Source organism: Pelophylax lessonae (assembly GCF_965119305.1).
Source record: "Pelophylax lessonae genome assembly, chromosome: 4".
Taxonomy (NCBI): Eukaryota; Metazoa; Chordata; class Amphibia; order Anura; family Ranidae; genus Pelophylax; species Pelophylax lessonae.
The window spans coordinates 593972705-594107460 of record NC_138771.1 but is presented as its reverse complement, the minus strand read 5'-3'; the positions used below and the strand labels follow the sequence as shown (position 1 = coordinate 594107460).

Here is a 134756-nt window from a genome sequence, read left to right as displayed (position 1 = left end):
TTTGGGTACAGCAGGTGGTTACTGCTTGTGGGTACTGCTGGCTAGTACTGCTGGTGGTTACTGCTGGCTGGTGCTGCTTGTGGGAAATGCTGGCTCGAGACACATTAAATCAACGGAGCGAGTGTGAGGAGCAATGTCACATGGAAACATGCAAAGCCGATGCTCCCTGTATCTCTTGGTCTCCTCACAGGCGGAGTGCATTTGATAACACTCCACCTCTGACTGTCAGGACTGAGCCGGAACTATACAGGAAGCATCGGCTCTGTTCTGACAGCTCAGCTAACACAGACAGCCGGGATCTCGTGCGGCACTTACGGGTATCAGGGAGCCACAGGCCACATGTGGGAGACCAGGGCCATCTTACCACATGGGCACGCTGGGCAGTTTCCCAGGGGGTCCCACCTGCCCAGCGACCCAGCCAAGCATAAGCAGACATCCCCAGTCTCCCGTGATGTGGGGGAGTCTCCTGCATGCGGCCTTCGACTCCCTGACACCAGCAAGTGTCACTCGATATCCCGGCTGTCTGTGTCAGCTGAGCTGTCACAACGAAGCTGATGCTTCCTGTAAAGTTCTGGCTCCCTCCTGACAGTCGCAGGTGGAGTGATAGCAAATGCACTCCGCCTGTGAGGAGACCGAGAGATACAGGGAGCATTGGCTCTGCATGCTTCCTCCAGCACGGTGCTGCTCCTCACTGGCTCCGTTGATGTCATGTGTCTCGAGCCAGCATTTCCCACCAGCAGTACCCACCAGCAGTACCCCCAGCAACATGGCTGGGGCTGCCCATGCTGTAAGACAGCCCTGGTTAAACCTGAGCTATAAACTTAGCATGGGTCACTTGAATAGAATGAAAGAATTTTAAATAACGTAATGATGGATTTTAGATCTGTAGATGGTGGGAAAAAAATAAAACAGATAATTGAGTTTGCCTGTTAAAAACAGATATGCAGTTCTAATGTTGTAATATAAAAATCTGCTGTTAACAGCAGCAAGATCACATGAGCAGGAAATGAGATTTTAGTCGGTTTTCTGTACACATTGCCCCAGTGTTGCTCATATGCTGGAAAGCTACATTAGATTTTTTGCAAGGTATGGAAAATTATAGCTTTCTGCAGAATGAAAAGAACTCCTGTCAGGCCTTTATAGTTTATTTCTCTCAGGGGAGGGGGTTCCAATCACTTGTGTAGGAATGGTAATTGATCTATTATCAGTACAATCACACTTACAGCATGGCTATCACTGTGTTGTATCTTGGAAAACACAGCATAGAGGTAAACATAATTAAAGCCCACAATATTTACCTCTGCTTCAACTTGACACCCGCTAGGTCCCTCGACAGCATCTTCTCCCCATGGTTTCTTTTGGGTGCCAGTCTTTAACCATCCCAATTGGCTGTGTGGGATAACGTCACTTCCATGCATGCACAGTTTAGTGATCCTGGAAAGCAGATGCCCATGCGCAGCTCAGTGTACATTTTTAAGGACAGGTGGCAGGAGCAGTTGCAGCGCTTTTGGTGCACGGTGACTGTCAGCCAGAGGCGTACATACAGGGGTCGCAATTGTGACCTGGCCCTATGCTCTTGGGGGCCCGTGAAGCCCTGAAGAAGAAGGTAATCCTTCGAAACGCATCATGCAGCAGGGGCCCCCTTTTTATCTGGAGATAGCTGGTTTCAGGACTGTATAGCTATGGGCTAGTGGCCTGTAAAAGCATATTTCCATCTTTATGCTTGTGAGTAGTTTTAATTTTTATACAAATATTTTTTGGGGGGATAGTGCTCTAGGCCGGTATGGCCTCTTTTCTTTTTTTTTTTCTCTAGGGCCCATGAGGCTCCCGTACATCTGGATAGGAGGGGCAGTGGGGGTGGCATACAGAAGAACCGACCCTCTCCATTTTCCTCCTGCAGCCTTTCAGCGGCTACAGGAGGAAAATGGCGGTCATTGGTTCATCTAAATGTTGCCCCTCCTATTCTCCTCCTGCTGTGATCAGGCTCCTGTGTGCTCCCCCCTCATTCCCTGCATCGCTAATGGGTTCCCCCCCTCCCTTCTGCTGGCTGCTGCGGGGGATGTGTCAGGATGGAGGACGGGGCAGGGCCGGCGCTACCTATAGGCAATGTAGGCGCCGGTGTAGAGCTCACATCAGTGATGAGCCCTCCCCCTCGGAAGCGGTGACAGCTTGGCTGGCTCTTTTCCTCTGCTTGGTCTGTCTGAAAAATCAGAAAGCTGTGACAATGTGACACAGGGGAGAGGTGATCCACCCTGCCACTGGAGCCACTGCTCTACAGAGTGGCTATTGTGGGTTGTGACTGGATGGGCTTTGACACTGCGGGCTGTGACAGGGCGGGTTATACCTGGGCAAGCTGTCTGTGACACAGGTTGTACCCCTCCTTTGTCCCTCCCCATGGCTGTGTTGGGGAGGGACACACAGAGGGCAGCATGTATGTCTGCTCCCTCCTCCCATCTCTCTCCCGGCAGTGGCAGTACATAGGGGAGAGAACAAATCACAGTGTCCCTCCCTCCTGGATGATGTACTGCAAAGAATTAGGGATAATGTAGTCCAGAGGGGCGGGATTGCCTTGAAAATGAACGGAACTACAGACTGTAATGGCCTCAAGGAGGAGGTGAGTTTCTGCTGTAAAAGTTTGCAAATAAGAAGTATTTATCCTTCGCTGAAGGGAACTGATGAGGCGGCACTGATAGGCTGAACTAATTGGCACTGATAGTCGGCATTGATGGGCACTGATAGTCAGCACTGATGGGGACTGATGAGGTGGCACTGATAGGCACTGATAGTTTGCACTGATGGGCACTGATGAACCAGCACTAATAGGCTACACTGATGTGCACTGATGAGGCTGCATTGATGAGCACTGATAGGCTGCACTGATGGGCACCAATGAGGCTGCACTGATGAGACTGAACTGATAGGTTGCACTGATGGGCACTGATGAAACAGCACTTATAGGCTGCACTGATCGGCACCGATGAGGCTGCACTGATCGGCACCAATGAGGCGGTACTGATAGGCTGCACTGATGAGCACTGATGAGGTAGCACTGATAGGCTGCACTGATGGGCACTGATAGGCTGCACTTATTAGTATATAGAAACCTGTGCTATGTGTATATTTGCTTATTAAATGAAAAACCTGTTGCTGCTGTTCCTCGCACAGTGGAAATTATAAAAAAAACATAAGCCACAGTGCAACCACAGTGTCACTGAATATAAAGTTACAACATCAGATGTGTAAAACACCGTACCAATGGTTATTGCTGATCTATTGGTTTAACAAAGTGCTTATGTGCAACAACTAGTTACACTTTCAAAATATGACATTCTAAATAATTTCTATTGTGCAAAAAAACATCTACACTTCTATGTGCAAAATGAGTCCAATAATGTGAGCAAGCAAGTGGCCAGTGAAAGTCCGTAGAAATAATGTGAACTTTTATGTGCAAAATTTGTTCAATAATGTAAACAAGCAAGTGGCCACTAAAAGTCCACAGAAATAGTAAAATAAAGTGCTTTCTTGCCAAACTGTAAAGGTGCTGTAATATTCTATGATTCTCATGCAGTGATCAGTGCTCAACACCCCAAAAGGGCTTTCACTTACCAGATAATGTGGTCCCCTTAGCAGTACTGCATGTGGGTCTAACAAACTTGGTCTGGTAAGTGGGCCAATTCCTGTGGGTCCTTACGAGATTAAAGCTCATATATGGAAGAGAGCGGATCCAAAATAGTTTAATACGTTCCTTTTATTTTTAATGCGCATATAAAAAGTGGTTAGAGGTAAACTCGCAATACATATCATCAATGCAAAGAGTCAGATGTGTAATCCAGCTAGTCCATGCACAAGCGTGAAGTCCACATTTCCGTGTGCATTCCGCAGCCAGCCGGATGTAACGTCATTGAGGAACCGGAATCTGCATCTACGCGTTTCATCCCTCCCACAGGGCGTTCTCTCTTTGAGGTTTCACCTAGGGTGTCAAAAATCCTCGCACCAGCCCCAAGCGGGGAATAGGGATGGTAAATTTGTAATTTCCTGGCCTCTTCCTTGTCTTTAAGTGATTGTAACTCGTTTTTGTTTTTTTAAAATAACAAATATGTTATACTTACCTCCTCTGTGCAGTTAGTTTTGCACAGAGCAGCCCTGATCCTCCCTCATTCCTGCTCCTGGCCCCTCCCTCCTGTTGAGCAAGCTGCTTGCTATGGGGGCACCCGAACCGAGCTGCAGCTCCGTGTGTTCATTCAGACACGGAGTTGCCGTTTGGCCCCACCCCCCCTCTCTCCTAAATGGCTAACTGACTTTGATTGACAGCCGTGGGAGCCAATGGCACCACGGCTGTGTCTCAGCCAATTAGGAGGAAGAGTCCTGGACGGCCGAGGAACTCTTGGACATCGCTGGAGAGAAATGGGGCACAGATAAGTATTAGGGGGTGCTGGGGAGGCTGCTACACACAGAATGATAAAATTGTAAGAAAGGTTGAAATCGGCGCTACCTTCAAAGTGCTAATGTGCCAAATAAATAAATAAATAGTGTATAAAATAAAGTGCTGGTGTGTATTATTAATAATACACACCAGCACTTTATTTTATACACTATTTATTTATTTATTTGGCACATTAGCACTTTGAAGGTAGCGCCGATTTCAACCTTTCTTACAATTTTAATCCTTTTAACCCTTTCAGGGTTGGTTGTTGGCAGCTTACACCTTAGGTCTTTTTTTGTATTTATTATAAATTCCATAGCGCTGGTCACCTCCTGCATAAAACATGCTACACACAGAAGGTCTTTTATCTTAAAGCATAGAATGCATTAAAATTAAAATACCTTCTGACTTTACAACTCCTTTAATGAATAAGTGATCGGTACCGATCACTGACTCTGTTCATTCATAACTGAGGCATAGCAAAACTGTGTTTACTATGCTTCAGTTTATGAATGAACAGAAAGCTCTGTACTTAAATATCCCTGGCCATCTATTCTATGCAGCTGAGGTGGCAGAGAAGGAGATTTAGGGCTGTGTCCTTATTCTCCTTTCTCCTGTGAAACTTCAGGGGTCTGTTTAGACCCGTGATCTTTCACTAAAGCCCGCCCCCAATGGGGCTCCCATAAAATTGTATAAAATAATAAAATAGAAATTGTAAAAATAAATAAAAAATAAAATGGCAAAATAAATAAATAAATAAAAAACGACTGACACCGGTAGCAGAACTATGAGGGTCTTAGGTCAGGGGGGGGCCTTTATGGTTTTTTGCACCAGGGCCCCAAAGGTTTTAATTATATCTCTGCTGTCAGCAATAGCTGTGGTGCATTGGATCCCCATCCCCTCTCCTTATCTATGCTCCTGAATAATATGTTATACCTAACCAAGTGGCTATATAAATACGGGGAATAACTACTATGCACAGTCTATGCCTGTATTTATGACTTAGGCTTGCTAAGCTTGGTCTTGCTTTATAGGTCATTTATTTTCAATGACTCACAGCACTGTGTAGACCAGTCATGTCCAAAGTCTGGCCTGTGGGCCAGTTGCGGCCCGTGTTTCAGTTTAATACGGCCCTAGTGAATCTCTGAGCGCCGCTGGGATCTCTGGCTATTTTAGGTCGTTGCCCACCCTGCCGCGCCGCCGCTACCTTTCTCAATGTCTCTCTCAATCAATCGTTGATCATTGTTCCTACACCTCAAGCCACAGCCACTCACAGTTAGAATCACGCCCCTAGGGACACACACCACCCCTCCCTCTCAAATAAAGTTAACCCCTTCACTGCCAGTGTAATTTTACAGTAACAGTGCATATGTATAGCACTGATTACTGTAGTAATGTCACTGGTAACCCCAAAAGTGTCAAAAATGTCAGTCAAGGGTCCGATCTGTCCGCCGCAATTTCGCATTACCGCAAAAAAATCGCAGATCCCCGCCATTACGCGTTAAAAAAAAAACAACAGAAGTGACAAAAATCTTTCCCTTTGTTAGTAAACGCGATAACTTTTGCGCAAACCAATCAAAATACGCTTTTTGCCATTTTTTTTACCAAACATATGTAGCATAAAACAAATTGGCTGAAAATGTTAAAAAATTTTGATTTTTACATGTTTTTGGGGGGGAATTTCATATAAAAAATTTGAAAAATATTGTTATTTTTGCAAAATTGGCGCTCTTTTTTTGTTTATAGCACATGATCAAAGAATCGCACAGGTGATCAAATACCACCAAAAGAAAGCTCTGTTTGTGGGAAAAAAAGGACGTCAAATTCGTTTAGATACAGCGTCGCACGACCACGCAATTGTCCGTTAAAGTCAGGCAGTGCCGAATCGCAAAATACCCCCTGGTCAGGAAGGGGGTAAAATCTTCCGGGGCTTAAGTGGTTAATGGTTGCTCGTAGGATTTTTTGATTATATATTTGTCATGTGATTTGGCAGTTCCAAATTGCATGACAAGTCGCACCCTATTGTCTGCAATGGAACTGTTCGAATACGTGCGACTCTGACTTTGCGGTGCCGCACAGATTTGAAAAAACATTCCTGCACTATTTTTGCGATTGTGTGACTTGCATAGACATAGACATCTAAGCATGAAGTCGCACAGATGTCAGGCAAGTTACACCTGAATTCGCACTGATCTGCATGGTTGAAATTTCCTTTGCAAAGTCGTATTCAATGTGAGCCACGGCTAACCCTTCGAGTAAGACATAAACTTTGTTTCGTTTTCTGAAAAATGGAAATGAGCCATAAGAAAGAGGAAGTGTTTCCTAATGATGTTTTATAAGACATTCATACTAAATATATTTTATACTGTTACCAGTTTCTGGAACTGACAATAACATGAGAATGCAAGAAACTTTCTGATTTAACCACTTCAGCTCCGGAAGGTTTTACCCCCTTAATGACCAGGCCATTTTTTGCGATTCGGCACTGCGTTGATTTAACTGACATTTGCATGGTTGTGCGACGCTGTACCCAAATACAATTGATGTCCTTTTTTCCCACAAATAGAGCTTGCTTTTGGTGGTATTTGATCACCTCTGCGGTTTTTAGATTTTGCGCTATAAACAAAAAAAGACCGACAATTTTGAAAAAAAACACAGTATTTTTTACTTTTTGTTATAAAACGTTTCCAATCAAAAAAATTTAAAAATCAAATTTTTTGTCAGTTTAGGCCAATTTGTATTCTTCTACATATTTTTGGTAAAAAAAAAAAATCAAAAAAAGCATATTTTAATTGGTTTGCGCAAAAGTTATAGCGTTTACAAACTACGGGATAGATTTTTGGACTTTATATTTTATTTTATTTTTTATCAGTAATAGCGCTGATCAGCAATTTTATAAATGTTATTTATACTGCGACAGAAGATTGCAGGGAGGGAGGGCGGGTGAAAGGAGAACTTAAATATAAATTAATGTGTATATGTGAAATTCCACTTTTGGAATCATTTTTGTAAATTTATATGCAAATAAAAATAAAGTAAGAAAAAAAAAAAAATAAAGGAGAACTTCCGCTCGGGGCACCAAGGCGCTTCAAGCAGAAGTGGGAGCGGGTACCTGTCAAAAAATTGACATGCCGTCCTTTTTTATGGATAGTGTAGACCAACTAACAATGGGGTACTTTGACGTAGTGGTGGGCTTGAGCACGATATGGCCATATGGTGGGACCAAATCCCCATTTTTATTTATGGACTGTCCATATTTGATAGTCATTTCTTTTGCATGTGTGCGCTATTCTTTTTTAATATACATGTCGCTTGGTTCATAGCTGCACCGGCTTTAGATATACATGTTCAGGGTTTGCTCCCCCAATTTTTTGCTTGTTTATTATATATTCAGAAGATCCATGTTGCACCATCTGCGATGGTAGAAATAACAGGATTTTGGTTGCAATGACTCTTCGTTTTTTTCATTTCTTGGGAACTGCCATGCGCTCCGTCTGCTTACTTCTCCACTTCCCCTCCTTCTTATCCAATCGAGGCGGAGTTGGGGGTGGGTTGTGGCTGCAGCGCATCGCCTTACGCATGTTCAGTGCAGGACGTGACGTCATTCATGGTGTCGGCGTCTCGACACGTGTTATACATCTGCGTCATATATGGGAGGCTGCCTACGGCGGTCCCAGTCTGTTTGTCGGTTCCCTGGTTTTTTGAACAGCAGCGTGACGTTGGGAACCATTCCTGCATAGATCTTCCAAAAAGTGACTGCCAAACGTTTTGGGCCACGTTTGGTAGTCACTTTTCAGCATGGATACACCAGACATCATTAGGTAATTAGCTTATGACGATTCTATCGCGCCATATTCTTTATTGGTAGTCACTTGTTTGGACTACAGTAAACCTCCCTCCATCGCGGGGGTTACGTTCCAGATCCACCAGTGATAACTGAAAATCTGGGAAATAGGAATACCCTATTTAAAAGCAGACATGTACTGTACAGTAGATGGACGGACTTCTGATGGTCTTAAATCCCCGTGTAATTTCTTCCGGCTATTGGTCTGACGAAGGAGCACATCTGCGCATTCTCTGAATCGCGTTACCGCCCCCCCCCTTACGTCACCACGATCGGTGCGGTTCACGAGCGAGGCATGCGTTCCACCACAGCCTCGCACTGATACACCGCTCCTGATTGAGCTCCCCTCATTGGCGTCATCTCCCTGCTGCTGGACAGTCGGAAGACAAACGAGCCACGGGACCAGGAAGAGAGCCCCCCGAACCGCGAGGAAACATGTTGTCTGCAGTGTAAGTCTGCTTATCGTGTGTGAATAAAGCGTTATCTACCGGGACTGCGAAAGCTGAATCGAGATAGAACGGGGGTTTACTGTATATTTTTTTAATTTTCCAATTTTGGTGGTTTGTTTCACCGGGCATATTACTACTCGGCACTTTCTGTTTTCCTTTCTTTCACTGTTGCTACACTGATCCGGCTTCACGTAACATTTGTGTCCAATGCACATACTTTGGGTGCTTCTCACTCTATTATCCCACACTCACACATACATTTTACTGGTAAAAAAACACAGGAAAACCATTTATAGTCATATATTGGTTTTATATAATGCTATTCTATATTATTTCCTTAAAATCCTATCTGGATGGCTGGTTGAGGTATTTGCGATCCCTATATGGAGATTTAAGTCATATACGCAGTTCTTACAGACCTACTTGATATATGCAGGCACTGCTCCCTCAGTTCCCGGTTTAGACACACCCTCAGGCGACTTGCAACTTTACACACCCTGGGGTAACAGTTGGAACCCATTTGTAAGTTACATTTTTGAAAGGGTTTGGATCTAAAAATTAAAAGACTAGTCCAAATGTTAAATAAAAGGTTGTTAATATATATATTCTTTCTAGATACATGGATTGCACCTGCTCCTGATGAAGTGATTGTGCATGAAACGTGTTGAGCTAAATAGGAGGCAATTTAATTTCAATTGTTGTCAATCTTACCATGTATTCAATTGCATACTGTTCCAACCATTTTTGTTTTATATGTGTACTTATGTATATACCCATTACGAATATATGTACTTCATTATCTATTGATTAGTGCCCTGGTTTTACTGTACCATTCATGTACATCTCAAACCAATTGATCCAATTCTCCAACTAAGATGTAACGGTGTCACCATCAGTTTATCTGATGCTCCAATAAAAATATGGTTTTATATATTTACGTGTTTCTTTTTACATTACATGTGTTTACAGCTACTACACCTTTGGTTGGTCACACACCTCATATAAAGTCACAAACTTTCTCCTACTTTTTGCTTTGTCGCATATAGGGATGGAGGAACATGTTTCTATGAGCCTCATTTAAAGTCCCAAATCCCCCCTTTTTTTTTTCATGTTGAAAATCAACAGACTTACTGGCAGGATCACAATGTAAAAATAAAAAATAAAAGCCTAAAAATAAAACAAATGCAGCCATCTCATCCAATGATTGGTAAGCTGCAATATAATAAATGTTTACTTTTGGGTTTAATACCGCTTTAACGTTATTTCACTTTGGATCAAATGTTAGAATGTTATATTCGCCCTGCGAAAGACAACAAATAGAAGCTGACATTTCACAGATACTGGTGAAAACAAGACAGGCATTATTTGTGACTTTTCATGAATCTGCTCCTTGGTAGAGGAATGCCCCCTACACTAGTGTCCAGTGGAGGAATACCGCTTACATTGGTGGGCAGTGGAGGAGGGTCTCTGCATTGGGGATCAGTGGAAAAGTGACTTCTTGCATTGTAGTTCTCCCTTCCCTTGCATTGCGGGCCAGTGTAAAACTGACCCCCTACACTGGATTTAAGTGGAAATTCTGCCCCCTAGGGGTCTAGGTGAGCTACTGCTCATGGAACTCCTAGCAACCTACAGAGGATCCCTAGGGTTCTACGAAATACTGAAAAAATTAAATACTGCCCTAGCCTGAATGAGCATTATATCGTCAATATATACAGGGGGCATGGGGCAGACAATCCATTTTTTTTAAAAACTGCCTAGAATTTAGCATTAAAAGGTAACTGTATTTGTCTGCTGGTACATTTTATACTGTATTTTTTTTTTCTCTATGTAAATAAAATTACAGAACATTTACAAATAAACCTTGAACATGGGGTATACCTAAGACACTGAATTCACAAAGCATTTCAGATAGTCTAAGGTGAGAGCAGGACAGAAGTTCTTTGCCTGCAGGGCCCCGTTCACACCTATCAGTTGCAATGCATTACATAAATGCGTGTTAATTATTTCAAAATATTCACATTTAATATTTCATGCTCATTCAACTTAAATAAAATATTTTTCATTATATTTTTTCAGACCACCAATAAATACAATTCATTTGACTATACATTATCTTTCAAATAATTTGCATGCATATTAAATTGTCATTTTTCTTTGTTGTTCTTTGTTGTATCTTGAAATATAATCACACATGACAGAAAAAGGGGTCAATTCGCTAAGAGTTAATTAACGGAAAATAAAATGCATTAAAATAACGCATACGATAAATCAGTTGTGAAAGTTCAATTCACTAAAAATTTTGTGTTAAATAACCAATGCGGTATTTTTTCGATTGTTCGGTAACTACTACATTTTCTCATGCGGTAATTTATCCCACGTGTCAGTGGTTAAGGGTTGTTTAAGGTAATTTCCTTATAATATTTTACTTTTTAACATGTTTGTTATTTTTCTTTTGCCAAAAACAATTTTTTAATCTAACGTTTTTATAGTAATCTGTATTTGAAGGCAGAACTACCTTCTCAAATCTCTCCAAGCTCCTTTACTAAATCCATCATGCCATAAATTTAAAAAAATTTTTTTTTTTTGTAAATGTGTGGCCTACTAGAGTTTATGAAACTTAATAGCGCTCTTTTTTATGTTTTTGGCACAATTCTGTACTGCAACCTATGTTTATATTGTGGAAACTAAAGAAAACTGGACTATATTTTTTTAAATAATTTTTTGAAACATTTTTATTAATTTTTCATGTTCCTATCCAAGTTTAACTTGTTGTAATGGTGCATATAACCAAAAGTATTACAGTGGCCACTTCAAGCGGTCACTTCTGGCTAGAGTAATTGTCGTGGTTAACAACATACTCCATTGTTGCCCTTTTGTAAAGGTTTACCTTTTAAAAAAAATGTTTTTTCTTTTCTTGATGGTAAATTTTATCCCATGTTAGCATTTAATTTGCACTGCACATCATGCCTTTTTAAACAAAAAAAAAAATTAAAAATTCTTCTGTACTCGTGATGTATGCCACATTTTTGTGTGTCCACTGCTGGTGGAATAGGTTCATTTTTCTGTCGGTCCTCTGTTGGTGGAATTAGTCCCCTCTCTGTGGTTAGTATTGCACCCCTTTCTGTGGGTGGAATAGTACCCCTTCCTGTGGGTGCAATTAGACACCTTGCTGCTGATCTTCTGTGGGTTGAATTAGGCTCTCGTGAGTGGAATGACCCTTTCTGAGGGTTTGAGTAGGCCCCTATTTCTGATACTGCACTGGTTACCGCCACCAAAAGGTGTTGGGAATTGGACTGTTTCGTTTGTGAATTGGACTAAGGGCTCTTTCACACGGGTGGTCCGATCAGATCCGCCTGTCAGTTTTTTAGGCGGATCTGATCGGATCCTCCATGCAGCTCTATGGGGCAGCGGGTGTCAGCGGAGGTCACCTCCGCTGACACCCGCTGCCATCCGCATCCGATCCTGTGCTGAAATCTGGACGGATGGAAACCCTATTTTTCCATCCGTTCAGTAATCGGAGCGGAGCGGATCTGATGAGAGTGGACAAGCGGTCCGCTCTCCTCTGATCCCCCATAGAGGGCAGCGGGTGCTGAGACACCTCCCTCTCCGCTCTGCAAGCGGAGACGGAGCTGTCATCCGCCCGGCTCAGTGGGGATCGCGGATCGATCCCCGCTGAGCAACACGGATCCGCCTGTGGAGGCGGACCGTGTGAAAGAAGCCTTAAAAGATTACCGCAAGGAAGGTACTGTAGTGGTTGTCACTAGTACATACATAGACACACAAGTAATAATAACTTGACGGAGGTTCTAACCTTCCCTGATTTTACAATAAAACCACTGCTTTTATCCCAAGCAGTTGAAAGTTTCGATTTTTTTATGTGCTAACTGGAGAATGAGTTGGGGAACATTTGTATTGCTCTGTATATCAACCTGCCCACAAGCACCTATCACCTTTTTATTCATTTTAAATTGATCTGAGCCATTGCCATTGTTTCTTTATTAGATTTCATACTGATGCACACTGGGGGTCTTCAGATGCATTGAGATATGTTGGGTTTCTGGCATGCTAGAAGGAGGTACCTTCAGGTAACCTGTTCTCTGGGTTATGCATTGTTCATGTGCATCCTAAGATTGGCTCAACTTGATTCTTCAACACGACAAGGCGCCAAATCGCAGTGCGTTGGCTGTCAGAGAGTTTTTGGCTGAAAAACATATCACAGTGCTTCCCCATCCACTCTACAGCCCCCGACATGGATCCTTGTGACTTTTTCCTTTTCCCAAAGATGAAGAAGGTTTTGAAATAACACCATTTTGGTAGTGTAGCTAATGTCCAAACAGCCAGTAAGCGGGCTCTACATGCCATCCTACTTGTAGACATCCTGCTATGAAGAATGGAAAAATAGGTGGGAGTGTTGTGTACATTTACAAGGTGCATACCTTGAAGGAGACAATTTTCAATTATAAAATTTTTCAATAAAATAATTTTTTAAATATCACTCTCATTAATTTCTGGACACACCTTGTATGTCTGAAATATATAGTTATCCACTCCAAAGATGTCACAGTCTATGCCGTCCTTTGAAAAATGGTATCAACAGTTTTCTGGTATCTCTCAGGTGGTATCGATGTATTATCTTGCAAGGGGGCAAATCATTGCCAGAACATGCTATGCTTTAATCCTAAGGACACTTCAATAGGATTTGCAGGTGAAATTAACCAAAGGGGTGTTTAACCAAGAAAGTGCTGAAAGCACCTACATGTGCACGGCTATCTCTGTACCTGCTGCTTGTTCGCAGTATATTTGCTGTGAGCTGGTTAAAGTACCTTCAGTTGACATTCATTACTCATCATCAGTTACTATCAGGGCCGGCCCTACCATGGGTCCCGGTGTGACCATGGGACACAGGCGGCACTTAGAGAGGGGCGGCCCCCGGCCGCCTCTTCTCTTCGGCTATTGCTAAAAAAAAAAAAAAAAAAAAAAAGGTCCGCGGCCAGCCTGACATGCACACTGCGCATGCGCCGCCGCTCGGAAAAGCCCGTAAACGTTCGGCTATTTCCGGGAATAGCCGAACATGTACAGACTTTACCAAGCGGTGGCGCATGCGCAGTGTGCATGTCAGGTTGGCCGCGGACCTTGTGCCGACGTTGGTTTCCCCAAGATTTCCAGTTTCCCCAGGTACTCGGCTCTGATCGGAACTCCGCCTCTCGCCTCCCCAGCACACATGGATTCTGCCCCTCCAGCTTCCTCCAGCCTTCTGCACTCCATCTCCGCCTCCCCAGCCATTTTTAAATCCTGAGGCGCCCTTTAGGAACAGGTAAGTGAGACTGCTCCACACACAGCCACACTACCTGCCATAATGCTGGGCTGCAGGCATACTACAGAAGATGCAGTGCTGCGGGCATGGTACATGCCCACAGCACTGCATCTCCTGTAGTATGCCCGCAGACCTGCATTCTCCTCTGCCATGCCCGCAGCACTGCATTCTCTTGCACCATGCCCACAGCCCTGCATTCTCTTGCACCATGCCCGCACCCTGCATTCTCCTGTACCATGCCCACAGCCCCACATTCTCCTGCACCATGCCCACAGCCCCGCATTCTCCTGCACCATGCCCACAGCCCCACATTCTCCTGCACCATGCCCACAGCCCCGCATTCTCCTGCACCATGTCCGCAGCACTGCATTCTCCTGTACCATTTTGTAGGGAAAAAAGGACATCAATTTTATTTGGGTACAATATTGCACGATAGCGCAATTGTCAGTTAAAGTAATGCAGTGCCTTTTTGCAAAAAATGGCCTGGTCATGAAGGGGGGTAAATCCTCCAGGTGTCAAGTGGTTAAAAATGAATGATCACTCAGAATATGTTTTATAGAATAGTTTATTCCATGTAGAGGCTTATTGACTGAGAACACTGTTAGTGAGTATAAAGAGATGTTTTTTTCATAGTTTATTGGAAAAGTTTGTGATGTGAAATTCTTTACAATTACAAATAACAAAATATAATTGTGATCAGTGTGGCCAAGATGGTGACTGTTACAGGTGCTTGTCGCTCTCCTCTGTTGTCCTTTGATTCTGTAACTGAAAGGAGACAGAAAGTGAAATGTCAGTCATTAAACACATGCCATGTACCTTAAGGGCTAATCCCCGGCTGTGCGTTAACATTCAGAAAACGTCACCTTTTTCCACACAGTACCGCCACATAAGGCACAGTTGTATTGTATATGCAGTTCAGTCTCTCACTATTAAAGTACTTGTTAACACAACATTTCATATTCCTGATATGTGTATGTTGTATCGTGTACCTGTGTTAAAATGTATCTTGTTCTCTTTGCATTGCTTCATTTGTGTGAAATACCTGGTGATCTAGCCAAACCCCTGCTTTACTGACCTCTAACAAACTGACCATGCTAGGCATGAGAGCACACCGATCCCGGTGTGGTCAGTTTTCTGGCTGTGCTGGGAGCTTAGCCTGCCTGTCCTCCAAAGGTCAAGACTTGTGCTGACTTGACCCCCCCCCCGCAAATGCACAACTCTTTACTGGGAAGATCAGTATAATGCTGTTTCTCTGCCTCTTGCTGACATGCCCCCTGCAGCCTCCATCCTGATCACCCCCCAGGTCCCCCCTCCAGTTAACCCTTTCACTCTCTGTCACAATGTCACTATATACAGTATACAGATAATTTACTGATCACTCTATTAGTGTCACTGATGACTCCAGTTAGCGCCAGCGGAAGTCCCAGATAGGTTTAAGGTACCCGCCATATATCCCCTAATAAAGGTTTAACCCCTTGATCACCCCCAGTTAACCCCTTTACTGCCCTGTCACAGTGTCACTATATCCAGTATACAGACAGGTCACTGATCACTGTATTAGTGTCACGGGTGACGCTAGTTAGCTAGTTAGCGTCAGTGTCAGTCTTAGTATAGCATCAGGGTCCCGCAACATATTTTCTAATAAAGTTTTAACCCCCTGATTGCCCCGAGCTAACCCTTTCACTCCCTATCACAGTGTCACTAGTAAAGTGTACAGATCTTTTTCTCTGATCGCGGTGTTAGTGTTACGGGTGACACCAGTTAGTTAGTGTCAGCATCAGCGTCAATTAGGCTCAATCCTCAGATTTTAACCCTTTGATTGCCAGTAACACCAACACACACACACACTATATACCTCCATTACTAGTATAGTGTCTGAGCGGATCAATATCTTTGATCTGATCAGAACTATACTAGCGTCGCCAATAGTTTAGTGTTGCCAAAAGCTCAGCCCTGACACCTGCCAGCAACTGCATTTAGCCACGCTACCCAGCCCACAAGAAGTGCAGTATCAATAGATCACTGTCACTTCCAATACACAGCACACAAAACCGCAGTGTTAGCAGAGTAAGGCCTGATCTCTGCTAGCACTAGCAGGTATTTTTTTTCCGTAGCGGTTCAAACAGTCCTCAACAACCAGGTGCTTTCAAACAGTTTCTCCCCGCAAGCGTGCCAGATATTGGGTCAATATGTATAAGCTCTGTGACAGGGCAACAGGCTATACATGTAGTTTTATGGTTTACGAGGCAAAAGATAGCAGCGTGGAGCCCCCCCAACTGCCCAGACTACATAGGGAGCATCGGCAAGATTGTTTGGGACTTGGTGTCACCTTTATTCGGAAAGGGGTACCATTCATACGTGGACAACTTCTATACAAGTGTGCCAATTTTAAGACACCCTTTTCAATTAGGAATTGGCGCATGTGGCACCATGCGATCTAATCCAGGGGGCTTCCCCTAATGGCTTGTAAATGTCCAACTTAGTCAGGAGGAGAGAGCCTGCTTGAGCTGCAATGAATTGTTTGCAGTGAAGTAGAGGGACAAACTGAATGTTTTCCTTCTGTCTTCCATTCACGCAGACATGGCAGTCCAAATTACAATGGCAACTGGTGTTGAGAAGCCCCTCTGTGTCCATGACTACAACTGTAAAATGGGAGGGGTGGACTTCAACGACCAAATGATGGGCAAGCACTTAGTTGCCCATAAGGCCAGACGCTGGTACCAGAAAGTGTCTGTATACTTATTCCAATTGGCTCTTTTCGATGCTTATATACTATACAAAGGGTCTGGAAGAAGTGGATCCTTCCTAAAATTCCAGGAAGAGATCTTTACAGCCCTTCTGTATCCAGAAGGTTCTGTGGCCCAATTACCCAATCAAGATGCAGTGAGCCGGCTTCATGAGAGGCATTTTCCAGATGTCCTCCCTGGTACCCCTACCCAAAGAAAACCCCAAAAAAGATGCCGTGTCTGTAGCAAGCTCGGATATAGGTGTGACACTCGCTATTTTTGTCCCTCCTGTCCTGACGAACCTGGTCTCTGTATCGGTGACTGTTTCCGTTGCTACCACACACTAGTAGAGTATTAGTATAGGGTACAGCATGGCACAGTCTATGGCACACTTTCACACAGGGTCTTGAAAGATGTTAGTTGGCTATCAAATTTTGAGAGACCCCCAACCTGGAACATTTATAGTTACAATAAAAGTATAAAAAAAAACATAAAAAATAAAAAAAAGCCAAAAATAGTTGTCATTTTTTTTGTTCCTACTGTTTTACTGTATTTTATGCTATACTGTACTGTTTTATTGTTACTGTGTTTTATTGTTAACAATTGTTTGCTTTGCAGGTATGTCATTCTATTGTTTTACTGTACTGTTACTGTGTTTTATTGTTAACCATTGTTTGCTTTGCAGGTACGCCATTCATCTGCAGCACTGATTTGCTTATTTTGACAGCAACATGGTTTGCTCTCACAATACGTAAAATCGGTGACTCCAGCGCTGTAGGAGGTGATTTCACCACTACAGTTAAAAAAAAGGAGCATATATGGCGAAGCATAGGGGCAGGGGTGGACATAGGGTCGGATTTTACTCTTTTTTTGGCACAGATAGCAATAAAAAAAAAAGTTGTTTTATTGAGTTAATGTTTTATTGATACTGTATTTTATCATTAACCGCTGCAGCACTGATTTGTTTATTTTGACAGCAACAGGGTTTGCTCTCACGATACATAAATCCGGGGAATCCACCGGCCCCACTGATTGGTTCCCCTGCTGACCAATTGCATGCGACCCCACTGGCTATTGCACAAAACAACATACAGGTATCACCCCCAAAGTCGCCAAAAGTAGTGCAGGAATAACTTTTAGAAATAGGTGCTGCAAAGATGGCGTCGCACACATTTGGACAGTGCCAGTGCCAGCAATAGGTTGCGATTTGACATGTCAAATCGTATGTCAAATTGCTCCGATGTGAACAGGAACTGAAACTTTGAACACTTTTTGTTTTGATGCACTTGGAATGTATTTAATGAGTTTAAACTAAAGGTTCAGTTGGGCTTTAACGGCACAGTCCATTTTCCATTTCACTTTTTTCCACTTCTTCACATTTCCACTTTCCGTTTCCCAACCCCTAATTATACCTGCGCCTACTGCAATCCCTAATTATACCTGCACCTACTGCAACCCCTAATTATACCTGCACCTACTATAACCCCTAATTATACCTTCACCTACTATAACCCCTAATTATACCTGCAGCTACTGCAACCCCTAATTATACCTGCATCTACTGCAGCCCCTAATTATACCTGAACTTACTGCAACCCCTTATTATACCTGCACCTACTATAACCCCTAATTATACCTTCACCTGCTATAACCCCTAATCATACCTGCACCTACTATAACCCCTAATTATAGCTACAGTATCTCATAAACGTGAGTACACCCCTCACATATTTGTAAATATTTTATTATATCTTTTCATGTGACAACAATGAAGAAATTACATTTTGCTGCAATGTAAAGTAGTGAGTGCACAGTAGTGGGGGGGGGGCAGCTGTTTTTCCCACACCCTGGCCGCCAGTGTGGAAGAACCCTTTGTGTAAAAATTCTAAATGGCTGTTAATATTTATAAGTGAAAATACTATTGTTGATCCAGAGATTATCTGATTGCCTTTGGGGATCAGAAAGGATTTTTTTTGTTGATGCAAATTGAATTATGCTTTATGATGGATTTTCACCTTTCTTTGGATCAACTAAGGATTTAGGGTTTTGGAATAGAAGATGTTTTTATATGTATCTTTTCATTTTTGATTAATATCGATGGCTGTATTCCTTTTGTTAACATAACTATGTAACTATAAATTTCATCTACATCCTACTCAGGACCTGCCCTAGGAATTCCTTGTAAGATAATCTAAAAACAGACACCCCTTAGAGTCTCCCAGTGAAAGGTTTAATTTGACACTGACAGGAGATCAGACAGTAGACCAACAAATGGAAATGAAATGGAAAGTGGACTGTGCCATTAAAGCCCAACTGAACCTTTAGTTTAAACACATTAAATACATTCCAGGTGCATCAAAACAAAAAGTGTTCAAAGTTTCAGTCCCCGTTCACATCGGAGCAATTTGACATACGATTTGACATGTGAAATCGCAACCTATTGCTGGCACTGTCCCAATCAGTGCGATGCCGTCTTTGCAGCACCTATTTCTAAAAGTTATTCCTGCACTACCTTTGGCGACTTTGACAGCGATTTCAATAGACATCTGTGCATGAACCTGCACAGATATCTTTTTAAATCGCCCCCGAACTCGCACTGCAATGCGGTTTTTAAATACTGCGAGTTCAGTTGAACTTGCACGATTACAAACCCACATTCAATGTGAATGAGGGCTAACAGTTAGTTTTTTTTATAAAGCAGCCATGGCTTGAGTAGATAAACCTGTCCCCTGTCAGCAGCTGAAGAGTGGGTTCCTTACTCTCTGTGCAGAAGCAGTGCTCTCATTGCAGAGGTTCAACACACCCCCTAATGAGTCAAGCCTATAGCTCTTCAATCAACAAAACGTATACTCCCGCTGATTGGAGAGCTCTGGTTTGTGACTCAGTAGAGGGCGTGTCAGACCCCTGCAGAGAGTCCACTGTTTCTACAAAGAGAGGCAAGGGTGCTGCTCTGCGGCATGCTGGCAGGGGACAGGCTTTCAGGCTGTGGCTGTTTTTAACCACTTGCCAACCAGCTCCTGCACATATACTGTGGCAGGTCGGCTCTATTGCAGGAAACGACATACCTGTACGTTGTTTTGTGTTATACCCAGTGGGGTTGCGTGCAATTGGCCAGCGGGGAACCAATCAGCGGGTCCGGCGGATGCCCGAGATCGCTCCCCATCGAGACAGAAAGGTGGTCTGCCTATGTAAACAAGGCAGACCACCATTCTGTCAAAGATGAACACACGGATTCTGTTCCTGATCCTGTTCCTGCTATTCAGGAACACAGGTCTCTATGTTCATCTAGTGAGTCCATCCCCCACACAGTTATAAAGCATTCCCTAGGGAAACACTTAACCCTTTGATCGCCCCTGGTGGTAACTAGGGATGATCGAACGGTTCGGGTCGACCATCGGTTCGACCCGAACATTGGGTGTTCGAAATTCGGCCGAATTCCGAACTTTTTGCTGAAAAAGTTCGGAATTCGGCAACCAGAACCGACCAAAATGCAATGGGACAGGAAATGGGCTTTAAAAGCCCGTGATTGGACCAGAACCATTAGTAAAAGCCAATTGAGGGGGCAGGAGAATGCTAGGAATGTGATTGGAGTGACTAGGGGGTCCAGAGGCCAATCATTAGTGAATATGCCCCCCAGTATATAAGATAGCCCATTTTCCTAGCATTGTAATACAGGGATGTGGAAGAGAGTGGAAGCAGTTCTGTTACTTCTGCTTCAAAAGAGACATTTAATAATTATTAGTGTGAGGAAAGGGATATCTAGTGTAGTTAGGGTGCTATTTTCTACTTTAGTTAGATTCAAAAATCTAGTTTCTGTAGGGAAAGTGTTAAGTGCCAGGGTGACCGTAGTGTAGTGTAGGGTGAACTGACTGACTGCTATGGCAGGGTGACCAAACCCTTCCATGTCAGGGTGACCGCTATAGAGAAAAGATTGTTTCTCTTAGGTCACTTATAGAACAGGGATATGGGTTCTCGCCTGTCACCCTGCTTTTTGCTGCAGGCGTTTATAGGGCTTTTTTGAGGACATGTTTGGAGTCAGGCATGACATCTGAACTTCTGTATAGGGGTATATATACACACACACTTATATGTATTTTACACATACGCATATATAGGTGTTATAGGAGCGGAGCCCTATGCCTGTTAATTATTTCATTAGCGCAAGCATAGTGTTCTGCTACTTTCACACCTATGTATGTGTAGGTGTATATATACATACATGTGTGTGTATATATATACCCCTATACAGAAGTTCAGATGTCATGCCTGCTTCAAAAGACCCCAAAAAATGCCCAAAAAAAGCCTGCAATAACACACCTGGGCGTTTTTTTTTTTGGCACAGGCGTTTTTTTGGGCATTTTTTGGGGGGTCTTTGGAGGCAGGCAAAACATCTGAACTTCTGTAAAGGGGTATATATACACACACACTTATATGTATTATACACATACACATATATAGGTGTTATAGGAGCGGAGCCCTATGCCTGTTAATTATTTCATTAGTGAAAGCATAGTGTTCTGCTACTTTCACACCTATATATGTGCAGGTGTATATATACATACATGTGTGTGTATATATACCCCTATACAGAAGTTCAGATGTCATGCCTGCCTCCAAAGACCCCCAAAAAATGCCCAAAAAAAAAGCCTGCAATAACACACCTGGGCGTTTTTTTTGGCGCAGGCGTTTTTTTGGGCATTTTTTTGGGGTCTTTGGAGGCAGGCAAAACATTTGAACTTCTGTATAGGGGTATATATACACACACACTTATATGTATTTTACACATACACATATATAGGTGTTATAGGAGCGGAGCCATATACCTGTTAATTATTTCATTAGCGCAAGTATAGTGTTCTGCTACTTTCACACCTATATATGTGTATGTGTATATATACATATAAGTGTGTGTGTATATATACCCCTACACAGAAGTACAGATGTTATGCCTGCCTCCAATAACCCCCAAAACCGGCAAGGTGTGAAAATAGCGGAGCCATATCCCTGTTCTATATTAATTCTAAACAACCTTTTTTTCTGGTTCTGGACATGCTACAGAGCTCAAAACTTCACAGGTACACTTTTTAGACCCCCCCAGACACTAAATCCAAAGAAATCTCATTTTTTTTTTCAATAATTTTTTCAATAATTGGCTCTCTATCAAAAATAACAATTTTTAAGAACTTTTTTTGTGTGATTAATAGTCCCTGGGGCATGACCCAGAACCCTAGGCACTTTTTAGGGGCATTTATTGGGTTTTAGGGCTTCAAAATTGTGTTTTTTGATTCCATTGATTTCAATGGGGTTCTGAAATCCGGGCCGAACTTTCTGGAAGTTCGGGTGTTCTGGTCGAACCGAACTTTTGAAAAGTTCGATCATCCCTAGTGGTAACCCCTTCCCTGCCAGTGTCATTAGTACAGTAACAGTGCATATTTTTAGCACTGATTAATGTAGTAATGTCACTGTCAAAAGTGTCAGTTAGGTGTCCGATCTGTCCTCCGCAATGTCACAGTCCCGCTAAAAATTGCTGATCACTGCCATTACTAGTATAAAAAAATAAATAAATAAAAATGCCATAAAGCTGTCCCCTAGTTTGTAGACGCGATAACTATTGCGCAAACCAATCAATATACACTTATTGGGATTTTTACCGAAAATAAGTAGCATAATACATATTGGCCTATATCGATTAAAAATTTTGATTTTTTTTTTATATTGGCTGTGTTTTATAGCAAAAAGTAAAAAATATATATTTATTTTTTCTCAGAATGGTTGCTCTTTTTTTTATGTTGAATATATTTTATTCAGTTTCAAACAGTATAAACAATAAAGAGTGGAGACATAGGAGCAACAGTCAATGTCCAAAAAATAAAGAAGTATACATGGAGATGATAATAATAAAATATCAAATATCACAAAATTATGATAAGATACGGGTCTCTAAGGTATGGAAAAATAAGCATATAAACCATATTTATAATGAACCAGTAGTCCGCTAGAGATAAGGTGATTAAGAGCACAACAAATATAATGGAAATGCGCAGTGGTACTACAGTCAATAAAACCATAACATCATAGTAGAGAATGTTACAGAATGAGAAAAGAGGAAAAAAAAAAAAAGGGAAAAGAAAGGAAGGGGAGGCAGACTACATTTGAGAGGGCCCCCGGACTATATGCCACAAAACATCAAAATCGGCGGAAAACCGGAAGTACAGCCATATGGTCCACATAATGGAGTGGGGTTCATTTTTATCAGTATCCCAGGCTATCATATGTTCTATATCTTCGATCCTGTCCATTTCACACGCCCAATTTGCTAGGGAACAACCCGTTGGCACCAATATCTAGCGATAACAGATCGGGCAGCCGTCAGAAAATGACAGATTAGGCTTTTCTTGATTTGTTTATTATAGGAGCCTGGCATGGCAACATAGATAGTATGGTTATGCCAGGTTCATTTGGGAATATGTCCCCAACAAGTTTGTCATATAGGCTGAGAATTTTATCCCAAAAAGGGATAATGCACGGGCATGTACCCCAGATGTGTGACATGTTGCCAGGTGCCTGAAAACATCTCCAGCATGTTTCTGGTATGGCATGATCGTTTTTCTGTAGGATAGTAGGGCAGCGATACCACCGAGACACAATTTGGTAATTTCGCTCTTGGGCATGAGAGGAGATAATTTAAAGGAGAGCGCCAGTGTTTTGCCCCATTCCATAACATCAGGAGATATATTCAATCCCCTTTCCCATTTTGAGAGGAATGGTGGTGGTCGCTCTTTTTTTTGCTTATAGCGCAAAAAATAAAAAACGCAGAGGTGATTAAATGCCACCAAAAGAAAGCTCTATTTATGGGGAAAAAAAAGGACATCAATTTTTTTGGGTACAGCGTCGCACTGTAAGGCCCCTTTCACACGGGCGATCCGATTCGGACCTGATCGGATGCTCCATGCATCCCTATGGGGCAGCGGGTGTCATCGGAGGCATGTCCGTTGACACCCGCTGCTATCCGATCCGATCCTGTCCGTGAAATCTGGACTCATGGAAACCCTATTTTCCATCTGTCTGGAGGAGCAGAAGGGATTGGTCCGTTCTCATCCGATCTCCCTATAGAGGAGAGTGGGAACTGACAGCTCCATCTCTGCACACAGAACGGAGGCGGATCGATCCCCCGCTGAGCAGAACGGACTCCCTCGGGCGGTGCGCAGTGTGAAAGGGGCCTAAGACTGTAAGACTTTGCACATCTTTTGTTTTGATGCATCAGGAATGTCTTTAGCTTATTTAGGCGGTAAGTTACATTGGGCTTTAGGTTGATGAAATGACAAACATGGCTCTGTGGACATAAATACCTTTTACTGAGATTTTCTGTGTCTTTGTGGCCAAGCCGTGTTTGTTTTCTGCTTTGCACTGATAATTGCCATCATGGGTTTTGTCTGCACTCCAGATGTTAATGACACTTTTATCGGAGCTGTACTGCACATTGGTTGTTGGGGTCTCCCAGCTGTAGGTAGGTGGGGGCACTCCTTCTGCTTTACATGTCAGAGTCACATTGGCCCCTTCTGCTACAGATGTAGATGGTTGCACTTTAATCTGAGTTATGTTGGGCTTTACTGGAAGACAGTAAACAATATATAATATAATGTTAGGACTGGACTAAACATTAACCACAAAGTTTAAAATGCAACTCCAACAGATAACACACAATAGACACTTGTATATAGAATTTCTTTTACCGGTCAAAAATAAGTGTAAATTAAAGGAACTGCCACTGCCACACCTGTACCATGCCAGCAGTACTGCATCTCTTGTACCATGCCCGCAGCCCTGCATTCTCCTGTAACATGCCCGCAGCCCTGCATTCTCCTGTACCATGCCCGCAGCCCTGCATTCTCCTGTAACATGCCCGCAGCCCTGCATTCTCCTGTAACATGCCCACAGCCCTGCATTCTCCTGTAACATGCCCGCAGCCCTGCATTCTCCTGTAACATGCCCGCAGCCCTGCATTCTCCTGTAACATGCCCGCAGCCCTGCATTCTCCTGTAACATGCCCACAGCCCTGCATTCTCCTGTACCATGTCCGCAGCCCCCGCACCATGCCCACAGCCCCTGTTATGGGTCTCGTGGTGGTCCTTGTCAATTCATGTGAGCTGAAAAGAAAGCACATACTGTACATCTTTAGGCCTCATTAACATGAACACTGAGCAGCTCCTGAGTGCTGAGGAATAAAATCCCCAGTGCTTTCTGGTGCCTGGGAAGTTGCACGTGTCGCATACAGCGGCATATATGAGTGAATGGCCATGCTTAGGTAAGTGCTGATGGTTCTACCTAGGCATTGCCATATGGTGCTTCTCCCCAAACTTACCACTTTCAAAGAACACAGCTGAGAAAAGTATAACTTCTCTGTAGTCATATTAGTAAAAGGAAAGTTCTCATAGGTTGCCAAGGTTTACTAAGGCTCAGTTACCTATTTACAAGCTGCAAAGTTCTTTTACTTTAAAGTGTTACTAAACCCAGGACTATACATTCACTATATCTGGTCTCCCACAGTACACAGAGCATGGGAATGCAGTTATTTTAATAATTTTAATTGGATAAATACCTTTTCTCATCAGCAGTATATAGCAGTCTTGTGACTTGTATTAGTTCCTAGTAAAGCTTGTAGGAGGAGCTTTCATTCTCCCCTGACCCTCTGTCTGGACATGTCTGGACAGTGCTGATTGGCCCTGTGCTGATCACATGCACTCTTCCCAAGAAAAAAAACCCTCTCTAGCACTACACACCAAACTGAGCATGTGCAGCCCATCCCCTGGCTCTGTAAAAAACAAGGTAATTTTTTGGAGACTCTTAAAGAAGGGGAGGATCAGAGAGACAGGATCAAGCAGCCTTTATACACAATGCAAAGGATTAACCCCTTAGGTTCCACAGTGAGTAAAACTGGCATGCTTTACTGCATATAAAGACTGATTCTACTGTTGTGGGTTTAGTAACACTTTTAAGGCCCCTTTCAAACGTATGCAACCTAAAAGTCGCATGATTTTACAGCTTTTCTGCAGCGATTTTGTTGCTGCGATTTTACATCGATTTTTGCAGCGATTTTGAATGGACTTGAAGCAATGCCTATGTCTTTGGACCTCCAAATGCACTAAAATCACCCCAAAGTAGTGCAGGGACTACTTTGAAGTCGTACAGATAATAATGGTACTCATTGGAAATCATGGAGAACGACTTGTCATGCGATTGTGCAGTCCCAAAATCGCCAAAGGGGCCAAAATCTAGAGTCATTTAATGTTTTTTAACAATTCTAAAAAAAATTCCATTCACCTGCTAGAGACAGTTGTCCATCTCGTGTGTCACTGCCGTACGCATTCTGAGCCGTACAGGTGTACGATCCGACGTGCTTCTTTGTAACCCCCCATATTTTGACAGTTTGATTGTCCTGAGAAATTTGCACATTAGGTATTGGGGTGATCCAACTCAAGGAAGAAGGGGGGGATCCGCTACTTTCACACGTCAATGTTACATTGGCACCTTCAAACACCTGTGTGGACGGCTCAATGTCAAAACGTGATATCTTAGGCTTCGCTGGGGAAAAAACATTTTAGATAAACACATACTTAGTTATTTATTCATTTAAAGTAGAGCATCATATTAAAAAAAAAATAAAACTGTAGGGCAAGACAGTAAAAGTAATATGTATGCAAATATTATAATCTGTTTTACTTCGGTATACCTTTGAGCACAGTAATAAGTATTCAAATATTACTTGTTGCCATTGTGTCTACAGCTGGCTGTAGTTGTTAGTGATACCTTGCAGGGCAGGGTCAAGGGGTGGGCGAGAAGGGTCAGTTGCTCTGGGCGCAATGGTTTATTGCAGGGATGGGGGGGGGGCACCTTGACCCTAACCCTAAGGGAAGGGGGGGGGGCGCAGTTTGGCATTCTTGCCCTGGGCACTGGATGACCTTTACCCGGCACTGATACCTTGTGTAGACACACCATCCAATGCAGGGCTTTTTTTCCTCATAGAATAGGTGCAGGTACTCCCCTCTTCCAAGTCACCCTTTGTCTCTGCCCTCTACCCACCTCTGAGCACCGTCCCTTGGTTCTACCCCCTACCCACCTATGAGCACTGTCCCTTGATTCCACCCCCTACCCACCTCTGAGCACTGTCCCTTGATTCTACCCCCTACCCAACTCTGAGCACTGTCCCTTGGTTCCACCCCCTAACCACCTCTGAGCACTGTCCCTTGGTTCCACCTCCTACCCACCTCTGAGCACTGTCCCTTGGTTCCACCCCCTACCCACCTCTAAACACTGTCCCTTGGTTCCACCCCCTACCCACCTCCCAGTACTGCCCTTTTTTAGAGAAAACAGAACCAAGTATAATTTGCAGGATTGAATGGAATTTGCTAAGGATAATAAAAGAAGCAAAACAGATCCCCTACAGCCATTAACAATGGCCCCCAAGCACCAATAGATTCTTCCAGCAACAATAGACCCCCCCCAGCAACAATAAAACCCTGCAACAAATACACCCTAACAACAACAGATCTACCCCAGGAACACTAGGCCCTCACCAGCCACAATAGATCTCCCAACAGCCAGCAACAATAGACCCCTTCCTCAACAATAAATCCCCCCCAGCATTATAAGACCCCCCAGCAACAATAGACCCCTCCCTCAACAATTGATCCCCCCCCCCCAAGCAATAGATCCTTCAGCCGCCAGCATCAATGAACCCTCCAGCACACCCCAGCATTACAAACATTGAGTTCTGGAGGTGCAGGAACTGTGTTCTCCTGCGATCCCATGGAAAAAAAACCCTGGTCCTATGTATCTATACCTCCCCAATGGCAATAATCAAAATCTCCTATTTTATCTCCATTCACTAAGAGAAGTGGGATGAAGTACTAGCTATGTCAGCCTTTCCCAATCTTTTCAACACAGAGGAACCCTTGAAATAACTTTCTGGGCTTAGGGAACCCCTACTAAAAATGACTATATCTACAACTCATGATACATTAGTGTGATGGTCAGTGGGAAGAATGATCCTTACACTTGTGGTCATTAGGAAGAATTACCACCTTACAGATAGCTAAAAAGATGATTGGTGTCAGTGGGAACTTATCTGAGAGGCAGAAATTGCTCATTGTTCAAGAAATCCCTAGCAACCTCTAGAGCTGTGGTGTCCAACTCAATGTTATTGCGGGCTGCATCAACATTATGGTTACCCTCAAAGGGCCAGTTGTATCTGTAAGACTAGATATCCAGAGCACCCCACCCCTTACATCAAATGTAAAGAGTCCCCTACCTTCCCTTACATCACAGTGAACCCCCCTTACCTTGTGCTGCTGCCAAGACAAGCTGGGAGGAGAGCTGGGGAGCAGAAACTGCAGGGTTTGGAGGAAAACCAGAGAAGGTCTGGAATAAGCTGACTTAGTCTGCTGACTGCTGGGACTGGGGAGGCAGAGACGAGGGGGTGCAGAGAGGTGCAGGATCTGTAGGAGGAGTTCTGCCCTCCTCTCTGCTGAGACAAGGTGGGGGCGGAGACCAGGGGGCTGCCGCAGCTGCAGGAGAAGCATGAGAGCCACATGAAATGGCCTGGTAGGCCAGATTTAGCCCACGGGCCTTGTGTTTCACACATGTGCTCTAGAGGAACACAGTTACATAGTTAGCAACTGCTAGGGTGAAAAAAGACACAAGTCCATCTAGTTGAACCAATAGAGAAAAACAAATAGAAAACCTCCATATACACAATGCTATACCCACAGCAGATCCAGAGGAAAGAAAAAAACCTAAAGCATGATCCAATTCTCTCCAGTGGGGAAAAAAATACCTTCCTGGTCCCAAAGGAGGCAATCAGATATTCCCTAGATCAACTAACCCTGGTGTTATTACCTATACATTTTAGTATCCAGCTATATTTTGTGCATTTAATAATGCACCCAGCTCTTATTTATTACAGGTATTTATACAGCACTGACAATTTGTAGGCAGGGGAGGGTCTATTTTCTCCACTGCAGGTGGCTCTCGTCTGCATCGGCATTGCAGTTGGAGAGAGATTCAAGAGAAGCATGATTCCTCTATGGTTTCCTGGGTCACTGGGGAAGTTATCCAATTGGATGCTGCCATCCCATGTGACTGGGGCAGCCATCTCGGGTCAGGCAGAGCCTATTTAAGACCCTGGCTCCCAGGCCTGGCTTGCATTTTACAAGTGGGTAGATTAGGGACAGGTTCTCCCCCTGTTAGGGACAGAAATAGCAGCAGGGAAAGGTTGGAAAGCATAGGGATTGCAACTTCTCTGGACATCTTCCCACTTGAGCAAGTAAAGCCAGGCTGCATTTTGCCCCTCCTAACAGACACTGTCAGGTCGGCTGAAACCTACACTGTACACAATGCTGAAACCCATGAGTGTTCCTGGTTGGGATGTCTTCCCACCAGGTTTATTGTGAACAGTCTTTCCATTACTTTAATACAAGTTCTCTATATTGCACTTGGACAGTGTGTGTTATTGCTGCTGCACCACATCAACAAATTTACACATGTATAATGAGCATTCACATCAGCCCCTGTCCTCAAGAAGCTTATGATTTAGGGTCCCTAATTCACAGTCATACATACACATACTAGGGCAATTTTAGACAGGGGACAAAAAAACCTACCAGCATATCAGTGGAGTGTGGGAGGAAACCCATGCCGGCAAAGGGAGAACATGCAAACAGGCAGGTAGTGTCATGGTTGGGATTTTAAATGACAACTCTAGAGCTGGCAGATAGAAGTGCTAACCACTTAGTCACTGTACTGCTCTTTTTTAAAAACAATCTCCTGAGCTGTCAAGGACTAGTTCTTGAGGGAGTCTATTCCACATTTTCACAGCTCTTACTGTGAAGAAGCCTTTCTGTATATGAAGGTTTAAGTGGAACTAAAATGTTGTTATGATACACTGTGAGCAGGCAGGAATTTTATTTCAGAAGAGACATGCAGTGCTCTGTGCCCCCCCCCCCCAACAGAGCACTGCATGTCTTTGTCTCCCCACTGAGTACTGGTGCCCCCCTGTCCCCCACAGGGGGGCACCAGTACTCAGTGGGGAGACAAAGAGAGCACTGGTGCTCAGTGGAGGAACGGGGGGGGGGGGGGGGGTCCTGGTGCTTAGTCGGGGGACAAGGAGGTACTAGTGCTCAGAAGGGGGAGAAGGGGGGGCTCCTGATACTTAGTGGGGTAAGATGGGGGACGGTCCTGGTGCTTAGTGGGGGCAGATTGGCGTTCACTGCTAGTCAGGGGGAGAAGGGGGAAATGGTGTTCAATACCTGGCTGTTGATACCATCTGAAATCGTGTAGAAGAAATATCCCTGTCTCACTTTTCTTGTCTGCTAATCTTTCTCCAGACAGATGCAGTGACAGAGAGCTCAGACTATCACTGCTGCCAGGGACAAGCCAGGCCCGGGCTCCTCTGGATTGATGCTGGGATGCGAGTGCAGTGACAGCTCAGACTATCACTACTGCCACTTGTAAACAAAGAGCCAAAAGAATATAAAAACTTCCTCTACTCACTTATCTGCCGGGCTCTGACTAATGACTCTTTTAATGAAGAGCCCAGCAGAGGAGGCTACTGGTGGAAGTCTTCATTTGCTGCTGCTATTGGTTTACTTAGCTGAGCTGTCACTGCATCTCTCTAGATGTGCCGGCAACAGGAGTAGTGATACTGTTGTCACTAGTCCTGTCAGTGGTGGGGTGGCACCCCTCTCAATGCCGCGCCCCAGGCACATGCTCCCCCTACCCCCCCAGTTTTGGCTCTGTCGATGTCAGTGCTGTCACATTGCTGACCTCTCCTAGTGGACTTCCTTTGCTTCTATGTTGATGCTTTGGCTTCAGTGCTGAGTCACAGACCCAGAACTAGTATAGAGATAAGGAATCCTGTCAGTTTCCTGGCTCTCAGAGAGCATGCTGGGTCTGGATCTGTGACTTAAAGCGGTTGTAAACCCTAAAAAAAACCTGCAAGACAAAGGCATAATGAGCTAGTATGCATCGCATACTAGCCCATTATGTGTAACTTATCTTAGAATGAAGCCCCGACACGGACCCCCGGACATCGCTGCGGGCGCTGCCATGATCCCTCGCCGTCTCTTCCGGGTTCGGCGGCTCGGGAGTGATTTTCCGGCAAGCTCCCGGCAAACATAATTAAAGGTCCCCCCGGACCTTCAGAGCGCATGCGCCGCTCGCGCGAGCGGCTGCATGCACTGCAAATATCTCCTAAACCGTGCCGGTTTAGGAGATATTATTTGTACCTACAGGTAAGCCTTATTATAGGCTTACCTGTAGGTAAAAGTGTCAAAAAGCGGGATACTACCGCTTTAAAGTGAAATGAATCACAAAACTTTTTTTTTTTTTTTTTTTACATTTTGGATAGTGTAAGTTTTTATTTTTTATTGCCGTCTGTGTACCATTAGGGAGATTTCCCTTCACTCCATGTCCCGTAACTACTACTGGAGGTGAGGAAATCCCTCCAGAACTAATGTCCCCATTGGAAGATTTCCCCTGTAGTGCTAGTAATAACTCATAATTTAGGATTTTCCTTCATTTTCACTCTCAGTGACAATGGTCACCACTCACCAGGACAAATAAAAAGGGTAAATCTTTAATTTGCAAATTTTTGATCTGCCTGTAGCAGAGCATGATTTGTATTTCTACAGTGGTTTGGCAGTCTGGCAAGGACTAAGATCTGTAATCGGTGTCGATTAAAAGGAGGCAAGCCAAGGCAGGGACTGAGTCTGAGATCTGTAATTTGTGTCGATTAAAGGAGGTGTGTGAGACTTCCCCATGCAGCAGCAAAGTTTTGCATTATTTTAAGAAAGTTTACCTGCGAAATTGAGTTTTTTGGTCTCATTGTTTGTCCCATGCTTGTTTTCTACTATACACTGGTAATTTCCTAGATGACTCATTTGTAGACTCTTGATGGTAACAGTTCGGTTATCAGCCGAGATCTGAAAGTCAGAGGAAGGTGTTTTCCAGCTGTAAGTTGGATCAGGAACGCCGTCAGCCTCACAAGTTATCTCCACTTTATCTCCTTCTCCATGTAAAGGTGGACTCACTTTTATGCTTAATACTTTGGGTTTATCTGAAATAAATTTATTGAATAACGTAAGTGTAGAAATAACTGTAGAAAGACAATAAAGCAGATGTTTGATTGTCAGTACAATGAATATCCCCATTACAGCTAAAACTAAGAGAGAAATATTGCTTTAACCACTTAAGCCCCGGAAGATTTTACCCCCTTCCTGACCAGGGTTTTTTTTGCGATTTTTTTACTGCATGACTTTAACGGACAATTGCCCGGTCGTGCGACGCTGTACCTAAACGAATTTCACGTCCTTTTTTTCCCACAAACAGAGCTTTCATTTGGTGGTATTTGATCACCTGTGCGATTTTTTGATCATGCGCTATAAACAAAAAAAAGAGCGTAAATTTTGCAAAAATAACAATATTTTTCACTTTTTTTATATGAAATTCCCCCCAAAAAAATGTAAAAATCAAAATTTTTTAACATTTTCGGCCAATTTGTTTTATGCTACATATGTTTGGTAAAAAAAAAAAAAAAAATCGCAAAAAGCATATTTTGATTGGTTTGCGCAAAAGTTATCGCGTTTACTAACAAAGGGAAAGATTTTTGTCATTTTTTGTGTTTTTTTTTTAACGAGTAATGGCGGCGATCTGCGATTTTTTTTGCGATACTGCGACATTGGGGCGGACAGATCGGACCCTTGACTGACATTTTTGACACTTTTGGGGTTACCAGTGACATTACTGCAGTAATCAGTGCTATACATATGCACTGTTACTGTAAAAATGACACTGGCAGGGAAGGGGTTAACTGTATTGGAGAGGGAGGGGTTAATTGTGTCCTAGGGGCGTGTTTCTAACTGTAGTGGGACAGGTCTCCTATTGTAAAAACAGAGATCAACAGTTCTACATAGTAGAACCGTCTGATCTCCATTTTTACACAGGGGAGAATGACAGGTGGCTTGTTTACATAAGCCGCCCGCCTTTCTCCCGCTCTACCGACGATCGTAGTGTGACCGGCGGACATCGGGTCCGCCGGTCACACGCCTGGACTCCTCTGTGAACGAGCCTCAGTGGGCGCGCGCTCGCCCGCTATTGGCTAAAAACCCAGTGACAGGCTAGCGACGTAGACCTACGTCACTCTGCCTGGTCGGGGCTGACTGCCGCAGTAAATATACTGTGTGCAGTCGGCAAGCGGTTAAAAGGTTAATCGCCTTTACTGACTTTTGCCAAAAGCATCCCTACGCACTCCAGTACCCTAAGCACTTTATATGCACTGCTCAGTTTTGTAAAAGAAAGCTTACTTTTTAAGCTGCTTATTCCATTGCTGTCCCCTCTATGTCCTGCAGATGGCAGTACATACCAAGTGTTGGATGCATGGTCCCAGAGACGTGCATTTGGCTTCATTCTCTATGCACATGCAGTTTGCCATCTCTATTGCAGCTCAGCTTTTTATGAGAGTGAAAAGAGAGCGGTACCTCCTGCCATCTGCATAGTTGCCAACATTTAAAAAAAAATTCCCAAAATTGAATCCAAACTCCAAGAAAAAATGCCAGACAAATCTAAGATAGTAATTAAAATGCTAATATAAATTGTAATAAAATCTGGTAAATGATGCAATTTTCCCGTTTTATTTCCTCTCTGTGGACGACAAGTTCGGTATGAGATACTTCTGTACCTATTTTGAAAATGTACATTACATCAAAGTGTAAATCTCATAACCAGTCTTTGTAAGACATCATCCACCCAAGCATTGAAAATAGATGGCTGGGTTGTGTTTTTACCAATTCCTAACTGCCTATCAATGTTAAAACAGGCAGCAAATAGGGGTAAACACAAAGCAGCTTTAGCATTGCCTTTTGTGACAGTGAGCTAAAAATAATGCTGCCTGCAGATTTTACCAGATATTGACACTTTGCAACCATTACCATTCACTTCTATTGAAATGTACCACAAACACATCCTAAACACGCCCATTGCGTTTACAGTGCATTCAAGGCACATTTGCAAATCATCAAAAGTGATAATTTTTTATATTCGCATTGTAAAAAAAAAAAAAAAAAAGTTTATAAACAAAGTTTCAGTGTGGTCATATGGTATATAAACAGACAGCGATTTATAAACAAACCTATAATGTGGTCATGTGGTATATAAACAGAAACAGGTTTATAAACAAAGCTCCAGTGTGGTCATATAGTATATAAACAGACAGAGGTTTATAAACAAAGCTCCAGTGTGGTCATTAGTATATAAACAGACAGAGGTTTATAAACAAAGCTCCAGTGTGGTCATATAGTATATAAACAGACAGAGGTTTATAAACAAAGCTCCAGTGTGGTCATTAGTATATAAACAGACAGAGGTTTATAAACAAAGCTCCAGTGTGGTCATATAGTATATAAACAGACAGAGGTTTATAAACAAAGCTCCAGTGTGGTCATATAGTATATAAACAGACAGAGGTTTATAAACAAAGCTCCAGTGTGGTCATATAGTATATAAACAGACAGAGGTTTATAAACAAAGCTCCAGTGTGGTCATTAGTATATAAACAGACAGAGGTTTATAAACAAAGCTCCAGTGTGGTCATTAGTATATAAACAGACAGAGGTTTATAAACAAAGCTCCAGTGTGGTCATATAGTATATAAACAGACAGAGGTTTATAAACAAAGCTCCAGTGTGGTAATTTGGTATATAAACTGAAACAGGTTTATTAATAAAGCTTCAGTGTGGTCACATGATGTCAAATATAGTGTAGTGAGGGTGAGTGGGAGCCATGCTGTTTTTCCCTAATGCTGCATGATATATGTCATATCATGTATGATGCCATGTGACCACACTGGAGCCTCTTTATAAGATCCTGACCTTCCCATTCTTAAAGTATAACTGAGGATGAATCTTTTTATTTGTTTGTTTAAGTTCTGGATGGAGTGACACCTTTCAGGTTCTTATTGCTGTCTGTGTCCCCATTAGGGAGATTCATCCTATCCAATTATCCTGTTTACCAATATCACTGAGACTAAAATAACACAAAAAGTGGGATTTTCTTTTATCATCAAAACAGGAATAGAGGGGAAATCTTCTAATGGGGACACTAGTTCCAGTGACCCTGAGGACAAGCAGGGATTCCTTTATTTTGGGGGGATCTAATCCCACTTCCTGTTTTGGCTATTTAACAGGAAGTGAAGGGAAATCACCACAAAGGGATAACAATGGAAAAAAACTGACAGTAGTTATACCCTTCCATTATTCTAGCCAAAGAAAATATTAGTTCTACTTGAAGTTGTCCAGTGCTGTATATCATACACTCCTTATTAGATACTTACACTCTACAGACACGTTTATCGCCTTTGATACCCTGTCAAAGTTCCTAGCAGTGCAGATGTACAGCCCCGTCATATTTCTCACTGCTATGAATTTCTCCCCGTTTTTATAGGGAATGTTGTTTTTCTCACAGGTTACGGTGGGTAGAGGGTATCCTTTGGCCTGGCAGTAGAAGCTGTTCTCCTGTCCCTCAATCCACACCAACTTGTCAGGGCAGTCTGTGAACTCAGGCTCAGCTGGAAGACAATGACAAGAGAGGAGAACGGTCATTGATAATGCGGAATACACAGAGCAATATTTAAAGTGGAACTGCACTGCATCTGAGCACCACAAACCAAAAATACTATTTAATTAATTTGTAGTATTCAAAGCAATCCCCCCATCCATCCATGTCTCAATGCTTTATTTTGCTGAGAAATCATTTTGAACCCCCCCCCCCCCCCCTAGTCCTGGTCGAGGCCATCTTGAGCAAGGGAAGATGATTCATGTTTAATTTACTTCCTGGAATCCATCTGCTCTTAGCTCAGGCATAGGCTGAGCTGAGAACCTTCCCTCCTCTCCTGAAGACTCCTGGGATGCATGACAGCATTTGCCTAGGCATGGAAACCAGGAAGTAACTGAAGAAATGTAAAAAAAAACGTTAAATAAACATGATATATTTTCCTATCTATTTACTAATGCTAGCAACATAGGGATTGAAAATATTCCAATAGCGCCACCTGTTTTCACAACTCTTTACAAAATTAAATGATATACTGTATATTCCAGCTTATCAGTCCTTAGATGTGGTATCTATATTCGTTTTCTTTTAGAGTAAGTACATTTTCTGCAAGTACAGAAGAATAACTGTTGACCCTTCCAAAAATCCACTGAGCTCGTAACTTCCTGTGCACTGAATTGACACCTTAAAGCGGAGTTCTGCCTTCCCCTCCAAACATTAAAGGTCAGCAGCTACACATACTGTAGCTGCTGACTTTTAATATTAGGACACTTACCTGTCCTAAAGTCCAGCGAAGTCCTGCGATGTTGGCACCGCAGCCGATGTTTCCATCGGCTGTCGGGTGCTGCCGCCGCCATTGCCGGTAAGGGAACCCGGCAGTGAAGCCTTGAACATGCGCTTTGCATTCCTACTGGCTCGGCGGCGGAGGAGGGGGCCGAACTTCCGAGGGACGGCGCAGCAGGGCCGTATCCCGGAAGTGGTAAAGTGTACCTGTCAAAAACGGGTACCCGTTCCCCCCCTCCCCCCTGAAAGGTGCCAAATGTGGCACCGGAGGGGGGAGGAAACAAAAGAGTGGAAGTTCCACTTTTGGGTGGAACTGCGCTTTAACCACTTAAAGCAGTGTTCCACCCAAAAGTTGAACTTTCGCTTATATGCTTCCTCCCCCCCTCTGGTGCCACATTTGGCACCTTTCAGGGGAGAGGGGGGAATGGGTACCTAGGTTACCTCCGCCGCCGGGCCAATTGGAAAGCACAGTGTGCTTCGCGCATGCGCAGTAGGGAACCAGCTGTGAAGCCAAAAGGCTTCACTACCGGGTTCCCTTACCGTGAATGGTGGAGGAAGCACCCGAGAGCCGATACGACAATCAGCTGCGGGTGCCAACATCACGGAAACCCTGAACAGGTAAGTTCTAATATTTAAAAAGTCAGAAGCTACAGTATTTCTAGCTGCTGACTTTAAATTTTTTTTCCTGGGGGGTGGTACTCCAAGTCTTTAATCAGTTCTGGTCCGGAAGGATTTGCCCCCTTAATGACTAGGCCATTAAGAGCATCATGGGCTTGGTGCTGAGGATTTTAAAGGGCCTTAAGGGCCGTGCCTTGGCATGCACCCAGAGGAGGAAGGGTGCAGCCATGCATGCCTAATTCCACATGGGATGCTGTCTCTGAAGCCCATAAACACATCCATGCATCGGCAACTGTCCCTCCTTCTCCGGCCTCCGTGCTGTGTGGGGAGGTTCTGAGGGTGCTGCCTGGGGAAGCGAGCATAGAAGCCAGACTTCTGTGTTTACAAGTGACAGAAGAGCGGTAACAGTGAATATGGCCAACCCGGGGCCTATATAAAAGGTAGGGGCCTGGAGCTGCAGCTCCAATAGCCCCTATGTTAATCTGACCCTGGAGGCAACGAGTGACACTCCCCTTCACCTGAAGCACCAAAGATCCAAGCGATTGAATTGATAATCCTTTTGCATGAATTGACTTGGACTAAAATATAATTATTTATAAAGCACTTTTATCACTTTAACACTTTAAATTTGTGAGCACAATAGTTATTGATCTAATATATGCACCAGGTTTGCGGTGTTATTGATCCTTTGTGGATGCACAAGTAAGCACTGGTTCAAAAAAGTTTTTTAATTTTTTTTGCACGGAAGTTTGATAGCACTTGCACTTTATTATTTAAGATATATTGCACTATTGATGCCCTTATACTTTGTGAAAAATATTTCAAGTTATTTTTATAAGTATTTACACACAGCACTTTGAAGATTACCAGCGCCTTTTTACCATATACCCATTACCTGTTTATTGTTAGTTAACAATTAAAAGGGCAGCAGGTTTTAACATCTTTCAATTAGGGCTGGGCTCCTTCACAACCTTTTTAATCATGGCGCCAATTGGTGCCGCCGGTCCCGTGGATCGGCATCCTGCTGCCTAGTGGTAGGTACGGCGATTTGCGCAGCTGTGCCAGCCTGCTGCAGTATATATGCGGTCGGCAAGTGGTTAAGGACCAGGCCTATTTCTGACACTTGTTATTTACAAGTTAGTATTTTTTTGCTAGAAATTTACTTAGAACCCCCAAACATTATATATATATATATATTTTTTTTAGCAGAGACCCTAGAGAATAAAATGGAGATCGCTGCAATACTTTATGTCACACCATATTTGTGCAGCGGTCTTACAAACGCAATTTTTTGGAAAAAATACACTTTTTTGATTTAAAAAATAAGAAAACAGTAAAGTTAGCCCAATTGTTTTCTATAATGTGAAAGATGATCTTAATCCGAGTAAATAGATACCCAACATGTCATGCTTCAAAATTGCGCACGCTCGTGGAATGGCGACAAACATTGGTACTTAAAAATCTCCATAGGCACCGCTTTAAAAATTTCTACAGGTTACCAGTTTAGAGTTGCAGGTCTTACAGGTTACCAGTTTAGAGTTGCAGGTCTTACAGGTTACCAGTTTAGAGTTGCAGGTCTTACAGGTTACCAGTTTAGAGTTGCAGGTCTTACAGGTTACCAGTTACAGAGGTCTAGGGCTAGAATTATTGCTCTCGCTCTACCAATCACAGGACAGGTCCTCTTTAATGTGAGATCTGGTGTCAAAAAGACCTCAGAGCTCACATCTACACTTAAAAGCAAAAAAAAAATTGTCATTTTTTTTTCAGCATGAAAAAAAAAAAAAATGGGCTCTTTAAGGCTGTTGGGAGGAAGCGACGTATGACATCACTCCGGTCCTCCAAGACTATAGAGTCGAGTGGGACCATCTTGCACTCACTTGACTTCCTGCACAGCACCTGAGAGGACCGGAACGTTTCCCCCCTACCAACGGCTCCGGTAAGTGGTAAAACGACCGGGAATCGCGAGGGGGTGGTGGGATACACCTCTCCCGCCGCCCATAAAAGTGATCCCACAGCGGATCTGCCACTGGGACCACTTTTATGTGAAAGAGGACCGCCCACCCTGTAAAAAAATACAGGGGTTATGGCAGCTATCTGCTGCCATAACACCGGTATTTAACTTCAAAGTACCGACGTAAAACTGCGGCGGGCAGTCTGGGAGTGGTTAAACAACGTTATTGATGAAAATTCTGTAATTTTTTGTATATGCACTTGTGACATAACTGCTGATATATAAGTGATGATGCCTATTTTGGGCACTTGGCAAACGGGCATGAGTCGGGCTAAGTCCATTTTCGTTAGTGAATTAAAAAGGTTTGTTTCCTGAAAGTCTGCGTCCAAATTCCATTTCTGGTTTCAATAACTATTTTCTGCAACACTGTAGTTGTAAAAATAAATGGATGGATTTCTGCGCTAAAAGTATTAAGAAATGTGATTCAATTGTGTCTAGTTTTAGAAGGGGGACCTATAGAAAATCCAAAGAATTGTGTATGGAGATATGTGTTGGGCTCAACCCAATAAAAAATGGTGAAATAATGTCAGCAAGAGATGCTCAAAGAAATTATATGAAGCATAATGTATAAATAAACAGTTGTTATAAATTGTGAGTCCTTGATAAATTAATAAAAAGTCCAAATAATCGTGCCAATCCAAAATAAGTGAAATATGGATATGAAGAACTACAAGTCCCAGCACACATGTGTCACTATGTTTGCTAGGAGAGAAACACTCTAGGGCAGTGATGGCGAACCTCGGCACCCCAGATGTTTTGGAACTACATTTCCCATGATGTTCAAATACACTGCAGAGTGCATGAGCATCATGGGAAATGTAGTTCCAAAACATCTGGGGTGCCAAGGTTCGCCATCGCTGCTCTAGGGTATGTTCCAAAGGCTGCTTACCAGATAAAAATGGTCATCCAATTTAATGGATAAACCCATGGTTCGCTTAATTGATGATAATGAGATCCACCAGGTGTGATTCAATACAATATGCGGTAGAGGGTATTCAATGGCAGAAGCTCAGAGACCATATGTAAAAAAGGAATGCAAGGACATAGTGTGATACCGTACACACAATTGCAAAAATAAAACAAAAGATAAAAAGATATTGCACTCACATAAAAAATAACAATGTTGAACGTGTAAAACAAAAAAGCAAAGAGAGGAACCACAAATCCCAGCAGGCAAAATACCACTCCGTATGTAGATATAGAAGATGTGAAGCACCCGTGATCAGGTCACCACAAAGTATCCAAAATGGCTGCTTACCAAATCAATCTGGTCACCCAATTTAATGGATAAACCTCAAAATCAATAGAAGAATCCACCAGGTATGGTTCACTTATAGTATAATGCACATGTGCAGGGATACTCATGATGGAACCTCGGGTGCCATGAAATAAAAATGGACACAAACATAGCATAATACCGTACACACAATCGCAAATTAAAACAAAAAATGTTGCACTCACATGAAAATATCAATATTGAGCATATATTCCATGCAGGAAAAAAAAACAGGAAAAAAGGACCACAAATCTCAGCAGGCAAGATACCACTCCATAGGTAAGTGTAAAAGAGATAAAGCACTCGTGATCTGATCACCAAAGGGTATCCAAAGAGGCTGCTTACCAGATCAATATGGTCACCTCATAGAGACATTTACACCGGTGGCCTACTGGAGTTAATTTTGAAGGGCTTTGGCAGTGCTCATCCTGTTCCTCCTTGCACAAAGGAGCAGATACCGGTCCTGCTGATGGGTTAAGGACCTTCTATGGCCCTGTCCAGCTCTCCTAGAGTAAAGCTGGATACACACTATCTAACTTTTGTGGTTAGATTTCCTTCAGATTTACCTTTTCTATGTAGTGCAAGGGCCTGCCAGATTGCATACAAATCGAAAGTGTTTAGGTCTGACCTCATATTATACGGTTTTGGTAAGTCTAAAGGAAAAAGTCTTCTGAAAATCGTATAGTGTGTATGGCCCATAAGATTCTCTAACAAACCTCTGAGGGCTTCACAGCTGTATTTATATTGAGATTAAATGACACACATGTAGATTCTATTTACTAATTAGGTGTCTTCTGAAGGAAATTGGCTCCATTAGATTTTAGCTAGGGGTTTCAGAGTAAAGGGGGCTGAATACAAATGCACACCACACTTTTCAGATATTTATTTGTAAAAAAAATTTAAAAGCATTTATCATTTTTCTTCCATTTCTCAATTATGTATTTGTGTTGATCTATCACATAAAAACCCCAAAAAATACATTTACGTTTTTGGTTGTAACATGACAAAATGTGAAAAATGTCAAGGGGTGTTTCTGTCCAGGCTATTTTTCAGTGCTCTGATTGCTTAAGGCCTCTTTCACACTATCCGTCCGTCGGACGGATTCCGTTTTTCTCAGCGGGGGATCGAGCCGCCGATCCCCCGCTGAGCAGGAGGATGACAGCTGTTCTCCGCGCTGTGTGCGGAGACACAGCTGTCATTTCCCCATGCATCTCTATGGGGGAAATCGGATAGGAACGGACCGATCCCATCCGATCCGCTGGACGGATGGAAAATAGGGTTTCCATCCATCCAGATTTGACAGATCGGATCGGGTGTCAGCGGACATGTCTCCGCTGACATCCGATGCCCCATAGAGATGCATGGGGGGACCTTTCAGATCCGCCAAAAAAACGGAAAGGCGGATCTGAACGGTCCGCCTGTGTGAAAGGGGCCTAACTGACAATTACTTGGACAAAAAACCCTGTATCCACATTAATTTGTATAATTCTTTGACATAGACAGAACTTTCTTTAGGCAATATTTAATAACCACTGATATATTTTTTTTTTTTTTGGGGGGGTGGAATGTTATATAGCAGAATGTGAAAAATATTGTTTTTTTTTTTAAAATTGTCGCTCTTTTTTTGATTATAGTGCAAAAAATAAAAATCGCACAGGTGATCAAATACCACCAAAAGCAAGCTCTATTTGTGGGGAAAAAAGGACGTCAATTTTATTTGGGTACAGCGTCGCACGTCAGTGCAATAATTGTCCATTAAAATCACGCAGTGCCGAATCGCAAAATAGGGCCTGGTCATTAAGCAGGAAAATCTTCTGGTCCAGAAGTGGTTAATGTATCCCAATCAGATTTGCCTTTTTTTCCTCAATTTTTGTATGATTATTTCCCCTTTATCTCTGGAGGTGACGGTATTATCAGATGTTATATTGAAGCTTGATTTCCTACAGTAAACTGGACTCCCGTGCTTATGGTTTTAACTCTATTGATATGTTCTGTAATATTGGATAATTGAGCACATCTTGGGGTGTTTTGTATCCACCCCCCATATCTTTATTTTTTTGTTTATCTTTGGTTTGAATGTAATCCTTTGTTTTTCTCTTTTGAAAATTCAATAAAAAAAACTATTGAAAGAGAATCCAATCTAAGGTTCCTTTCACACGGCCGCTCCGTGTGTCCGCAAATCATCCAATCCGTTTGCGGATGATTTGCGGACATAATGTAAGTGAATGGCACTGCGGGTGTCAGCGGAATACCATCCGCTGACACCCGATTTTCCTCCTGTCAGTTCTGCTCCGTTTGGAACAGAACCCCATTTTTCCTTCCGTGTAAAAAACGGAAAGGAAGGAAAATCGGATGTCAGTGGTGTCATCCGCTGACATCCGCAGTGCCATATACTTACATTATGTCCGCATATCATCCGCAAACGGATGGGATGATAAGTGGGCACACGGAGCGGATGACAGAAATGTCATCCGCTCCGTGGAAAAAAAAAAAAAAAAGTCCCGCAGCGGACCTTTCACACGGAGCGGCTGTGTGAAAGGAGCCTAATGAAGATTGTTCCTACCCGGGCCCCGAGTAAGGAAAACACTGGCTTTTGGCTGCTGAGACCCCTGAATGTTGCACAATCAGCACCAAAGGGCTGCATGAGGGCTGTAGGTTGGACAACTGGGATGTAAAATATATAAAGCTGCAACTGTATGGAAATGAAGCTCATACTTACTTTGAATGTTCATCTTTTTAGGCAGGCTTTGGATTTTAAACTCAGCCTCACAGGTGAACTCCATCTCATGTATCTCTCGGGTGACCTCCACAGTACAGGTGACATTTGGGTAGTTTCCTCTTCTAGAGGTGCAATCTGTAATTGTTGTGTTACCCTTGATGACAAGTTTAACATCTGGGTAGTCATTGTGGGGTAAAGTGCATGTAATGGCCGTGTCCTCATCTTCAATGATTTTCTCTTCGAAATGCAAAACAGGAATTGGCAGACTACCTGAAAGGAGAATTATAAGAATGTATCATTCAATCAACACAGTTGTTCTTCACTGTAAGAGCGGTAAGGATGTGGAATTCTCTTCCACAAGCAGTCCTATCAGCAGGGAGCATTGATAGTTTCAAAAAACTATTAGATGGGCACCTTATGGCACTTTTCCACTGCAAGTACCGGCTCGGCTCTACTCGGCCCTGCTTGGCCCGGTTTGCTTTTCCACTGCTGGTACCACATGGTACCGTGTTGGAACGGTTCCGTACGGTACGGTATAGGTTTGCTTTTCCACTAAAGTAGTACTAAAGTTAAGTGGGTGGGATAACAACGGGGTGGGTGGGATTCTCTGACCAATCAGTGGCTAGAAGTGACTGCATGCAAAGGATTGTGGGATATGGTACCAGTTATGGTACCTGTTGGAACCACAATCGAGTGGGTACTGTTTTTTCAGAGCCGTACCGTACCGTACCGTTCGGTTCCATGCAGTGGAAAAGCACCGCCGTACCATACCGTACCGAACCGTTCCTACACTGTACCATGCGGTACCAGCAGTGGAAAAGCACAAAAGCGTGCCGAACCGTTCGGTTCCATGCAGTGGAAAAGCGCCATTAGAGACCACAACATACAGGGGTATACAATGTATGGTTAAAAGCAAACACACACACACATCATAGGTTGAACTGGATGGACTGATGTCTTTTTTCAACCTCACTGACTATGTAACTATGTAACTATGTAACACAGTAAAGATTAATGGTTCAAGACTTATACAGTTTTCTGGGGTACAAATAATGTATTCTGACCAGACCTCTGGCATGGTGCTTTAAAAGTTTATGTAGAACCAATCACTAAAATTCTTATAGAAACTCAAAGCAGTATTAACCACTTGAAGACCGCAATACAAATATTTACATTGCGGCTTTTAAGATGTATATCGGGATGATGCCTGTAGCTGCAGCAGGCATCATCCCAATATACAACTTGAAAGCCGCAATGTAAATATATGTATTTCGGTCTTCAAATGGTTAATACAAGTGGTTAACAATCTCAGTATTGTTTTTTTACAGGAGGCATTCAAGTTTTATGTAAAAGCCATCCAAGTGGCTAATTAGATGCTGGATTGCTTTTACAGGTGATGGGAGAGGCCACCCCCCCCATTCTACCGCCCACTGCTGCCTCTCCGCCCCACCGAAGAAACCACAACTGAAGCCGGCAGTTCCACCAGCTTACCATAGAGCCATTGGAGGACCAGAACCGCTCAGATGAGCTCTCTGGTATAGAAAATCGGAAGGGGCGAGTACTATCATCACTTCTGGTTTCCCTGGATGTAAACAGCATCATTTTTTAATCTTAAAATCATTTAACCACACTAATCTTGGTGTGATCAACTGCTTTTAAGGGCAGAGGAGACATCTGGGGTCTAATAGACCCCAGATCTCTCCATAAAGTGTACCTTTCACTGCCTATTGCTGTCACATATGATGTTTACATTCCTTGTGACAGCAATAAAAGTGATCTAAAAAATGTAAAGAAATAGTGTAAAAAAAAAAAAGGTTTAAAGCGCCCCCCTCCCCTCGTGTTCACGCGCAAAGGCGAACACACGCATTGGTCCTGCTCATATATCTTTGGCGATCGTACCTCACATGTGTTGTATTGCCCTGGACATCAGAGCAAGAGAAAACATTTAGGCACTAGACCTCTGCAATCTGTAACTCTCCACTGGTAACCTGTAAAGGCTTTTAAAGCGTTGTCTGTGTAGATTTTTAAATACCATAGTTTGGCGCCATTCCGCAAGCGTGCACAATTTTAAAGCATAACATGTTAGGTCTCTATTTATTTGGGGTAACATCATCTTTTATATTTTATGAAAAAATTGGGTGTTATATTTGAGTCTGTCTGCAATTAAAATTCATAAAAGTGTAGTTTTTTTTGCGTTAGAAGTTTAGTGAAATTTGCATTTGAAAATCTGATGCGCAAATATCTCGTGACATAAATTGCAAAGTCCACCATTTTATTTTCTCAGGCCTCTGCTAAAAAAAAAATAAAAAAACATAAAAAAAAAAAAATATATATATATATATATATAAATATATAATGTTTTGGGGTTCTAAGTAATTTTCTAGCTAAAAGTGACTAAACTAAAAGTGTCAGAAAAGGTCTAGTCTTCTGATCTCCACAGTTAATGTCCCTGTAAATAGCTTGTTTGGGCCAAGCTGTCCCAAACAAACTGTTTACTGCACTAACAGTTGCGCTTACTGGGCAAGCTGTATTAACTGTATGTAGCCAGAGCTACAAGTATATAGTGCTCATGTGCATCTGCAACGGGGGGGGGGGGTCAAGTGCCCCCCCTCCCCCCTGGAATTTCAACTTCCCCTTTAAAATGGTTGTTAAGCCACTTTATACCACCCTACCTGGTCTGTTTAATAATCCTGTGTCCCCATGCTCGTGTCTGTGTATGTGTTTTAAAAAAAACAGTTTTCAGAGCACCGATCGACGCTCACGTAACTCGCCAGGTCTCTCCTCTCTCCATCTGACAGCTGCTTGCAGCGAGCGGGGCCGATGATTCCCCACTGACATCAGACAGGAGGGGAGGAGGAGAGGCCGAGAGGAAGAAAGAGGCGGCGGGTCACGTGAGTGGCGATGAGCGTTCTGAAAACTGGTAAAGAAGGGATTATTTTTATAAAACACAGACACAGGGGCACACAGGATTATTAGGCAGACTGTAGACAGGATACTGTATGAAACTTTAAATTAAACTACAGCAGCAGGAGAGGAGGGGGTGGGTACTGACACAGAAGCAGACAGGCAGGGAGGGAGAGGGGAGAGAGGACAGGAGGGCTGCGGATGACGGAGGCTTGTAAACTGACCACAGTGTCAGGGCTCAGCAGCCATGGTATACCGTGGTCAGTTTACAGAGGGGAGGACATAACCAGGCAGGATCAGTCAGGTATTTTAGGTGATAGAAGGGGCCAAATTACACAGCACAAGCACTGTGCTGTATAACATGCTTTAACCACTTCCATACCACAGTACGTCACATGACGTCCTGAGCTTTAAGTGGGGATATCTGAATGATGCCTGTAGCTGCAGGCATCAGTGAGATATCATTTTTTTAGCCAGTGATTACCTGCACAGTAAGAACAATCATAGAGGCGGTTCAGCCGCTTCATCATTCTTACAGGCGGCGGGAGGGGACATCCCCCCCACCCACAGCCCTTCAATGCTTCTACTGGCTCGCCCATGCGATCGGCGAGCCAGAGAAGGAATCCCCTGGCGGCAGAAGTACACCATAGAGAATACCGAGGACCAGATGGTCCCACGGCAGTCTCTATGACTCTCGGAGGGCCGGGCCTGACGTTATGACGTCACACCTGGCCTGGCAGTTGTCAATACTGTCGTGATCTCGGCTGAACAGCCGAGATAGTTTATTTTTTTTTTAATTTCAGTCTTTCCAGCCTGTAGGAGAGATCTGAGGTCTTATTGACCCCAGATCTCTCCATAAAGAGGACCTGTCATGCACTATTCCTATTACAAGGGATGTTTATATTCCTTGTAATAGAAATAAAAGTGATCAAAAAAATAAATAAAAATAAAGGGAGAGTATAAAAATAAAAAAATAAAAATAAAATAAACAGTAAAAAAAAAAGATTTTAAAGTGCCCCCATCCCCGTGTGCTCGCACGCAGAAGCGGACGCATACATACGTCGTGGCCACATATATAACAGGTGTTCAATCCATACATGTGAGGTTTTGCCGCGAAAGTTAGAGTGAGAGCAACAATTGTAGCCCAGGACCTCCTCTGTAACTCTAAACTGGTAACCTGTAAAAATGTTTAAAGTATTTCCTATAGAGATTTTTAAGTACCAAAGTGTGGCGCCATTCCAGTGTGCGCAATTTTAAAGCGTGACGTGTTGGGTATCTCTTTACTCGGCGTAACATCATTGTTCACATTATACAAACAAAATTGGGCTAGATTTAGTGTTTTGTTTTTTTAATTCATAAAACTGTTTTTTTAAAAAAAACGCGTTTGTAAATTGCTGCGCAAATACTATGTGACATTAAAAGTTGCAATGACCGCCATTTTATTCCCTAGGGTCTCTGCTAAAAAATATATAGAATGTTTTGGGGTTCTGAGTAATTTGCTAGCAAAAAAAATGATGATTTTTACATGTAGAAGCGAAGTGGCAGAATTGGCCTGGTATGGAAGTGGTTAAGGTCACAGGATCAATACATATATTTTTTTTAGGTTAACAAATGCTTTAAAAATAAATTCTGCCATTTCCCCTTTAAATAGAATAGAAATAGAAATACTGGCGAGTTGCGGCTCACGCAGTGACTGATGTCGGCAGCCGCACGGACCACTGTCCTTGACCCCAGACCCCGGCGTTGTCATCCCAGGAGAGGGGGAGCCCAGGGCAAGAAAATTGAGGAGATTTGTGGCACCGTGCCTGGCATGTGACGTCACAGCACGTACTGACGTCACGAGCATGCATGCACCGTCTGCACAGACCCAAAACAGAGAGGGTCAGCTTTGCTTCCCTCTCTGTAGCAAAGCAAAAGGGCCAGCCCAGGCCCAGCCCAGCCTGCTAAAAGCCTAATGCCCACAATTGAAGCAGCCAGCCAACCAGAAAGGCAGTAAGCTAGCCACCTTCAGGAGCCAGCTACCAGGCTAGCCAGCCACCCACAGACAGGTGCCAGCCACGCACCCACAGGAGCCATCAGAGGTACCAGACTGCCACCCAGCCACCACAGGTTTCAACCAGCCACCCACAGGTGCCAGCAGCCACCCACAAATGCCAGCCTCCCAGCTAGCCACAGGTGCCATAGTTAATTAAGGTAAGTGAAGCCTTACCTAGTCTAAGTGTTGAGTTATTTTGAGGGGAGAGCAAATTTACACTGTTATACAAGCTGTACACTCACTACTTTACATTGTAGCAAAGTGTAATTTCTTCAGTGTTGTCACATGAAAAGATATAATAAAATATTTACAAAAATGTGAGGGGTGTACTCACTTTTGTATGATACTGTATATGAATGTGAGTTAGAGACCTTAGATTGTAAGCTCCCTGAGGGCAGGGACTCTTGTGAATGTACAATAGATATATATATACACAAAGATATATGTATATATATATATATATATATATATATATATATATATATATATATATATATCTGTGATAAATAAAAAAAATACAAATAAAAAATTATATATATATATATATATATATATATATATATATATATATATATATATATATATATATATATATATATACACTGTACCTGTAATAACTAAATAAATTAATATATATATATATATATATATATATATATATATATATATATATATATATATAATATATATAGATATATACACACACACACACACACACACATATATATATATATATATATATATATATATATATATATATATATATATATATATTCATTTTGAGCTTTTTTGCAATATGTAAACAAAACAAAATAAAAAAAACAGTTGAAAATATAATAGTATAAAAATAAATCATATTGAAAAATTAGCAGCAAAATCACGACTAAGGAGAAATTAGGAATTTTTTTTTTTTTAATTATTAGTCTTTTTTTTTGTTTTTACTCGCAAGATTGCTGAGTTTAAAGCCTAAGCAGAGTGAAAAAAAATCCCTATTCTACACCCACCACCATAATCTTCCAGTGCAGCTGGGGTTAATAGTACTTCCAGGGACCTGTCCTATGCACTCATCAGGAGTGCTCACAGTCAGACTTTTCTGCCCCCCTCCTCCATTCATAAAAGCTGTACTATAACTTCCATCAATTAAATATGATGTACGCCTAGAAAAAATTTGAAAGATCGATCTACTCTATCTTTCTGTCTGTCTATCTATCTAGATTAAAAAGTTTGACCAAGTTTCCTATGATGGAGGAAGAAGGTGTTCTTCAGTGAAAGGCGGAGTGGAATGTGTTGGTCAGGAAGTCTGTGTTGATAGATATAATATCAATTTCTTACAATATTTAGCTAATGCAGTAATACACAATCAAGTGTGGATGTTTTTCCAGGCTCACAACTAAATACCATTGTCTTATTTTATTTTCAGGAAAGAACTTATTTATGCATCTGGTTTAAAGATTTGGCAAGTTTCCAATGTGTGGTTTAGTTTTCCTTCCACAGAATTATCATAAATTAGTTATGGCATTTTGTTATTGCTATAAATAAACAGGACTACATTTTCCCATGCAAAATCTGGACATGTTTAAAGCTCTCCACACACTTTACAATCTGACTGTACAATCCCCTTTGCAAACGACTATGTAAGAGGGACTTCCTGATTGGATACAGATTGATTGGATAGTTTGGGTAGGTCCTCAACATTGTTTTTGTTTTGGTAAATCTAAAGTGAACTGTACAAAGATTATATCTTGTATGGTGACCTTAAAGCCACTCGGGGGGGATGACACTGCTTTAACAAAGAGCAGAACTCGGAGCGCTGTACCCAAAATACTGATCCCCAGTATTGCCTATGGTGTCCCTACATATGATCTTTCCCAATTACTGAATTAACATGCCCATGCCTCTATGTAGCAGCAGCCATCTTGGTAGAGGCAGGGCTTTGTTTCCTTGTGATAAAGCCTCCAGCAATGAAAACAGTGAGCAGCACAATAGGGAAATCTAATTTCAAATCTTCTGAGATTAGCAGTCAGAGGAAGCAAGGCCTTAGATTTAAGCTTCCGATAGCTATGAGGCTGTAGGCAGAGGAGGCAACCTCACATAACAGGAAATGCACTCGTTTTTAGAAGGTATTCCAGAAAAATGGGGACATTTTTATATCTCCAAACAATTTTTTGAGATGGGAACGGGGGACACCTGTTAGCAAAAGTATGTAGACATAGGACACACCCCCTGCCACACCCCCCTTAAAGGAGAATTATACAAAAAAAATGTTTTAGTTAAACCCACAAGTGCTTTTTTTTATAGTCCTTTTAAATTTGGCTTCTGAAATGTGCAAATGCAGCAATTTAGAAGTTGGATAAAAGGTTTTGCGGAAGCGGACAACCATTATCTGACACTGCAGACTTATTCTCTGCTCTCTCATTGTCTCTATGCTCGGTCAGTGTTGGTCCCAGATTTCATGCATCATACTCCTGAGACTGGAAGAAAAGCATTGTGGGAACTGTAGTCTTCTAAAAGGTTTTTACTGCACTGCTGAACTGTTTATGAACTGCACCTCCCAGCAGGCCATTAGTTCCAGGGGAAAAATGGACGCAGCAGCAGGACTTGTGAGCACGTCCGCACGGGTGCCCCCATGCTCTGCCGGGACACCCCAGAAAAGAAGGATCAGGGCTGCTCTGTGCCAAACCCTTGCACAGAGCAGGTAGGTATAACATGTTTGTTATTAAAAAAACAAAACAAAAAAAAACCGAACCTTTGCAATCACTTTAAGCGCCGGTTCACATTGCAGCGACGCTACTACGCACCGCGACCTCCGAGGTCGCGGTGCGAGCAGCGCGCCGCGACCTCGCAGCGGCCGCCACGGACTTCATAACATTGAAGTCTATGGCGGTCGCCTCCTGCTCGCCCCAAAGAAGCTCCGGACCCTTTTTCTAGGTCGGAGCGACTTGTGTCGCTCCTATTAGAACGGGTCCGCAGCTTCCCTATGGGAGGCGACCTGCGGCGACCTGTGAGGCGACCAGGTCGCCTCACAGGTCGCCCTAGTGTGAACCGGCACTAAAGCGGAGTTCCGGCCTCAGAAATGTTTTTTAGATAAAAATACCCCATAGAGACAGTCAGGGCTAGTGCATTTCATAATGGATAGCCTCTGAACTGTCCCCGGTTTCACTTACCTTTTAGAATCTGCCATCTCAGGTGTGGGCAGCTGAAGCCAGAGCGTCCTCTTCGGGGTGCTCTTCCGTGTCCTCTTCGGTCCCAGAACGCCCTGCACCGGCCCCGCTCGTCACTTCCGGGGCAGGCGCGTCATCCCTGCACAGCTTCTGGGCATGCCCAGAAGCTGTTTAGCAGGGAATGACACACCTGCACCGGAACTGACGAGCGGGACCGGTGCAGGCGCATTGATTCCTGGGAGCGATGACATTCAGCTCCCAGGAGTCAATGCAAGCAGGAAGAGACAGCGCGGGCCGCGGGCGCAGAGGGAGGAAGTGGAAGAAAGGTAAGTATATTTTCTTCATTAACAAGGTAAGTAAACAAAAAAATCGGGACTATCCATTTTTTTTTAAGGTGACCTAGAGCAAGCGGATGGCCCAAAGTGGTTTTTGAGGCCGGAACTCCGCTTTAAGCCCTTTAACCACTTTACCACCGGAGGATTTTGCTGTCTTACGTCCAGGCCACTTTTTGCGATTCGGCACTGTGCAACTTTAACTGACAATTGCGCGGTCGTGCCACGCCGTACCCAAACAAAATTTACGTCCTTTTTTCCCCACAAACAGAGCTTTCTTTTGGTGGTATTTGATCACCTGTGCGATTTTTACTTTTTGCGCTATAAACAAAAAAAGAGCGTAAATTTTGAAAAAATAACAATATTTTTCACATTTTTTATATGAAATTCCCCCCCAAAAAAATGTAAAAATCTAATTTTTTTTACATTTTTGGCCAATTTGTTTTCTGCTACATATGTTTGGTAAAAAAAAATCACAATAAGCGTATTTTGATTGGTTTGCGCAAAAGTTATTGCGTTTACTAACTAAGGGAAAGATTTCTGTCATTTTTGGTGTTTTTTTTTTAACGAGCAATAGCGGCGATCTGCGATTTTTTTTGCGTGACTGCGACATTGCGGCGGACAGATCGGACCCTTGACTGACATTTTTGACACTTTTGGGGGTACCAGTGACATTACTACAGTAATCAGTGCTATACATATGCACTGTTACTGTAAAAATGACACTGGCAGGGAAGGGGTTAATTTTATTGGAATGGGAGGGGTTAATGCATGCCTGGTGCTTACTAACGTGTGTGGGGGGAGGTGACTGAGTGACACAGGGACAGATCGCAGGTTCAGCAATGCTGAACCCTGGAATCTGACCCTGTCTGTCACTTAGGAGATCCGCCCGCTTTGTTTACACAAGCAGGCGGATCTCCAGACTTGATCCCCCGACGATCGGGGAAGAGCGGCAGTGATCACCGCCGCTCCTCCCCTGGCCCGACTCCCGCTGTGACTGAAAACAGCGGGAGCGAGCCTCCGGCGGCGCGCGCGCCGCCCACAAGGGGAGGAGTTCAGCGACGTAGGTCTACGTCGCTGGACGGGAACGAGCCACTTTGCCGCAGTAAGTCAACGTGACTGGTCTGCAAGTGGTTAAAATCTGAATCTCTACAACCACAACTATGTCAAATTCTCTTATACTGAACCAAGTCCTGGTGGGTTCCCAGAATGGCTGGAGATTCTTTAAAGTAGAATTATGACTTCCCATTAAAAAAATATATATGGCTTGGAAATGACCTGCCGTACTAAGAGATCTAAAAGACTGTGCCTCTATGCCTATGGAGAATTTTGGGTTCCCCAAAATTGGCAATAATGGCGAATCATGTGAGGATAGAGAGTTCTGAAAGCATAATTGTGAACAAATTTGTAGAGTTGTACCAATTAACTGGTGTAATTTCAGCTCTGTTGGTAATTCATCATAGCACCATAGTGCTCTATTAAGTGGAATAGGTGTATGTGCCTGCTCAATTTGTACCCAGAGCTTAGAGTCTCCATGACGACACCAATCAATTAGTCTTCAAAGATGTGAAGCTTGAAAATATTTACGCATGTCTGGTAAAGATGCTTCCCCTGATCTTTTAGACAGCGTTAGTAACTGTCTTGAGAGACGGGGTTTCTTATTTGCCCAAACAAATTTGATAAATATTGAATTTATTTGTTTGAAATAATAAGCTGGGACCTTAATGGGTAGTGTTTGGAAAAGATATAAAAATCTAGGTAATATAGTCATCTTTAGCAAATTACACCTACCAAACCATGTGTGTAAACCTGTGTTCCATTTCTCCAACTGTAGGCAGGTTTTGGTTAAAAGGGGAATAAAATTAAGTTCGAAAACTTGAGAGGGATTAACCGGTATAAAAGTACCTAAGTATCTTAATGCCTTATTTGTCCATTTGAATTTAAAGTTCTGTTTTAAATTCTGTAAAATTCTATTAGGTAAGTTTATGCCCATGGCTTCTGATTTGTTAAGGTTTATCTTCAAGTTGGAGATGGTACCATACTGTTCAAATTCTCTGATAAGGTTTGGTAGTGAAATCAATTTGTTAGCGATTGAAAAAAGAAGATCATCTGCATAAGCAGAAATCTTATATTGTTTCTTCCCCACTGGAATGCCCTCAACATCTTCATTTTGTCTTATTTTACATAAAAATGGTTCCAGGGTGAGAGCAAAGAGTATAGGTGACAGGGGACACCCTTGTCTCGTTCCATTCTTAATCGGAAAAGGTTCAGAGAGGATCCCATTAACTTTGACTTGGGCTGATGGAGCAGAGTATATAGAAGATATCCATTGTAACATTGTCTTTCCTAAGCCGATATGTTTGAGTGTAGATAGCATAAATTTCCAGTTAACTCTATCGAACGCTTTTTCTGCATCAGTTCCTAAGAAGACACATGGAAATTGGGTTCTGTCTGCAGCATATAATAAGTTTAGTGCTTTTGTAATGTTGTCTCTCGCTTCTCTGTTTGTTATGAATCCTACTTGGTCTAAATGAATTAGGGAATGTAAATGTTGCGTCAGTCGGGTTGCTAATATCTTAGTGAAAAGTTTTAAATCTATATTAAGCAATGATATTGGCCGGTAACTCCCGCATAACGTTAAGTCTTTATCCTCCTTCGGTATAACTACAATGTGTGCTCTCAAGTTATCTCTACAAAATATGTTATTCGATCCTACACCATTAAACAGATTCAGTAAATATTGTCCCAGAATCGGGAAGAAAACCCTATAGTATTGAAGAGTTAAGCCATCTGGCCCTGGAGCTTTTCCAACTTTCATTGCGTTCAGAGCTTGTTGAATTTCTGTCAATTTTATTGGTGAATCTAATTCTTTACATATTTCTACTGATAATTTAGGTAATTGGGATATTTTAATATAGTCTTTAAATCTGAGCTACCGAAGAGGATTGATCTGGAAGGTTATATATATCAGAGTAGAAGTCTCGAAATGTCTGAGCAATCTGTTTGGGTAGTGATAGTTTATTTCCTTTAGAGGATAGAATTTGAGGGATATATGTAGCTGCTTTAATATCTTTTACTGCTCTCGCAAGGAGTCTCCCACATTTATTACCAGATTCATATCCAATTTTACGGCTCCTTTGTAAGGAAGCTTTGGCCTTATAGCTTAAAAGATCAGTAATTTGTTTCCGTATAGAAATCATATGTGTCTCCGTATTGACTGATGGAGATATTTTATGTTTAATCTCCATCTCATGTAGTAGAGAAAGCAGCGATGTCAATTTTTTCTCTCGTTCTCTTTTAACCCTGGAACCATGTTTAATCAATACACCACTGATTACTGTTTTGTGTGCTTCCCATAGTATGCCTGGATCTCCTTCTGGGGACTCATTTATTTGAAAATATTGTTGTATTTCTTCTGTTGCTGTCAAGGCCAGGTCAAGCCAGGTCAAGCAGTCTCCACCCCTACTTAGGAATTCGAAGACTATTGGTTGGCTCTGACGTGGCGCGTATAGGGGGCGGAGCCTGCGTACCTGACGTTGTACTTTCCCTTTGTCCCAGCTGCATGTGTATCTGTCTGCATTGCGTGCACCGCTGAGTGCCGCTAAATGTGAGTACCTTTTACTATATCTAATAAAGACATTGGTATTCAGACGGAGAGCACTATATATGTCCCCTTTGTTTTATATATACACCGATTTCTGAGTTTGATTGGAGTTCATCCATCCCCACCTGAGTGATTATTTTCTATACCCACTGTAATTAATTTTTAATATTTTAAGCAAACTTCCCATCCATCTATGTCTCTATGCTTCATTTTGTTGAGAAATCTCTTTGAAAAAACACCCCCCCCTGCATTTCTGGCCGTGGCCATCTTGAGTAAGGGCAGATAATTCATGTACCATTGACTTGCTGGAATCCATCTGCCCTTAGCTCAAGCATGTATGCAGGAGAACATACCTTCCAACTTTTGGAGATTGGAAAGAGGGACACTTATTAGCAAAAGTATGTAGGCATAGGACACACACCCCTGTCACGCCCCCTTAAAGGAGAATTATACAAAAAAATTATTGGTTAAACCTACATGCTTTTTTTTACCACTACTTTTCCTTTTCAGTGGCTTTTGAAATGTGAAAATGCAGAAATTTTGAAATTGGATGAAAGGTTTAGCACTGGGAAACACTTTCTGAAAGATAAAAAGTGCATTTTATATACAACTATATAGATCAGACCAAAATGAGGGACAAATGAGGAAGAAAGAGGGACAGAGGGACTTTGTTCCAAATCAGGGACAGTCCCCCCAAAATCAGGGACAGTTGGGGATTATGGGAACGTGTGCTTAGCTGAGAAAAGTCCTCCTCCTCTCCTCCTATCCTGAAGACTCCTGGGATGTATGACATAATTTGCCTAGGCAAGAAACCAGGAAGTAACTGAAGAAATATAACAAAAAAATGTAAACAAGTAAAAATAATATACAGTACTTTCCTATATTTTTTAATAATGCTAGCAGCATGAGGATAAAAATAATAAATGTTGATTGGGAGAGTGAAGTGAAGCACTTTAAGCATGTACAGTATCTGGGTTAGTGTAGTGATACATTTAGAACCAATTATATAGAGATTGTGATGTGGGCTAGTGAGAAACTCATAAAGGCACCATCATCCCTGGATAGAACATATATACAAGAAGGTTTTTTGTGGGATTTTAGCTGTGCCATAGAAACCACAAAACCCAGATGATTTATATATATAAAAAACACATTTTATTAATAAATCATTAAAGTAATAAAATAAGCAACTTGTCCTTTTAGTTAGGTCATAGAGGATATTTAAAAAAAAAAAATAAAAAAAACAGTGACATTGTTTTGCCACTAAGGGCTTCCTCGGGGGATTTATTAGGTAATCACTATTCAAAAAACAAAAAAATGCCATAATGGTATAGAACACCACAAATTGATCAAATAAGGACAAGACCAAATACATATAGCGAAAAATCAGTCAATATTATTATTCGCTATGTCCTGCCACTTGATTGCTTACCCAACAAGGTCTCCCAGTATTTCCAACCAGGGGCCACCAAAGTGATGCACAGGACACAAGAGGGGCCATGCAGCCACAGAGAGCACACTAAGACTAGTGCCGAAACATGTCAGGATAGACACCACATCGTCCCAGATTTTTGAAATTATACTCTGTGACTTAACTAAAAAGACAAGTTGCTTATTTTATTCTTTATGTCAAAATTTTAATGATGTATTAATAAAAAGTGTTTTTATACAGTATCTCACAAAAGTGAGTACACCCCTCACATTTTTGTAAATATTTTACTATATCTCTTCATGTGACTACACTGAAGAAATGTAAAGTAGTGAGTGTACAGCTTGTATAACAGTGTACATTTGCTCTTCCCCTCAAAATAACTCAACGCACAGCCATTAATGTCTAAACCGCTGGCAACAAAAGTGAGTACACCCCTAAGTGAAAATGTCCAAATTGAGCCGACTCAGCCACCCCCCCCCCCCCCGGTGTGATGTGATTCCTTAGTGTTACAAGGTCTCAGGTGTGAATTGGGAACAGGCGTGTTCAATTTGGTGTTATCGCTCTCACTCTCTCATACTGGTCACTGGAAGTTCAACATGGCACCTCATGGCAAAGAACTCTCTGAGGATCCGAAACAAAGAATTGTTGCTCTACATAAAGATGGCCTAGGCTATAAGAAGATTGCCAATACCCTGAAACTGACCTGCAGCATGGTGGCCAAGACCATAAAGCGGTATAATAGGACAGGTTCCAATCAGAACAGGCCCTGCCATGATCGACCAAAGAAGTTGTGTGCACGTTCTCAGCGTCATATCCAGAGGCTGTCTTTGGGAAATAGACGTATGAGTGCTGCCAGCATTGCTGCAGAGGTTGAAGGGGTGGGGTGTCAGCCTGTCAGTGCTCAGACCATACGCCGCACACTGCATCAAATTGGTCTGCATGGCCGTCATCCCAGAAGGAATGCACAAGAAAGCCCACAAACAGTTTGCTGAAGACAAGCAGACTAAGGGCATGGATTACTGGAATCATGTCCTGTGGTCTGATGAGACCAAGATAAACTTTTTGGTTCAGATGGTGTCAAGCGTGTGTGGGGGCAACCAGGTGAGGAGTACAAAGACAAGTGTGTCTTGCCTACAGTCAAGCATGGTGGTGGGAGTGTAATGATTTGGGGCTGCAGGAGTGCTGCCGGCACTGAGTAGCTACAGTTCATTGAGGGAAAATTGAATGCCGACATGTACTGTGACATACTGAAGCAGAGCATGATCCCCTGGGCACCAGGGAAATGTTCCAACATGATGACAACCCCAAACACACCTCCAAGACAACCACTGCCTTGCTAAAGAAGTTGAGGGTAAAGGTGATGGACTGGCCAAGCATGTCTCCAAACCTAAACCCTATTGAGCATCTGTGGGGCATCCTCAAACGTAAGGTGGATGAGCTCCAGGAGAATCTCTTGTACCATGCCCACAGCACTGCATCTTCTGTACTATGCCCGCAGCACTGCCCCTCCTGTACCATGCCCACAGCCCTGCATCATGCCCGCAGCCCTGCATCTCCTACACCATGCCTGCAGCCTTTGCATCTCCTGTACCATGCCCGCTGCCCCTGCATCTCCTGCACCATGCCCGCAGCCCCTGCATCTCCTGCACCATGCCCACAGCCCCTGCATCATGCCCGCAGCCCCTGCATTTCCTGTACCATGCCAGCAGCCTCTGCATCTTCTGTACTATGCTTGCAGCACTGCCTCTCCTGTACCATGCCCACAGCCCTGCATGTACCATGCCCACAGCCCTGCATCATGCCCGCAGCCCTGCATCTCCTACACCATGCCTGCAGCCCCTGCATTTCCTGTACCATGCCCGCTGCCCCTGCATCTCCTGCACCATGCCCGCAGCCCCTGCATCTCCTGCACCATGCCCACAGCCCCTGCATCATGCCCGCAGCCCCTGCATTTCCTGTACCATGCCAGCAGCCTCTGCATCTTCTGTACTATGCTTGCAGCACTGCCTCTCCTGTACCATGCCCACAGCCCTGCATGTACCATGCCCACAGCCCTGCATCATGCCCGCAGCCCTGCATCTCCTACACCATGCCTGCAGCCCCTGCATTTCCTGCACCATGCCCGCAGCCCCTGCATCTTCTGTACCATGTCCGCAGCCCCTGCATCTCCTGCACCATGCCCGCAGCCCCTTCATCTCTCTCTTATTTGTTAAACATATTTTTTTCCTCTTTGTGTATGGTTAGGTGACCAGGGGGAGGCCGGCCTCTGGTAGTTTCCGCACCCGCAAGCAGGTTGTGACTGTGGGTGTTTGCAGGTGCGGGAACAGTTTTGATGCCGCAACTGTAACCACCCGCATAAGTGTGAACCTAGCCTTGGGATCAGTTTTATTATTGTTAGGGTGAGATACATTTTTTTTTTAGCGTTACTGTGAGCCAATTTCACATACACTAAAAGCACCAGTGCCAAAAGAATGGACATGTATTTGGCATTTTTAGTGCCTAAACACTAACTTTATGTTAGGTTAACAAAACAACGGCACCAAATTTAATGAGCTGAACAATCAAATTTAATATCACACATAGGTCATTTCCCATCTGTCTGCTTCTCGGCTCTAGATTTTTAATGCTTCTATTTCCTGTCTGATAACAGAATCAGTCACACCGAAAAGGCAGGAAATCAAAAAAGCAACTGATGTAGAATTTAGGAAACCGCACCAGTCCTAGGCAATAGGCATGGTGGAGACTGGTGTCATGGAAACTGCAGACACTTTACTTAAAATAAATGGCAGTCAGAACATTTTTACTTTTTGCTATGGTACAGTATATTTAATCACATTAAGACCGCCCGCCGCAGATTTACTGCGGCAGGCTGCCTCTCCTGCGCGAACCTACATAGCCCTACATCGGCCGTGCGCATGGTGCTTGGGGTCGAGTGCAGCGGGGATGCTGATGCACAGGACCAGCGGCAACAATGGCCGCTGCCCATCCGCGATTGTAAACACACCTGACCGTTCTTCTCTCTGAAATGATCAAATAGCGCCTGTGATCCTTCTATATAGGATCACAGGTCTCTATGATCATTTCATAAGCCCATCCCCCCACAGTTAGTAAACACTCCCCTAGGCTCACACTTAACTCCTTGATCACCTCTAGGTTAACCCCTTCCCTACCAGTGCCATTAGTACAGTAACAGTGCATGATTTTAGCCCTGATTACTGTAGTAATGTCACTGGTTCCCCCAAAAGTGTCAAAAATTGCAGTTAGGGGTCCGATCTGTCAGCGGCAATGTCGCAGTCCCGCTAAAAATCGCAGATCGCTGCCATTACTAGTAAAAACATATAAATAAATATTACATAAATCTTTTCTCTAGTTTGTAGACGTGATAACTTTTGCGCAAACCAATCAATATACACTTATTGGGATTTTTTGTTTTTACCAAGAATATGTAGCAAAATACAAATTGGACTAAAAGGATGAAAATTTTTGATTTTTAATTTTTTTTTAGGAATGTTATATAGCAGAATGTGAAAAATATTGTTTTTTTTATGTTTTTTTCAGAAATGTTGCTCTTCTTTTGTTTATAGCGCAAAAAATTAAAAATCGCACATGTGATCAAATACCACCAAAAGAAAGCTCTATTTAGGAGATCAATTTTATTACAGTACAGTATTGCACGACCCCACAATTTTCTGTTAAAGTAACGTAGTGCCGAATCGCAAAAAATGGCCTGGTCATTAGGGGGCAAATCCTTCCAGTCCAGAAATGGACAATACTGTCATATATTTCACAGCTAAAAAAATAAAAGTATAAAAAAAGTAAATTTTTTTTAAAAAATTATTTGAAAGCTTACATAGATGTAACCTGTAGGGAAAAGTTTATTTTGTAAAATAAAGATTTCATACAAGTTAATTATGGGTCTATTCTTAAAAAAAAAATCTACGGTAATGCCTCAAACATTCACAAAGCTGTCAGGAGGAATAATCACTGTAATGTGTGTATTTCTTATGAACCCCAGCTCCATCTAGCGGCCTTAATGCAGTATTTTCCAAAATGAAGTATATCAGGAAAATACTGCATTACGGCCACTAGATGGAGCTGACAATCATAGGAAATAAACATATTACACACATTATGAAAAAGAATCGTGATGGCTGTGTGAATGCTTCAGGCAATTTTTATTTTTCTTATAAATAGACTGCTTGAAGTGTATCTAAGCCAATAATCTGGCATCATACCTCACTGCATACATTTCCTTAAGCAAATCATCCTTTTGTTTAAATCTTTGGACACATTCAGGTTATTGGGCTGCCTATCACATCTACAGGAGGCATATGCAGAACCCATAGACAGCCCAATGGGCAATGGAAGGATCTCACAGAGCTGACTATGCTGCTGCAAATTGTAAGACCATGGCTTTGTCAGCCTAAAATAGGAAATGCTGTTACTGGTAGGATATCCAGGCAAGAAACAGTGCAACAGATGAAAAAAAAAAAAAGTTCGCTTAAGAAAACTGTATACATCGAAGCCTGATGCTAAAAGAATCACAGAATATCCGCACTCCAAAATTAATGATTACAATAAAGGCAAGTAAATAGCAGCCAGCATTAAATAATATATTAATTAAAAATAGCATGAAAACTCCACATGTAGCCCTAAACAAACTTAATTAGTTGCAGTCCATATCATAAATGATGAAGAGAAGAGATGGGAGCCCCACCGCAGCTTCAGTTTAAACCGACAGCCCACCACACCACCGTGTTTTCAAAAGATTTCCCTACCAAAGGATAGATCAAAAAGAGTTCCTAGCATACAGCTCTTATCACCACAGTCATCCAGCAGTGAATAAACGGCTCCACCGCATGCAGCAGCCAGTGGAATGGCTCAACCTCCACCAATCCACTTATGTGCATCTAATAGCCTCACTCCCCTCCATTTGTACCAGGGCAATAAACATGAAGAGGCGCAATAGTGAAGCAAGTTTTAAATAATAAAAATTATTTTATTAAGAATGTACTTACACACATACGTGAAAAGCGATCATCAATAAAAATGTATGAAGTACCGGGGTTCATAGCGTGCTTGTGTTTCCAGTAAGGACCCTGCTAACGCGTTTCGACCAATAGGACATCGTCAGAGGCCTAAACATAATGATGGTAAACATACTGAAAAACAGATTTTGGGCTTACATACACTTTTCAAGCTTTGCATGACCAGTGGTCATTGGTGCCTAGATGTCCAGATCAAGTTTAGCAGCATCATTATGTGTTGATTAACCTGACACTAAGGGGTCCAGTTCCTGTGTAGCGGACCCCTGTTGTAGTTACTGGTGAATGCCATCCTATTTTATTTCCCCACTTAGAGCACACACAGCCAGGCACCCAGCATTTTTCTCACTCTTCCACTTGCCCCAAAGAACAGTTTAGGGGTTGCTTTTTTTTTTTTTTGAGGGGGTGGGGTTATTGGGAACAATAAACTGGGACAGGAGGAGGGAGCATGGATACCAAAATAAACTGTTGAAATGAATAATTTAACCACTTTACCTCTGCTCACAGTAATATTACTGCGGCAGAGTGGCTCGTTATCGTCTGACGACGTAGTACTACGTCGTCAGACACTCCCCCTTCTGGGCGGCGCTTGCGCGCCGCCGGAGGCTCGCTCCCGCTGTTTTCATTCACAGCGGGAGTCGGGCCAGGGGAGGAGCAGCGGCGATCGCCGCTGCTCTTACCCGATCGTCGGGGATCGAGTCTGGAGATCCGCCCGCTGTGTGTAAACACAGCGGGCGGATCTCCATAGTGACAGGGAGTGACAGATCGGACTGTTCAGCATAGCTGGACATCCGATCTGTCCATGACTCACTCAGTCCCCTCCCCCCCTACACGTCAGTAAGCACCAGGCATACATTAACCCCTCCCTCTCCAATAAAATTAACCCCTTCCCTGCCAGTGTCATTTTTACAGTAACAGTGCATATATATAGCACTGATTACTGCAGTAATGTCACTGGTACCCCCAAAAGTGTCAAAAATGTCAGTCAAGGGTCCGATCTGTCCGCCGCAATGTCGCAGTCCCGCAAAAAAAATCGCAGATCGCCGCCATTACGCGTTAAAAAAAAAAACACCAAAAATGACAGAAATCTTTCCCTTTGTTAGTAAACGCAATAACTTTTGCGCAAACCAATCAAAATACGCTTATTGCGATTTTTTTTACCAAACATATGTAGCATAAAACAAATTGGCCAAACATTTTTTAAAAAATTGGTTTTTACATCTTTTTTGGGGGGAATTTCATATAAAAAAAATGTTAAAAATATTGTTATTTTTTCAAAATAAACGCTCTTTTTTTGTTTATAGCGCAAAAAGTAAAAATCGCACAGGTGATCAAATACCAACAAAAGAAAGCTCTGTTTGTGGGAAAAAAAGGACGTAAATTTCGTTTGGGTACGGCGTCGCACGACCGCGCAATTGTCAGTTGAAGTCGCACAGCGCCAAATCGCAAAAAGTGGCCTGGACGGAAGACAGCAAAATCCTCCGGTGGTAAAGTGGTTAAGGACACCTCAACTCTCTGGCTGCACAGTACAAAAACAGTCCCACATAATCTCTATTCTGATGGTGGCTACAGTAGTACTCCTTCCAGAGTCTAAAAGCTACACACAGTCACTAAATCTTCAGCATTGGGGCCACAGGATCACCGGTTGCCTCCTGCCAATATCCACTAGGCTCTTCCTAGTGAAGGAGATACAGACTCACACCACCATAGGACAGCTGGACTCCTCCTGGCTCTCTCCAGTGAGTTTCTCCAGACCCAACTTGATTCCTGGACTCAATAAAAATACAGAGTTATCTTCACTAGATGGAGTTGACGATAATTGGAAAAAAACGAATGAGATATAATGGGGATGATTCACAACACCAGTGAGAATGCTGGGACATATGCACACCAATTTTTTTATAAATAAACCACTAATTCCATGACAAATTTTTTCCACCTAAATACTTTTTATGTCATTTTTTGAGGAAGTATAACCCTGTCATAAACAAAACCCTGGTCTTCTTTGAGTAACCGATTTATATTTGAACAGCAAGTGTACACAGGAATAAATACTCCCTCAGCTGCGACCAACTGGCACTGATAGCTATTTACAAACAAAGCCATGTGATTACCATGTCATAGCTGTTGGGTTCCCATCTGCTAGTCTGCCTGGGCAGCTGTCAGTGGCAGTGCAAGCAGGGAATGAGCAGCACGCATGAGTGTGTGTGGTTCATCTCACAGTGGAACATAGCATAATGTTTTTCAATAAATTGTTCCTTAGGCCCCTTTTCACATCGGCGGACCAATTGGGTCTAACTGTCAGTTTTTTTAGTCTGACCCAATCGGACCATCCATCGCCCTCTATAGAGCAGTGAACGAACACGCACATGTGTCCGTTGACACCTGCCAACCTTCGATCCAATCCGATCTGCCAAAAACTGACAGATGGGGAGTTTACTTTTTTTTTTTCTAGCAATTTTTAGTGTCACCTTAACCACTTCTGAACCGGAACCGGAGTTATTTTAACTGACAATTGCCCGGTGGTGCGATGCTGTATCTAAATAAAATTGATGTCCTTTTTTTTTCCACAAATAGAGCTTTCTTTTGGGTGTATTTGATCCCCTGTGCCATTTAAATTTTTTTCCGTAAAAAAAAAACCCCCAATAAGTGTACTTTGATTGGTTTAAGTTATCACATCTACAAACTAGGGGAAAGATTAATGTCATTTTTATTTATTTATTTATTTTTTACTAGTAATGGTGGCGTTCAGCAATTTTTAGTGGGACTGCGACATTGCGGCGGACAGATCGGACACCTAACTGACATTTTTGACACTTTTGGGGTGTCCAGTGACATTACTACAGTAATCAGTGCTAAAAATATGCACTGTTACTGTACTAATGGCACTGGCAGGGAAGGGGTTTACACTAGGGGCTATCAAAGGGTTAAATGTTTGCCTAGGGGGTGTTTTATAACTGTGGGGGGGATGGGCTTATGAAATCAGCACAGAGACCTGGGTTCCTAAATAGGAGGGACACAGGAGACCAGTGTTGATTGCTGACAGAACAACGGTCTGCTGTATTTACAACAGCAGACCGCCATTCTGTCTCCATGGGCAGCGATCGCTGGTGCCCCCAGGCAATCACTGCCACTGGCCCCCGCAGATCAGCATTCCACGCTGGTGGATGGTGTAAACTGTGTCTGGGAAGAGGCCGGCCGGTTCCATGCCCCACTGGAGATTCTTCTCTCCCGGCCAGCCTCAACCGAGCTGTCTCAGCTCCCCCCAACCTCCCTCTGCTGGCCAGGTCGGGAACCCTGATTCAGCCGGTAAATAGAGAGTATCTGAAGCAGGGCTTCAGCTTGGAATGGGGGTCAGGAGGAGGATTGGGAGAGTGGGAGGGGGCCGAGTCGCTGGACCATGGGCCTCTGGTTTGTACTTGCCTCCTGGGCCGAAAGTTGCCAGTCTGCCCCTGGCCTGCGTCCCAACGATTGCTCCCACGAAGCGATGTACGGGTACGTAGTTTCGCTGGAACCTGCCGACCTGCCGCCATATATCTGCGGCGGCTGGTCGGCAAGTGGTTAAAGTACCTTTTCAGCCTTTTTACATAAATACAACTCCACCCAAGCGTCTTTATTTTGGTTAGTGTAGGGAAAGGATATGGTTATTAGAAGACTTTAATAAAATTCATTTTTTATTTTTATTTATTTAGATAAGTTTCAAACATACCTCTATATGTGAGATTCCTCTTGCAGGAATCTTTTAACAATCATATGATTATTTAAGAGAATTGGATGGCTTTCCTATTTAAATATGGCAAAGTGGGGGGGGGGGGCGTGGCGACCGCCGAGCAAGATGGCCGCATAATCAGATAGCTCCGGTGTGCGCTCGGCATCTATTATATCTACTAGCCACCACAGCTCGATCCTGGCCTCTCTCCATTCAGAGCTACCACTGGGCTCCACCAAAATTTGATGGCTAGAGGTACATTAGGCATTTACACAGGATACAGAAGTAAGTGTCGGCCTGTATAGGCTCCAAAAATTAGCTCACATGGGTTTAACTGACAGCAAAGGACGTAGTGTATTTGATGGCTAGAGGTACATTAGGCATTTACAGGATACAGAAGTAAGTGTCGGCCTGTATAAGCTCCAAAAATTAGCTCACATGGGTTTAACTGACAGCAAAGAACGTAGTATTTGATGGCTAGAGGTACATTAGACATTCACACAGGATACAGAAGTAAGTGTCGGCCTGTATAGGCCCCAAAAATTAGCTCACATGGGTTTAACTGACAGCAAAGAACGTAGTATTTGATGGCTAGAGGTACATTAGGCATTCACACAGGATACAGAAGTAAGTGTCAGCCTGTATAGGCTCCAAAAATGAGCTCACATGGGTTTAACTGACAGCAAAGAACGTAGTATTTGATGGCTAGAGGTACATTAGGCATTCACACAGGATACAGAAGTAAGTGTCGGCCTTTATAGGCTGCAAAAATTACCTCACATGGATTTAACTGACAGCAAAGAACGTAGTATTTGATGGCTAGAGGTACATTAGGCATTCACAGGATACAGAAGTAAGTGTTGGCCATAAAAGGCCCCAAAAATTAGCCCACATGGGTTTACCTGACAGCTAAGAACGTAGCATTCTGTGGCTGAAGGTACATTAGGCATTCACAGGATACAGAAGTAAGTGTCGGCCTATATAGGCTCCAAAAATTAGCTCACATGGGTTTAACTGACAGCAAAGAACGTAGTGTATTTGATGGCTAGAGGTACATTAGGCATTCATAGTATACAGAAGTAACTGTCGGCCTGTATAGGCTCCAAAAATTAGCTCACATGGGTTAAACTGACAGCAAAGAACGTAGTATTTGATGGCTAGAGGTACATTAGGCATTCATAGTATACAGAAGTAAGTCTCGGCCTGTATAGGCTCCAAAAATTAGCTCACATGGGTTTAACGGACAGCAAAGAACATAGTGTATTTGATGGCTAGAGGTACAATAGGCATTCACACAGTATACAGAAGTAAGTGTCGGCCTGTATAGGCTGAAAAAATTAGCCATTCAATGGATATGAAATGCCTTTTATGCCGATGTATTTAGCGAAAACAAGGACCAGGAATTGTTGTGGGTTGATGGCAGTCTGGCAGATATTTGTTGCCTGTCATGAGGAATTTCAATGAAACATGGTCTACTGGTCACATGTGTTGAATTCCTCAGAGATCCATGCCTCATTCATTGTATTAAATGCAAGGTAGTCTACACTGTCATGAGCTAGGCGAGTGCGCCTATGGGTCACGATCCCCCCTGCTGCGCTGAACGTCCTTTCAGACAGGACAATGGACAGGGGGCAAGCCAACAGTTCCATTGCAAATTGTGCAAGCTCTGGCCAGAGGTCAAGCCTGCCCACCCAGTAGTCCAGGGGTTCATTACTCCTCAGAGCGTCCACATCGGCTGTTAACCCGATGTAGTTGGACACCTGTCGGACACCTTTTTTTATGCTCCAACATTTGAGCCACAGAAGCCTACTTTTTTCCAGAACAACGTGACGACGGCATCATGGAAGGTGGAGTGTTGGACAACTGTGAGGAGACAGGAGAAGGAGAAGAGGCTGGATGGGGAGAGCCTGGAGTGTGGCTTTGTGGGTTCTGACGGTGTTGCTCCCACTGGGTTCGGTGATGGGATTTCAGGTGCCTTCTTAAGGCAGTTGTCCCTAGGTGAGTGTTGGGCTTACCGCGACTTATGCGTTGACTGCAAAGGCTGCAGATGGCAACACTGTTGTCCGCAACGGACACATTAAAAAAAGCCCACACTGCGGGGCCATGTGACGGCGTACTGGGAGCACCAGATGTGACTGTACATGGTTGATGGCTCGCTCCTGATACATTTGCAGTCTGCTTTGTACCTCTTGTGCAATGCAAGTTCTGCCTGCCTCTCCTCCCTATCTGCCGGACGGTCAGTTCGCCAGTTCTACAAATAATTGTCCAGTAACTGTTGTCACTGTGTGTAGCACAGTTAACACAGCAAAAGAGGCCACATTTTTGCAGGACTAAAATACAATCTTAGAAAAGTATACTGTTTAATAACACCTCACTTCAATCTGTGGTATTGGGGGGCCACAGGTTTATCACACCAGTTCTACAAATAATTGGCCAGTAACTGTTGTCACTTTGTGTAGCACAGTTAGCACAGCAAAAGAGGCCACATTTTTGCAGGACCAAAATACAATCTTAGAAAATTATACTGTTAAATAACACCCCACTTCAATATGTGGTATTGGGGGGCCACTGGTGTATCACACCAGTTCAAAAAATTGGCCAGTGAGTTTGGCACTGTGTGTACCAGACTAACTCAGCAAAAGAGGCAATATTGTTGCAGGACACAAATAGACTTGTAAAAGTTTACTCAGAGAACACCCCACTTCAATATGTGGTATTGGGGGGCCATTGGTGTATCACACCAGTTCAAAAAATTGGCCAGTGAGTTTGGCGGTGTGTGTACCAGACTTAACTCAGCAAAGGAGGCAATATTGTTGCAGGACACAAATACACTTATAACAGTTTACTCAGATAACACCCCACTTCAATATGTGGTATTGGGGGGCCACGGGTTTATTTCAACAGTTCTACAAATAATTGGCCAGTAACTGTTGTCACTGTTTGTAGCACAGGTTACACAGCAAGAGGCCAAATTTTTGCAGGACTAAATTACAATATTAGAAAATTATACTGTTAACACCCCACTTCAATATGTGGTATTGGGGGGCCACTGGTCTATCACAGCAGTTCAAAAAAATTGGCCAGTGAATTTGGCACTGTGTGTATCAGATTTAACTCAGCAAAAGAAGCAATATTGTTGTGGGACACAAATAAACATGTAAAAGTATACTCAGATAACACCCAACTTCAATATGTGGTATTGGGGGGCCATTGGTCTATCACACCAGATATAATACATTATAAGTGCTTTTGTCACTGTGTGTAGTATTGCTGCAGCAACGCTCAGTCCCCACACCTGTCACAATGCTGCACAGTGCACAATAATACTACTAATCCACTATAATATGCTTTCTACAAAGTATATTATACTGTGGATTACCCCCCCCCCCCCTTTAGTGCACTGCACAGCAATACCAAGAAATTTGCAGCCCTTTAAATGAATTTTGTGGACATTAACAGAGCGATTTGTGTCACTGCAGATGCCGATCTCTAACTGCCCCTAAAGCACAGACTGGATACCTGACCCTATACTGAAGAGACTGTAATAGACCTATACCGACATTGCAGCCCTTTAAATTACTTTTGTGGACATTAACAGAGCGATTTGGGTCACTGCAGATGCCTATCTCTAACTGCCCCTAAAGCACAGACTGGATACCTGACCCTATACTGAAGAGACTGTAATAGACCTATACCGACATTGCAGCCCTTTAAATTACTTTTGTGGACATTAACAGAGCGATTTTGTGTCACTGCAGATGCTTATTTCTAACTGCCCCTAAAGCACAGACTGGATACCTGTCCTTATACTGAAGAGAGACTGGACCTATACCGAAATACCAGCCCTGAAAAGGACTTTTGTGGACATTAACAGAGCGATTCCTGTGTGACTGCTGCCGATCTCTAACTGCCCCTAAAGCACCGACTGGATATCTGCCCCTAACCTGAGAAGATACTAGTAGACCTATACCGAAATACCAGCCCTGAAAAGGACTTTTGTGGATCTTCACAGAGCTATTTGTGTCTGGCAATCTCTCCCTCATGAGCACAGCAGACCTCTCCCTACACTGGCAAAAAGCCATGGGTCAAAGTTCTCACCAATGTAAACTAATATGGCCGCTGCGAACAACGCCATGTGTTTGCAAATTTGGCGGGTAGCGAACAAGCAAAATTTGCCGCGAACCGACCGCCAGGCGAACCGCAAGGCCATCCCTACTCCTAACCCCTCACCTTCTAAAATAGTTTTCAGCTTCCATAGACCGCAGACAATTCCCTGGAGGAAATGTTGCAGGCACACATAACTACCCTCCCTAAACCCGGAAAACCTCCCACTACCCCGGCCAACTTTAGACCCATATCTTTATTAAACACTGACGTAAAAATTTTCGCCAAACTCATTGCAAATAGAATATCCCTAATCCTCCCAACTCTGGTAGGCAAGGACCAAATGGGATTTGTCAAGGGCAGACAAGCCCCGGACGCCACCAGAAGATTGATTAATATAATACATCATGCCGAGTACACTAGAACGCCTTCTCTGCTTCTCTCTATTGACACAGAGAAAGCGTTCGATCGTGTTCACTGGGGTTACATGTGAGCTGTTCTAGATAAATTTGGTTTTTCTGGACCAATATTGCAAGTGTATGCACTTTATTACTATTTATTTATTTATTTACACAAAGGTAGCGCCGTTTACAACCTCTCTCTGCACTTTACATTATGTGCCATATTGACCCTTTACTCTTCCCCTACCACCAGGGTGCTGTTATCTGGTCTTCTCTCTAAAGCTTTTCCCATAACAAATGGGACAAGACAAGGTTGTCCCCTTTCCCCGCTAATTTTTTATCTTTTAATAGAACCCCTAGCCGAGTCGATTGGACTACATCCCCCTCTCTGTTTTCAAATTCAAACACTCGCAACGAATTGCGGACGATGTCATACTCAGCCTCACCAGTCCAGTCATCTCCTTCCCAGCAGCACACAAGGTACTTCAGACTTTCAGTAAGATATCATACTATAAAGTAAACTTTAGCAAGTCCCTGATCTTAAATATGGGCCTACATCCATCCACGCTTGCACACTTACAAACGCAGTTGCCATACGCTTGGACGCAACATGATCTACCCTATCTAGGAATAACATTAACATTTCCGACTTCTAGTCTAATCCCTTCTAACATGAAACCTCTCATCACTCCTATCTCTGTAGATATAACTAAGCTCCAAAAGACTGAACTGTCATGGGCAGGCAGAATTGTAGCCTTTAAAATGGTATGCCTTCCCAAAATACTATGTGTCTTCCGCACTCTCCTGACCCACGTTCCCTCACATTACCTTAAAACTCTTTCCAAACTCCTACGGACATTTATCTGGCAAAAAAAGAGAGCGAGGTGTAATCATGCTCACATAATAAAGCACAAATCAGTGGGGGGTCTAGGTCTACCCGACATACCCGATTACTATCTAGCATCACAACTTGCTCCCTTACACCACTGGTTCTCCCGACACCATAACCTCCCCTGGCTACCCATAGAATCGGCCCTATCGCACTCGGAGGACCTCAGTCTCCTGCTACTGGCTGACCTTTGGCGACCTCTAAATCTCCACACACTCCCTATTGCAACTCAAGCCTCATTGAAGGCATGGAGATCTCTGATTTCTCAGCTTGACTAGTCACTACCATCCACTCTAATAACTTTCCCACTTAAAACCCTAGACCTCCTCCTCCCATGCGTGAATACTACTAAATTTGAGTCGCCCGGGATCCATAATGTGGTCCAACTCTACCATCACGATTCCCTGAAAACATTCGCCATGCTCCAGGCTGAATTTAACCTGCCTGGGTCAGCTGTCTACTCATATAACAGTATATCCAGTTTTCTTACTAAGCATGCATTACCACAACTACATCTCCCTACTTCCCTATGGCAATTTCTTACCTCCCTTCGCCCCGACGCCAAGGGTATTTCCTTTTTCTACAATCTTCTTCACCACAAGGTGACCTTCCACAAAAGCACTCACATGCTAAGCTGGGAAGAGGAACTTCAGCAATGCTTTTCTGAAGCCCAATGGAAACTGGCAATTCGTAGTACATATCAGGCGTCCAGATGTGTCAACCACTGAGAACAATCACAAAAACTTCTTACACGGTGGTACTTGACGTCTTATCGCCTAGCTATATTCTACAACACCCACAGCCCATTATGTTGGCGCGACTGTGGACAAATTGGTACTATACTCCATATATTTTGGTCATTCAAGAGCCTTTCCAGCTTCTGGAGGAAGATTTTTGAGGTCCTCTCCACCATTACTGGCATACTGGTTAAACCAAACACTGCTATGGCTATCCTCTCCCTAGGTCTAGACACCATACCACCTAACATGAGAACAATATACACTTATATCCTTATTGCTGCAAGAACTGTCATTGCGAGATACTGGAAACAATCCACTTCGCCTTCCCAATCAGAGGTGGTCCGACTGGTTAACACACAATTTTCTTTTGAGAAAGCTTATTCATATTCTGTATCAAGAAGTGCTCTGTTTTATGCCCGTTGGCAACCTTGGATGAACAGTGTGTACTATTCATCTTTCCACGGATATTTCACCCTACACAATCACTTTATTGTACTCTAGGATTCTGGTTAATATACATTATCTGCCTTTGCATTAAGCACCTAACTAATGCCACAGTCAGGGACTATATGCCTTTACACGTAAACGTTGCTTTTTGGTCATTGTACTCCCTTTGATGTCCAAATTTGCATTTTCTACTCAATGTTTTCTACTTGATGTTTGTATTCGTTTATATGTTCCAGTTGTTTAAACCTATTATCTTTGAAATGTCATAATTTTCTGATTTGAAAACCAATAAAAAATTATAGAAACAAATATGGCAAAGTGATCACTCTAGTAAGCACTATTAAGAAAGCAATCCCCTTTTACTGTTCCACCTAAAGTAATGAAAGGTGAAGTCTGATTGGCCGCTAAGGGTTCCTACACTTTGCTAAGCCTCAATTTTACAGATAGAATTTATAGAAAAAAGGTACACCCACAAAGGGTGATTTAGATTTAGCATATACAGTATATTTAGGAAAGTTAACTAAAAAAAAAAAACCTCTAGGCATATGTAAAGATTCTAAAGAATGTAATTTTGTAGTCAATAAAACATTATTAAGTTGAATTTTTAATGCAATGACAAATAAATATACTGTGTAAACATAAAATAAACAAAGATAGAAAAATAATGAAAAAAGAAATAAAGTAATTTTTAATATAATGAAATTAAAATGAAATTAAAATTAACAAAAATCATGGGTGAAAAAAATAAAAAGCTACAGAAAAAAAAAATGAAAACGTGTTAATAGGAACCATTTAGGGTTAAATATAGGTTATTATGTAGTAAATTACAACAATTTTTATCTAAAAACAAAAAAACAAAAAACATATCAAACAAAACAAAATAAAATAAAACCTTTTTACAGTTATGTGTATGCTGCAACTGACATTAACCACTTAAGCCCCGGAAGATTTTACCCCCTTCCTGACCAGGGCCTATTTTGCGATTCGGCACTGCATTACTTTAACGGACAATTGCGCGGTCGTGCAACGCTGTACCTAAACGAATTTGACGTCCTTTTTTCCCACAAACAGAGCTTTATTTTGGTGGTATTTGATCACCTGGGCGATTTTTACTTTTTGCGTTATAAACAAAAAAACAGCGTCAATTTTGCAAAAATAACAATATTTTTCACATTTTTTTTTTTTTTTTGGTGATGTAAAATTATTTTACTAATTCAAGTAGATGGCCATGGAAACATATGTTGCATACTGAAGCCAAACAGAACAGAAGTATGATTGGACAGCATTAAAAGTCCCCTTGTACAGCTTTAGACATATCACTATGAGGTGTGTATATGAAATTAATGGATACTTTTGTGTTAAAGTGTACGTATTTGACATGCTTACATGCTACATAACATGCAATATTACTAAGAAAAAGTATAGTTTAATCACAATAAGAAAAAATAGTCAACCTTTTTTCTAGTTTGGAATAATTGTATACATACAGTGGTTAAATATTGCATTGATTGAATAAAAAAACAATTCATTTATCAAATAACGAGCAACGAGTTGTCTAGAGATGGTTCATTTTCACATTTTTTTATATGAAATTCCCCAAAAAAAAAAAAAGTAAAAATCTAAATTTTTTAACATTTTGGGCCAATTCTTTTTTTTTTTACCATGTTTGGTAAAAAAAAAATCGCAAAAAGCGTATTTTGATTGGTTTGAGCAAAAGTTATTGCGTTTACTAACAAAGGGAAAGATTTTTGTCATTTTTGTTGTTTTTTTTTAACGCGTAATGGCGGCGATCTGCGATTTTTTTTGCGGGACTGCGACATTGCGGCGGACAGATTGGACCCTTGACTGACATTTTTGGGGTTACCAGTGACATTTCTACAGTAATCAGTGCTATACATATGCACTGTTACTGTAAAATTACACTGGCAGTGAAGGGGTTAACTTTTTTTGAGAGGGAGGGGTTATGTGTGTCCCTAGGGGCGTGATTCTAACTGTGATTGGCTGTGGCTTGAGGTGTAGGAACAGTGATCAATGGTCCTACATAGTAGAACCGTATGATCACCATTCCTACACAGAGGAGAATGACAGGCGGCTCGTTTACATCAGCCGCCTGTCTTTCTCCCTCTGCACCGATGATCGCGAGTGACCGGCGGACATTGGGTCCGCCGGTCACACGCGCGGGGAGGTCCGTGACCACGCGGGAGCGGGAGCGCGCCTCCAGCGGCGCGCGCTCGCTCCCTAGACCTTCTCAGGCTAGCGATCCCTACGTCGCTCTGCCTGTGAGGGGCTGACCTTCGACGTAAATAGTCGTGCGGCAGTCGGCAAGTGGTTAAAGCCCTACTTTGGGCTGCTGTTAAACTTAAAGTGGTTGTAAAGGCAGAAGATTTTTTTTACACTGCATTCTTGTTATGTTACGCCTTTACATTACACATTACGCTTCGCATTATGCAATTCGCATTATGTTCCATTCATTGCATCAAACTAAAAACCCTTCTGTGATCAGGTCCCCCCAGCCTCCCTAGATACTTACCTAAACCCAATGTCAATCCAGTGCTTTGTCCTAGAGCTGCGGCCCTCTTCACTCTCTCTCTAATCACTGGACAGAAGCAGGTGTCACTGGCAGTGAGGTAAAAGCAGTGGGCGGGGCCAACCTGCACTGTGTGTGTCAAGGGACACGCAGAGCATGGCTCTGGAACAAGCCCACGTAAGCAGCTTGCTATGGGGCACTTGGAAGGCCGGAGGAGCCAGTAGCACCTCCAGGGGACCTAAGAAAATGAGAATCAGGGTTGCTCTGTGCAAAACCATTGTACAGAGCAGATATGTATAACATGATTGTTATTTTTTTTTTTAAAAAGTTAACCTTTACAATCACTATAACCAATGCAGAGTGGTTCCCTACACACTGTATGGGTTAAGTGCTTGGCTAAGGGGAAATCAATAGGTAGAAATACTTACCTTACTCTTTACTTTCACAGGCTTCCATTGTGTGTCTGGTTCTTAGAGCCACTTTGCTTTATCAGTCGGCTGGTCATGGCTCTCTGACGCCATCGCGTAAAATGGAGGTCTAATAGTCCTGTATTGTATGGGAAGATGGCAAGGGTCCTCCCACATTCCAGAGCATGGAACAACGCAGGAGAGGAATAAGGTAAGCATTTGTAACTATTTCTTTCCCCCTTAGCCAAAGTAGCTGTAGCACTGCCCCCTTGAGGATTGCTGGATTATTCCCCTTGGGATCCCCCTGGGTTACTAACATAGGTGTGCGCAGCCTATGGCATTAGGGTGTGCACCCCAAAGCTCAAACACATATGTGTGTGTGCATGTGAATATATACTGACAGTGTCCGTAGGCTGAGATTGGTGTCAGTAGGGCAGTGGATGGTGACTGTAGTTTTTTTATTATTATTTTTTAAATTATTTTTTAGTTTTATTTATTTTTATAATATTTTTAGGGTCTAAACAGGGGGAATCTGCACCACATAGGATGATTAGGGTGTGCCCAGGCACACCTGGCACACCCTGTGCGCACGCCTATGGTTACCAATAGCAACTGCAGCATGCACAATTTAACTCTTTACTCTCTGGCTCAGTCAATGAACAGTCTAGGGGATGTAGTTGTTTTTGTGGTTTTATTAATATTAGGGATGGGAGAAGGGAAGAGTGGGATACTCCAACTTGAACTATTCACAATAGATGAGGACTCCTGTCGGAAGATGCAGCCGGGCTGCTGATTCACCTTGCCACTTAGCTGAATTTAGGTTTAAGCCTCTATGCAGATTACTTGTTAGGATGAATTATCTTCGGGATACACACCTAGTACCCCCTTTCACTCGACCTGCTGACACACGTCCTCTGACTATCCTACACCGGGTGGCCCCCCTCAGGTCAGGCCCCTAGACACAATCCCCTGTACTCACGATACTGTTATTCGAGGGTCTCCAGTGTCTCTACCCCTCCAGTCATCTCTCATGGACCTCTGGGTTCAGCTCCTTCCCTCCAGGACTCTGCTCAACAGTGAAAGACCCCGGAGCACATGTGCTCCTTGCTTTTATACCACAAGCCACAATGCACCAAGACAATAAGTCTATGCCGATCACTGGAGCTGTATCAAAGCCTGTGTATCCATTGGTCAGATTTTCTCCACTGTCCAATATGCCTCCCTATTGGACCAGTGTGGAACACTCCCTAGACCAGATGAATCACACACTGAGCACAATGAGCAGACCTAACTCACAGATCCAGCTCTCTGGTACGCAGAAAGCAATACAGATTTGCCTGCTGCCCCTCTGATAGGCAGACAGAGCCAAAAAAAATACTCTCTCACAAGCACCTACCTAGGAGGGTGCTACAGAGCATTTAACCCATGCAGTATGGTTTTGACCCCAAGGTATGAGTCATTTTAACAGCATCTCCAAGTTGGATTCTATGTGCACATCAATGGAAAATTCTTTGATTTACACATAAGAAGAGACAGTAATACATCAGAATGTTTTTAGGATGTGTTTATGAATGAGGTCAGTTTGCGTAGGAGCTGTTCTTGTTGCTCCTGATAAACAGAACAGGAATCAGCTGTCCAACTGGCAGCTACATCCTGAAGTCTTCCTTTGGAAAGACACTTTCCCAAACTAATCAATGGGAATAGCGAGTACACAGCCCCATCCTCATTGCAAAATCCAAGGCAGGTGCCTGCCCTGCCTCTGTACCAGCCTTGCCCTGACACTAACCATACATGTAATATTACTTTTAGGTGAAGTCTTCCTTTAACTAAGCTTAGACCTTGGTTAGAATATTTCTGTTCAACAAAACTCAAATCCATTATTTATTTTCTAAACAAGTAAAGCTGCGCTAAGTGATAAATGTGATAAACACATATAAAAAATGATATACCTAAATGTATCCAAATAAAAATAAATATAAATGAAAACAAAGTAATATCAAATACTTATGTGCTCTTGCAATTAAATAAATGAAGTAACATCCAAGGGTGTCAAAAACATGAATCACAGTGTCCAATAAATAATGTAAATAAAGTCCAAAGATGAGTGTAAAAGTGCTCAAAAGCAAACCTCCACCGTTCAATAATGCTATCACCGTGCTGGAAGTGAATCACGCTAATGCGCTTACCAGAACGCCATATATTTAGGCATATAGAACTCGGAGGGTGAATCAACCAGCTTAACCAGGACCTTGACACCTCCACTTAGACCGGCAAGGTAGTTCCGCTCAAATCAGCCAGATGGTAGAACCCGAAAATCCGGACAATCCACGGTCCAGCAATGGTCATAAAGGAATGATAACCACCATAGTGAAGTACGTATATGTAAACAATTTATTAAAATGTAGAAAACTCACATGTGTATGGTAAAACAGCGCTTATCAGCAGGATCCAAAAGAAAAACACACAGCCGCCCGACTTCCGGGTATTGCGTGGTGACGTCAGCACGCCTTCCCTACGCGTTTCATCACAAAGGACATCTTCCTGGAAAACATCATTTGTAAGCGCTGTTTTACCATACACATGTGAGTTTTCTACCTTTTAATAAATTGTTTACATATACGTACTTCACTATGGTGGTTATCATTCCTTTATGACCATTGCTGGACCGTGGATTGTCCGGATTTTCGGGTTCTACCATCTGGCTGATTTGAGCGGAACTACCTTGCCGGTCTAAGTGGAGGTGTCAAGGTCCTGGTTGAGCTGGTTGATTCACCCTCCGAGTTCTATATGCCTAAATATATCGCAATCTGGTAAGCGCATTAGCGTGATTCACTTCCAGCACGGTGATAGCATTATTGAACGGTGGAGGTTTGCTTTTGAGCACTTTTACACTCATCTTTGGACTTTATTTACATTATTTATTGGACACTGTGATTCATGTTTTTGACACCCTTGGATGTCACTTCATTTATTTAATTGCAAGAGCACATAAGTATTTGATATTACTTTGTTTTCATTTATATTTATTTTTATTTGGATACCTTTAGGGATATCATTTTTTATATGTGTTTATCACATTTATCACTTAGCGCAGCTTTACTTGTTTATATATTATTTTTGGTATGTCCCACTGCAGCTACAGCTTTGTTTTATTCAACTCTTCACAGATTGAATTTTTTGTGGTTTAGCACGGTTATTTACTTTATTATATTATTTATTTTCTACCTTACGCTAAGCAGAGGAAAGCTTCTATCATTGCACGTGGAGGTGGTTAAGCGCTATGTTTGTTGTATTTTGGCTGTGAACGCCAATACACTAATAGTGTATCTTCCATGACAAATGTCTTTATAGCTACACAGTTCTTCACAGCTTGTTTGATATAAAATAAAGAATTGTAGCCATCTAGAAAATGCCATGTGACGCATGCAGGGTATTGTACTGTTTAATTTAGCAAATGTCATCCCAATTTTATTTAATTGCATTTTACTGGCTTCAGTCTCCATTGAAGAACTGGCTCCTGCCAAGCTGCTTGGCTGCAGAATGGTATTACAGGAGCTGGTCTGGTAGAGGGATTCATTAAAACTCCATCTGTGATGATAGTATTGTCTGACAAACCCCAAACTGTGCGGAGAGAATGAGAAAGGGGTGCTGAACACCCTGCCACCCTTAGTTTAAAAAAACTCCAAAAGTCTCTGTTTAAGCAAATTTGACAAAAACAACTTAGAAGGAATGCAGAGACATTATAATCCTTAAACTGGAACTTCAGGAACAAACTGTTTTCAGACTTTTGCTTGGTCCAGATAATTTACCTGTAATGCTTTTCATATTAGTGCCACTAAAATGGCCCTGCATGCCCACTGTAGCAAACATTTACTTAGTGTGAATTACCATTTCTTTGTATTTAAGTAGCAACAATATTACACTATATTACCAAAACTTTATTGGCATCCCAGTCTTGGTCTGTAGGGTTCAATATTGAGTTGGCCCAACCTTTGCAACTATAACAGCTTCAACTCTTCTGGAAAGGCTGTCCACAAGGTTTAGGATTGTTTGATCATTCTTCCAGAAGCCCAATTGTGAGGTCAGGCATTGATGTGGACAAGAAGGCCTGGCTTGCAGTCTCTGCTCTAATTCATCCCAAATGTATTCTATAGGGTTGAGGTCAGGACTCTGTGCAGGCCAGTCAGGTTTCTCCACCCTAAACTCCCTCATCCATGTCTTTATGGACTTTGCTTTGTGTACTGGTCCAAATTATTTGGTGGAGAGGTGATTATGGTGTGGGGTTGTTTTTCAGGGGTTGGGCTTGGCCCCTTAGTTCCAGTGAAGGGAGCTCTTAAGACATCAGCATACCAAGACATTTTGAACAATTTCAGTCCTGACCTCCACCTGACTGAACACCTATGGGGTGAATTAGAGCAGAGACTGCGAGCCAGGCCTTCTCATCCAACATCAGTGCCTGACCTCACAAATGCGCTTCTGGAAGAATGGTTAAACATTCCAATAGACACACTCCTAAACCTTGTGGACAGCCTTCCCAGAAGAGTTGAAGCTGCAAAGGGTAGGCCAAATAAATATTGAACCCTACAGACTAAAGCCTCGTACACACGCAATGATTATTGGCCGACCGATCGTCCGACTTTTGTCCAAGTTGTGTTTTGTTGGTTGGAATGTGCCTAGACTGCCAACAAAATTCTACTTCAGAAGTGATGTCATGTGTTGGTTTGTTTTCTTTGTGTTTTTTCTTCTTTAAGCATGCCCAGTCTTGCTCATCAGATTTTTCCCTGTCGAAATCTGTACTGACTGCACGAAAATCGGGCGTTGTGTTGACGACCAACAAAAATTTTATAGTCTGCACACCAGATTTTTTTCGGCCGAAAAGTCGGAGTTGGTTGTCGGAAGCATCATACTAACAAGCCGAAAATCGGCAGATCGGACGTTGGCCGAAAATTCCCTGCCAATTTTCGACGCGTGTGTACGGGGCTTAAGACTGGGATGCCATTGATGTTCATGTGCATGTAAGGGCAGACGTCCCAATACTTTTGGTAATATAGTTTATATTTAGACAGATAGACATCAAAATAACAATCTACATTTTAAGAAATATCCACTTCCTGTTTTTGCACCAAGTCTAAATATAGGCACAGATAGGCACCAGAGTCTTCTCACATTGCCCGATGTGCACTGTGCATGGTAATGTATGAGCAAAATCTGGTGCAGCTCTGCATAGAAACCAATCAGCTTCCAGCTTTTTTTTGTCAAAGCTTAATTAAAAAAGCTGAAGTTAGAAGGTGATCACCTACCATGCACAGCTGCACCAGATTTTGCACTCTTCAGTTTTAGTAAATCACCCCCATAGTGTCCCTGGGACTTGGATGTCTCCCTTCAGGCAGACAGTCTCTTCAGTGAACAGGCAAAAAATTTGGGGGAGCATACCCATGTATTTCCAAAGCTGCTGCAGCTATGAACCAAAAGACATGTATATTAAAAAAGAATAGCGCGCAAATGCAAAAGAAATTACTACCAAATCTGAAGAGAGTCCATAAATAAAAATGGGGGTTTGGTCCCACCATATGGCCTTATCGTGCTCAAGCCCACTACTGCGTCAAAGTACCCCATTATCAGTGGGTCCTACACTATCCATGAAAAAGAGAGATGAATCCAGCCCTTCTAACCCTTGGAGACAACACTCCTTGCTGGGAAAAATGTGCAAATGCACTACAGGGGACTCCTCCTATATCCATTTGATGGTGGACACTGATTGAGTACAGGTGTATGTGGGGGGTGGGGAGGGCTGCTCAACCTCGATAGTCTGGTCAGACCGAATACATAATAAACAGGCAAAAAATTTGGGGGAGCATACCCATGTATTTCCAAAGCTGCTGCAGCTATGAACCAAAAGACATGTATATTAAAAAAGAATAGCGCGCAAATGCAAAAGAAATTACTACCAAATCTGAAGAGAGTCCATAAATAAAAATGGGGGTTTGGTCCCACCATATGGCCTTATCGTGCTCAAGCCCACTACTGCGTCAAAGTACCCCATTATCAGTGGGTCCTACACTATCCATGAAAAAGAGATGAATCCAGCCCTTCTAACCCTTGGAGACAACACTCCTTGCTGGGAAAAATGTGCAAATGCACTACAGGGGACTCCTCCTATATCCATTCCATTCGAGGTTGAGCAGCCCTCCCCACCCCCCACATACACCTGTACTCAATCAGTGTCCACCATCAAATGGATATAGGAGGAGTCCCCTGTAGTGCATTTGCACATTTTTCCCAGCAAGGAGTGTTGTCTCCAAGGGTTAGAAGGGCTGGATTCATCTCTTTTTCATGGATAGTGTAGGACCCACTGATAATGGGGTACTTTGACGCAGTAGTGGGCTTGAGCACGATAAGGCCATATGGTGGGACCAAACCCCCATTTTTATTTATGGACTCTCTTCAGATTTGGTAGTAATTTCTTTTGCATTTGCGCGCTATTCTTTTTTAATATACATGTCTTTTGGTTCATAGCTGCAGCAGCTTTGGAAATACATGGGTATGCTCCCCCAAATTTTTTGCCTGTTTATTATGTATTCGGTCTGACCAGACTATCGAGGTTGAGCAGCCCTCCCCACCCCCCACATACACCTGTACTCAATCAGTGTCCACCATCAAATGGATATAGGAGGAGTCCCCTGTAGTGCATTTGCACATTTTTCCCAGCAAGGAGTGTTGTCTCCAAGGGTTAGAAGGGCTGGATTCATCTCTTTTTCATGGATAGTGTAGGACCCACTGATAATGGGGTACTTTGACGCAGTAGTGGGCTTGAGCACGATAAGGCCATATGGTGGGACCAAACCCCCATTTTTATTTATGGACTCTCTTCAGATTTGGTAGTAATTTCTTTTGCATTTGCGCGCTATTCTTTTTTAATATTCATGTCTTTTGGTTCATAGCTGCAGCAGCTTTGGAAATACATGGGTATGCTCCCCCAAATTTTTTGCCTGTTTATTATGTATTCGGTCTGACCAGACTATCGAGGTTGAGCAGCCCTCCCCACCCCCCACATACACCTGTACTCAATCAGTGTCCACCATCAAATGGATATAGGAGGAGTCCCCTGTAGTGCATTTGCACATTTTTCCCAGCAAGGAGTGTTGTCTCCAAGGGTTAGAAGGGCTGGATTCATCTCTTTTTCATGGATAGTGTAGGACCCACTGATAATGGGGTACTTTGACGCAGTAGTGGGCTTGAGCACGATAAGGCCATATGGTGGGACCAAACCCCCATTTTTATTTATGGACTCTCTTCAGATTTGGTAGTAATTTCTTTTGCATTTGCGCGCTATTCTTTTTTAATATACAAGTCTCTTCAGTGAAGCCTCCGGATCGGATTCTCAATGAAACCTCTCTTTTAGCTCTTAAAGAATTTGCAGAAGAATAGGTTCCCCAGCTATAAACAGCTGGGACATCGATGAGACTAGCAGGATCTTCAGCTGGGCTGCCTAGAAGGGCACTGGACTTCAATCGGTAGGGCTGTCCAATGCATCCTAATGCATATGATGTGAATGGGCTCTCAATTGGGACTGCATGATTTATACACGTTTCGGGGGCCTAAAAGTTGATTACATCAAAATTGGTACTTTGAGACTTCATGAACATTTGTCTACATAGCTCTCAACTGTCCCTGATTTCAAGGGGCTGTCCCTGATTTGGAACAAAGTCACTTTTATCCCTCGTTACTTCTTATTTTCCCCTCATTTTGGTCTGATCTATAAAGTTGTATATAAAATGCACTTTTTATCTTTCTAAAAGTGTTAGTGCTAAACCTTTCATCCAATTTCTAAATTGCTGCATTTGTAAATTTCAAAAGCCAATATAAAGGAATAGTAGTGGTAAAAAAAGGAACTTGTGGGTTTAACTAATCATTTTTTTGTATAATGTTAAGGACCGAGCCCATTTCTGACACAAGTTAAAATCAGTATTTTTTGCTAGAAAATTACTTAGAACCCCCAAACATTATATATATTTTTTAGCAAAGACTCTGGAGAATAAAATGGCGTTCATTGTAATATTTTTTGTCGCGCAGTATTTGTGCAGCGGCCTTTCAAACACCATTTTGTTGGAAAAATTAAATTTTACTGCATTTAAAAAAAATAAACAGTAAAGTTAGCCCATTTTTTTTAATATTGTGAAAGTTGATGTGACGCAGAGTAAATAGATACCCAACATCTTATGGTTTAAAATTGTGCACACCCGCAGAATAGCGCCAAACTACGGTCAATTAAAATCTCCATAGGCGACGCTTTAAAAAATTTTTAATGGTTACCTGTCTAGAGATACAGAGTAGCTCTTTTCTTAAATTACTGCTCTTGCTCTGGCGATCGCGGCGATAACTCACATGTGTGGTTTGAACAGCGATTTATTTCCGTATATGCTTTAGTTTAATGCGCAAGCTTACGGCGATGGGGCGGTTAACATTTTTTTTTTCTATTTATTATATTTATTTTTTTAATTTTAGCACAGGTTTTTAAAAAAAAAAAAACTGATAACTTTTATTGCTGTCACAAGCAATGTAAACATCCCTTGTGACAGTATTAGGCAGTGACAGGTACTCTTTATGGAGGGATCAGGGTTCTAAAAGACCCTAGACCCCTCCACTGCACTTCAATGTATTCAAAATGCCGAAAACAGCATTTTTGAATACTGTCACTTTTTAAATTCAGCGCCTTTAGCAGCCAAGTAACCCGGACGTGACGTCATGGATGCCGCCTCCGGGTTATGTCATCGGAGACGTAGCCAAATCGAAGGGACGGTAGACCCGCGGAAGGCGGCAGAAGGGGTGGGGGGCGTCCCCTCCCACTCGCTGGGGTAGCGATCGAGCGGCATCTGTCGTTACCGCCTGAAAGCTGACCGCCGGTTCTAAAAAATGGTACCGGGATGATGCCACTAGCTGCAGGCATCACCCCAGTACAGCCACTTATTGCAGCCGACATAGGGCTACGCCGATTTGCGATAAGTGGTTAGGGGTTGTGGCAGGGGGGTGTGTCCTATGGCTACATACTTTTGTTAATAGGTGTCCCTCATTCCCATCTCAAAAAGTTGGGAGGTATGCTATACAATAAAGCCATTTCAAAAAGGTTTTCTTTTTACAGTTCCCTTTTATGGTAGTCATGTGCACTTGTTGCAGATTTATTCCTACATTTTTTTATTTAGGCAGATACATTTGGTTGCTGGAGCATCCAAACCGCACTTTTGTAAGTTCAGTGCATAAGCAGAAGTCTGTGCATGCAGGTGAAGCATATGCAGATTGCCAATTCCTGCCGCATCGGAATAAACTTGTTCCATGGGTGGTCTTCTGGCACCATCCATATTTTTAATTGACTTTTGTCGAAAAAGCTAGGTGGAAAATTCTCCACTGAACAGTGCCTGCAGTAACTGTTTGGATATTCTGACAGCTGCAGGGGCTGAATTAAAAGACACCCCGAAAAAATCAAAATGAAAAAATGATGCAGCAGGCTAGTCCATTTTGCTGAAATTTTATTGCAACTCAAAATGGTACTCAGTAGTTTGTATGGCCCCCACATGCTTGTATGCATGCCTGACAACGTTGGGGCATGCTCCTAATGAGACGATGGATGGTGTCCTGGGGAATTTCCTCCCAGATCTGGACCATCACTGGACCATCTGGACCATCACTGAGCTCCTGAACAGACTGAGGTGCAACCTGGTGGCATCAGATGGCCCGAAACATAATGTCCCAGAGGTGTTCTATTGGATTTAGGTCAGGCGAGCGTGGGGGCTATTCAATGATATCAATTCCTTTACCCTTCAGGAACTCGCTGCATACTCTTGCCACATGAGGCCGGGCAGTGTCGTGTACCAGTAGGAACCCAGGACCCACTGCACCAGCGTAATGTCTGACAGTGGGTCCAAGGATTCATCCCTAATGGCAGTCAGGGTGCCATTTTTTAGCCGGTTGAGGTCTGTGCATCCCCCCATGGATATGCCTCTCCAGACCATCACTGACCCACCAGCAACCTGGTCATGCTGAACAACGTTACAGGCAGCATAGCATTCTCCATGGCTTCTCCAGACCCTCTTACGTCAAAAGTGCTCAGGGTAAACCTGCTTTCATCTGTGAAAAGCATAAGGTGTCAGTGGCGGACCTGCCAATTCTGGTGTGTTGTGGATGTTGGGCCCTCGGGCCGCCCTCATGAAGTCTGTTTCTGATCTTTTTGGTCAGAGACATTTACATCAGTAGCCTGCTGGAGGTCATTTGGTAGGGGCTCTGGCATCTGCTCATCCCGTTTCTCCTTGCACAAAGGAGCAGATACCGGTCCTGCTGATGGGTTAAGGCAGGGCTCGACAAACCCCAGGTGCCAGGTCACATTGGCGACTAGAATTAGTGGCCTGGTGCCTGGTGCCTGGGTTACACTGCGGCCCCCGCCCGCGGGTGCACGGACTAATTGAGGCCGTGGCTTTGCTGCCTGCTGTTGGAAGACGCTTCCATCCGGGAACTAGCATCCACTAGTGGTGGCCGGAGCTGCAACAAGCAGTCACTGGCAGTGCTGAGGGTTTCCCCTGCCTGTTCTCACTGCTCGGAGAAGAGGTTGAGTGCTTGATCTGGCGCCTTGTCCTTTCCGGGGAGTGGACAGAGAGTTTGGGGTAGCTATTTGGAACAGCCTCAGTTCCATTTACAACCCCCCAAAGATGGAAACAGTTTATTTATTTTTTCTATTAAAATTAATTTTTTATTATTTTTTATTCTCTCCCTGTCATGCCACACAGTCGAAGGCCCCTTTCACACGGGCTGTCTGATCAGGTCGAAACAGATGGATGTAGGTGGTCCTACTTTCAATCCATCCGACGGATCGAATCAGATGGAATCGGATTGAAATGGACAGGCAGTCCATTTCCATCCAACTGCCCCATAGAGGAGAGCGGGACTGTGTCCATGTTCACTCTGCATAGCAGAGCGGACAAGACCTGTCATCCACCTGCTCAGCGGGGATTAGCAGAGAAATCCCCACTGAGCAAGTGGATTCCGCTTAGCGGAGGTGCACGTGTGAAAGGGGCCTAAGGTGGCATGAGTTACTTGATCTCCTATTGCCTCCAACTTACTGCACTGTCCTTCCCTAGTGAGCCACTGCCCATCACACCATCAAGCCAAGCACACACGGCCAAATGCCGGGCAACATCAGCCGGTTCATAATAAACTGGCCGCCATTTGGCCCGTGTGTATGGCACCCGGTCCAACAGAAGTCGGGCATTCGGCATGCTAGAAAAAAAACTGCCTCCTAACTTTTTAGCTGGCTCCTAGATTTCAAACAAATTTGTCAATCCCTGGATTAAGGTCATTCTACGACCCTGTTCAACTCTCTTAGAGTAACTGCCTGTCTCCCTGGAGTCTTCTCCATGCTCTTGAGACTGCTGGCAGACACAGCAAACCTTCTGGCAATGGCACATATTGATGGGCCATCCTGGAGGAGTTGGTCTGCCTGTGCAACCTCTATAGAGTCCAGGTATCACCTCATGCTACCAGTAGTGACACTGACCCTAGCCAAATGCAAAGCTAGTGATAACAGTCAAAAAAGGGGAATAGGGAAAAAAAGTCAGTGGCCTCCACCTGTAAAACCATTCCTGTTTTTGAGGTTGTCTCATTGTTGCCCATCTAGTGCACCTGTTGTTAATTTCATTAACACCAAAGCAGCTGAAACTGATTAACAACCCCCTCTGCTACTTAACTGACCAGATCAATATCCCAGGAGTTTAATTGACTTGATGCTATACTCTGATTAAAAAGTGTTCCTTTCATTTTTTTGAGCAGTGTATATTTTTACTCCAATCAGCCATAACTGACCAGTAAAATGAGTAACATTGATTAACTTGTTACAATGGCATCTGAAAGTGGGTAGGATTATTAGGCAACAAGTGAACATGTTGTCCCTGAAGTTGATGTGTTAAAAGCAGAAAAAGCAGGCAAGCATAAGGATTTGAGCGACTTTGACAAGGGCTAAATTGAAATACTGGACGACTGGGTCAGAGCAACTCCAAAGCTGCAGCTCTTGTGGGATGATGCTGTTCTGCAATGGTCCGCAGAAGGAAAATTGGCAAACTCGCAACAAGATCATGGGCGGCCAAGGCTCATTGATGCATGTGGGGAGCGAAGACTGCCCTATGTAGACCAATTCAATAGTAGAACTATTTTAGCTCAAATTGCTGAAAAAGTTAATTTTAGTTCCTATAGAAAGGTGTCGGAAAACCTTGTATGGGGCTGCGTAGCCGCAGACTAGTCAAGGAGCCCATGCTGACCCATGTCCATAGCCAAAAGTGCCTACAGTGTGCATGTGAGCATCAGAACTATATCACGAAGCAATGGAAGTAGGTGGCCTGGTCTGATAAAGTCAAGAATACTTTGAGGAACACAACAACGAGTCTGAGGTGTGGATTTGGCCTTCAAATGCTCCAGATCTCAATTCAATTGATTATCTTTGGGATGTAGTGGAAAAACAAGTCCAATCAATGGAGGCCCCACCTCGCAACTTAGAGGACTTAAAGAGGAAGTAAACCCTCCTCTGACACTTGTACCTATAGGTAAGCCTATGATAAGGCTTACCTATAGGTACTGTAAATATCTCCTAAACATGTACCGTTTAGGAGATATTTACCTTACATGCATCCAGTGACGTCACTGGCGCATGCGCTCTGAAGGAACGGCCAATCGTGCCGTTCCTTCAGAGCCCCGTGTCGGGAGTGACGGCACTGCGGCTCCGGCCAATCAGATGGCCGGATGCCGCGATCCCGGAAGACGGGCGACTGAACATGTCGCCCGTCATACAGGTGAGTGAGCGGCACGGCGGGGGCTCGTTCTAAGGTAAGTATTTCATAATGAGCTAGTATGCGATGCATACTAGCTCATTATGTGTTTCTCTTGCAGGGTGTGAAAGAAAGAAAAAAAAAAAGAGTTTACAACCTCTTTAAAGGATCTGATACTGACAACTTGGTGCCAGGTACCACAACATACCTTCAGGGGGTCTAGTGAAGTCCATGCTTTGACGGGTTTTGGTGGGTGGTTGAAATGTCATGGCTGATCAGTGAATATATATATATATATATATATATATATATATATATATATACAGTGCCTTAAAAAAGAGCTTTCATACCCCTTGAAATTTTCCACATTTTGTCATGTTAAAAGCAAAAACGTAAATGTATTTTATTGGGATTTTATGTGATAGACCAACACAAAGTGACACATAATTGGGAAGTAAAAGAAACATGATAAATGGTTTTCAAATTTTTTTACAAATAAATATGTGATAAGTGTAGGGAGCATTTGTATTCAGCCCCCCTCAGTGAATACTTTGTAGAACCGCCTTTCGCTGCAAATACAGCTGCAAATCTTTTTGGTTATGTCCCCACCAGCTTTGCACATCTAGAGAGTGAAATTTTTGCTCATTCTTCTTTGCAAAATAGCTCAAGCTCTATCAGATTTAATGGAGAGCGTCTGTGAACAGCAATTTTTACGTTTTGCCACAGATTCTCAATTGGATTTAGGTCTGGACTTTGACTGGGCCATTCTAACACATGCATATGCTTTGATCTAAACCATTCCATTGTAGCTCTGGCTGTATGTTTAGGGTCCTTGTCCTGCTGGAAGGTGAACCTCCACCCTAGTCTCAAGTCTTTTGCAGTTTCTAACAGGTTTTCTTCTGAGATTGACCTGTATTTGGCTCCATCCCTCTTCCCACAACATGATGCTGCCACCACCACCATGTTTCACAGTGGGGATGGTGTGTTCAGGGTGATGTGCAGTGTTAGTTTTTTGCCACAGGTAGCATTTTGCTTTTAGGCCAAAAAGTTCAACTTTGGTCTTATCTGACCAGAGCACCTTCTTCCACATGTTTGCTGTGTCCTCCACATGGTTTCTCACAATCTGAAAACAGGACTTCTTATGGCTTTCTTTCAACAATGGCTTTCTTCTTGCCACTCTTCCATAAAGGCCAGATGTGTGGAGTGCACGACTAATAGTTGTCCTGTGGACAGATTCTCCCACCTGAGCTGTGGATCTCTGCAGCTCCTTCAGAGTTACCATGGGCCTCCTGGCTGCTTCTCTGATTAATGCTCTCCTTGCCCGGCCTGTCAGTTTAGGTGGACAGTCTTGGTAGGTTTGCAGTTCTGCCATACTCTTTCCATTTTCGGATGATGGATTGAACAGTGCTCTGTGAGATATTCAAAGCTTGGGATATTTTTTTATAACCTAACCCTGCTTTAAACTTCTCCACAACTTTATCCCTGACCTGTCTGGTGTGTTCCTTGATTATGCTGTTTGTTAGCTAATGCCTCGTACACACGCATCGATTATTGGCCGTGAATTTTCGGCCAGCGTCCGATCGGCCGATTTTCGGCTTGTTAGTATGATGCTTCCAACAACCGACTCCAACTTTTCGGCCGAAAAAAATCTGGTGTGCAGGCTATAAAATTTTTGTTGGCCGTCAACACAACGGCCGATTTTCGTGCAGTCAGTACAGATTTCGGCAGACAAAAATCTGATGAGCAAGACTGGGCATGCTCAGAGAAGAAAAAACACACGGAAAGTAAACCAGCACATGACATCACTTCTGAAGTAGATTTTTGTTGGCCGAGAAAATTTGTGTGCAGTCTAGGCACATTCCAACCAACAAAACACAACTCTGGACAAAAGTCGGACGATCGGTCGGCCGATAATCGTTGCGTGTGTGCGAGGCATAAGCATCTCTAACAAACCTCTGAGGGCTTCACAGCTGTATTTATATCGAGATTAAATTACACACATGTAGACTCCATTTACTAATTAAGTGTCTTCTGAAGGAAATCGATTCCATTCGATTTTTAGCTAGGGGTTTCAGAGTAAAGGGGGCTGAGTACAAATGCACACCACACTTTTCAGATATTTATTTGTAAAAAAAAATAAAAAAGCATTTATCATTTTTCTTCCATTTCTCAATTATGTGCCACTTTGTGTTGATCTATCACATAAAATCCCAATAAAATACATTTACATTTTTGGTTGTAACATCACAAAATGTGGAAAATTTCAAGGGGTATGAATACTTTTTCAAGGCACTGTATATATACAAACACGCTTATTATGATTGTTTTTTTTTCCATGCATCAGGAATGCAGATTACACAAGAAATAGATTTGGATGTGACCATGAAGGTAGTGCATTTCCGCCTGCGTGAATGTCTGCCAAAGACGCAGACTTGAATAAATGCCTATATAAGTAGAAGCGCTTGTGGTGGTCTCAATGCTGCATCCACACTGTATAGAGTCATGTTTTGTATACATAACATGAGTACATACTCTCACATAAATTCACAATGCATTTATGTCAGAAGTCAACATAAAGCGAAATACAACAGTAAAATATTCTCACTCACAGCCAGCTAACTATGGTAAAGGCATTTCTTAAAAAAAAAAATGAGACTTACCGTAAACTTGGGAAACGCTAAAAACAAATATGTTGGCCAGGGTCCAGAGAACGCAGAGCTCCATCGGGCAGCAGTGTAAATCTCAGTGCAGCAAGACGAATGATTTTTAAGGAAAGTTTGCAAAGCTCTCTGACTTATCACAAACTTGTGGAAACAATAGAGGGAAGGAAGTTGATTGGTAATAAGGTGGAGGGGGAATTTTTTTACCCTGAGTGAGATGAGAATGTTTTAGTTCTGGATAGAATGGGTGAGAGCTAGAGAGAAGATGGCAAAGTGTTCTAATAAGACAAACAGAGGTTATGATGGTGTGGGAGGGATAAGAGTGGTACGGGAACTAGAGGATGATGTTATAGATAGGAAAAGGAAACCTGTACTGAGTGGAGTAAGGGGCTCAGCTCATTGCTCAGCTGTTTCTGGAAATGCAAAGTGTCTGGCTTTCCTTGGCTTCACTGAACAAATCACAACGTCATAACCCCTGATCCGCACACTTGTTCAGAGTCAGTGAGATTGATTTACTAAAGGCAACTAGACTGTGCACTTTGCAAGTGCAGTTGCACTGTGCAAGAGCATTTGCTCCAGAGCTTAGTAAGTCAGGAGAAGCTATGATGACTTCCATCATCCAATCATGTGCAAGCAAAAATGCTGTTTTTTTTCCTTGGACATGATTGGGTATTCTTTGCAAAGTGGATTGTCACCTCATTTACTAAGCTCTGGAGCAAATTCCCTTGCAGAGTGCCACTGCATTTGCAAAGTGAACAGTCTGTAACAGTAAATTAACCGAACCATTGCATCAACATGACAGCCAAGGAACTAGTATTCTCAGAAGGGGAGGTTGCAAAGCTGTGTGTACCCTATTGCAAAAAGGGAAAAGGATGGTGTCAGTAGGGCAATAAATGGTGTCAGTAGAGCAGTGGATGGTGTCAGTAGGGCAGTGGATGGTGTCAGTAGAGCAGTGGATGGCGTCAGTAGGGCAGTGGATGGCGTCAGTAGAGCAGTGAATGGTGGCAGTAGAGCAGTGGGTGGTGTTAGTAGGGCAGTGGATGGTGTCAATAGGACAGTGGATGGTGTCAGTAGAGCACTGGATGGCGTCAGTAGAGCACTGGATGGTGTCAGTAGAGCGGTGGATGGTGTCAGTAGAGCGGTGGACGGTGTCAGTAGAGCAGTGGATGGTGTCAGTAGAGCTATGGCTGGTGTCAGTAGAGCGGTGGATGGTGTCAGTAGAGCTATGGCTGGTGTCAGTAGAGCAGTGGACGGTGTCAGTAGAGCAGTGGATGGTGTCAGTAGGGCAGTGGATGGTGTCAGTAGAGCAGTGGACGGTGTCAGTAGAGCAGTGGACGGTGTCAGTAGAGCAGTGGATGATGTCAGTAGAGCAGTGGATGGTGTCAGTAGAGCAGTGGACGGTGTCAGTAGAGCAATGGCTGGTGTCAGTTGAGCAGTGGATGGTGTCAGTAGGGCAGTGGATGGTGAGATTTTAAATAATTAAAACCTGCGCTAAAATAAAAATGGAAATGGATAAAAAGTGGTACAAAATAAGGTATTTGTAGCTGCTGTTCACCAAGTAAACCTCAGAAAAGATTATTATCAAAAGACAGCGCTGGCAAAATTGACAAAGTGCAATTCTCAAAAAAATATATATACCAGTGTTGTAACAATAAACAGAAACATATAGAAACAAAGTGCAATCGTGCTAAAGTGCAGTAATAATTTTTGCACCTCTAAACAATTGCAATAGTGTTAGAAAATGTCCCGTATAATGTGCAAAATGTATACTAAGAAAAGTACAGTATGATGTGCAAAATATAGAATATATAATATAAAGTGCTGAAAGTGGTCCAGTATAATGTGCAAAAAAAGGTGCTTGAGGTGCTGCTATAACAAATCAAGTGCAAAACATGTCCAGATCCCCTCTGGGACCCCACTCACCAGAAGCGATGGACCTTTAAAAGGTCAGATGAGCTTTGTAAAAAACTCCCCAGAATAGGACTCCTCCAAATAAACACTGTAAGATCCTTAAATTGACTTCCTCTGGGCAGCTCAATGGGAAAGAATGGCTAACATAGTGAAGTCCGCATAAAAATAATGTATTAACCACTTAGTAGTGTATTTACAAAGTAAAATCATAGGAAAGCATGGAAGAGAAAAATAACAACCCCACAGATTGATACCATGATACTTCAAGTTTATATATGTTTATAGTTACAACACTGGTATATATTTTTTTTTGAGAGCTGCACTATTGTCAATTTTGCAAGCACTGTTTTTGATAATAAAGGGCAGTGGACGGTGTCAGTAGAGCTGTGGATGGCGTCAGTAGAGCAATGGATGGTGTCAGTAGAGCAGTGGATGGTGTCAGTAGGGCAATGGATGGTGTCAGTAGAGCAGTGGACGGTGTCATTAGGGCAGTGGATGGTGTCAGTAGAGCAGTGGACAGTGTCAGTAGGGCAGTGGATAGTGTCAGTAGAGCAGTGGATGGTCAGCCAGCCACCCACAGGCCCTGTACCAGCCACCCACGGGCCCTGTACCAGCCAGCCAGCCAGCCACCCACAGGCCCTGTACCAGCCAGCCACCCACAGCCTCTGTGCCAGCCAGTCACCCACAGCCTCTGTGCCAGCCAGCCACCCACCACAGGGTGCCAGCCACCCACCACAGGGTGCCAGCCAGCCACCCACCACAGGGTGCCAGACAGCCAGCCACCCTCAGACAGGGTGTCAGACAGCCAGCCACAGGCACTGTACCAGCCAGCCATAGGCACTGTACCAGCCAGCCACAGGCACTGTACCAGCCACCCACAGGCCCCGTACCAGCCAGCCACAGGCACTGTACCAGCCACCCACCCACAACCCCTGTGCCTGCCACCGACCTACCACAGGGTGCCAGCCAGCCACCCACAACAAGGAGCCAGCCAGCCACCCACCACAGTGTGCCAGCCAGCCAGCCAGCAACCCACCGCAGGGTGTCAGCCAGCCAGCCATCCACCACAGGGTGCCAGCCAGTCAGCCAGCCACCCAACACAGGGTGCCAGCCAGCCAGCCACCACAGGGTGCCAGCAAGCCAGCCATTAAGCATTAAACAAAAATTAACATGTTCAATACCAGATTTGTGTCAAAAATTGTCTTTATTTTTCGAAACTTTAAATGTACAAAATATCGGCCCATATCGGCCGATACCGATACGTTGTGACCAAAATATCGGTATCGGCCCTGAAAAAAACATATTGGTCTATCCCTACTGTGGACAAGGATTTCCCAGTCCCTTTTTCTGCAGCCTCAGCTGCACTGGACAGTGAATGAATAGGGAGTGCTCTGTGCTGAGCGGTTTTCTATTTATTCACAAACTGAAGCATAATAAACACGGTACCGATCACTGTGTTCATTCAGGAAAGAAAAGGGCCGGTAAATTATATCTTTACTGGCCCCCTACCCCCGCTTTCCACTCTGAAACATCTCCCGCAGCAGCTAGGGGGGAAAGGAGAAGAAGGAGCCTAAGCAGCAGGGGGAATCTGCACCACACGGGGTGATTAGGGTTTGCCCAGGCACAGCTGTCACGCCCCATGTGCACGCCTATAGGAGGGTTGCATTGGCAGCCTCTGTTCTCCCTCAGTACAGGTTTAACACAGAGTTTATGCAAAGCCAAAACTTTTTTTAAATTTTGTATAGAGTAGCAAAGGGTTATGACCTCTCAGTTTTTTTAAATTGCTGACTGTGTCCTATCAGGAAAAATCACTTTCATATCCTGTTCCAGAGACACATCAGGAAGTAAGAGGAAATATCTCCGAATGGAGTGAATTTTCCTTCTTAGACAAATGTCAGCAGAACAAATAGTACAGGCTCTTTCAGACAGACAGCAGGGGGAAACGTTAAAAACAGGCAGCTGAGACCCCCAGCCACCCACCTGAATTGTAAGAATAGAGCCGAACGGGGCTGCATACATGTTGTACAGAGAAGCAAGGCATTGTATCTGTGGGGTTTCTGGATGGTGACAACAGTGGAACATATCTGTGTAATGTGAGTTATAAACGCCACTTGTAGTCTCCCTCAGAAGTCCATGTGGCAAGGTGACAACCCTGGGGCACAATTGGGAGACAGGGAAGAGCGTTGCCATCTTTTAAAAAGAAGTGCCTGGAAGGGTCTTTATGGCAGGATGACAAGGCATTATTTTTTTGAAAGCTGTAGCCAATAGACTTAAAAAGACTGAAATGTATACTAACTTGCTGTAGCTTATTTGATATTTTACGTTTAAGGGGAGTTTGCGGGCCATAAGTCCTTAGAGAGCGACTTGGAAATCAAGCAATAAATGTCTTTAGATTTACATTTTTTTTTTTATAAAAATACAAACTAAATGAAAAGGCTAAAATAAATCAATAAATAAAATCGAAGCAAAACAAAACACTTTGCATTCTCAAACCCATAAACCTTCAGTTGATACAGAAGAAAGCAAGAAACCTTATAAATCTTCATCAAATGTGCTGTAAAAAAAGGTAAAAAAACCAAAACAAAACTGTTATATTGTCCAAATTTGGAAACAAATTGCAACAATCTACAGAGTTGGGTAGAAATAGCTCTTGAGGAAGCCTGTTCTGCATTTTCACAGCTTTTACTAAAAATAAGACTTTCTACAGTATATGTGGAGGATAATTCTTTTCTCTTCCAGATGTAAAGCGTATTTTGCAATAATCTTTAACCACTTCAGCCCCAGAAGGTTTTACCCCCTTAACCACTTGCCGACCGCCGCACGACTATCTACGTCGGCGGTCAGCCCCTCACAGGCAAAGTGATGTAGATATACGTCGCTCACCTGTGAGGCTCTAGGGGGCGAGCGTGCGCCGCCGGGGGCGCGCTCCCGCCCCCGCTCGCTCCCTAAAATCTCCACGCGTGTGACCGGCAGACCCGATGTCCGCCGGTCACTCGCGATCGTCGGGTGGAGAGGGAGAAAGAAAGGCAGGCGGCTAATGTAAACAAAGCCGCCTGTCCTTCTCCCCTGTGTCCTCAGGATCGTATTTCTCTGTTGTTACACGAAAAGCCACGCCCCTTTACAGTTAGAAACACGCCCCTAGGGACACACTTAACCCCTCCCTGCCAGTGTCATTTTTACAGTAACAGTGCATATTTATAGCACTGATTACTGTAGTAATGTCACTGGTAACCCCAAAAGTGTCAAAAATGTCAGTCAAGGGTCCGATCTGTCCGCCGCAATGTCGCAGTCCCGCAAAAAAAATCGCAGATCGCCGCCATTACTCGTTAAAAAAAAAAACAACAAAAATGACAAAAATCATTCCCTTAATTAGTAAACGCAATAACTTTTTTTTATTGCGATTTTTTTTACCAAACATATGTAGCAGAAAACAAATTGGCCTAAAATGTTAAAAAATTTAGATTTTTAAATTTTTTTGGGGGAATTTCATGTAAAAAATGTGAAAAATATTGTTATTTTTCAAAATGTATGCTATTTTTTTGCTTATAGCGCAAAAAGTAAAAATCGCACAGGTGATCAAATACCACCAAAAGAAAGCTCTGTTTGTGGGAAAAAAAGGACGTCAATTTTGTTTAGGTACAGCGTCGCACGACCGCGCAATTGTCCGTTAAAGTCACACAGTGCCGAATCGCAAAATAGGGCCTGGTCAGGAAGGGGGTAAAATCTTCCGGGGCTTAAGTGGTTAATGACCAGGCCATTTTTTGCGATTCGGCGCTGTGTTGTTTTAACTGACAATTGCGCAGTTGTGCGACGCCATACCTAAATACAATTGATGTCCTTTTTTCCCCACAAATAGAGCTTTCTTTTGGTGGTATTTGATTACCTCTGCGTTTTCTTGTTTTTGCGCTATAAACAAAAAAAGCATCAATCTTGAAAAAACACCAATATTTTCTGCTATATAACATTCCCAATAAAAAAATGTAAAAAATCTATTTTTTTTATCAGTTTAGGACAATTTGTATTCTGCTACACATTTTTGATAAAAAAAAAATCCCAAAAAGCGTATATTAATTGGTTTGCGCAAAAGTTATTTTGCAAACTAGGGGAAAGATTTATGTCATTTTTATTTATTTTTATTTTTTTTACTAGTAATGGCGGCAATCTGCGATTTTTAGCGGGACTGCCACATTGCGGCGCATAGATCGGACCCCTAACTGACATTTTTTACACTTTTGGGGGGACAAGTGACATTATTACAGTAATCAGTGCTAAAAATATGCACTGTTACTGTATAAATGACACAGGCAGGGAAGGGGTTAACACTGGGGGTGATCAAAGGGTTAAGTGTGTTCCCTATATGTGCTTTCTGTTTTGAGGATGGATTTAACAGAGGCAGAGAGAGATCGGTGAAGCTTTGCTGACTCACATGATCTTTCCCTGCCTCTCTGGCAGGAGAGCTGTCTTATATTGTTTACATACCAGACAGGTCTCCTGTCAGTATTGCCGAAGATTGCGGGAGGCCGGCAGCGATCGAGCCCGCTTCTCCTGCGGTCTGCCTCCCGCTGTGTCTAATCACAGTGAAACCGCATGCACACAATCACATAGATCTGCGTGATTATGCGCAGCCGAGCCGCCCAGCCGCAGTAAATATGCGTGGGGCGGTCGGCAAGCGATTAAAGAAAAAGTCCACTGTAAAACTAAAATTCCTGCATCTATAGATCTCCACGTTTTTAACACTAACCTATCAAGTGTAGCACTACCCCCTTGACGGTTGTTGGTTGATGGGTGTTCCTCAGCACTTCTATGACCCTGTGAGCCGTCCAGCCCACCTGACACGCTAGGTTCTGACATTGTGAATATACCTTTAAGAACACACTGACCCAATATGAATGAGTTTTTCCCTTTTACTTAGTGAATAAACAACAGATATATTTATGTCAGTCAGCTGAATTCCAACTTAACAAGCAGGATTCAGCAGGACTGATGCAAAACAACAAGAACATTGAGTTGCAATATCAAAGAACACTGTTGAAACAACACTCTATGATCTAGAATGGTAGCTGATGATCTCTATGATAATGCTGCAATACTCAGATTAAAGAAGAACTCTGAACCATTTTTGTACTGTTAATGTCCTAACTAGCAATACTTCAACAAAATAGAGTGTGTCCCCTTTCAGAAGTAGTATACATCAATACCCTTCCTTTAGCAAGGCCTTGCTATATCTTCACCGGCAGTTGGAGCTCTTATAGGACTTTCCAGGGTGATTATAAAATAGCCGGAGGATCAGGTGTTAATTTGTAATCCCATAGGAAGTGATGTATATTGCGGTGTCTGCAGTCAGTGTGTAGATTAAAAAGGCTATACTTGTGGTCAGAATCCGATACAGGCACCCTCTCCCTTGGACGTCCGTCCATGAAGGCCCCCGCAAGATATGCAATGTGCTCTCCCATGCTCCGGCGTCTGGGAACAGGCCGTGCCCTGCCTTGTCAGGATGTCTGGCCGATCTCCACCCTCTTCCTCTTTAGCTATACTGTGACAGCATTCACAATATAGCTATCAGCAACCGCTCCGGTGAGGCTGGGTTCCGTGGGCAGGTCAGGCCTCGTGCACTAGGCCGCAGCTACAGCCGGTCCTTCACACACAGCAGGCTGATGTGTACTCGCTGGGTCCCGGAAGCTAGAGAGCGTTCAAGCTGTGGAGTAGATAGGTTTATATCCTCTCCCATGGTCTTCTGCTCCCCCCACTGCTCCTTGGGAAAATAGTCCCCCCAGCAATCCAGATAATGGTCTGCTATATGTCCAGAACTATATCTCCCACAATCCTGTTCTTCCACTTCCTGTGAGAGGCCACTCTCTTCTGCAAGCAGTCTTAACCGGGCACAGAGACAACTCCAACAATAATGATAAGTATATATATATATATATATATATATATATATATATATATATATATATATATATATTTTCTTTTTGGTAGTCCGATCTCGGCTACACTAGCCCTGTAAAGAAGAAATCAGTATACATAGCTTTTACTACTTCGACTTTAAGGCATTCTGACCCCCTGACATGCCACATTTGGTATATCATTTTTTTTTTTGGAGGGGGGAGGGGCAGGAGTGGGTAACTAGTTTTGACAGGTACCCGCTCCCACTTACGCTCAGGCCGTCTAGCGGCTCAAGCGGAAGTTCTCCTCTCCCTTTCCCTGCCTGCAATCTTCTGGGACACGTCAGATATCCCAGAAGATTTCCCGGCCATTCAGATCGCTCAGCGCGACTTTCTCATGTGCAGTGCGCACCCGGCTGTGAAGCCGCAAGCTGTCACAGCCAGGTGCCCACACTGTGAAGGTGTATAGCCTCAAGATAGGGGCTACCTATAGCGCTTGCTAATTGATATATTATGGTGTAAACATGTGCGGCCAAAGTGCAAACAGTAAATCAATACAAATTACAGTAAAAAAATATTCCAAATGAATAAATAAATACATATTTTCATAAATAAATTTCAGCACAATATGAATACAGTTTATATTGTGAGGGACGTGTTAAGTGCTTATTGTCCCAATAAGTGCTTAAAAAAGTTCATATGTAAAGTGTTAACCACTTCAATACAGGGCACTTCCTTCCCTTCCTGCCCAGGCCAATTTTCCCCTTTTAGCGCTGTTGCATTTTGAATGACAATTGCGCGGTCATGCAACACTGTACCTACACCAAATTTATGTCATTTTCCCCCCACAAATAGAGCTTTCTTTTGGTGGTATTTGATCACCTCTGGGTTTTTTCCTTTTTGCTAAACAAATAAAAAAAGACAGAAAAGTTTGAAAAAAAAAAAGTTTTTTTGTTTATGTTATACAATTTTGTAAATAAATAAGTTTTTTCCTGCACTGATGAGCACTGATGAGACTGCACTGACAGGCACTGATGGGGTGGCACTGATGGGGTGGCACTGATGGGGTGGCACTGATAGGCGGCACTGATAGGAGGCACTGATATGCGGCACTGATAGGCACTGATATGTGGCACTGATAGGTAGCACAGATATGCAGCATTGGTGGGCACTGATAGGCGGCACTGCTGGGCACTGATAGGCGGCATTGATGGACACTGATAGGTGGCACTGACAGGCACTGATAGGTGGCACTGACGGGCACTAATGGGCACTGATAGGCGGCATTGGTGGGCACTGATGGGCACTGATGGGCGGCACTGATCGGCACTGACGGGCGGCACTGATCGGCACTAATGGGCACTGATAGGCGGCACTGGTGGGCAATAATGGGCACTGGTGGGCGAAACTAAAGGATGGCAATGATGGGCACTTGTAGGCAGCACTGATAGGGAGGACACTGGTGGGCAGCACTGATGGGGAGGGCAATGGGGGGCTCCCTGAGCCCTGATTGCCATCCCTGGTGGCCATAGTGGGCATCCCTGGGGTCATAGTGCCATCCCTGGGGTCATAGTGGGCATCCCTGGTGGATCTAGTGGCATCCCCCCCCCCCCGAGGGTCTGCACTGGTAATCAATGATCTGATTACCAGTGCCGACCCCACCCCCCCCCCTGTCAGGGGAGCCGCCGATCGGCGCTCCTTTACTCGTGCCTGTCAGGCACGAACTAAGGAAAGTCGATCAACGGCTGTTCCTGTTTATGATGTGACCAGCTGTGATTGGACACGGCTAATCACATGGTAAAGAGCTACGTCAGTAGTCTCTTTAGCGAGATCGGAGATGCAGAGTGTCAGACTGACACCTCGCATCACCGATCGCCGCTCTGCGAGCCCCCGGGGGGCGCCCAGAGCTGTGTTATCCTGCCGACGTCATATGACGTCCGGTCAGGTTAACTCAACCACATTCCCGCCGTCATTCTGTAATAGGGCGGGCGGGAAGTGGTTAAGTTGAGGCTATACACCTTCACCTTCTACTCCATACTATAGCAGCTGCTTATTTCAACATTTATACATTTAATATTTATATAATTTTTATTCATATTTTAATTTTCTATCCAATTAGCATGAGGGATATACAGTACTCTTAGTATATTCACCCCACCCACACTAGTGATGCCGGCACCGCGAGGAGAAGAGGGAGAGAACCTGGGCTCCCCCCAGCCGCATCGCTGGACCGTGGTACAGGCTCCCCCGGCTGCATCACTGGACCGTGGAAAAGGCTCCCCCCGGCCGCATCGCTGGACCGTGGGACAGGTGAGTGTGTGTTTATTAAAAGTCAGTAGATACACGTTTTGTAGCTGATGACTTTTAATAAACACAAAAACGAGAGGAACTCCGCTGTAAGAGCCCTTTCACACTGAGGCACTTCAAAACTGCCAGTAAAGCAATGAGCGCTTTTCAGGCGCTTTTTGGGCACTTTGGAAGAGCTTTTCAGGTGCTACCCATTCATTTCAATGGCATTTTTAAGATGCTTTTTTTAGCGCTCCAAACATGCAGGATTTTTTTCACCGCCCCGCCAGCGCACCGCCCAAGTGTGAAAGCATTCATTGGTTTTAATGGGAACAGGTTTTGGTGAGCTTTTTAGATGCTTTTTTAGCTTCAAAGTGCTTAAAAAGCGCCTCAGTGTGAAAGGGGTCTTAAAATTGAGTGCGGCTGTGTTCTTTACAACATGTGGTTTTTGCTATCCAACGAAGACTACATTATAAAAAGCAGTTACCAGGGTTATGGGGGGTGGTTGTATTATGAAACATGCAGACATGACAGAGGATGAAGCACGCCGTACATAGGCCAGGAATGTTATACCTTTCAGCAGGACCATACAGTTGTTTCCCTTTATAAATCCTGAAAGATTCCAAAAGGGGCAGGCATGTAATACTTGGCAGATGTTTCTGTTTTTTCCCAGCATCCTTTGCTAAGTTCCCAGCATGGTTTGCTTTTGTTGCCTAACATTTCCCCCTCATGAACTTTCGATCTTATCACTTTTAAAGGGTCATGTTTTTCATTTTCTCCGAGCACGAGTACTCACAGTAGATCCAAGCTCAACAACTAAAACCTCATGTAGATGTTATATGTTAAACCTCTAGGCAGATGTAAAAGACACCAATAAAGAGGAAGTAAAGCTTCCTCTGTAACTTGTACCTATAGGTCAGCGTATGATAAAGCTTGCCTATAGGTACTGTAAACATCTCCTAAACTTGCACCGTTTAGGAGATATTTACTTTGCATGCAGCCAGTGACATCACTGGCGCATGCGTCCGTGCCATTCCTTCAGAGCCCTGTACCATAAACGGTGGCTCCCGCACGCATGCGCGTCAGTGACATCATCGCGGCTCCGGCCAATCAGATGACCGGAGGACCCGAACCCGGAAGGAAGACCGGGTATAGATGGATGCTGTATCAGCGGTGAGCGGACGGCGCTGTAGGGGCTTCGCTCTAAGGTAAGAATTTCATAATGAGCTAGTGTGGGATGCATACTAGCTCATTTTCCCTTTGTCTTTCAGGTTTTTATTTATTTATTTATTTTTTTGCAAGGTTTACAACCTCTTTAATGTATTCATTATATACATTACTATTGCTCCTGTGAAACTGCATGTTCATTCATATTGTGACAAAGGGGACCAACTTGAATGTTACTAAGCCCCTTAATGACGAAACGCGTCCAGAGAAGCTGGCCAAGCGTCACCTACGTCACACCCGGAAGTCGATGGTCGGCAATGTTCTTGGTTATCACCGGAGGAACGCTGTCCAGAGCTTGTAATTATCTATGCTTTTTATATTTCTACATTTGGTGAGTGCTTGCCTTAATTCTGACCAATAAAATTTATTGAGGATACTGCACTATGGGCCTGTTTCCTTTTGGTGTCTCCCCTTATCTATGAGGTTGTTGGTCCACAAAGATACCACAAGAGGATCGGGCTCTTTAATGTTATGCAGATTTTTGTAATCAAGTTTAGAGGTTGGAGGCGGTGATTACATACAGTGGATATCCATGGGGCGCCTGGTTCCTCTGAAGGGGGTCTTAGCGGTCCCTTAACTGCCTACTGCTGTACCTCTTTAACCATCCGGTAAGAGTCAGTGTGTGGTGGCTGGGTCTGTCACGTTTATATCTTATCAAGCACCTGGGTGAAGAATCTGCTGGCCCATTAATCTGCATCCCTCACAACCTGCAATTTTATATGGACTTTTTATGTTCTTATGTTTCCGTGTGTTAAATGACTAGAGCTACTCATATGCTTCTATAAATTGTCTTAAACTATCCAGTGTTTTCTGAGCTAGCTGCTGGTGTCCTATAGGGGCGCAGGGTATTTTGTTTTTTTACTGTGTTAATTCATCCCGCCACTTAATATGAATGGAGTTAAGTCTCTTTTTTTTTTTTTTTACTCTCTCTTACAAGATGACTTGATGAACAAGATCTTATCTTCAGGATGCTCTCCCTAGCATCCTCTTTCTGCTGACACCCATCCACTGCTTATCCTATGAGCCCCCTCAGGTCAGGCCCCTTGACACGAGTTCCTGTACTCACAATACTGCAGAAACAGGATCTCCAGTGTCTCCCCTCTCACTCAGCTTCCCTGGACCTTTGGGTTTAGCTCCTGTCGACCACTCCTCTGGCCCTCAGAACGGCCTCCTGAGACCGCATGGAGATAATAAAGATAATAAAGATAATGGAGATAATAAAGATATTATTCTCCCACTCTACAAGACTCTGGTCTGGCCACATCTGGAGTATTCCGTCCAGTTCTGGGCACCGGTCCTCAGGAAGGATGTGCTGGAACTGGAGAGAGTCCAGAGAAGGGCAACAAAAATAATTAGGGGAATGGAGGACATCAGCTATGAGGAAAGACTACAAGCACTGAACTTATTCTCTCTGGAGAAGAGACGATTGAGGGGGGATATGATATTAATGTACAAATACCGTACTGGCGACCCTAGCATAAAGAAAAAACTTTTCAGAGAAAGGGAATACAATAAGACACATGGCCACTCACTAAAACTAGAGGAAAAACGGTTTAACCTTAAAATACGTAAGGGGTTCTTTACTGTCAGAGCAGTAAGGATGTGGAATTCTCTTCCACAAGCAGTCGTATCAGCAGGGAGCATCGATAATTTCAAAAAACTATTAGATGGGCACCTTAAAGACCACAACATACAGGGGAATACAATGTACGGTTAACAGCAAACATACACACATCATAGGTTGAACTGAATGGACTGGTTTCTTTTTTCAACCCCACAAACTATGTAGCTATGTAACATGGTAGCCAATCAGTTTCTAACTTTAGCTTGTTCAATTAAGCTTTGACAATAAAACCTGGAAGCTGATTGGTTTCTATGTGAGGTCACCAGATTTTTTACTCTCCAAATGAAAAATCAACCCCACTCTGTAAATGAGACCTAACACCCACTTGCAGGCAGGCGCAGTCTACTTTCTCCACTGCAGGTGTTGCACTCAACCACAGCAGCATAGCATGGGTAGAAGAAGTCAAGAAGAACTTGGTTCCTATATGGTTTCCAGGGTCACTGGAGAAGCTACCTGATTGGATGCTGCCACCCCATGTGACTCTAGCAGCCATCTTGGGTCAGGCAGAGCCTTTTTAAGGCCCTGGCTCCCAGGCTTGGCGCACATTTCTCATTTGGGTAGTGTAGGGACATGCCACCGGTCTGATGGGGACAGTGATTAGCTGCAGGGAGAGGTTCCAGATGCGTAGGGAAAGGATAGGGCCATAGCCATCCTTCTGGAGACCTCTCCCATGTTTGCTCGAGCCGGCCAGACCTCATTCGGCCCCTCAAGATAGATGTTGTCGGCACATCTGAGATCAGCTCTGCTACACATTGCTGATATTGCCGAGAATGTTCCCAGTCGGGTTCCTTCCTCCTTTGTGAATTACTGGATGCTGCAGTCTGCATGCTGCACCTTCCCACATACTTACATAATTACCTATTACTAAAGTATTCTGGGACAGAGCCACCTAGTGGCAGACTAGGCTGCTTATAAGTAAACTAAATGGTATGAATGCATGTAGATATGAAGTTGCTGAAAAAGTCTGGAGACGATCATCAGCACCGAGATAGAAAACCAGAAGAAAAATAGCGAAAAAACTATTTAAGGAAAACATGATATACAGTGTTTTATAAACAAAATGCCATACAGTTGGAGTTTAGTTCTACTTTAACTGGTGATACTTGTACAGTTTGTCAGCCTAGATTTCAGCCCTATAGTATTTGTCTATATTTGTCTAAGATTTCCCCAGTCCTGCGCATTGTTATGAAGAACAATTAGCACAAAGAAATACAGAATAACAGGAAATAATTTTCAAATGACTTTACTGTTTTTTTCTAACCGCAGTTATTATTCAGAAATCCAGTAGCAAGGCTGCACCTGCCTATGCTTGCCTAAACCACAAGACTTGATGATGTCCTCCAGAGACGCTAACACTCACAAGTAGTGTTGAGCGAACACGGACTGTATTATTTGTGTTCGTACCGAATAACTGGATTTTTGTTATCCGAACACGGACACGGACACTTTACTGTATATTCGGGTAAAAATCCGTGTTCGGTCGTTTTATTTCCGGGTTTTGCATGCTTTGGCGCGCTTTTCATGGCGGGCTTTCAACAGCCAATCAACAAGCGTTTAACTGGTGTGCCTAAGCCATCCCAGCCATGCCTGCAAATGTATCAGTAGCTGTGATTGGCCGTCTGAAGCATGTGACCAAGTCTTTATAAGTTCGAGGCAGCGCCGTCATTCTGCTGCTTAGATCAGGGAGAGAGCACACATCAACGTGCTGGCTGCTGATTAGGGACAGACAGGCAGGAAAAAAACCATTTGTGTCCGGATAGAATTGAGGGACAGGTCGGAGTGTGTTAGGCAGGGCGAGTTGTAGGCATTTTAGGGCGAGGCTGCTGCTGATTTTTAGGGTCAGTGTGTTCTACAAACTACAATCGATATTGCTGTGTGGGGTGGGGTCTGCACTTAGTCCTGATCTACGATCTCTTATCAATCCTGTTAGGGACAGAGTCTGCTGATTTTTAGGGAAAGTGTGTTCTACAAACTACAATCGATATTGCTGTGTGGGGTGGGGTCTGCACTCAGTCCCGATCTACGATCTCTCATCAATCCTGTTAGGGACAGAGTCTGCTGATTTTTAGGGAAAGTGTGTTCTACAAACTACAATCGATATTGCTGTGTGGTGTGGGATAGGAGATAGGCAGGTGTCAGTGATCCACATCCATTTTGCTGTGTGTGGGCTGCAGTGAACACAATCTTTTTGGGGTGCAGTGAACACAATCTTTTTGGGGTGCAGTGAACACAATCTTTGTGGGGTGCAGTGAACACAATCTTTTTGGGGTACAGTGAACACAATCTTTTTGGGGTGCAGTGAACACAATCTTTGTGGGGTGCAGTGAACACAATCTTGGTGCAGTGAACACAATCTTTTTGGGGTGCAGTGAACGAAATCCTTTTGGGGTGCAGTGAACACAATCTTTTTGGGGTGCAGTGAACACAATCTTTGTGGGGTGCAGTGAACACAATCTTTGTGGGGTGCAGTGAACAAAATCCTTTTGGGGTGCAGTGAACACAATCTTTGTGGGGTGCAGTGAACACAATCCTTTTGGGGTGCAGTGAACAAAATCCTTTTGTGGTGCAGTGAACACAATCTTTGTGGGGTGCAGTGAACACAATCTTTTTGGGGTGCAGTAAACACAATCTTTGTGGGGTACAGTGAACACAATCTTTGTGGGGTGCAGTGAACAAAATCCTTTTGGGGTGCAGTGAACACAATCTTTGTGGGGTGCAGTGAACACAATCCTTTTGGGGTGCAGTGAACACAATCTTTGTGGGGTGCAGTGAACACAATCTTTTTGGGGTGCAGTGAACACAATCTTTTTGGAGTGCAGTGAACACAATCTTTGTGGGGTACAGTGAACACAATCTCATACTTCTGAAGATTTGAGGGTGCTGCCTGTTCCATACTCCTACTCCTCATCCATCCTTTTAGGGGTACAAACAATAGTAATTGGGGCCTAGTGTGGTTGTGTACGTGTGAGATACATACACTTTTTTTGATCATATTTCCTATTCCGCTATTCAATAAAAACCTTTGGGGATCAATTAAATTGCGGGATAGTCTGTGTCGATACGTGTGAGATCAACCTTTCCAAGTTTTTGAGGTTCATCTCATACTTCTGAAGATTTGAGGGTGTTGCCTGTTCCATACTCCTCATCCATCCTTTTAGGGGTACAAACAATAGTAATTGGGGCCTAGTGTGGTTGTGTACGTGTGAGATACATACACTTTTTTGGATCATATTTCCTATTCCGCTATTCAATAAAAACCTTTGGGGATCAATTAAATTGAGGGATAGTCTGTGTCGGTACGTGTGAGATCAACCTTTCCAAGTTTTTGGGGTTCATCTCATACTTCTGAAGATTTGAGGGTGCTGCCTGTTCCATACTCCTCCTACTCCTCATCCATCCTTTTAGGGGTACAAACAATAGTAATTGGGGCCTAGTGTGGTTGTGTACGTGTGAGATACATACACTTTTTTGGATCATATTTCCTATTCCGCTATTCAATAAAAACCTTTGGGGATCAATTAAATTGCGGGATAGTCTGTGTCGGTACGTGTGAGATCCACCTTTCCAAGTTTTTGGGGTTCATCTTATACTTCTGAAGATTTGAGGGTGCTGCCTGTTCCATACTCCTCCTACTTCTCATCCTGCCTTTAGGGGTACAAACAATAGTAATTGGGGCCTAGTGTGCTTCTGTACGTGTGAGATACATACACTTTTTTTGATCATATTTCCTATTCCGCTATTCAATAAAAACCTTTGGGGATCAATTAAATTGCGGGATAGTCTGTGTCGGTACGTGTGAGATACACCTTTCCAATTTTTGGGGCGCATCTCATACTGCCGAGGTTTTGAGGGTGCTTCAGTCTGCCTCCTGCCTGCTCCTCCTACTCCTCTTCCTCATCCTGCCTTTAGGGTACAAAAAATTGTAATCGGCGGGGCCTAGTCTGTGTTTGTACGTGTGAGATACACCGTATTATAAAATTTTCCCTATTCCGCTATTCAATAGACACCCTTTTGGAGTGTAAAAAATTAAATGACGGCATAGTCTGTATCGGTACGTGTGAGATACATCTTTTAAATTTGTTTGGCGCATCTCCTTCCCCCGCCAAGGATTGCAGGGTGCTTCAGTTTGCCTCCTGTTCCCAACTCCTCCTACTCCTCTTCCTCATCCTGCCTTTAGGGTACAAAAAATTGTAATCGGGGCCTAGTCTGTGTTTGTACGTGTGAGATACACCGTATTATAAAATTTTTCCTATTCCGCTATTCAATATACACCCTTTTGGAGTGTAAAAAATTAAATTATGGCATAGTCTGTATCGGTACGCGTGAGATACACCTTTTAGATTAGTTTGGCGCATCTCCTTCCCCCGCAAAGGATTGCAGGGCGCTTCAGTTTGCCTCCTGTTCCCAACTCCTCCTACTCCTCTTCCTCATCCTCCCTTTAGGGTAGAAAAAAAATTAATCGGGCCTAGTCTGTGTTTGTACGTGTGAGATACACAGTTTTTTATCCTATTCCGCTATTCAATATACACCCTTTTGGTGTAAAAAACATTAAATTGCGGCATAATTTGCATATTTGACTGTGAGATACACCCGTGCGATACTGTTGTTGTTTTGTTCCGCTATTCAATAAACACCTTTCTAGGGCAAGATCTAAAATTACAGAAATATGAGGAGACCGTCAAATAAGGGCCGTGGCCTGGGTCGTGGTGCTGCTGGTAGAGCTCCTGTTGCAAGGAGAGGACGTGGTCGATCTGTGCCAGCTACACGCACAAGTCAAACACCTTCCTCAAGTGTGAGTAGGCGACAGAACCTGCATCAGTATTTGGTAGGGCATCATACGCCTCTAGAAGTGATGAGGCCAGAACACAGAGAGGCGATAGTAGATTGGTTTGCTGCTGACAGTGCCTCCAGTTCCTTCACATTGTCTCCCACCCAGTCTACTGCAGAAAGGTCAGAGTTGGCACCTGCAGCCGATGTCCAACCGTCTTTCACCTCACCCCCTTGCAAATCAGGCAAGCAGTCTGAGCCCCAAGCCATACAGCAGTCTCTTCTTCTTTTCGATGACTCTGTCAGCAGGGTTTCCCAGGGCCATCCACCTAGCCCTGCCCCAGAAGTGGAAGAGATTGAGTGCAGCGATGCCCAACCACTTATTTCTCAAGATGAGTACATGCAAGGACCATCGCAGCACGTCTCCGATGATGACAAAACGCAGGTGCCAACTGCTGCGGCGTTCAGCATTGTGGAGACCGACAAGGAGGGCAGGGGTGAAGACTGGGTGGAAGATGATGTGGAGGACAATGAGGTCCTCGACCCCACATGGAATGAACGTCATGCAGGTGACCTGAGTAGTTTGGAGGAAGAGGCGGTGGTCGCACAGAGCCACCAGCACAGCAGAAGAGGGAGCAGGGTGCAGAAGCGGAGCGGCCGTGCCCTAGACACTACGCCTGCTACTGCGCAACGCAGCAAGGGAACGAGCGCACCAAAGTCAGCTCAAAGGAGTTCTCTAGCGTGGAAGTTCTTTAGAAAATGTGCTGATGACAGGACACAAGTGGTTTGCACCCTGTGCAATCAGAGCCTGAAGCGAGGCATAAACCTTCTCAACCTGAGCACAACCTGCATGATCAGGCATCTAAGTGCAAAGCACGAGCTGCAGTGGAGTACACACCTTCAAAACCAAGAAACGTCTCTGGCTCATCCTGCTTCCTCTTCTGCTGCAGTCTCGGCCGCTCCAGCCACATCTGTAGTGATACCGGCACCTGCCACCCCGCAAACAGACGATCTGTCAGCAACACCACCACCTGGGTCACCAACAACCATCTCCACAATGTCCCATGGAAGCGTTCAGCTTTCCATCTCCCAAACACTTCAGAGGAAGAGGAAGTACCCCCCTACCCACCCGCGATCCCTGGCCCTGAATGCCAGCATTTCAAAATTATTGACCTTTGAAATGCTGTCATTCCGTCTGGTGGAGACGCACAGTTTTAAAAACCTTACGTCGGTGGCTGTCCCACAGTACGTCGTGCCCAGCCGCCACTACTTTTCCAGGCAAGCCATCCCTTCCCTGCACAACCAAGTGGGGGAAAATATCAGGTGTGCACTGCGCAACGCCATCTGTGCCAAGATCCACCTTACTACCGATACGTGGACCAGTAAGCACGGTCAGGGGCGTTATATCTCCCTAACGGCACACTGGGTAAATGCAGTGGCGGATGGGCCTGAGGCGGATAGCAATTTGGCGCATGTCCTTCTACCACCGAGGATTGCAGGGCGCTTCAGTTTGCCTCCTGTTCCTAACTCCTCCTACTCCGCTTCCTCATCCTCTACCGCCTCCTCATGCGGACAGCGTAACACCTTCACCACCAACTTCAGCACGGCCAGGGGTAAACGACAGCAGGCAGTTTTACAACTTGCCTGTTTGGGGGACAAACCACACACCGCGCAGGAGTTGTGGAGGAGCATGGAACAGCAGACAAATGAGTGGTTGCTGCCAGCGAGCCTCAAGCCCGGCCTGGTGGTGTGCGATAACGGGCGAAATCTCATAGCAGCTCTGGGCCTAGCCGGTTTGACGCACATCCCTAGCTTGGCGCATGTGCTGAATTTGGTGGTGCAGAGGTTCCTTAAAAACTACCCCGATATGTCAGAGCTGCTGCAGAAAGTGCGGGCCGTCTGTGCGCACTTTCGGCGTTCTCACCCTGCTGCTGCTCGCCTGTCAGCGCTGCAGCGTAACTTCGGCCTTCCCGCTCACCGCCTCATATGTGACGTGCCCACAAGGTGGAACTCGACCTTGCACATGCTGCAAAGACTGTGCGAGCAGCAGCAGGCCATAGTGGAGTCTCAGCTGCAGCACGCACGCGTGAGTCGCTCTGCGGAACAGCACCACTTCACCACCAATAACTGGGCCTCCATGCGAGACCTGTGTGCCTTGTTGCGCTGTTTTGAGTACTCCACCAACATGGCCAGTGGCGATGACGCCGTTCTCAGCTTAACTATCCCACTTCTATGCCTCCTTGAAAAAACAATTCGGGCGATGATGGAAGAGGATGTGGCACAGGATGAGGAGGAGGAGGAGGATGAAGAGGTAACATTTCCAAGGCTTTCAGGGCAGTCATTCGCAAGGGGCTCCGAGGGTGGGTTCCTGCACACACAAACGCCAGGGACACAATTGTCCAGCAGGGGCACAGTTCTGGAGGATGAGGAGGATGAGGAGGAGCTGGAGGAGGAGATGGAACCATGTTCACAGCAGGGTGGCACCCAGGCCAGCTCATGGCCATCACTGGTGCGTGGCTGGGGGGGATACAGAGGACACGGACGATACACCTCCCACAGAGGACAGCCTTTCGTTGCCTCTGGGCAGCCTGGCACACATGAGCGATTACATGCTGCAGTGTCTCCACAACGACCGCCGAGTTGCCCACATTCTAACTTGTGCTGATTACTGGGTGGCCACGCTGCTGGATCCCCGTTACAAGGACAACGTACCGTCCTTAATTCACTCACTGGAGCGCGATCGCAAGATGCGCGAGTACAAGCGCACGCTGCTGGCATTCCCATCTGACAGCGGGGCCACAGTGGAAGCACAAGGCAGAGGAGGAGGTCGCCAACGCAACCAGGGCACCGCCAGCACCTCAGAAGGCAGGGTTAGCATGGCCGAAATGTGGAAAAGCTTTGTCAGCACGCCACAACAAACAGCAGCACCAGCAGCTCAGATGGAACGTCTTAGCAGGAGGCAGCATTTTACCAACATGGTGGAGCAGTATGTGTGCACACGCCTACATGTAGTGAATGACGGGTCTGCCCCCTTCAACTTCTGGGTCTCCAAATTGGGCACATGGCCTGAGCTTGCCCTTTACGCCTTGGAGGTGCTGGCGTGCCCTGCAGCCAGTGTATTATCTGAACGGGTATTTAGCACGGCTGGGGGCGTTATAACAGACAAGCGCAGCCGCCTGTCCAGAGACAATGTGGACAAGCTCACGTTCATTAAAATGAACCAGGCATGGATCCCACGGGACTTTTCCGTACCTTGTGCAGAATAGCAATGGATACCGACCTTACCCACCCATTGTTCCATTTTTGCTCTTTCTTACTCTTTTGGGGTGTACCCTCATTTAAAATTTGTGAAAAGAAGCAGTGTTGGCTACCTCGTCCTCCTCAGGGCCAGATTAACGTAGGGGCTATTGGAGCTGCAGCTCCAGGCCCCTACCTTTTATATAGGCCCCGGGTTGGCCATATTCACTGTTACCGCTCTTCTGTCACTTGTAAACACAGAAGTCTGGCTTCTATGCTTGCTTCCCCAGGCAGCACCCTCAAAACCTCCCCACACAGCGCGAAGGCCGGATAAGGAGGGACAGTTGCCGATGCATGGATGTGTTTATGGGCTTCAGAGACAGCATCCCATGTTGAATTAGGCATGCATGGCTGCACCCTTCCTCCTCTGGGTGCATGCCAAGGCACGGCCCTTAAGGCCCTTCAAAATCCTCAGCACCAAGCCCATGATGCTCTTAATCCGGCCCTGGTCCTCCTCCACCGCCGCTTCCACCTACACCGCCCATAGGTGTGCGCAGCTTATTGCATTAGGGTGTGCACCCCAAAGTTTAAATACACATGCATGTGTTTGCCTACATGTACATGGCCCCGATACATTACTCTCCCTGCTGGCAAAGAGAAATAGAGCAGAGCAGGTCCGAGGGAGATCTTTCCCATCTCCTCACTGGCAAACAGAGTGATAATGCTATGTGCCCTAGGTGATTAGGGTGTGCCCAGGCACACCCGGCACACCCTGTGCGCACGCCTATGACACAGCCACATCCACCACCACCTCAACCTCCCTCCTACTCCATATGGGCCTCGTCCTTCAGAGATGAAGAACATTGTTTTATTTTTCTGTTTTTTTTTGTTGTTTTAAGTTATTTCCCTATCCACATTTGTTTGCAGAGCACTTGCCATGCTCTTAATTACGTTTTGCTGCCATTTGCAGCACTCTAGCCCTTTCCTTTGGTGTTTTAGAGCCATTTTAGTGCCTGAAAGTTCGGGTCCCCATTGACTTCAATGGGGTTCGGTGTCCGGGAAAAGTTCGGCAAATGTCCGGGACACGGACCCGGACTTTTTTTTAAAGTTCGGCCGAACCCGTCGAACACGGACATCCAGGTGTCCGCTCAACTCTACTCACAAGTCATAAGACATAAAAGTCTGTAAAATTTCCTTTTTAATTATTTTTTTTTTTTTTTTGTTATATCACTACATAGTTAATCCTGTTAAAAAAAAAAAAATCTAAAAAGTTCAAGCAATAGAGAAAAATAAGTTGAAGTATATGTGATCCCCAACAATACAGTTCTTATGTTTGCTCCGATTTTTAAAATGGAGTTCCACCCATTTTCTTAACTTTAGATGTATGTAATCCCCTTCAAAACGACTTTTACCAATGGAAACTTTTTTTTTGCTAGTAAATACCTTATTTTCTTGTTTATTCCTCCTCTCCTCACTTCCGGGTCCGATCGGCGATGACGTCATTCGGCGATTCTGTGTGCTGGGATGTATTCCATGCCAGAAATCTTGCAGTATTACCCAGGAGCTGAGCTGTGCTGTGTGTACTGAGGCCGTGACCTGCCCCGCCTCCGCCCCCGCTTCCTCTCAGTGAGTTGTACTTTATGTATTGTATTCAGGCCGTGCTCTGCCCCGCCTCCGCCCCGCCTCCTCTCAGTGAGCTCAGTGAGGATATAATGCTTTCAGTCCTCGCTCACTGAGAGGAGGCGGGGCAGAGAATGGCCTGAATACAATACATAAAGTACAACTCACTGAGAGGAGGCGGGGCAGTCACGGCCTCAGTACACACAGTACAGCTCAGCTCCTGGGTAATACTGCGAGATTTCTGCCATGGAATACATCCCAACACACACTGCGAATCGCCGAATTACGTCATCGCCGATTGGACCCGGAAGTGAGGAGAGGAGGAATAAACAAGAAAATAAGGTACTTACTAGCAAAAAAAAAAAAAGTTTCCATTGGTAAAAGTCGTTTTAAAGGGGATTACATACATCTATGTAATCCAACGTATTAAAAATGGATGGAACTCCGCTTTAAATATACAAAAGTGTTATCCTAAATCTGTACAACAAGTGCAGAAAATACCTATTGATCCTTCCAAAAGTGTAGTTCACAATTTCTCTTCCTTCAGTTTTATCTCCAGCAGTGTTATCAGGCCTTCCCGGTTTATCTCCAGACTACAGAACAGCTCCCCCATGTTTTAGAGAGGAAGAGAAGGGGGTGTTCTGTAGTCCAAATCAGGAGCAAGCAGCTCAGGGTAACAATGCTGCTCCTCCATAGACACAGTTCAGTGAGAGTGTTGTCACTCTAGGACATGAAAAGCTTTACTGGCATGTTTGCCAGATGAAAATAAAGTCAAATTCAAAGAGTAAAAAGCTTGAAAAAAGGAAAAAATAATGCATTTACCACATTTAACTATTTGGGACCGGCATGTTTACACACCCCCTCCTCTCCAGGCCACTTTTTAGTTTTTCGGCTGAATTCACACTGCAATGGAGACTTGCCGGTGCGATTCACCACTGCGGAAAGTTTTTCTTTGCTGGCTTTAGTAGGGGGCAGGTGCGTGCTTCAGTGCATCACACGGCTCCTTTTTTTGCTCTTTTTTTTACTTTATACAAAACGTACACTTCATTCTAGTCAATATACAGCAGTGCGATATGCTTCGTTGCTGTAAATTGTCGTGCAATTCGACACCATGCGCATTTTATCGCAGCATGCTGCAGCGCAGTGCTAGGCTGCATTGCAGAGAGAATAGGACACATAGGAAACAATTGTTTCCTTTTTTCCTTACAGTGACAAACGTTTTACCATGCAGTAAAACTGGGGTAAAACATCTGTCACCGCAAATAGTGCGAATTCACCCTTAACCACTTCAGCCCCAGAAGGTTTACACCCTTCATGACTAGGCCAAACAGCACTGCGCTAATTTAACTGACAATTGTGCGGGTGTGCGACGCTGTACCCAAATAAAATTGATGTCCTTTTTTCCCCACAAATAGAGCTTTCTTTTGTTGGTATTTGATCACGTCTGCGATTTTTATTTTTCGCACTATAAAAAAAAAGACCCACAATTTTGGAAAAAAAAACAATATTTTTTACTTTATGCTATAAAACATACCCAATAAAAAATTTTAAAAAATCAAATTTATTTATCAATTTAGGGCAATATGTATTCTGTTACATATTTTTGGTAAAAAAAATCCCAATAAGTGTATACTAATTGGTTTGAGCAAATGTTATAGCGTCTCAAACTATAGGGTATTTGAATTAAATTTTTTTTTTTTTTTTTAATGGCGGAAATCAAGGATTTTTAGGGGGACTACGACAATGCGGTGGACAGATGGACACATAACTGACACTTTTTTGGGGACTAGTGACACTAATAAAGTGATCAGTGCTAAAAAAAATGCACTGTCACTGTACTAATGACACTGGCAGGGAAGGGGTTAACATCAGGGACGATCAAAGGGTTAAGTGTGCTCCTAGGGAGTGAGGAAGTGCTTGCTAACTCTGTAGGGGGTGGCTTAACTGTTGGAAGACAGAGATTTGTGTTTCTGCTTAGCAGGAACACAAGATCTCCATCTTCCCCTTTGACAGAACAGCGGTCTGCCTTGTTTACGGTAGACCGCCGTTCTACCTCTCCTCTGAACGATCGGTGGGTCCCAGTGGGACTGTGCACGAAATCATGTACAGGTAGGAGGGCTGCCCTGCCGCAGTATATCTACATGGGGCGATCCAAGTGGTTAAAGTGATACTCAATTTTTTTTGTTAAAAATTACAAACATGATATACTTACCTCCTCTGTGCAGTTGGTTTTGCACAGAGAAGCCCAGATCCTCCTCTTCCCGGGTCCCTCTTCTGTGCTCCTGGCCCTTCCCTCCTGTTGAGTGCCCCCCCCCCCCCCCCCCACAGCAAGCAGCTTGCTACGGGGGCACCTGAGCCGAGCTGCAGCTCCCTCTGTCCAGACACAGAGCCACGGCCCGGCCCCACCCTCTCTCTCTCTCCTCATTGGCTCATTGACTTTGATTGACCACAGCGAGAGCTAATGGTGCGTTGCTGCTGTCTCAGCCAATGAGGAGACAGCCGAGTCTCTCGTGCAACATCGCTGGATCGAGATGGGGCTCAGGTAAGTATTAGGGGGGCTGCTGCATACAGAAGGCTTATTATCTTAATGTATAGAATGCATTAAGATAAAAAACCTTGTGCCTTTGCAACCACTTTAATGCTGTGATAGTGTAACTGACAATTACTCCGTTATAAAACATTGTACCCAACTGAATGATATAAATCTAACAGATTTGTTCCTTCAATTTTGTTTGTTAAAATTAATGATAATTTTAAACCATAGCAATGAGAAAGTTCGAAAGAGAAGAATAGAAAACGTGAATGTGGATTTTGTTTAGGAAAACCATATGTAACACTGCCCCCTAGAGGACTGCTGGTGATTGACACTTTTGGATTCCCCTGGGTTACCCGTAGCAACTGCATGCAGAATTCTTAGCACTTTACATTCTTGGCTCAGTCAATGATCAGTCTAGGGGTAGCTGTTTTTGTTGTTTTTATTTTATATTGGGATGGGAGAAGGGATGAGTGGGATGCTCCAACCTTGAACTATTGACAAATTCTGAGGACTTCTAACTGGAGGATGTGGCAAGGCCGCTACTTTGTCCTGCCACTTGAATGAAGCTGAAGTAAATGTTCCTGTTTGTATTTCTCTTCAGGGCACTCCCCCAGTACCCCCTTTCTCTATACCGGCTGACACCCGTCCACTGATTCTACACTCCGGAGTGGTCCCCTTCCTGGGTAGACCCCTGGGCAAGATCTTCTGTACTCACGATACTGCTTTCCAGTTTCTCGCAGTGCCCCCAACTCCTCAGTCAGCTCTCCTGGACCTCTGGGTTCAGCTCCACACTGTAGGTTCACCAGGCCAACTGTCTGTGACCATCACCAACTGCTGCAGAAGAAGAGGCAGCCACCACCCTCCTTCTGGGACTCTGCTTCCAGCCAAAGATCTCTACCCCACGTGCCCCTGGCTTTTTATACCCTGCCCCACAATGCACCGAGACAAACAGTCTGTGTCAATCCCTGGGGCTGTAACAAAGCCTGTGTGTCATTGGCCAGGTTTCCTCCACTGTCCAATGTGCCTCCCCATTGAACACAGTGGGGACAATCCCTCAGACCACATGAATCACATACTGGGCACACTGAGCAGACCTAACTCAAGGATCCTGCTGTTAAGCAGAGTGCAATATAGAATTTACCTTCTGCTCCTCTGATAGGCAGACCGAGCCAAAACTATACTCACTCTCTAGCACCTACCTAGGAGGGTGCTACACATACATATTGTAATGAACATATTCTAGGCACAAAAGAAACCTGTTAAATAGATCTGGAATGCCATTCGTGCAGCAGCTCTGAACGCAATTTTAAGGTATTTGAACAAAATTAGTTATTCCATGCTCAGAGGAATGATTTTTCAGAATTGCCAAACAAACAACTGAATGAAGTTCTACTGACTTAGCACCAGGTTGTGGCCTTGTGGGCACGGACATGGGCAGAAAAAATGCAGCTTTTAAAGGAATTTTTAATTTTTTAAAAAGTTATGTCTCTGAATGCAGCTTCTTTTCATGCCGATGCACATTGTGCATGAATGTATTTTAGGGCAGGGTTCTGGGGCATAAAAAACAAAAATAAATACCCCAAACCTTCGTTAAAAGAGGAACTTTTAGGTGAATTTACGCACATACACAGATAAATGTGCACATATGCATGTAAACTTATTCCACCGGCTAGAGCAAGTGAATATTCTGGTCAGTAGAATGAGTTTACATGTACAGTATATGCTTTTAAACAACATACAACTGTAAATGTACATGAACACGCAGAGTTACACACCAAAATGAGCATTTTTTACGCTTGATTTTTCTGCCAGCTCCTGAAAACTAGATCCAGCGTAGATAGGAGTATTTTTATTATGCCTATGTGCACGAAGACTTTTCCACAATCACAGCAATGCACAAAGAATAAATCTTATCTCCTGGAGTAAACACGTATTCCTGCTAGGCAGTTACAAGACACATAGTGAAATTCTCTGGACACAAGCCAGGAAAACCATAGAAAGTACATATTTCCTCTGCTTGAGAGCTTGTCAGTATGGTTTACTTATGAACTAACCATTAAAGCAACAATTTCCTTTACAAATGTTTAAAGAAAATTAGTTAGGTACCAGCTAGGAACAATTGACTAAGAAAAAAACTTTGCTCCAGTCTCCTGATTCCAAGTTCTTCCCACACTGTGCATGGTCATCTTACCTCTTGTTTATATAGTGCTACCTCTGGAGAAGCCGCTGGTTAAGATGGGCTCTCTATTCATTACCTTGATCTTCTCAATGGCCAGGCTCAGACCCTCTGACACACCAAGTTGAGTGTACAACAGCAAGCAAACACAATGAAACAGTGTGCAAGTGTTATGTAACGGTATCAGCCAAATGATCAGATCAGTGGTGATGTGCAATTTCTACTTTACTTAACAATGACAATCAACTTAGATTACACAGGAGATCATGTGAACAGGGGTTTGCAGTACAAAACGGCAAGATGAGGAAGGGGGAAACAGGCATAAAACATATGAAAACAATTCTATTGCAGTTCTACTAATGGCCACTAGATGGCAGAGTGTTCTGAGTTTAGTTTACTAATAGGATAGAGAGCTGAAGAATCTCATGTGTTCCAAGATATTAATCGTTCATTCAGCAGACTGTGAGCTGAGGGGATTTCCTTCTGGCACAGACTTCACACTGGCACTGCTGATGCTGATGCTGACTTCGGTCAGGAGGCTCTGGGGGCTGTAGATAAGAGCACCCCACTCCTTGGACAGCTTCTCCACATGGACTGTAACAGAGTCCTCTCCAGTGACTGGGGCTTGGATAGATGCTGCATGCTCTTGTGCGCACTGCTGGTGGCCCACACAGCAGACTGATCATGTGAGGACCCAGCACCTGGGGACAGCTCACTTGCCCAGCCACTACTGTCCCATCGGGCAGGATCTCTCTGAGCACAGGAAGCTGGGAGGAGCTGGCATTTATACTCCCTGGGCGTGTCCAGGAGCTCAGGGGATGCTGGGGGCCCAGAGGATTGTGGGGAGTTGAGTTAAAGGGACTTGCACCTGAATCTGGATAAAGAGAAACACCACTACACTAATAGTTTGCAACCGGACAAAATTACGAGGTTTGTATGCCAATGCTAGAAGTCTGGCCAACAAGATGGGAGAACTGGAGTTGTTAATGTATGAGAAAGATTTCAATTTTGTGGAAATTTAAGAGACTTGGTTTGACAGCTCTCATGATTGGCTTGCTACCATTCAGGAGTATTCCCTTTATTGCAGGGATAGGGAAGGTAAAAAAGGGGGAGGGGTGTGCTTGTATTTCAAGAATGATGTGCAAGTGAATATGAGGGACAATATCAAGAATGGAGCTAGGGAGGAGGTGGAATCCTTATGAGTAGAGCTTCAAAGGGAAGGTACTATGGGGAAAGTATTATTGGGAGTATGCTATAGGCCCCCCCCAAACAGAGGGAGGAGGCTGAGGCGGTCCTCCTATCATAGCTTGGAATGGCAGCAAGGAAAGGAAGTGTCATTATAACGGGGATTTTAATTTTTCAGGTATAAACTGGGCTAGTCTAAGGCTCACCATTTCCTAAATGTTTTGCAGGACAATTTCATGCTACCAACTTTGTGGGAACAGTTTGAGGAGTCCTAACCTTAACCTGATAAAATACCTTTGTAATGAATTAGAGCTGAGACTGAGAGCAAGGCCTTCTCGTCCACATCAGTGACTGACCTCAAATTGCGCTTCTGGAAGAATGATCAAACATTCCCATAGACACACTCCTAAACCTTGTAGACAGCCTTCCCAGAAGAGTTGAAGCTGTTATAGCTGCAAGGGGTGGGTCAACTCAATATTGAACCCTATGGACTAAGACTGAAGAAATTACACTTTGCTACAATATAAAGTAGTGAGTGTACAGCTATGTAACAGTGTAAATTTGCTGTCCCCCCAAAATAACTCAACACACAGCCATTAATGTCTAAACCGCTGGAAAAAAAAGTTAGTGCACCCCTAAGTGAAAATGTCCAAATTGGGGCAGACCAATTAGCCATATGACCCCCCCCCCCCCCATCTCATGTGACTCATTAGTGTTACAAGTGTGAATGGGGAGCAGGTGTGTTAAATTTGGTAATATCACTCTCACTCTCTCATACTGGTCACTGGAAGTTTAATATGGCACCTCATGGCAAAGAACTCTCTAAAGATCTGAAAAAGAAAATAGTAGCTCTACATAAAGATGGCCTATTCTATAAGAAGATTGCCAAGACCTTGAAACTGAGCTGCAGCACAGTGGCCAAGACCATACAGCGGGCCTCGCCATGGTGGACCAAAGGAGTTGAGTGCACATACTCAGTGTCATATCCAGATGTTGTCTTTGGGAAATAGACGTATGAGTGCTGCCAGCATTGCTGCAGAAGTTTAAGGGATGGGGGGGTCAGCCTGTCAGTGCTCACACCATACACTGAAAACTGCTTCGAAATGGTCTGCATGGTTTTCCTCCCAGAAGGAAGCCTCTTCTAAAGGACGATGCACAAGAAAGCCCTCAAACAGTTTACTGAAGACAAGATAAACTTATTTGGTTCAGATGGTGTTAAGCCTGTGTGGCGGCAACCAAGTGAGGAGTACAAAGTCAAGTGTGTCTTACCTACAGGCATGCATGTGGTGGGAGTGTCATGGTCTGGGGCTGCATGAGTGCTGCTGGCACTGCGGAGATACAGTTGGTTGAGGGAACCACGAATGCCAACATGTACTGTAACAGAGCATGATCCTCTCCCTTCAGAGACTAGGCCGCAGGGCAGTATTCCAACATAATAACGACCCCAAACACACCAAGAGGACCACTGCCTTGCTAAAGAAGCCTAAGGTAAAGGTGATGGACTGACCAAGCATGTCTCCAGACCTAAACCCTATTGAGCATCTGTGGGGCATCCTCAAACGGAAGGTGGAGGAGCGCAAGGTCTCCAACATTCACCAGCTCCGTTAAGTCGTCATGAAGGAGTGGAAGAGGACTCCAGTGGCAACCTGTGAAGCTCTGGTGAACTCCATGCCCAAGAGGGTTAAGGCAGTGCTGGAAAATAATGATGGCCACACAAAATATTGACACTTTGGGCCCAATTTGGACATTTTCACTTAGGGGTGTACTCACTTTTGTTGCCAGCGGTTTAGACATTAATGGCTGGGTGTTGAGTTATTTTGAGGGGACAGCAAATTTACACTGTTATACAAGCTGTACACTCACTACTTTACATTGTAGCAAAGTGTAATTTCTTCAGTGTTGTCACATGAAAAGATATAATAAAATATTTACAAAAATGTGAGGGGTGTACTCACTTTTGTGAGATACTGTGTATATATATATATATATATATATATATATATACACACAGTGCCTTGCGAAAGTATTCGCCCCCTTGAACTTTGCGACCTTTTGCCACATTTCAGGCTTCAAACATAAATATATAAAACTGTAATTTATTGGATATTTCAAACTTTTTTAACAAATAAAAAAACTGAAAAATTGGGCGCGCAAAATTATTTAGCCCCTTTACTTTCAGTGCAGCAAACTCTCTCCAGAAGTTCAGTGAGGATCTCTGAATGATCCAATGTTGACCTAAATGACTAATGATGATAAATAGAATCCACCTGTGTGTAATCAAGTCTCCGTATAAATGCACCTGCACTGTGACAGTCTCAGAGGTCCGTTTAAAGCACAGAGAGCATCATGTAGATGTAGAACAAGGAACACACCAGGCAGGTCCGAGATACTGTTGTGGAGAAGTTTAAAGCCTGATTTGGATACAAAAAGTTTTCCCAAGCTTTAAACATCCCGAGGAGCACTGTGCAAGAGATAATATTGAAATGGAAGGAGTATCAGACCACTGCAAATCTACGAAGACCTGGCCGTCCCTCTAAACTTTCAGCTCATACAAGGAGAAGACTGATCAGAGATGCAGCCAAGAGGCCCATGATCACTCTGGATGAACTGCTGAGATCTACAGCCGAGGTGGGAGACTCTGTCCATAGGACAACATTCAGTCGTATACTGCACAAATCTGGCCTTTATGGAAGAGTGGCAAGAAGAAAGCCATTTCTTAAAGATATCCATAAAAAGTGTCGTTTAAAGTTTGCCACAAGCCACCTGGGAGACACACCAACATGTGGAAGAAGGTGCTCTGGTCAGATGAAACCAAAATCGAACTTTTTGGCAATAATGCAAAATGTTATGTTTGGCGTAAAAGCAACACAGCTCATCACCCTGAACACACCATCCCCACTGTCAAACATGGTGGTGGCAGCATCATGGTTTGGGCCTGCTTTTCTTCAGCAGGGACAGGGAAGATGGTTAAAATTGATGGGAAGATGGATGGAGCCAAATACAGGATCATTCTGGAAGAAAACCTGATGGAGTCTGCAAAAGACCTGAGACTGGGACGGAGATTTGTCTTCCAACAAGACAATGATCCAAAACATAAAGCAAAATCTACAATTGAATGGTTCACAAATAAACATATCCAGGTGTTATAAAAAGGTGTAAATCAGGTGTGCTATCCCAAAGGTATATAAATGATAAAACGTAAAAGTTATAATCAGTGATTATGATGATCAGTGATTTTCATCATAATCACTGATCATAACTTTTACGTTTTATCATTTATATACCTTTGGGATAGCGCACCTGATTTACACCTTTTTATTGCACCTATATTCACTCTAAGGTAGCAGTATATCCTAAGTTGAATCAGCGCACTTTTTATACCTTTCACCATATCCAGGTGTTAGAATGGCCTAGTCAAAGTTCAGACCTGAATCCAATCGAGAATCTGTGGAAAGAACTGAAAACTGCTGTTCACAAAAGCTCTCCATCCAACCTCACTGAGCTCGAGCTGTTTTGCAAGGAGGAATGGGCAAAAATGTCAGTCTCTCGATGTGCAAAACTGATAGAGACATACCCCAAGCGACTTACAGCTGTAATCGCAGCAAAAGGTGGCGCTACAAAGTATTAACTTAAGGGGGCTGAATAATTTTGCCCAATTTTTCAGTTTTTATTTGTTAAAAAAGTTTGAAATATCCAATAAATTTTGTTCCACTTAATGATTGTGTCCCACTTGTTGATTCTTCACAAAAAATTACAGTTTTATATCTTTATGTTTGAAGCCTGAAATGTGGCAAAAGGTCGCAAAGTTCCGCCAAATACTTTCACAAGGCACTGTATATATATATATATATATATATATATATATATATATATATATATATATATATATATATATATATATATATATATATATATATATAAAAAAAAAAGAGAGAGTTTAACTATTATGGAATTCCAAGAAGGTGTGGTGAGATAAGAAAGAACATAATTTAATACTTACAGTACGTGTCAGATTATTGCAGATATCTCTACTAAGGAATTTGTAACAAGAGGAAAATGGTATGTGGTTTTTACTGATCTGAAATGGTGTAATGTAATATCTGTACACTATGAGCCTGGCACAAACACACAAGATAACATATATATTTAAAGGACCCCCTGATCAAAAGGTCTTTGTAAGCTGATATTACATTCCCAAGGCCTAGTTTATACATGTGGTTGGGAGGCAGTAAAAATAGGAGGTTTAGCTGTGGTTTTACACCCACACACACACACAACGGCCAGAAGGGGTTGCAAAAATACAGTGGAAGCAATGCTTTGTTTCAAAATTGTAGCAAACTGCATACCCCCTGTGATGTTCTGCAGGATGTACCCTCACCGAGCATAAACTATTTAAGTTTAGGGATGCCCTGTAACTGGATGCAGTGCATGTAGTTGCTGTGTGGTGGTGCAGGCTTAAAGTACTATTGAATGCACAGGGCCCAAAACACAGGTACCACTTGGTACAGCATTCAGCCCCATCCAGCTACAGTCTGCTATTGACTTTGATATACTGTCCACAGTAGGACAGGAACATGCTTGCACCTAGATAGCCCTATGTGCAAGGGGCATTAAAGTGTTTTTTTTAGTCAACATTTGAAAAATTAAAAGTCAGCAGCTGCAAAAACTGTGGCTGCTGACTTTAATAATAGGATAGTATAGTCACCTGTCACAGGATCCAGTGCTGTCCTCACCCGGACAGTTTCCTACCTGGGCTTTGGTACCCGGCGCCAGCATACTAACAGTGGGCAGCCAGCTGTGACTGCTTGTGGCTTCACAGCCAGCTGCATTGTGCGCAATGGTCCTGCAGCTTTCTGGAACCTGTGACCGTTCCCAAAAGGAAAGGTGCCACGGCGATCCAGGTCAAAACCAGGTACCCGCTCCACCAAAAAAAGATAAAGCGTCAAAAGTGAAGGAGGAGAGGGATGAGCAGAACTTCCCCCTTTAAGTGACATTCCGCTTTGAATGATATATGGAGCATTTAAAATCAGATTTATTTTTATTGTCATATTCATGGTTTCCAGGCCATTTTTAGCTCTTTGTTGAAAAAAATCTTGTTGTTTACAGAGCTCAAAAGGTCAAATTTTCCTACACTATGTACACTAGCACGTAGCTAGAGGATGCTACACTGTTTATTGGAGTAATGAGCAGACTTGTATGTGCACCTGGCTGCAGAGCAAAACACTGAGAAGACCCGGGCAAAATGCCAGCGGCTCCTGCGGGGGTAGCGCTACACACATGCAAATGAGTCAGATCAGTGACTCCTCACACTCTTCCCCCTTGCTTTCAGAGATTCCCTGTGCAGGACTTGTTTGGCATGTTTTTGAAGCTGCTTTGCTCCTGCCAAGAGAAAGGGTTTACAAGAGTTGCAGTGTGCATGTACCCTGAAGGTTAAAGCTTTAGCTCTATACTCAGTGGGAACACACAGAAACCTTAGCTCAAAACTTCTGATCCCTGCTAGAAAAACTACTGACTGAATTCCTTGTGACCCAGTGTTGTCTTAAAGTCACTAGTTGGCTTTTGCAAGAATCTGAATATTTCGTCTTAGGGCCCTTTCACAAGGCGCTCCGCCACGCTCACTGTGCAGAGATGGACCTGTCAGAGCCCCGCTTCCCTCTATGGGGAGATTGGATGAAAACCACCAGGCGGATGGAAAATAGGGTTACCGTCTGTCTAGATTTCATGGACAGGATCGGATTGGATAGCAGCGGGTGTAAGCGGACATGTCATCGCTGACATCCGCTGCCCCATAGGGGTGAATGGAGGGTCCGATCAGGTCCACCTGAACAACTGACATCCGGACCTGATCGGAAATCCCGTTGAAAGGAGCATTAAATGATCACAAATGTGTACACGCTTGTGCAAACTAAAACTCATTAAAGAGCCCTGTAGCTAAGAGGAATATAAACAATTACAAGGCTCTTTGATATATTTATTGTTGTGAATATAATCCAAGAGAGCTTAACCATCTAAATGTAAAACTTTATTAGAAACTAAAGGGTTAAAAATAATATGCACTTACTGTAAAGGAGAATATGGTTTGTCATCATGCTCAGAGAGGAATCCCCTGAAAGCATGGAAGACTGCAAAGTTAGGCAAGGAAGCGGCTGGACATTGCAGAGTTAGGCAGAGAAGCAGCTGGACAATGCAGAGTTAGGCAGGGACAGTGGCGGAGCCAGAGGGTTAGCTGGGGTGGCAATTGACACCCCAGAAGAAGCCCTTGCCACCCCTGTTGCCACCCCAATCCTGGGCGGATGGCCGGGTGCATGGCAGGGCAGCGGGAGAATCACAGGGGATCGCCGTACGGTACGGGCGGGAGCTGCAGAGGGAGGCGGATGGAGAGCAGGGAAGACTGGACTCCTGCGTGTCGGCGGGGGGGGGGGGGGGTGGCTGAACGGAGCTTCAGCCCCGAGTGTGCCCCCAAAAAGCCCCAGGTCTCGTGTGGATCGTTAACCTCCTTCCTTCCTTCGGCTCTCAGCTGCAGCGCTGCAGCCAGAAGAAGACGGAGGGGGGTGGAGGCGGAGCCAATGCTAGGCGGCAAGGAGAGGATTTCAAATTCCTCTCCTTGCCGCCTAGCATTGGCTCCGCCTCCACCCCCTCCGTCTTCTTCTGGCTGCAGCGCTGCTCTGAGAGCCGAATGTGAGTGCCCGAGGGGGGGGGGGGAGAAGAATGTGAGTGCCCGAGGGGGGGGAGAAGAATGTGAGAGCCCGAGGGGGGAGGGAGAAGAATGTGAGAGTCCGAGGGGGGGAGAAGAATGTGAGAGCCCGAGGGGGGGGGAGAAGAATGTGAGTGCCCGAGGAGGGGGGGAGAAGAATGTGAGAGCCCGAGGGGGGGGAGAAGAATGTGAGAGCCCGAGGGGGGGGGGAGAAGAATGTGAGTGCCCGGGGGGGGGGGGAGAAGAATGTGAGAGCCCGAGGGGGGGAGAATAATATGAGAGCCCGAGGGGGGAGGGAGAAGAATGTGAGAGTCCGAGGGGGGGAGAAGAATGTGAGAGCCCGAGGGGGGGGGAGAAGAATGTGAGAGCCCGAGGGGGGGGAGAAGAATGTGAGTGCCCGAGGGGGGGGAGAAGAATGTGAGTGCCCGAGGGGTGGGGGGGGTGGAAGAAGAATGTGAGTGCCCGAGGGGGGGGGTGGAAGAAGAATGTGAGTGCCCGAGGGGGGGGGGGAGAAGAATGTGAGTGCCGGGGGGAAGAAGAATGTGAGTGCCCGAGGGGGGGGAGAAGAATGTGAGAGCCCGGGGGGGGGAGAAGAATGTGAGAGCCCGGGGGGGGGGGGAAGAGGAATGTGAGAGCCTGAGGGGGGAGGGAGAAGAATGTGAGAGTCCGAGGGGGGGGGGGAGAAGAATGTGAGAGCCCGAGGGGGGAGGGAGAAGAATGTGAGAGTCCGAGGGGGGGGAGAAGAATGTGAGAGCCTGAGGGGGGGGGAGAAGAATGTGAGTGCCCGAGGAGGGGGGGAGAAGAATGTGAGAGCCCGAGGGGGGGGAGAAGAATGTGAGAGCCCGAGGGGGGGGGGAGAAGAATGTGAGTGCCCGAGGGGGGGGAGAAGAATGTGAGAGCCCAAGGGGGGGGAGAAGAATATGAGAGCCCGAGGGGGGAGGGAGAAGAATGTGAGAGTCCGAGGGGGGGGAGAAGAATGTGAGAGCCCGAGGGGGGGAGAAGAATGTGAGAGCCCGAGGGGGGGGAGAAGAATGTGAGTGCCCGAGGGGGGGGAGAAGAATGTGAGTGCCCGAGGGGTGGGGGGGGTGGAAGAAGAATGTGAGTGCCCGAGGGGGGGGGGTGGAAGAAGAATTTGAGTGCCCGAGGGGGGGGGAGAAGAATGTGAGTGCCGGGGGGAAGAAGAATGTGAGTGCCCGAGGGGGGGAAGAAGAATGTGAGTGCCCGAGGGGGGGGGAAGAAGAATGCGAGTGCCACTGCCTGAGGGGGGGGGGTAGAAGAAGAATGTGAGTGCCCGAGGGGGGGAAGAGAAGAATGTGAGTGCCCGAGGAGGGGGGAAAGAAGAATGTGAGTGCCCGAGGGGGGGGGGGGGGCGGGAGGGAGGACAAACCCCTTGCCATTTGCCACAAGACAAACCCCTTGCCATTAGCCGAGGAGGAGGCGGAAGGACTCGTGGAGACGTGCCGCCGGTCACCGGGACTGAGAAGAAGCCGCCCGCTATCGCTCCAGGTAGGTAAGGGGGCACGCACGCTGATCTCTGCATTGGGGGCATGTACGCTGGTCACTGCATTGGGGGCATGTTCGCTGGTCACTGCATTGGGGGCATGTATGCTGGTCACTGCATTGGGGGCATGTATGCTGGTCTCTGCATTGGGGGCATGTATGCTGGTCACTGCATTGAAGGGGGCATATACGCTGATCTCTGCATTGAAGGGGGCATGTACACTGGTCATTGCATTGAAGGGGGCATGTATGCTGGTCACTGCATTGAAGGGGGCATGTACGCTGGTCACTGCATTGAAGGGGGCATGCACGCTGGTCACTGCATTGAAGGGGGCATGTACGCTGATCTCTGCATTGAAGGGGAAGCAGCTGGACAATGCAGAGTTAGGCAGAGAAGCAGCTGGGCAATGCAGGGTTAGGCAGGGAAGCAGCTGGACAATGCAGAGTTAGGCAGGGAAGCAGCTGGACAATGCAAAGTTAGGCAGGGAAGCAGCTGGACAATGCAGAGTTAGGCAGGGAAGTCGCTGGACATTGCAGAGTTAGCCAGGGAAGCAGCTGGACAATGCAGAGTTAGGCAGAAAAGCAGCTAGCTATTGCAGAGTTAGGCAGGGAAGCCGGTGGTGCAGGGAGAGCAGCTGCAGAGCTTTAACTGAAAACCCAGTGCTGTATCCTGGCCTAGGCCGACAAGGCCTTGGCCTAGGGCAGCACTTTGCAGGGGGGGGGGGGGGGCGGCAAAAAAGCCACCCCTGCCTCTGCCTGAGACTTTACTGGCCACTGGTGGCTAGAGCTTCCTAGCATCTAGCAACCAGTGATGTCACGGCCAGGACTCCCTAGCCCAGCCCTCCTTCTCCTACGCGCTTAGTGCTTGTGGGGTACAAAGCAGCTACCAAGTTGATCCCCTTGTCATAGAGAGTCCCACCGGTCCGGTGGCAGCAGGATGCAGGGCAGCGGAGCTAAATCCGCCAATCCGGTGCCGACAGCATGCGCTGCTACTGAGCAACGGCGTCTGCACACAAAGTGGGCAGCCCTGGAAGCTGGCTAGAACCGAGAGCCCGGGAAGGAGAAGACCTCCACCGCCACCCTAACCTGAGCAGCAGTGGGTGCAGCATTCCTGGCACCTCCCAGATCCTGCACTTCTTCTCCAACCTTCTCTCTGCTCCCAGCTGTGAGTTCAACAGGAAGACAGGCTGACCAAGGGCCCAAAGGATGAGGACGGGTGAGAAGTATTTGCATCACACACACACCTACCCACAGACAGGGGGGCGCAAGAGGGACTGCAGGCAGGGCTAGGAGGTCTCCCACCCCATCTCTCTCTTCCAGCCCTCCCTCAACCATTCACCTCTCTCTCTCTTGAACCCCCCTCACCCCCCCCCCCTCTCTCTCACCCCTTCTCTCTCTCTCTCACCCCCTCCCATCCCTCTCTCTCCCACCCTCTCTCTCTCACCCCCCTCTCTCTAACCCCCCACCCTCACTCCCGCTCTTGTGAAATCTCAGGGGTGCATGCTGAGACTTGTAGTCCTTCTTTTGGAGGGAGTCACATCCATTAAACAGGAAGGGGTGGGGCGAATTTACATAGGAGGGGGGTGCCAATTTTAGTCTTGCCTAGGGCAGCACAAAATCAAAATACACCACTGTGTAAACCACAAACAACTAGGCGGCTTCATGGTGGTTGCACATGGCGCCAGCTAAAGAGGCAGTTTAAATTTAGTTCTCTCAAATCGCCATGACATCAGGACATTTAGGGAGTGTAGGTACACGTTTCAGGGCCCCTTACTCAAGCCAGTAGCTTTTTTCATTTATTTATTTATTGTTGTGCCCTGGGTATGTTCCCTTGTCCCCCTAGTCGTTAGTGCAAGTTAGTTCGGTCCTTGGCTAGACAATCTCTGCCTCTCACTTTAATGTTCAGTTTAGTTTCACTTTCCAAGCAGAGACAGGGCTTAGGACAGTCGCTGTCTTCGTGCACTTAAAAAGAGTGGAAAACACCTTCTGCACTGCACTTATCTGAAATAAAATTGCATTGCATTCAACTATTGTGTCTTATCAAAGAGTTAAGCTGCCTGTGGATTGTGCCAATCAGCAAGTGGCCATACGGTCAGCACAAACTTAGTCTAAGAGATATGTCATTGCTTATACTGAAACAGAACAGTGATGGAAGACAATGAGATACATTTATCTATTCTGCTGCACAGTAAGGCAAAGCTAAGCAGAGGCAATGAAACTTTGAGATTTTGAGACAGATTTTGTACAATGTTACAGCTTAAAGAGAAAGCAGAACTCCTCAATCGTTGACTATTTTTAATCCCTATGTTGCTAGCATTAGCAAATAGATAGAAAAATATAACATATTTGCTTGTTTTAAACCTTTTTTTTCCCATTTCTTCAGTTACTTCCTGCTTTCATTCCCTAAGCAAATGATGCCATACAGTGCCTTGAAAAAGTATTCATATTCCTTGAAATTTTCCACATTTTGTCATATTACAACCAAAAATGTAAATGTATTTTATTGGGATTTTATGTGATAGACCAACACAAAGTGGCACATAACTGTGAAGTGAAAGGAAAATGATAAATGGTTTTCAATTTTTTTTTTAAATAAATATGTGAAAAGTGTGGCTGCATTTGTATTCAGCCCCCCCTGAGTCAATACTTTATAGAACACCTTTCACTCCAATTATAGCTGGAATTCTTTTTGGCGATGTCTCTACTAGGGATGATCGAACGGTTCGGGTCGACCATCGGTTCGACCTGAACATTGGCTGTTCGAGGTTCGGCCGAATTCCGAACTTTTTGCTGAAAAGGTTCGGAATTCGGCAACCAGAACCGACCAAAATGCAATGGGACAGGAAATGGGCTTAAAAAAGCCTGTGATTGGACCAGAACCATTAGTAAAAGCCAATTGAGGGGGCAGGAGAATGCTAGGAATGTGATTGGAGTGACTAGGGGGTCCATAGGCCAATCATTAGTGAATACGCCCCCCAGTATGTAAGATAGCCCCGCCAAATTCCTAGCATTGTAATACAGGGACATGGAAGAGAGTGGAAGCAGTTCTGTTACTTCTGCTTCAAAAGTGTCATTTAGCATTTATTAGTGTGAGGAAAGGGATATCTAGTGTAGTTAGGGTGCTATTTTCTACTTTAGTTAGATGCAAAAATGTAGTTTCTGTAGGGAAAGTGTTAAGTGCCAGGGTGACCGTAGTGTAGTGTAGGGTGAACTGACTCTGACTGCTATGGCAGGGTGACCAAACCCTTCCATGTCAGGGCGACCGCTATAGAGAAAACATTGTTTCTCTTAGGTCACTTACAGAGCAGCGATATGGCTTCTCACCGGTCAGCCTGCTTTTTGCTGCAGGCGTTTATAGGGATTTTTTGAGGACAAGTTTGGAGTCAGGCATGGCATCTGAACTTGTGTATAGGGGTATATATACACACACGTCTGTATATATACACCTGCACATATATAGGTGTGAAAGTAGCAGAACACTATACTTGTGCTAATGAAATAATTAACACCAATATGGCTCCGCTCCTATCACACCTATATATGTGTAAGTGTAAAATACATATAAGTGTGTGTGTATATATATACCCCTATACAGAAGTTCAGATGATTTGCTTGCCTCCAAAGACCCCAAAAAATGCCTAAAAAACACCTGCTGCAAAAACACACCTGGGCGTTTTTTTTTTTTTTGGCGCAGGCATTTTTTTGGGCATTTTTTTGGGTTCTATAAAGAAGTTCTGATGTTATGCCTGCCTCCAATAACCCCCAAAAAATGCCCAAAAAAATGCTTGCTACTAAACCGGCAAGGTGTGAAAATAGCGGAGCCATATCCCTGTTCTATATTAATTTTAATACAAACAACCTTTTTTTTCTGGTTCTGGACATGCTACAGAGCTGAAACTTCATAGGTACACCTTTTAGACTCCCCAGACACTAAATCCAAAGTAAAAATCAAAAAAATCTCATTTTTTTTTTATTTTTTCAATAATTGGCTCTCTATCAAAAATGACAATTTTTAAGAACTTTTTTTGTGTGATTAATAGTCCCTGGGGCATGACCCAGAACCCTAGGCACTTTTTAGGGACATTTATTGGGTTTTAGGGCTTCAAAATTGTGTTTTCTGATTACCGAAGTTCGGGTCCCATTGATTTCAATGGGGTTCTGAAATCCAGGCCGAACTTTTGGGAAGTTCAGGTGTTCTGGTCGAACCAAACTTTTCAAAAGTTCGATCATCCCTAGTCTCTACCAGCTTTGCACATCTAGAGAGTGAAATTTTTGCCCATTCTTCTTTGCAAAATAGCTCTGGGTCTGGACTTTGACTGGGCCATTCTATGAATATGCTTTGATGTAAACCATTCCATTGTAGCTCTGGCTGTATGTTTAGGGCCATTGTCCTGCTGGAAGAAAAATAAAGCATGAAGACATGGATGGGTGGGGGTGTTTGCTTTGAATATTAAAAATGAATCAAATAATGTTTTTGGTTTGTGGTGCTCAGATGCAGTGTAATTCTGCTTTAAATCAAAAACTGTTAGTTAACCATGCAGCCATCCCTGGACTACATTTTGGCAGGAAGTGGCTGCTAAGAGGCTGTTGGAGATCTTGAAAAAAAAAATATCTCTTTATACATTGGTAATTACAGGAAGCGGTATGCCAAAGTGTAAAACATAAACCGACGTTCTCAGAAATGTTAGAATTCAGTCTCCCACAAATGCTGAATTTCGCTGAATTAAAAAAGCTTGTCTGGCTTTAATGAGCTGATGTTAACCATTTCTTACCCTGTAAACTGAAGGTGGATTAGCTGTTCTATATCCTGGTAGCTGAGAGGAGAGAAGGACGACTGATTTTATATAAGGGCTCTTTCACACAGGCTTTCCGTGTGAGAGCTCCGCTGCGGTCCTTTTTTTTTTTTTTTTCCACAGAGCGGGTGACATTTCTGTCATCCGCTCCGTAGGTCCGCATATCATCCCATCCGTTTGCGGATGATATGCGGACATAATGTAAGTCTATGGGGATTGCGGATGTCAGCGGATGACACCGCTGACATCCGATTTTCCTTCCTTTCCGTTTTTTGAACGGAGGAAAAATAGGGTTCTGTTCCGTTCGAAAAAACGGAACAGAACTGAAAGGAAGGAAATCGGATGTCAGCGGATGGTATTCCGCTGACATCCGCAATGCCATAGACTTACATTATGTCCGCAAATCATCCGCAAAAAAATAGGATGATTTGCGGACATACGGAGTGTCTGATCAAGAAGAAGGGTCCCAAAAATGGTAGCAAGGGAAAACATGCACAGGCTGAAACATTCAGGCTGGGTTCACATTGGTGCGATGGAAGACATGGCATGTGATTCACACCGCACTGCTGTGCAAATAAAATGCGATGTCTGTGCCATGCGAAATTCAGCCTTACAGATTGTGTGGCTAAATTTGCATCGCATTTGGACCGAACCCTTTTTTGGTCCGCAACAGAATTGGATCGCATGGGTGCGTGCTGACTCAATCTTCTCAAAATTCTTTCCACTGCACCAAGTGAAGATCGTGACAGCAATCCCCTTTAGGGTGTCAACCACCACTCACCAAATGAAGTTGCCTCACATTCTCATGTTTGGCAAAATAGGCATGTACCCTTCTAAGGGTGACAATTATCCTGCAATGGTCTCCACTCCTCTGGGATGACTCATAGATACTCCATATGTGTGAGATAAAAACAGAATTCCAATAGTGCAATACGTATAACAAAATTAATTATTAAATCTAAAAATAAGAGACCTACAAATATTGCACTCACATTATGCACAGTAAAGAATTGCATGTAAAATATAGCGGCAACAAACTGGCATGTCATTCGCCTCAGCGGACCCAGTGTGTATAAAGCACTGTCTCACCCGACCAATGTTGATACAGCCGGAACATCACTTCTGGTGCTATGTGTTGTGTCAATTCCGGTTGCTGTACAGCCATGTCCTGACATGTTTCGTCATTATGACTTTGTCCTGGGATTGGCTGTACAGCACTGCAACCTTCTATATATGTTGTTTCAACTGCTAATATGTACCCATCAGCCAATAAGGTTTCCCGTGTCTCTGCAACCATGATATGCACAGCTTTCACTCTGCACGCAATCATAGCACAGATTAACACTCCATGATTGAAAAGTAGTTTGTTTACATATATAAAATATAGATAAAAAAGCAGCTAAGCAAGTAATTATTATGGGAGTTATTAACCACATCAATGCTTACTCGAGTCAAAATATAAATTGAGCATAAACTACACTGCTCAAACAAATTAAAGGAACACTTTTTAATCAGAGTATAGCATCAAGTCGATTAAACTCCTGGGATGTTGATCTGGTCAGTTAAGTAGCAGAGGGGGCTGTTAATCAGTTTCAGCTGCTCTGTGTTAATGAAATGAACAACAGGTGCACTAGATGGGCAACAATGTGACAACCTTCAAAACAGGAATGGTTTTACAGTTGGAGGCCATTGACCTATTTTTCCCCACTCATCTTTTCTGACAGTTTTTCACTAGTTTTGCATTTGGCTAGGGTCAGTGTCACTACTGGTAGCATGAGGCAATACCTGGACTCTATAGAGGTTGCAGAGGCAGTCCAAGTCCTCCAGGATGGCACATCAACACGTGCCATTGCCAGAAGGTTTGCTGATTCTCCCAGCACAGGCTCAAGAGCATTGAGGAGATTTCAGGAGACAGGCAGTTACTCTAGGAGAGCTGGACAGGGCCGTAGAAGGTCCTTAACCCATGACTGCTGAGGCGCATAGGCCCAGAAACAAAGTTAACGTAATAACCCAACACCCCCTTGCCCCCTCCCCATATAAAAAAACTCGCTTACCACGATTAAGTTGGAAAGGGCAAGGCCACAGCTTTTATTTATTTTCCAATAACAAACCAGAACACATCTAGACCAGTGCCAGTCCCAGTTGTACTGTGAGCACTCTTAGTTATTAACATAACTTCCAAAAAGGGGTAAGGGTCCGTCCTCACCATCAGTGCCTGACAGACAGCCTACCCCCAATTTACAAACAATCGCGTAACTCATTACCAGAACTTTAGTGCTGGCAAGGTCAAAAACTGCCACAAAAGCTGTGACAGACCGATCCGAACAACAGGGCGGGGGTGTGGGCAGCTCTTCACTGCGATTCTTCTCAAAAAGACCCAGAATTCCTTGGGAAGGTCCTCTTAACTGAGCTAAGGACCATCCCCATACCCAAGGCCAATCCGTCCAATCCGTGTGTCCCATATAGCCTCCTGCTTGATTCCAACTCCTGGCCATGCCCCCATCAGTCAAGGCTCCCTTTCCCTACAGGGGTCAAGAGGCCTGCATTGTCAGGCCTCTTGACCCTTTGTGCAAGGAGGAACAGGATGAACACTGCCAGAGCCCTACAAAATGACCTCCAGACAGTGGCGGCTGGTGCTTAAAATTTTTGGGGGGGCGCAAACAGAAAAATGTAATAGGCATTGCTTTGCGGCAAAAAACGCTGTAAAAAATTGCGTGACTTTGAGGTCACAAAAGTGTGAAAGGGGCCTTCAGTAATCAAGGTATAGTGTGCCCCCTTTCAATGCAGAGTGACCAGCGTGCCCCCTTTCAATGCCGAGTGACCAGCATGCCCCATTTCAATGCAGAGTAACCAGTGTGCCCCCATCAATGCAGTGACCAGCGTGCCATGCCCCCATCAGTGCAGTGACCAGCGTGCCCCCATCAATGCAGTGATCAGCGTGCCGTGTCCCCTTCAATGCAGAGAGACCAGCGTGCCCCCATTAATGCAGTGACCAGCGTGCCGTGCCCCCATCAATGCAGTGACCAGCGTGCCGTGCCACCATCAATGCAGTGACCAGCGTGCCGTGTCCCTTTCAATGCAGAGAGACCAGCGTGCCCCCATCAATGCAGTGACCAGCGTGCCGTGCCCCCATCAATGCAGTGACCAGCGTGCCGTGTCCCCATCAATGCAGTGACCAGCGTGCCGTGTCCCCTTCAATGCAGAGAGACCAGCGTGCCCCCATCAATGCAGTGACCAGTGTGCTGTGCCCCCATCAATGCAGTGACCAGCGTGCCCCCATCAATGCAGTGACCAGCGTGCCGTGCCCCCATCAATGCAGTGACCAGCGTGCCCCCATCAATGCAGTGACCAG

The 134756-nt window shown here is 44.0% G+C and overlaps 1 protein-coding gene across 1 annotated transcript; it reads right to left on the bottom strand.

Annotated features, from left to right (window-relative positions):
- Positions 1 to 14679: 14679 nt before the first annotated feature.
- Positions 14680 to 90231, bottom strand: LOC309553197 (intercellular adhesion molecule 5-like). Its single transcript, XM_082254142.1, has 7 exons — positions 89964 to 90231; positions 42764 to 43033; positions 35139 to 35372; positions 31611 to 31868; positions 26078 to 26338; positions 24106 to 24366; positions 14680 to 14795 (listed from the first exon to the last, which is right to left on the bottom strand). The coding sequence occupies exons 1-7, from the start codon at positions 90025 to 90027 to the stop codon at positions 14701 to 14703; spliced, it is 1443 nt and encodes a 480-aa protein (XP_082110268.1). The 5' UTR covers positions 90028 to 90231; the 3' UTR covers positions 14680 to 14700.
- Between the last annotated feature and the right edge of the window lie 44525 nt (positions 90232 to 134756).

Bases quoted from the DNA above. Each gene is read 5' to 3' on its own strand.
- LOC309553197 (XM_082254142.1), bottom strand. From the start codon at position 90,027: ATGGAGCTCTGCGTTCTCTGGACCCTGGCCAACATATTTGTTTTTAGC. The intron at 43,034-89,963 runs GTAAGTCTCATT...TTCTCCTTTCAG, and splicing joins TAGCGTTTCCCAAGTTTACG to GTAGTCTGCCAATTCCTGTT. The intron at 26,339-31,610 runs GTAAACTTTCTT...TTTTTTCCCCAG, and splicing joins CAAAAAACTCAATTTCGCAG to CGAAGCCTAAGATATCACGT.